This window comes from Cervus elaphus, chromosome 5, assembly GCF_910594005.1.
Source record: "Cervus elaphus chromosome 5, mCerEla1.1, whole genome shotgun sequence".
In the NCBI taxonomy this organism is placed as follows: Eukaryota; Metazoa; Chordata; class Mammalia; order Artiodactyla; family Cervidae; genus Cervus; species Cervus elaphus.
Window position 1 is genome coordinate 36,220,230 of NC_057819.1, and position 144,179 is coordinate 36,364,408.

Genomic DNA, 144,179 nt, shown 5'->3' on the forward strand with positions numbered 1-144,179 from the left:
AAATTATCTATTTTTATACTTTGAAGCTTTATTCACCATCCTGAGCACACTTCTTGGCAACATTTTAATTTTCTAACTCCTGTAAGCAAAAGTTTCTCAACGTTAAGAAAAAAATCTAGACTGAGTTATTATTAAAATTATTAACGAGCACTTGATCAAAGCATCAGAGTCAACACATTCTGATAACCACTAAAGAAAAATATGCTGCTTCTATTGAAAATGCATTGCTTAATGAGATATGAGGCTATTTTTTTCTCCCAATTAGCCCATATATTTGTGGATGGATATTACTTCTTGCTATAATGAGACAGAATACCATCAACTCTGTTATTTTTCTTTTTATGTGATTTAACCCTTGAGAAACCTTTCCCAGATAAACAAGTAGAGGAGCATTTAAATTTTGTTATAGCAATCTCCCTCAATCCCTTGAAGTCCTGGTGGGTTACATGCCAAGACCTGTTCAAATACTTGTAAAATACTATTTAAAATACTTTCAGTGATCTATCAGCAACACCTCCTTCATCTTTCCCAAGAGCAAAGAACTGAGGACACTCAATTTGTGTGTGTCATGCATGTATCAGTCATTAGCTTCTCAGGCCCCAACCAGTTTTGGAAACTGTGGCTTACTTGGCTCCACGTGAGGCTTCCGCAAGAGTCCAGGGAGGCTTTTTTCTGTAAATAACACACCGTGAGGCCAAACCTTGTCCACAGGTACCTTCTGAGAGTATAACTGTGGACAAAGCAAAAGGTTTCTTGAAACTACCCACACATAGGTACCCGAGGACTGCCTCCAGGGATCCTGTAATAGATAGGAGTGTACAGTCATGTCTGACTCTTTAAGGCCCCATGGACTGTAGCCCACCAGGCTCCTCTCTACCCGGGATTTTCCCTGCAAGAATACTGGTGTGGGCTGCCATTTCCTTCTCCAGGGCATCTTCCCAACCCAGGGATCGAACCTGCGTCTCCATCATTGCAGGTGGGTTCTTTACCGCTGAGCCACCAGGGACGACCCCTATAACAGATAAGGAAGCACTATTCCAGTGCTATGTCGGGATGGAGGGATTACCAGGCAGGTGTGTGTGGAGGGCATCAGGCAGGAGAGTGAAGGGGCTGAACTGCGTGATCTTACCCGCCTTTCCTGGCAGACAAGGAGGCCAATGGGCCCAGCTACTTACACTCAGAAAGCCTGTAGTACCGCACGAGGCCTTGAACATGCGCAATGCGCAACGCTCAACGTCATTGCGTCACTTGACGTCGCAAGCCTTGGAGCGCAGCAGGCACGCGCTGGCTCAGGCGCGGGGGCGGAGCACGGGCAGAAAGGACGGTTAGTGATTGGATGAGGCCTGCGTGGGGCGTCCGCCCGGGGCCTCCGGTGACTCCACGAGGCGGCTTTTGAAAGACGCCGTTCTGGCGGCGTGGCTCTTGGGCCAAGCGGTCTGAAGTGAGAGGTTGAGGCCGGGAGAAAGAAGCAACGGCGTCGTCGGCGGCTGGCCGGGGAGCCCCCGGCCTGCGACCTGGCCTGCGGCTCGGTCAGAGCTGCCCACCAGCGGGGTCCAGCCAGCCGGGCAAGAAGGACAATACTGGTGGGTGGGAGTTAGGCTGGGGCTCAGGAGGCCGCCAACCGGGTGGCCACTGGAGTGGGGGGGGGGGGGTCCTCAAATTTTTCTTTTCTTTTCCTCTTTTTTTTTCCCCTGACCCCTGAGAAAGGCTTTTCACCAAAAAACACGCCGTCCCTCCTTTCCTCCTTGTAGAAGTGCTTTGGGGAGGGGTTTGGGAGACAGTTCTGTCACCGTAAAACTGGTCACAAAGCAGTCATGACATTACGGGAGTGTTTGTCTTGGGAGTGTGTGTGTGTAAAGGCCCTGTATGGGAATGTATGGGAATGTGGTTTTTATTTCAGAGTAAGTATTTTTAGTTTACGTAGTACTTTTTAAATTTTCTGCTAATTTTCTTAACAATTTGTAGGTGAGAAAATGTCTGGCAACAATGACTGGTTTCAGAGTTCTCGGGTCCCTAGCTTTGCCCAAATGCTGAAAAAGAACTTGCCAGTTCAGCCATCAGCCCAGACGGTAACTACACCCACAGGATATTCCTCGGAAAGTTACAGCCTGTGGAACATGGCATCCAAGGTTACGCCAGTGACGGGTACAGACTCTTTTACATTTGTAATAATGCCTAAGTTCTATAAGATTCTGGGATGTCCAGTCAGTTTTGATGAGCTTCCGGTTTCACTGTTTCCAGATTATATATCCATTTACTTGTGGCCATGTCCCAACTGAAACTTGGATTTGACTCCCAGCCCAGTAGAAATGCTTCCCCTGGCTGTTCACTTAATTGTTCTTTACCACTTGAGCACAAGACCACTTCCAGTGTGTCTTGCCTTTTTGAAGTGAGGCTGTGTTTATGCCTTTCAGGAAAGAACTGGATTTATAAGGGGTTGTATTCCACATATCTCTTATTGTAGTGTTAAGTGTAAAGCCAGGCCACACACAGTAAAAATTCAGTTGAATTCAACTTAAAAGGTAAAAATAGTGAATCGGAAGCAGAGTCTAGGTTCTGGTACCAAATCTAACTATATTCTAGGCCTCAGTGACTTCATGTGTAAAAATGACTTAGCCTCTGAAGACCTTGACATCACTGAAATCTTATGATTCTTTGATATCACTTTATGCTTTGACAATAATAGCACTTTGCACAATAGCCTTAGTACTCCAGAAGGTATATACATAATAGGTTACACTTCTTTAGTAGTAGGAACATTTTTGATGAAAAACACATGCAAATGTGTGTGTGGAATTGTCTTTCATTTTAGGGAGGGGTTTAGTGCTTTTGCTTGTCTTATTACTCTTTTTAATCTAACCAAATTGACAAGCATAAACATTTATTTTTAGGTAATTTTCCAGAACCATTGCTTTCCAAAGGTCTTTCATCTATTTCAAATCCTGTCCTTCCTCCGAAAAAAATACCTAAAGAATTTATAATGAAATACAGACGTGGAGAGATCAATCCTGTATCAGCCTTGCACCAGTTTGCACAAATGCAGCGGGTTCAGCTTGACCTGAAGGAAACAGTGACAACAGGCAAGTACAAAGTTGTATCTGGTTGTTACAATACTAGAAAATATTTTCCTATTAAAAGCAGAGTATATTATGTGGCACTAAATTAGATTATTTTCTTTATTCACTTAATGGTGGGGTTGGATAACTACTAGTATGTTTTGACAAGGATGCTTCATAAATGTTTATATTCATACGTTAGCATTTTGAAACTAAATTTACTCATACAAAAATTTTACAATTACTGAATTTTAATTTTTTATGTATGGCTAATTAAATGGAAATCTCATCAGCCTTGTAGATTATTTTCAGGTGTAACTAGGTGCTCCTTATAGCATAAACGTGCTTTTGTAGGGATGTTAAATATTTGGACTGATTATTTTTATCAGTATTCTGTGATGATGATGCCTGACAAGAAATATAGTCAAATTTGGCTTCTGAAATATAAAAGTTAGAAGGGAAAATAGCACATAGGTGATTGATTCTCTCTCTGAAGACTTGCCCGTGACTTAATTTCTCCATTCTCTCTTAAACTGTCGCCCACCAGAAAATCTGTTACCACCTTGGGCCTGTGGAAAGCTACAAGAGTAAAAGGCAGAAAAAAGTTTCTGATTTCTTCACCTTATGACTAGTGATTAGGAAAAACTTTAGGAAAGTGAAGGGATAAGAGAATAAAGTGCTCTTAAGAGGCATTGACAGGCTAAAAGCATGTGAAGCAAAGGAGCACAATCTTTAAAAATCTTCATATGTGTGCATGTGTAGTTTATTATCAAGTAGTTTCCTCTCTTTAATTTTCTATTCCTGATACTGTTACCAATAGGGGTCTCAGAGCTACTGTATGTGGTAGATTGTCATAGTGAAGCCAAATTTCTAGTCATTGATTTGGGTGAAACAGCAGTACATTAACAGGTGACAAAAAAAGGGTTTTAATATTAAAGGTGGAGTTTTCCTAGTCCTGTCACTGTAGGTTGGATAACTGGGATGTTTTCAATACTATAGACTGAATTTTTGTGTAATTAGTTAACTTTCTGCCATTCTGTTGGTCAGCTCTTAATTGAACTAAGCAAAACTCAAAAACACAACCCAATGATTGTTCATGGTGTTCATTTTATGTGCATAGTACTGTTGAATTACCTAATTCTGTAGATTTGATAGAAAAACCACAGTGTCAGTATTTTTAAACCAGCTAGGTAGTGTGGATTTAGATGATGGTAAAGTTTGAGAACCTGGGGCAGAAACAAGATGAAAAGATGAAGCTTAAAGTCTCATCTCTCTGACACAGGGTACTTATTAACGAATTTGATGGATAGTATCTCAAACATAAGAATCATCTGGGCCACTTGTTAAAAATATGAGTCCCAGGTTTACTCATTTTGGATTGGAACTCAGATGATCTTGAAGAAATTTGGGAAACTGAGATCATAGATGTTGGGAGGAAAGCAGTTTACCCTGATACAGTCTGGAGTTGCTTATAAAATCTTGTTGTACATTTTAAAAACCTAGCAGTTAATGGAAGATGTGAGAAAACAATAATAAAGAGGCTTATGTGGAGTGACAATGTACCTAGCCATTTGTAACCAAAGTAGAGACTTAAGTTTCTTAAAGGCCTCCTATACTTGGCTGGTGGCTCAGATTGTAAAGAATATGCCTGCAAGGCCAGAGACCTGGTTTGATCGCTGGGTTGGGAAGATTGCCTGGAGAAGGGCATGGCAACCCACTCCAGTATCCTTGTCTAGAGAATTCCGTGGACAGAGGAGCCTTGGTTGGTGCAGACCACGGGGTCACAAAGAGTCAGATGTGACTGAGCGATTAACACTATTAGGAAGACTATAGTCTAAATACCAAAAAGTAAAACTTTGGTATTACAGGCCAGAGAAATCTTTGGCCTGTAAAATTAGGAGAGGATTCCATTTCATTTTTAATCAGGAAAATATGAAAACTAGGTAAATGTAATTGTGTAAAGATACTTTTTCTGGCAACTTTGGATGATTGAACAGTTTCATTCTTCAGAATATCTTTTTTATTATTGTTTATGTTTTGGTTTCCTGTGTAAATCTCCACTATGCACCCTAAGGCTGTGATGGATTTGGATTGTTTCTGTGACTCTGATAGAAACATAGGATTTCTTCAAAGGAATTCCTTCTGTTCTGGAGCTTATAAAAGTATCAGGGCACTCAGAGGACAGGAAAAATTCAACTTCATCAGTGTTGAGGTTTGAAAGGAGCTATGTTGCCAGGTGCTCCACATTTTCACTTTCATTGATCATTAGATAAGACATTTGAATGCCTACCACTGCCAGGCATTATACAAGACACTGTCACTCTATGTGTGAATGTACTGTCAAGTTGGCCCTATTGTTGATGCTGGATTTGAAGCCACACTAGCTGCTCGGAGTATTCCTCAGAACAAGTTTAGGGGTCCACTCAGCTATACTTACAACCTGTATTAACCCTACAGAAAAACTGGCAAGCTGAGATTGTTTTACGCATTTGTACTGGAATGTTTTCCTATGTAACAGACATCTTTTGCAAGATCATTCTGTGAAGTATTACAACATTTATTCTGAGTTATTTTTCAAGGTAATGTTATGGGACCATATTTTGCTTTTTGTGCTGTGGTGGATGGTATTCAATACAAGACTGGACTGGGACAAAACAAAAAGGAGTCTAGATCCAATGCAGCAAAATTAGCTCTTGATGAGCTTCTACAGCTGGATGAACCTGAACCAAGAATTTCAGAAACATCAGGTAAATATTTTTTATTATAAAGTAGTGTTGTAAAATGCTTCATTTTCCAGAAAGAATCATCTGAAAGATTTACAATAACGAAGTTATTCCAACTGCACGATAGAAGTAGCAGGATTTGAATTATTTCCTTCCTTTGCTGATCTCTGAGTTATTTGATAGTAGTTAAAATGCTGTTGTATATTTTAGCACCAAAGATATAAACATGTCGCTGAACTGTCTGGTAACTTGTCAGATTGTTGATGGATTTCAGTCCTGAAACTTAGTTTTTTCTTTAATTTATTGGATTCTTGTTATGCTCTCAAACTATACATTTAACATGGACAGGTTTTTATGCAATTTTTGTGATGTTTGCCTGTGTTAAATTTGATAATGGTAGGATTACTTGAGAAAATAAGGGCCTAAGGTAACATAGCAAGTAGGTTGAGAGTGTAAACTCCAGATATAGATTGCTCAGTGTTGAGTATTGTCCCTGGACAGATAAGTTGTTTGCCTTCTAAGCCTTAGTTTCATCGCTTGAAAAATGGAGACAAGGATAGATACCTCCTATATCTGTCATTTTAGAATTCATTAAATACATGCTAAGCCTTTAACCAGTGCTTGGTGAAGAGTTCAGTCGCTCAGTCGTGTCCGACTCTTTGTGACTCCATGAACCACAGCACACCAGGCCTCCCTGTTCATCACCAGCTCCCGCAGTCTATCCAAACCCATGTCCATCGAGTCGATGATTCCATCCAACCATCTCATCCTCTGTCATCCCCTTCTCCTCCTGCCCTCAATCTTTCCCAGCATCAGGGTCTTTTCAAATGAGTCAGCTCTTTGCATCAGGTGGCCAAAGTACTGGAGCTTCAGCTTCAACATCAGTCCTTCCAATGAACACCCAGGACTGATCTCCTTCAGGATGGACTGGTTGGATCTCCTTGCAGTCCAGGGGACTCTCAAGAGTCTTCTCCAACACCACAGTTCAAAAGCATCAATTCTTTGGCACTCCGCTTTCTTTATAGTCCAACTCTCACATCCATAGGTGACCACTGGAAAGACCATAGCCTTGACTAGACGGACCTTTGTTGACAAAGTAATGTCTCTGCTTTTTAATATGCTGTCTAGGTTGGTCATAACTTTCCTTCCAGGGAGTAAATAATCAACAGAGGTTCTTATTAATCAATTTGAGGAATATATGTGTTAGCATAGTAAACAGTTTTTTTCAGTATTCATTCATCTTGATTTTTTTTAATTAATTCATTTTGGTTTTGATTTCATTTAGATTACATTTTGTTTTCCCTATAAATGAGGCAACTTCAATAAAGAAAAACATTTAAATTTGATTTAAACTGACAGTTGACTAATTCTTTTTAAATTCAAATGATCACTTATATTTTATGACTGGGCTTTTTTGTTTATAACTTGTTAATTATAATATTTCTTTCATAATACTTCCCTTAAGGTCATTTTGTTCTTTAAGTTCAATCTGTATTTCATATTTTAATTTTTGTTTAATTAAAACCATTATTTAATAATTAAAAGTGATCTAATTTGACATATCTCAAATTTGATGTGTCTATTTCATTGTTTTAAAAATAGTTTGTCATAGTTTGGACTAAAGAACTATTTAGAAAGTATTTTGTTAATTTTCATATTTCTGTTCACTATATTTCAGATTAATTAATTTTTTTAGAGCTAGATGTGATTTTGCTGTCTTACATATATTGGCAGTTTATTAATGGAAAATCACTATATATGATGATTTTATAAGCTATCAACCCCCTTAGATATGTGCCCAGAAATATTTTCCCTGTTTCTTTCCAACCATCGCATGCATTCAAATCACTAAATCTGTGATTTGAAGATCTGCTGTGTTTCAGACAGTTTTCCCAGGATCCACCTGCCAATATACAAAATGCAGGAAATGTGGATTCAATCCCTGGGTGAGGAGGATTCCCTGAAGGAGGAAATGGCAACCCACTCCAGTGTTCTTGCCTGGAAAATTCCATGGGCAAAGGAGTCTGGTGGGATACAGCCCATGGGGGTGCAAAGAGAAGGACAGGACTGAGCACGCACACATGCATGGATGTTCCAGGGGCTGTGATAAATACTGGGAATCTAGACTCAAATAAGACCCATCTTCTACCCTCAAAGAATTAAAATACTTTGTTGAAATCCAGTTAAAACATATCTACAGAATTTCCCAATTTCTAATTTAATTACTAGAAAAGGATATTTATAATTATAAACCATATAATTGGTTTCTCATGAAAAAATGCATTTCCCTAAGAGTTTTCAAAATGCTTATCTAGGGCTAGCAAATCTTTTGCCCTTTGGCTACAATTTTTAGTTTCTAAACATTTATATTTTCCTTTTTTGTGAAAATTAAAGTAGCATTTTCCCATTTCCAGTGATAGCATTTTAATATTCAACATTGTTTTCTCAAAGAATGACAAATGCATTAATTATGACTAAAATTTCTTTCAGTTCAGCTCAGTCATGTCCCACTCTTTATGACCCCATGAACCACAGCACACCAGGCCTCCCTGTTCATCACCAACTCCCAGAGTTTACCCAAACTCATGTCCATTGAGTTGGTGATGCCATCCAGCCATCTCATCCTCTGTCATCCCCTTCTCCTCCTGCCCTCAATCTTTCCCAGCATCAGGGTCTTTTCAAATGAGTCAGCTCTTCGCATCAGGTGGTCAAAGTATTGGAGTTTCAGCTTCAACATCAGTCCTTCCAATGAACACCCAGGACTGATCTCCTTCAGGATGGACTGGTTGGATCTCCTTGCAGTCCAGGGGACTCTCAAGAGTCTTCTCCAACACCACAGTTCAAAAGCATCAGTTCTTTGGCACTCAGCTTTCTTTATAGTCCAACTCTTATATCCATACATGACCACTGGAAAAACCATAGCCTTGACTAGACGGACCTTTGTTGACAAAGTAATGTCTCTGCCTTTTAATATGCTGTCTAGGTTGGTCATAACTTTCCATCTAAGGAGTAAGCATCTTTTAATTTCATGGCTTCAATCACCATCTGCAGTGATTTTGGAGCTGAAAAAATAGTCAGCCACTGTTTCCACTGTTTCCCCATCTATTTGCCATGAAGTGATGGAACAGGATGCTATGATCTTAGTTTTCTGAATGTTTTGCTTTAAGCCAGCTTTTTCACTCTTCTCTTTCACTTTCATCAGGAGGCTCTTTAGTTCACTTTCTGCCATAAGGGTGGTGTCATCTGCATTTCTGAGGTTATTGATATCTCTCCCAGCAATCTTGATTCCAGCTTGTGCTTCTTCCAGCCCAGCGTTTCTCATGATGTACTCTGCATATAAGTTAAATAAGCAGGGTGACAATATACAGCCTTGACGTACTCCTTTTCCTATTTGGAACCAGTCTGTTTTTCCAGTTCTGTTTTCTCTTGCTGTAGAGCCTGTAAATAATTTAATTAGGTCATCTTTCCCCTTATAATGAACTACATTTTCTTCTTTGCAGTGTTTGTCCTAGACAACTGAGTTTTTTTTCTTGTGAAAAGATATGAAGCATAAGTGTTGAGTATTTCTTCTCACATTTGTTTTTCTATTCTTCTCCCCATTTATAATGTAAAATGTTTCAAAATCATTTTAAATTTCTTCAAAATTCTGAACTCATCAAGATTATTTTTCATATGTATCTTTTTGTTATGTACATGTTTTTAAAAGTATGTTATTTTTTCATTAACCATATGAAAACTTTTTGGTTTTTTTCCAAGGGTAGTATGATTAATGATGTTAACGTTAGGTTTTGAAAATCTAATACTTTGACATAGTGATTTAAGAATCTGACTCTAGTTTATTTCAATACCTCTTGAAAACATTTAATAATGTGATCGAAGTAACATAAACTTTTTATAATGCATATATTTAAAACATAAAATTTACCCAGTTATCCATTCTTAGTGTATCATGCAGTAGTGTTAAGTACATTCATTTTTTTGTGAATCCAACATCCAGAACTATTCATCTTGCAAAATCAAAATTCTGTACTTGTTAAAAATTACTCCATTCTCCCCTCCATCAAGCCCATGGCAATTTTCATTCAACTTTCTGTCTGTATGAGTTTGACTACTCGAGGTACCTCACAGAAGTAAAATCATAGCAGTATGTGCCTTTTGTGACTGGCTTATTTCACTTAGCATAATGTCCTCATAGTTTGTCCATGTTGAGGCATGTGTCAGAATGTCCTTCCTTTTTATCACTGAATAATAATTCTATTATATGCATATCACATTTTGTTTATCTGTTCATCTGTAGATGGACATATGGGTTGCTTAACCTTTTGACTATTGTAAATAATGCTGCTATGAATATGGGTGTGAGTGTATGTCTTGAATACTCAGCTTTCAAATGTTTGAGTTTTATACCCAGAAGTGGAAATGCTGGATCATATGGTAATTTTATATTTAATTTTTTTTGAAGAGCTGCCATATTGTTTTTCATAATGGTTGCACCGTTTTATATTCCATCCATAGTGCACAAGGGTTTCAGTTTTTTTTTTTTTTCATTTATTTTTATTAGTTGAAAGCTAATTACTTTACAGTATTGTGGTGGTTTTTGCCATACATTGACATGAATCAGCCATGGATTTACATGTGTTTCCCATCCCGATCCCCCCTCCCGCCTCCCTCCCCATCCTATCCCTCTGGGTCTTCCCAGTGCACCAGCCCTGAGCACTTGTCTCATGCATCCAACCTGGGCTGGTGATCTGTTTCACCCTTGATAGTATACTTGTTTCAATGCTATTCTCTCAGAACATCCCACCCTCGCCTTCTCCCACAGAGTCCCAAAGTCTGTTCTGTACATCTGTGTCTCTTTTTCTGTTTTGCATATAGGGTTATCGTTACCATCTTTTAAAATTCCATATATATGTGTTAGTATACTGTATTGGTCTTTATCTTTCTGGCTTCACTCTGTATAATGGGCTCCAGTTTCATCCATCTCATTAGAACTGATTCAAATGAATTCTTTTTAAGGGCTGAGTAATATTCCATTGTGTATATGTACCATAGCTTCCTTATCCATTCATCTGCTGATGGACATCTAGGTTGCTTCCATGTCCTGGCTATTATAAACAGTGCTGTGATGAACATTGGGGTGCACGTGCCTCTTTCAGATCTGGTTTCCTCAGTGTGTATGCCCAGGAGTGGGATTGCTGGGTCATATGGCAGTTCTATTTCCAGTTTTTTAAGGAATCTCCACACTGTTCTCCATAGTGGCTGTACTAGTTTGCATTCCCACCAGCAGTGTAAGAGGGTTCCCTTTTCTCCACACCCTCTCCAGCATTTATTGCTTGTAGACTTTTGGATAGCAGCCATCCTGACTGGCGTGTAATGGCACCTCGTTGTGGTTTTGATTTGCAAAGGGTTTCAATTTTTCCAAATCCTTGCCAACATTTGCTATTTTCATTTTTTTTGATAGTAGCCAGCCTAGTAAGTGTAATAGCTCACTGTGATTTTGACTTGCTTTCCCTAATTATTGGTGATATTGAGCATTTTTCAGTGTGCTTATTGGTCACTTGTATATCTTCTTTAGAGAGATGTCATACCTGAGTCCTTGGCCCAGTTTTGAATTGGGTTGTTTGGTTTCCTTTTGAGTTTAGGGAGTCCTCTATATATTCCAGATAACAGCCTCTTATCAGATATGTGATTTGCAAATATTTTTTTCTCTTGTGATTTTCATTTTTACTCTGTTAATAGCATCCTTTGAGTTTTGAAAAAGTCCAGTTTGTCAGTTTTTTGTTTGTTGCCTGTGCCTTTGACATCATGTCCAAGAAATCATTGCCAGATCCAGTGTCATGAAGCTTTTTCGCATGTTTTCTTCTAAGAATTTTATAGTTTTAGCTCTGATGTTTGAGTCTTTGATCCACATTGTGTTAATTTTTGTATATAGTGTTATCTAAGGGATCTGACTTCATTTATTTGCATGTGAATATCTAGTTTTTCCAGCATCATTTTTAGAAAAGACTGTTCTTTCCCCTCATTAGACTTATTAGAAAAGACCCTGATGCTGGGAAAGATTGAAAGCAGAAGGAGGAGGAGGGGACGACAAAGGATGAGATGGTTTGGATGGCATCACCAACTTGATGGACTTGAGTTTGAGCAAGCTCTGGGAGTTGGTGATGAACAGGGAAGCGTGGCGTGCTGCAGTCCATGGGGTCGCAAAGAGAAACAACTGAGCAATGAACTGAGCTGTCATTTCCCCTATTGAATGGTAGTGGTGCTCTTGTTGAGAATCATTTGAAGGCCTTTAAAAAACTTTATTTCTGCACTCTCTATTCTATTTCATTGGTCTATATGACATTACCACAGTCTTGATTACTGTCACTTTAGTATTAAGTTTGAAATCAGGAAGTGTGAGTCCTTCAACTTGGTTCTTCTTTTTCAAGATTATTTTCCCTGTTTATGGTGTTTCAAAATGTAGACCAACTTGTACAGTCACATTTTCTTATTTATTGAAAGCATTTGTGCTTGATAAACAAGATTTAATATCTTTAGTTTTCATTTCACCCATTGAAAAGATGGGAAAAAATCCGTCTTCCTCTGAGTGTTTAGAGTTCTGCCTATCTATAAAGTTCAGAGTGTATATATCTAACTATAGTCAATATTTACTTAACTAATGTGAACCCCAAGATGACATAGTCAGTCTTTGTTAATTTCTGTGTTTTCAACCAGTTTCTCATTTTACTCAAAGTGGGGTCCAGAGTAGCATTTCTGTTTACTGTCTGTCTCTATGAGTGATTCTTGAGAGATGCTAACTACTTTAGTTGAACCTTTGCTCCAGGACTTTTTTCATTTAAACTTTCCTGATCTTTTTTGTCCCTTTGATTTAGTCATGCTTTTTTCTTGTTTTTCCTGGATTCCCTAATTTGGAACCAAATTAGAAAGCTGTTGCAAAGAATTGTGTAAAAAACTTAGAAAACTTTTTTTTATGTCAATTTTTTTTATTTGCTACTGGCACAAAAGAATGAAATTGTTTCTGAATTATGTTTCGATCTTTAAATTACTCGTTTAACAAGTTCATTTAAATAAATAACTTAGAAAACTTTGAATGAAGTATTCTCCTACAAAATACTCTGGTAAAATAACATTAAAATGATAATTTTTACTTAATTAAAATTTTGATAGAGTATTAAATACAAATATTTTATAAATGTTTTACCTGGTAATACTATAGATATAAAATTGTTCATAAGCATTTAAACTAGGGTTTAATTTTAATCGATTTTCAGGATGTTGAATCTGTTACAAAGCAAGCTATATAGTAGCATAAGAACAGGGAACCAGAAATGTATTTGGTGTTTGTATAATTGATTTCAGTATAACAAAAACATTTAGAAAGGCTGAGCTAATGGATAATTGATGGCCTAGAGTTGGCAGATGTATATAGAAAAAACAATCATTCTTGGATTGTTGTTTTATTACAGAATAGTATTATACCTGTCCTTTTGAACGTTGAAGTTACATTTTTCCTTATGATTTTGTTTTATTTACAGGTCCTCCTCCTATCCCTGCAGAACCTATTGTTTCACCTGAACCAGTATATGTTTCAAAAGTACATTATGGTAGGAAAGTCCTTTATGATAATTTTTAAAAGAAGATTAACCCAATTAAAAATTATAACAGCATACAATTAAAATATGCATAGGTATGAAAATGTGCATTAGTATTTTATTCAAACCTGTCACACTTCTACAAAGATGAGTGTTTCCTTCCATACTCTGCTAAAAATTAGACAAATAATAAAATTGGAGAGGAACAATCAAAGAAGTGGCTTTTTTCCTATAAAGAGATGACTTATCAATATCATGTAACTGGTTTTTTGAAAATTCTGTGCTTTGGTGGGCTGGTCATTAATGAAATCCATTGGCTTTCTGGTGCTTGATGGTTGGGATATTCATTTCAAATAATCTGTTCACTTTCTTTTAATGTTAGTTGTTACTGAAGCTCAAAAAAACTATAACTGCAATTAAAGTTACTAGTTGTGTGACCTAGAACCATTTACTTCTCTCTGTACACCTTAATTTCTCTACCTGTAAAATGGCTACAACAATAACTGCCTCATAGGGTTATTGTGAGATTTAAATTAATTTATGCATGTACAAAAACTTGATCAGTGCCTGGCCCACAGTAGGTGCTCACTAAATAGTAACTACTATTATTTTATTGTAATATTTTATTCTATTCAACACTATATGGTGATTGTTGTATACTTTTCCCATTAGATTGTTAATCCCCTGAAAGGCAGGAAATTATCCTTAATTTATACATTGCCTACATAGTAGTAACACTTCAGACTTTAAAATTTAGAGTATTTGCAAAACTAAAATGAAGAAGAGCATTTCTTTCTTTGTCCTTTCCAGGTCTGAGGATTAGGATTTGAATACACTTTTCAGACTCTTTCTGAGACAGAAAAAGGCTGTGTACATTTGTGTGCTTGTTTCGAGTAAAAGGACTAGACCAGGGGAAATAGGCACATTCAAAAGGCAAAATCAATCAATAGTTAAATATATTCAGTCAAATATTGTCACTTGATCTAATGATCATAGGAATTGATGAACAGAAGGACAGTGAATGATCATTTCAACAGCAGTGATCTCTTAATATTGAAAGGGGCTCTAGTCTTTTCAGCTTCAATGGACATTTTTAATGAATACTAGAAAGAATCCTAGGTTAATGATGGGCAGATAATACAGATTACTGGTTCCCTGAATATGTGGTTAACAATGTGTTTAAAAAAATACATGAGTAGAGTCAGGTTTGGTAGGCTCAGGTAAGGAGTTAAAAAGTTAAAAATTAACAGTTCTCTGTTAGGAAAGGGAGGGACAAGCATCATTCTTCAGGCTGATGTGTAAACACAAGAGTTGAATATTATCACTTAGAAGAAGAAAAGATTTGAGATAGATAAAAATCTCCTGAACAGCTCCTTTTGGGCCAGTTATGGAAGGTCTCACTTTTTCACAGCCTGTCTACTTTGCCATATTTTTACTGGACTGTATCTTCACTTAATATAACATTTTGGTTCTGAAGATAGATTCAGGTTCCTTATGATATTAAGGATCGCTTGAAATTAGCAACTGGAAGTCAAGAAAATGGTGTTAACATCGTATATATCATGTTTTATCTCATCCTTCACTTCCAATAATTTGTGAGAACATTTTATTTCCTCAGCAAGCAGCACACATGTATAGGAAAAATGGTATTGCTCCTTATTCATATGCATGCTAATAAGAGATCCATTTAGTGGCAAAGATTTGTTTATATTCACAGGATTCATTATTTTCTTCAACAGCCAGTTAAGATCAAGAGCTGTATCAGTATGTTGTTAAGTTCTAAATGTTCTTTATAATATTCAGGTGCAACCTTTTATATTCAGCGAAACATTGTCCTGCCTCACATATAATTCTTGTTCTGTCAGTATTAATTGCAGTGTATTTTTCTGTTTTATATCATTGCACAAAATAATTGCTAACTATATAGTCAAACTAAAAGTCACTGAATCTTGTCCGACTCTTTGCGACTCCATGGACTCTACAGTCTGTGGAATTCTCCAGGCCAGAATACTGGAGTGGGTAACCTTTCCCTTCTCCAGGGGATCTTCCCCATACAGGGATCAAACCCAGGTCTCCTGCATTGCAGGCAGATTCTGTACCAGCTGAGGCACAAGGGAAGCCCAACCATATAGGACATGATGAAACAAATTACACTCATTCTTTGGAACCATTAAGAAGGAGGGTAGCACTAATGTCTACCTTTGAATGATGCCCAAGACCAGTTGCAAAGTGGATTTTAGCATGCCCAGTTTTTATTTTTTAAAGCAGTAAATGTTTTTATTTATTTGTTTATATTTTTGTTCATCAAAATATCCATCCTGATAATAGTGGTTGCATTTGGAAAGGAAGACTTCTGAATGTACACCTTTTATATTGCTGTTGGAGTGAAAAAAAGATTTCATTTTAAAATATCATTAAATGAGTATGCTTCTCTTGTATCATAAGATTTTGGTGATAAGCAGAGCCAAGTTGCTGAATACTTCTCATTCGTATTTTTACTATACACTATACATTTTTACTAACACCAAAAGCTAATTTTTATGCCACACAATGGTTTTGCGAATTTAAATAAAATATATGCTAGCATGCAATTGTAATAATTTGCACCTTCACACTTTGTGGTTAGATAAAAGAATATAACCAGCAGTTCATTCTTCTTTCCCTCAGAATTTCATTTTATGATTGTATCTATGAAGTTCTTTAACTCTTTTTGATGTGACTTTACCTGTTTTTTCTAAGAGAGCATTAACAGTATTAACAAAGAAAAATTCAAGTTTGACAAATATAAATAAAAACTTGTAAATGGCTTAACTGAGATTAGTTATATTAACGAAGACTAATAATGTTGAAATTTTTATCATTTGTGTGCCTTTTTAATATATTTATTAAGCAGGTAAGAATTTCTATGAAAGTTTATTTATATGTTTCATATATATGCAATGCATGAGAGCAAAATTGTGTCATTACTTCTTTCCTCCGAAGATATCATGGACTACAAACCACTTGATAAGACTACTTAGCAGCCATCATGCAACATCAGGAACTTTCGGTGGCTTAGTAAACAAGTAAACTTTGAGAAATACTCTGTTAAGTGATTCTGCAACCTCTCATTCTCTAGAATAATGATTCTTCCCTGGGGATACACAAGCATTATATACACAAAACAATAGGTGGCCAAGGTCCTATCTCAGAACCTCAAAACTTTCATATTTTTTAAAAAGTTCATGGGTAAGTTTTGATGTATATTCTTGGTTATGACTATTCTGTGAAAGTGAAATTGCTCAGTCGTGTCTGACTCTTTGCGACCCCATGGACTGTATAGCCTACCAGGCTCCTCTGTCCGTGGAATTTTCCAGGTAGGAGTACTGGAGTGGGTTGCCATTTCCTTCTCCAGGGGATCTTCCTGACCCAGGCATTGAACCCTGGTCTCCAGAATTGCAGGAAGACACTTTACCGTCTGAGCCACCAGGGAAGCCCATACTAACTATTCTGTAGTAGTCCTAATTACTTAAAACTACCTTTATTTCCTTTCAAAGTCTGGGCTTTTGTTTAGTAGGAACATGGAACTGTATCAAGAGTTTAAGTGTTTAGTGCTTTGCAGTGGTTCTCAGTGGGGCAAATACTAAGGAGTATATTTTGATTATCAAAATGATTAGGGAAGACTGTTGGTTTTCATTTGTCAGGCAATGTGGGACAGTCCCTTACAACAGAGAATTGTCTTGTGTCCTGTATTCCTGTATGACTTTTCAATATTTTATCAAATACAAATCAGTAATCTTCTAATATGTAGTACTTGCGCTGCTTTTTTTAAACAAGAGTCTATCCAAAAAGCTCAATAACTTGTATACTTTTAGAATGGAATACTTTAAAATCTCAGTCATGACATAAATTATAAATTTACTTCCATACCTCTGAAAATTAACTCACTCAGTTGAAAGGTTATTCTGGCCTCTGGGATAAAGCACAGTGTTCTTCAAATTCATGTTGCATTTGATTTTTTTTTCTAGAAGGGAGACATATTCAGTTTGCAAAGATTTCACAGATTGTTAAAGAAACATTTAGTCAACTAATTTCTAATCAATCAGAGTATCTGAAATGTAGCAACTCATTAGCTGCTTTTATAATTGAAAGAGGTAAGTGTGAGTATTTGGTATGTGTTTATAGAAAAACTATTAAGTAACTTAATGATACTGTGATAGTATTTAACTTTCTTTGCCCCTATTGATAGTGGTGCTGCATTGATTTGAAATAGCCTTTTCTAGTAGGTGTGGGTTGATAAACACGCATTCTCAAAAGATAGAGATAAAGTATACTGAACAGGAACCAATAGAGAACTGAAGAAAGGTAAAATACTTAACATTTTAATCAGTAACTATGTTGGAATCACTGCCAACTTGAAATCTAACCTCATTATAACAAACAATGAGGACTCTATAAAAATGAACATTTTCTTCACTTTCAAGTAATAAAAGATTAAAAAATGAAAAATAATGAATCTCTGGTTTTTCCTGTAATTATAATGTGATTTCAATTACATCTTTTATCCTTTAATGTTCTAAATTGATATTAAAAGCATTTGAATTTTGTATTCATCTCTGAATGAGACACTGTAGATGATACAAAAACAATTTCATGTTTGGTTCCTATTCTTAAGGATTTTTTTTAACCTAGGTAGGAAGAGAAGATATATATGACTATTCAAGGGTCAGCTTTGGTTTGAAATCATGGAGCATGATACCTCCATGCTTTTTTTTTCTCTCTCTAGAGATTGCTTGGTTATTTGGGTGTTTCCGTGTTTCCATACAGATTGTACAGTTTGTTCCAGTTCTGTGAAAAAACGCTGTTGGTGTTTTAATAGGGATTGCACTGAACCTGCAGATTGCCTTGGATAGTAGTATGATCATTTTTAAAAATTGATTTCCTTATTTTAATTGGAGGCTAAAGAATCGCTTTACAACATCGTGGTGGTCTTCGCCAGGCACTGACATGCATCAGCTTTGGGTGTACATGTGTCACCACATCCTGAACCCCGTCCCCACCCCACCCCTCTGGGCTGTCCCAGAGCACCAGCTTTGCGTGCCCGGCTTCATGCATCAAACTTGGACTGGTCATCTGTTTCTCATATGGTAATATACATGTTACAGTGCTGTTCTCTCAAATCATCTCACCCTCGCCTTCTTACACGGAGTTCCAAAGTTTGTTCTTTACATCGGTATCTCTTTTGCTGTCTTGCACATAGGGTCGCCATTACCATCTTAATTTCTTCCAGTCTTTGAGCGTGGTATATCTTTCCATTTGTTTGTTGTCATCTTCAGTTCCTTGTCAGTATCTTACAGTTTTCTAAGTACAAGTCTTTTACAAAACTCCTTGGTTAGATTTATTCCTATGTATTTTATTCATTCTGATATAATTTTAAGTGGTATTGCTTTCTTAGTCTTTTTTGATAGCTCATTATTAGTATATAGAAATGCAGAACATTTCTGTATGTTAGTTTCGTATCATGTAACTTTACTGAATTCATTTATTACTTGTAATAGTTTTTTGGTGGAGTCTTTAAGAATTTCTATATATAGTATATCATCTGCAAAGGGTGGCAGTTTTATTTATTTCCATTCAAATTTTATTCCTTTTATTTTTTTTTTTTTCATCTGATTACCATGGTTTGGACTTCCAATACTATGTTGAATAAAAGTAGTGAAGGTGAGTATCTTTGTCTCACTCCTCTTAAGAGGACATTGTTTTCAGCTTTTCAACATTGAGTATGATGTTGGCTGCGATTTGTCATATATGGCCTTTATTATGTTGAGGTACATTCTGTCTCTACCCACTTTGTTGAGAGTTTTTTGTTTTTAATCATAAAAGCATGTTAAATTTTGCTGAAAGCTTTTTCTGCATCTATTGAAATCATGTACTTTTTAGTTTTCAATTGTTTATGTAGTGTGTCACATTGATTGATTTGTGGATATTATACCATCCAAGCATGCCTCGAATAAATCTCACTTGATTATGGTGTATAATCCTTCTGTTAATGTATTGTTGAATTTGGTTTGCTAATAATTTGCCCAAGATTTTTTTACATATGTGTTCTTCAAGCATATTGGTTTGTAATTTTTTTGTGTGTGGTATCTTTCTATGCTTTTGGTATCAGCATAATGCTGGCCTTGTAAAGTGAGTTTGAAAGTGACATTTCCTCTTTAATTTTTTGGAATAGTTTAAGAAGAATGGGTATTAACTCTTCTCTAAATGTTTGGTAGAAGTCACCTGTGAAGCCATCTGGTTCTGGACTTTTGTTTGTTGGGAGCTTTTAATATTACTGATTCAATTTCATTACTGGTGATTAATCTGTTCGTATTTTCTGTTTCTGCCTTGTGCAGAGATTGTATGTTTCTAGGAATTTATTTCTTACTGGTTGTCCATTTTATTGGCATATTATGGTTGATAGTAATCTCTCATATTTCTTGGTATTTCTGTGGCATCAGTTGTAATTTAACCTTTTTCATTTCTGATTTTATTTATGTGGCTCATCTTTTTTTTTTTTTTAATGTATCTGGCTAAAGGTTATAAATTTTCTTTTCGAAGAACCAACTCTTTTTTCCATTGATCTTTTTTGTTTTTTTTCAGTCTCTATTTCATTCATCTCCGTTGTTACCTTTATGATTTCTACTAACCTTTGTTGTTCCGTTGCTCAGTCGTGTCCAACTCTCTGCAGCCCCATGGACTGCAGCATGCCAGGCTTCCCTGTTCTTCACAATCTCCTGGAGTTTGCGCAAACTTCTAACTTTAGTTTTTGTTTCCTCTTATTTTTCCAGTTCCTCTAGGTATAAGGTTGGATGACATATTTGAAAATGTTCTTCTTTTCTGAAGTAGACTTATTTATTTTATTTTGGCTGTGCTGCATCTTCATTGCTGCACTGACTTTCTCTCTAGTTACTGTGGGAAGGGGCTACTCTAGTTTCAACCTGTGGTCTCAGTAGTTGCAATGCACCAGCTTAGTTGCTCCATGGCATGTGAGACCTTCCCAGACCAGGGGTCAAACCCTTGTTCTCTGCATTGGCAGGCAGATTCTTAAAACACCGGACCACCTGGGACGTCCCTAGACTTGTTTTAATTTCAGTCTTGTATCTGTTTTTGCTACATCCCATAGATTTTGGGTCATTGTGTTTGCATTTTCATTTGTGTCTAGATATTTTTTAATTTTCCTCTTTGATTTCTTCAGTGACCCATTGATTGTTTAGTACCATGTTGTTTAAAATACATGTGTTTGTGCTTCTTTTCTTATAATTGATTTCCACATTCATAGCATTGTGGTCAGAAAAGATGCTGTATATTAATACGATTTCAGTCTTCTTAAATTTATTGAGACTTATTTTGTAGCATAACATGTGATCTGTCCTGGAGATTGTTTCACATACACTTGAAAAGAATATGTATTCTGCTATTTTGATGAAATGTTCCATATATGTTCAATTCTGTCTGGTCTGGTGTGTCATCTAAGACCAGTGTTTTCAAATTGATTTTATGTCTGGATGGTCTGGCTATTGATGTAAATGAGGTGTAGCCCCCTACTATTGTATTATTATCAATTTTTCCCATTATGTTTATTAATACTTTCTTTATGTACCTGGATACTCCTATGTTGAATGCTTTACATTTACACTTACTATGTATTCTTTTCAGATTGATCCCTTTATCATTGTATATTGCCCTTTACCTTTTTACTGTCTGTCTTTTTCTTCCATTTTCATGGAAAATCTTTGTCGCTTTCACTTTCAACATCTGTCTGTTTGTAGATCTGAGGTGAGTCTCTTGCAGGCAGTAATGTGTATTTGTTTTCTATTCATTCAGCTACTTTATGTCTTTTTATTGGAGCTTTTAGTCGATTTACATTTAATTATTGATAGGTAAATACTTACTGACATTTTGTTACTTGCTTTCAGCTTATTTTTATAGTTCTCTTTTGCTTCTTTTTTCTTTTGCTCTCTTCTCTTGTGATTTGATGCCCATCTCTAGTAGTTGGGTTTGGATTCCTTTGTCTTTTTTGTGTGCATCTCTATTATAGGTTTTTGGTTTATGCCAACCATGAGGTTCATATATTAATATAACTATATATATATGAGTGATCTTAAGTTGATGATCTCAAACTGAGAAGGACTGGGTTATAGAAAGTCCACATAAATAGGAGGTGGAAAAAAAAATTAACAGTATCTTCTGAGCATAGGGTTTCAAAGAAATCTCAAATGGGGTACAGCAAAAAGTTATTCTGTTGCCTTTATTCATAAAAGGCAAAAATTGATGCATGATACAGGGTCTCGGGGCTGGTGCACTGGGATGACCCAGAGGGATGGAATGGGGAGGGAGCTGGGAGGGGGGTTCAGGGTGGGGAACACATGTACACCTGTGGTGGATTCATGTCAGTGTATGGCAAAACCAATACAATATTGTAATTAGCCTCCAATTAAAATAAATAAATTTATATTTTAAAAAAGCAAAAATTTAGACAAAGTATAATGTCAAACATCTGCCTTTTAAATTGAGATATTATTATTGAAGTATTTTTAAAACTTTGCTTCCTAGAAGACTCTCAGACTTTTTTTTAACCTTTTCTTTTGCACTGCAGTATAGCCAGTTGATAATGTGGTGATAGTTTCAGGTGAAGAGGGAAGGGACTCAGCCATGCATATACATGTGTGCATTCTCCCCCAAACCCCCTCCCATCCAGGCTGCCATATAACAGTGAGCAGAGTTCTGTGTCCTATACAATAGGTCCTTGTTGGTTATCCATTTTAAATATAACAGTGTGTACCTAACCATCCCCACCTCCCTAACTGTCCCTTCCCTTCAGCAACCATGATTCATTTTCTAAGTCTGTGAACCTCTGTTTTGTAAGTAAGTTCATTTGTGGAAGACTCTCAAACTCTTATTTGAAGGTGTGGAATTATTGATACTTTTCCATATTTTTGGTCAATATTTTGCTAGCTTTAAAATGGTAAAATAGAATTTTTCATTGAATTATAGGCCTAATTCACTCAGGTAACCTAATCTCTTTTTATATTAATACCTGGCATTTACTGGGTTGGCCAAAAAGTTCCTTTTGTTTTTAATTAAGAGATTTTTTATTTTCACCAAGAATTTTGATGATGATGTTCAGTCACTAAGCAATGTCTGACTCTTTGTGACCCCATGGACTGTAGCACACCAGACTCCTCTGTTCTCCACTATCTCATGGAGCTTGCCCAGATTCATGTCAATTGAGTTGGTGATGCTATCTAACCATATCAAACTCTGCCACCCCCTTCTCCACCTGCTCTCAGTTTTTCCCAGTACCAGGGTCTTTTGCAATGAGTCAGCTCTTAGCATCAAATGACCAGCATATTAGAGCTTCAGGAACAGTCTTTCCAATGAATATTCAGGATTGATTTCCTTTAGAATTGACTGGTTTGATCTCCTTGCAGTCTAAGGGACTCTGAAGAGTCTTCTCCAGCATCACAATTCAAAAGGATCAATTCTTTGGAGCTCAGCCTTGTTTATGGTCCAGCTCTCACATCCATACATGACTACTGGGAAAACCATAGTTTTGACTATACATACCTTTGTTGGCAATGTGATGTTTCTGCTTTGAAATACACTGTCTAGGTTTGTCATAGCTTTCCTTCCAAGGAGCAAGTGTCTTTTAATTTTGTGCCTGCAGTCACCACCCACAGTAATTTTGGAGCCCAAGAAAATAAAATCTGTCCCTGTTTCCACTTTTTCTCCATCTATTTGCCATGAAGTGATGGGACTGGATGCTATGATCTTAGTTTTTTGAATGTTAAGTTTTAAGCCAGCTTTTTCACTCTCCTCTTTCACTTTTATCAAGAGGCTCTTTAGTTGCTCTTCACTTTCTGCCATTACACTGGTAACATCTGCATATCTGAAGTTACTGATATTTCTCCCAGCAGTTTTGATTCCAGCTTGAAAATCATCTAGCCTGGCAATCCACGTAATGTACTCTGAATATAAGTTAAATAAACTGGGTGACAATATACAGCCTTGTCATACGCCTTTCCCAACTTTGAACCACTCCGTTGGTTCCATGGAACAAACCAGTCCATTGTTCCATGTCCAGTTCTAACTGTTGCACCCACATATAGGTTTTTTTATGAGACAGGTGTAAGGTGATTTGGTATTCCGTGGACATAGGACCCTGCCTGGGCTACAGTCCATGAGATAGCAAAAAGTCAGACGTAACTGAGAGACTAACACACAAGGTGGTCTGGTATTCACAGCTATTTAAAATTTTTTCAGTTTGTTGTGATCAGCAGTCAAAGGCTTTAGCATAGTCAGTGAAGCAGAAGTAGATGATTTTCTGGAACTTGCTTGCCTTCTGCATGATCCAGTGAATTTTGGCAGTTTGATCTCTGGCTCTGCTGCCTCTTTGAAACCTAGCTCGTACATCTGAAAGTTCTCGGTTTACACACTGCTAAAGCCTAGCTTGAAGGATTTTGAGCAATAACCTTGCTAGCATGTGAAATGACCACGATACTGTGGTAGTTTGAACATTCTTTGGCATTGCCCTTCTTTAGGATTGGAATGAAAATTGACCTTTTCCAGTCCTGTGGCCACGGCTGAGTTTTCCAAATTTGCTGACTTACTGAGTGCAGCACTTTAACAGCATCATCTTTTAGGATTTGAAATAGCTCAGTTGGAATTCTGTCACCTCCATTAGCTTTGTTTGTAATAATGCTTCCTATGGCCCGCTTGACTTCACAATCCAGGATATCTGGATCTAGGTAAGTGACCACATCATCATGGTTATCTGGATCATTAAGACCTTTTTTGTATAGTAGTTCTGTATATTCTTGCCACCTCTTCTTAATCTATTTTAAGTCCTTACCATTTCTGTCATTTATCATGCCCATTCTTACATGAAATGTTCCCTTGCTATCTTCAGTTTTCTTGAAGAGATCTCTATAGTCTTTCCCATTCTGTTGTTTTCCTGTTTCTTTGCATTGTTTACATAAGAAGGCCTTATCTGTCCTTACTATTCTCTGAAACTCTGCATTCAGTTGAGTATGTCTTTCCCTTTCTCCCTTGCTTTTCATTTGTCTTCTTTCCTCAGCTGTTTATAAAGTCTCCTCAGACAACCACTTTGCCTTCTTGCATTTCTTTTTCTTGAGGATAGTTTTGGTGACTGTCTCCTGTACAACATTGTGAACCTCATTCTGTAGTTCTTCAGGCATTCTGTCTACCAGATCTGATCTCTTGAATCTATTCATCACCTCTGCTGTATAATCATAAGGGATTTGATTTAGGTTGTACCTAAATGGCCTAGAGGTTTTCCCTGGTTTCTTCAGTGTAAGCCTAAATTTTGCATTAAGATGCTTGTGATCTAAGCCACAGTCAGCTCTTGTTTTTACTGACTGTATAGAACTTAACCATCTTTGGCTACAAGGAATATAATCAGTCTGATTTTGGTATTGACCATCTGGTGATGTCCATGTGTAGAGTCATCACTTGTGGTGGTGGTAGAGGGTGTTTGCTATGACCAGTACATTCTCTTGATGCAATTTGTCAGCCTTTGCCCTGCTTCATTTTGTTCTCCAAGGCCATACTTGCCTGTTACTCCAGATATTTCTTGACTTCCTAATTTGCACTCCAGTCCCCTATCATGACACCTGTTTTGGGTATTGGTTCTAGAAGGTGTTGTAGGTCTTTGTAGAACTGGTCAGCTTCAGCTTCTTCAGCATCAGTGGTCAGGGCATAGACTTGGATTACTGTGATGTTGAATGGTTTGCCTTGGAAGCAAACCGAGATCATCCTGTCGGTTTTGAGCTTTCACCCAAGTACTGCATTTCAGACTCTCTTGTTGACTATGAGGACTGCTCTGTGTCTTCTAAGAGATTCTCTCCCACAGTAGTAGATACAATGGTCATATGAATTAAATTCTCCCATTCCCATCCATTTTAGTTCACTGATTCTTAAGATGTCAATGTTCAATCCTGTTGTCTCCTTGACCATGTCTAGTTTTCCTTGATTCATGGACATAACATTCCAGATTCCTATATAGTATTGTTCTTTACAGCTTCAGACTTTACTTTGACCACCAGACACGTACACAGCTGATTTGCTTTGGCCCACCTGCTTCATTCTTACTAGCTGTTGTTCAGTCCCTCGGTCATTTTACGACCCGATGGACTGCAGCATGTCAAGCTTCCATGTCCTTCACCATCTCCCAGAGCTTGCTCAAACTCATGTCCATTGAGTCAGTGATGCCATCCAACCATCTCGTCTTCTGTCGTCCCCTTCTCCTGTCTTCAGTCTTTCCCAGCATCAGGGTATTTTCCATTGAGTCAGCTCTTCTCATCAGGTGGCCAAGGGATTGGAGCTTCAACTTCAGCATCAGTCCTTCCAGTGAATATTCAAGGTTGATTTCCTTGCAGTCTGAGGGACTCTTAAGAGTCTTCTCAAACATCACAGGTCGAAAGCATCAATTCTTTGACTCTCAGCCTTATTTATGGTCCAACTCTCATATCCATACATGACTAATGGAAAAACCATAGCTTTGACTATACATTCCTGTGTCAACAAAGTAATGTCTCTGCTTTTTCATACACTGTCCACGTTTTTGATAGCTTTTCTTCCAAGGAGTGAGCATCTTTTAATTTCATGGCTGTAGTCACCGCAGTGATTTTGGAGCCCAAGAAAATAGAAGTCTGTCACTGTTTTCATTGTTTCCCCATCTGTTTGCCATGAAGTGATGAAACTGGATGCCATGATCTTAATTTTTTGAATGTTTTAACCCAGCTTTTTTTCTCTTCTCTTTCACCTTCATCAAGGGGCTTTTTAGCTCCTCTTCACTTCCTGCCATAAAGACGGTATCATCTGCGTATCTGAGGGTATTAATATTTCTCCCCTCAGTCTTGATTCCAGCTTGTGCTTCATCCAGCCTGGCATTTCACATGATGTACTCTGCATATAAGTTAAGTAAGCAGGGTGACAACATACAACCTAGACATACTCCTTTCCCAATTTGGAACCAGTCTGTTGTTCCATGTACTGTTCTACCTGTTGCTTCTTGACCTGCATACAGGTTTTTCAGGATTGCCCTTCACTCTTCCCCAGTAGCATACTGGACACCCTCCAATCTGTGGCGGGGGGCTCATTTTCCAGTGTCATATCTTTTTACCTTTTCATACTGTCAATGGGGTTCTCCTGACAAGAATACAGGAGTGAATTGCCATTTCCTTTTCCAATGGATGCTGTTTTTTCAGAACTCTTCACTATGACCCGTCCGTTTTTGGTGGCCCTGCATGGCATGGCTCATAGCTTCACTGAGTTACACAAGCCTGTTTGCCACAATAAGGCTGTAATCCATGAAGGGCACTAAGAACTTTATTGAAGAACCTATTCATCATTTTGTTGTACTACCTTAAGCCATTTTTCAGGCAATTTTATAATTCCATCTTCCGAAAGCTATTTTTTCTTTTTAAGCAAAGAACTGTTCCAGGTGCCTTTTACAGTCTTCAGGGAATTGAAATTTTTTCCATTAAGATAATTGAAGTTGTAGTATCTGGTAAATACAGTGAATGAATCAGAATTTCCCAGCCAAGCTGTAACAGTTTTTGTCTGGTCGTCAAATAGACATGTGATCTAGCATTATCCTGATGGAAGATAATGCATTTTTCTGTTTACTAATTCTGGATGCTTTTCATCAAGTGATGCTTTCAGTTGGTCTAGTTGGGAGAGTACTGTTGGAATTGTTTGATTTTTCTGGAAGGAACTCAGAATAGAGGAGTCCCACCATGTTCATAAAATCACCTTCTTTCAATGAAGACTGGCCTTTGGTGGGGTTGGTCATGGTTCACTTCACTTGCCCCATGATTAATTCTGTTCTACATTATTGTACGGTGTCCACTTTTCATTGCCCATCACAATTTGTTTTAAAAATTGAATGTTTTCATTATGTTTAAGTAGAGAATCACGTGGAAATACTGTCAGGAAGATTTTTCTTCTCAATTTATTCAGACCCAAACTTCAGAATGATGACCCATAACCAAGCTGGCGCAAATGATTTTCAACACTAGATCGAAATATTTTGAATATGTTGGCTATTTCCCATGTGACATATGTTGATCTTTCTCAGTTAATGTCTGCTTTGATCACTTTCATCTTCAACTGGTCTGCTTGACCATGGAGAATTGTCCAGCAAAAAGTCTTCAGCATGAAACTTTGCAAACCACTTTTGACTTCCTCAATCAGCCACAGCACCTTCTCCATACACTGGAGAAATCATTTTTTACATATCAGTTGCATTTTTATCTTTCTGGAAAGAATAAAATGTAATATACCAAAAATGTTGCTGATTTTCTTCCATCTTCAGTATTAAAGTGGCTACACAAAGATTTATCAATTTGGATAAATTTTTTTAAATGCATGCTGATAGGACAGGTGTCACAATACAATCTTAGCAGTTGTTTCAAATGAAATTAAAGGCAACTAAGTACTGCTAGTGCCACCTTACAGGAAAAAAACAAAACAATGAACAAACCTTTTGGCCAATCCAGTCATAGATGCTTAAATAACAGTTTGTTGCATATAAATGTAAAAAGATGATAAAGTAGAGGTGGAGGTTGAACATAGAGGAGAGGAAGGTCAAAATAATCTGCTACTGTTAACCTTTCCTTTTCAGCTGGACAGCACGAAGTTGTAGCTATAGGCACAGGTGAATACAATTACAGTCAGTGCATTAAGCCAAATGGAAGAGTGTTGCATGATACTCACGCCATTGTTACAGCAAGGAGATCTCTCCTTAGGTAAGGTAACAAATGCATTTAATGCCAACAAATATTAGTGCTGTTATATTAATACTAGCCTAAAGTAATCACATATATAAGTTATAATTTACAAGTGGAGTTTTACTCATCACTGAGCCAAGGATACGGTATTGTCTTGCTTACCTGAGCCGTCTTATATTTTCATGTCAGTTTTAGAAACCTTATATTAACTGCACTGTTTAGTCTGTGAATTTTAGTGTCTTCTATTATCATGACATTATGGACTAAATTTTAAAAGCCATGCAACCTATTTTTAAAGACAAAATAAGTCTTCATTACTAATTAAAGTAAATTGAGAGTATAGCCTTAGATCTGGACCAAGTAGTCTTAGTAATACTTCACCCCTGAATTAGCCATGCTTATCCAAAGGCAGAAATCAGTGAGTTTCCACTCATGAAGTTTGTACAAAGTCTACCATATGGTAAAATATCAATAAAGTATTTTTTAGACTGGCAGATCTCAAAGAGAAGGGGGGCTGAGGTATGCATGCCTAGTTTTGGAAAGAATCCTGTAATCTTAAAAGGAAAGCTATTGAGAAGTCCATGAAAGTAATACAGCTCACTGAAAACTACCTCTTTTGTGTTTATTTCTTCCCATGCTTGACACTGTCAGATATAGTGATGATTAATTTTTTATTACATATTTCTGATAGGATTAAAATTATATATATTTTTTTGAGTAAGCAAAGTAGTAATTGTCCCCTTGAGTTGTCTTTCAGGAAATCTATTTCACTTGTAAATTCAGTTTATGGGCTTCATTATGTTATTCCTATGCTCTTAAGTTTTTGTCTTCAGAACCACTACGTAACAGGATCCATAACTGTTTGCCTGTGTGTTTGGGGAAGAGAAAATAGAAATAACGCAGAAAATTGATACTCCTCCTAGGAGGCTGGGAGCAGAGATGTTCTTGAGAAAAAGGAGGAATCAATAGAGAAATGGCTCTTTTGTAAGAAATGATAGTTGAGTGCTTTCGAATGGAGTGGTAGTCGAGGAATGATGCTTTAAGGCAGGTCACAGGGCAAGCTGTGCTGTAGCTGAAGAACTCTCAAGGGACTTACATCTTCATTAAGTAAGACTAAGATGATTTTATAATAAAACTTGATTTATAGGAACATTGCTCATGACATGAATATAATGTTTAAGATATTTCATTTTTAAATATTCTTACTCAATAAAGCTCTGTCTTTTAGGTACTTTTATAGACAACTTCTACTCTACTATAGCAAAAATCCTGCTATGATGGAAAAATCAATATTTTGTACAGAACCAGCTTCTGATCTACTCACTCTCAAGCAAAATATCAACATTTACCTCTATATGAACCAGTTGCCTAAAGGATCAGCCCAGATTAAGTCACAATTGTAAGTATATGGAAGCTATTAAAAGCAACTAGCATGACCATTTATACATTCTGAATCCATATATCAAAAGAACAAGTAAATTCAAATCCATCCATATTTTCTTTCCAGCCTTGTAGGCTGCAAGAGACCACAAATTCATTCTCCCTCCCTGCACTCAGTCTTACCTATTACTATTACTTAAATAGTCCACATACTTCACCACTTTCTTTTATATGCTGTAGAAAACCTTCTATTCCTTTCTAGTTGTTAAGACTCTTATAAACTTTAGGAAGTATGGATTATGCACTCTTCACATACTAACACAAGAGTTAAGGAATGCAGTCTATTCTTGTATAGTCAGAACTTCATTGTCTTGATGAATGGGTAGCATCAGTAGCATGATATTTGAATAACACAGACAAAAAGAAAGTAAAATTCACTTCAAGTCTGACCATCTAGAGATAATCATGGTCTATAGTTTGTTTAAAAGCCTTCCAGTAACACCTTTGAAAACAAGGGTGAGTGTTCCTGTAGAGAAACCCTAAGAAAAATAATTTTAGATTTTATTGTTTTTCATATTTTATTGGAAGTGAATCTTAAATATAAATTGTCAGTTTTCTGTTTTCATTCTCTAGTTTTGTCATTATTAAAAATTTTCATTTGGAGAAAGGAAATAGCTCAAAAATTATGATAGGGGCAAAAATCAGATTTTTAGTTGATTTTAAGGGACATAGAAAATGGCAATAATATGAAATTTATCCTTGTGGAAGCTCTCAATAGGGTTAATTTCCACTTGGTTTTAACCTTGTGGAACAAAGTCATTCCATCCTGCCTTGCTTTGGGTTTGCCTCTATTTCTGTTACTGGAATTAAGTGTAACTGGCAAGTTACAATTCTTAGGTATATGCAGATTTTACTTCGTTGACTTTGATTTTTAAAGGAAGAAACTTTCTTTTCTTCCTCTAGGCGTCTTAATCCACATTCTATATCTGCATTTGAAGCCAATGAAGAACTAAGTCTCCATGTGGCTGTTGAAGGCAAAATTTATCTGACTGTCTACTGTCCTGCAGATGTTGTTAATAGAATAAGCAGTATGTCCTCAAGTGACAAGTTGACAAGATGGGAAGTGCTTGGTGTACAGGGAGCGTTGCTCAGTCACTTTATACAGCCAGTTTATGTCAATAGTATTCTTGTTGGTGAGTGAGATTTCAGTACCTCTTGGCCTCTTTCACTAAGTAATTACACTTTATTTATCAGTGTAAAATCAAATTTTGCATGCATGAAGCTTTCCTTAAGGTAAAATTCAGATCCACTATTTTGTTGAGGTTTTCATTTCATGGTAACTTGTAATCACACTTAGTATAATATGACTTTTATTATCTTGTGAGAAGGCTAAGAATTAATATTATAAGTTAGGCAATTTATGTATTCTGGCTTGAACATATGCTTTTGTTTGCACAATATTCAATGTTTCCCTTTCTTTTGGGAGAAAGTGCTTTTTTCAACTTCTCAGGTAAGCTTATATTTAGTTATTCCTGAAATTAAAAATATTAAATGCCCATTTTGGTTCTTTGCTACTTTTATACTTTTTAAAAATGTACTTGGTCATGAGTTGGGTTCTTTTGGTTTGTGGAGTAAGTAGGAAGTAAATAGAATACAAAATAAATGACATGAACTGATAATTAACTTCTTTCTTTGGTATTTATATTTGAATGGGTTTCCAGGTGTTATCTCATCAACAGGTATTTTGGACACTCAGTTTTGTAGTTTTCACAAAGCCCTGAAACTTTCAAAGCTTTAGTCACCCTTGGGAAACAATTTAAATTCTACCGTTACTTGACTCTTCTTTGTTTACTGTTAATTTTTGGTAATGATTGCTCACATAAAAACTTTAGCTCATCATATGAGTAATGTTTTGTTTTTAGAAGGTACTGTTTGTTTTCTTCTTGTGAGTTTTTTTATTGTTCTGTGTATTTTATATCCATTTCTTTAAGCAGTTCTCTTATGGACTATTTTTTTGTAGTTCTATATGTATACAAAATGTTATATTTTCTTGCCATTTTTGTTTGGCTTGACTTTAATAAATTATAAAAAGGAAATAATGATTATTTTTCTAGTATTCAGCTTATTTTCATTGTTTTGGAAACTTGTTTCACAATTCAAAAGATTCAAAAGGGTTTTCAGTGAAAAGTCTTAACTTCTATCCTAGTGCCTCAGCTGCCATTTTACCTCTGTGGTATCCATTGTTCCTAGTTTCTTGTTTCCTTTCCGAAGATGGTTTATGCTTATACTTTTTTAAAATGTTTCACCAATGGGATAATACAGTTTACACTTTTCTGCATCCTACTCTTTTCATTTAATAATGTATCTTGGAAATTTTTCTCTATGAAGACTTTTTTCATAATTATTCATAACTCTCTTATGGTATTTCTTTGTATAAACATATTATAATTTATTTAACCAGTTGTGAGTTGATGGAACTTTAGATTGTTTCTAATCTTTTGCAGCTACCAAATGCTACAGTGAACCTTGACCTTTTTGTTTGTCATTGACACAAAAGTAAAATATATGTAAATGTAAAATGAATTCCTAGAAGTAGAACTGCAGGTCAAAAATATATGAATTTGCAATTTTGAAAATTATTGCCAAGTTACTCTCCAAATTATATTATCACTAGCAATATATGAGAGTACCTCTTTGGAGTTACTTCTTTTTTTCCAAATATATATTCTTATAGATGATTTATTTCTTAAATTTACCTTTTTTCCAAATATATATTCTTATAGATGATTTATTTCTTAAATTTAAATTTGATACCAGAATTATTCTATGTTTTAGTTAAGCTCTCTCAGGCACTTCAAATTTTTCTTAAATCTTCTTTAAAGAAAGGCTATTTTCTTGATAAATGTCTACAGAATGTCTAATAAATATCTATGCATTCTCTAGAGTCACAACTTTGAAATGCAAGGCTTTCTTTGACTTGTGAAGAAAGATATTTTACAGTTTGTCATTTGTATAACATAACTTCATAATATTTTCGTCTCTTAAAAGGATGGACTCAAATAGATTCTTTTGAAATTATGTAGTATTTAGTGGTTTGGACTAGGGCTTAACAATTAGATCTCATAATTTGACTACCATCTTGCACATGGGAATGGGAACACCAGGAAGCAATAAAAATACTAGAAGACCTTGTAAAATTACTCCCGATCTCTCTCTCTGCGTCTTTATGAGACATATCTAGAGTTAATTAATTGGTGTTCTGCCTGACAAAGCCGAAACAGATTTTAATGTTTGTTTAAAATGCAGATTTCTCAGCTTCTTAAGAGCTCTACTGTCTCTCTGGGGGATAGCCCCGGGAATATACATTTTAAAAGGGCACCAACCAGTGATTCTGATACAGATGATATGAATGGCTCATTGAGAAATACTCAGACTGTACATTTAAAAGTGTGATATGTACAGTTAAAAGAATCTTGAGTTTATTTAAAGCTTCTCATTTATTATACAAATTCTTTTTATGCCATTTCTGATCATCCAACTCTAGTTTAAAAGGATCCAGTAATGTGGGATATAGGATTTAATGACCATCTATTCCATTAATTGAGTGCTCCAATTGATTTTAAAAATTACTCTTTAGAATTGAAATTTGCTTCCCTTTCACTTTGAACTAAATGACAGGTACAGATTAAATCTTGATTATTTGATGATAATGACCTTGTCCCTTTTTCTCGTCTTATGAAATCTTTTGCAGTTCCTTATTTTGATTCTTTAAAATGTAAGTTATTTTATCAATAATAGATCAGTTACAGGTGGAAAGAGAATTACATTTGAAGACTTTATTTTACTTTCAAAAAGTTTTCAGAGATTAATTTCATACTTTAGATGTTCTCAGATACTCATTTTGTCTATGGTAATAGTCTTTCCTTTTTTAAGAAAAAAATCTTAAATTTGTTTCTTTTAAAAGGCACTATTATTTTAATAGAAAATAAAAAGACAAGATGCTTTTTGCCTTTATGTATTTTCCTACCTAGCCATCACTTGTGTTACACATGATTTGTTTTCTCCAGATGATCTGTAATATGTAGGTGATAGTGTCAAAATGTAATGCCTCAGACTAAATACAGTGTTTCAGATATGATATGATCAGTGCATAGTTCTGTAATAATGATGTATTCTTTGATTTAGACACTTTTTATTAATGCAGCTTCAGTCTCTATGGGCATACCTCAAAGAAAGTGTGGGTTCAGTTCCAGATCACCACAATAAAATGAATATCACAAGTGTGGGTTCAGTTCCAGACCACCACAATAAAGTAAATATCACAATAAAGTGAGTCACATGAATATTTTGGTTTCCTAGTGCATATAAAAGTTGTGTTTAGACTATACTATAGTCTGCTATGTGTGCATTAGTATCATGTCTTTAAAAAAAGCAATGTATATACCTTAATTAAAAACTGCTTTATTGCTAAAAAAAAAGGCTAAATGTCATCTAACAACATGGGTTGCCAGACTTTCAATTTGTATCTCTGAAGTGCAATAAAGCAAAGTGCAATAAAGTGAGGTATGCCTGCATTACATACTTCAGCAACTGTTTCTGTTGACTTATATTTGTTTTGTTTGAGTATTTATTTTGTTTTTGCCTTCTAGGTGATGGGAATTGCAGTGATACTAGAGGCTTAGAAATTGCTGTAAAGCAACGTGTTGATGATGCGCTCACTTCCAAACTTCCAATGTTTTACTTGGTCAACAGACCTCATATTAGTTTAGTACCTTCTGCATATCCATTTCAAACAAACTTGGAATATAAATTCCTGAGTCTAAACTGGGCACAAGGGGACATTTCTTTGGAGATTGTGGATGGCCTAAGTGGAAAGATCACAGAAAGGTTAGCATTACTGATTTCTTCAAATATCACATATTACTTAAGCAAAAGAATGTATTTTAGTACAATTTATAAAACTTTTAACATTTTTCAAATACAGTTTTTTGAACTCTGAATAATAATGATTATAATAGTTATTGGGTGTGACTATGTTGCAGACATTATATTAATTTAAAAACTTTTTTTTTTCCTGATAAGAAGACAGGCCTAGAGAGGTTATATAACTTATTGAAGTTACTTATTAAGTAGTAGAACCAGCATTTGAAGTCAGTTTCCAGAACCTTTATTTCTCTAGTGATCATTATCATTAGAATTATATAATGTATTTGTTTTAAAAATTTGGTTTTCCCACTGAATCTGATTATCTGAATTTACGGCTCAGAAATCTGTATTTTTGACAACTTTCCCAAATATTATTTATGAACACTTGAGTGTGAGAACTATTGCACAGTCCTATGCTGATCTCTTGGAAAAACCCTGATATTCTTGGGGTTTTTTTGCTGTTGTTCTTTTTACAGATAAAGAGACTGAGATTCTAGGTTAAATATCTTAAAATCACCCAACTATTAAGTTAAACAGCTAGGATTCTGATCTGGCTATTTTATTTCCAAAGCCTTTGTTCTTCTCCATAATATATTATGCCTTTTAGATATACCTTTGTAATATCCCTAACACTGATTATCAAGTAAAACTAAAATCCTTCTTTTATGTGAACATACATTTATAATGGACTAATGAATAATGTTAAAAGTTTAAATGCCTAAATTTGCTTTCTTTGTGAGAGACAGATTTAAATTAAGATCCCATACAAATGTTTCTTGGTATGAACTCAATCAAGTATGAACTATTGACTATTTCAACTAGTATAAATTACACTGTTTATGCTTTGAATCAGCATAAAGAAGTGTATCTCCGTTAATAACATACAAACGAAGCAGGTCTTCTATGAAAGACACTGAAAACAGTTAACTGAAAACATACTATTAAAACAAAATTGAAATTAATGTAAAATGAGCTTAACTCATTCTTTATAGCCAAATGCTTGCTAGGTGATTGCAAACACAGAGAAAACAGGTATGATCTAATTATTCAACCCCAAAGTATTACATAAGGCAAAAAACACTTTAGCAATATAATCCACAAGGAAGAACTGTTCTGAGTAATTGTGCAACAAATAACATGATGTATCAGCATTCATAAAGTAGAAATTACAACAAGAGGATAAATAGAAATACACTGTTAGTGGAGGCAATAATTCACCTCTTTCAGTTAGTGGTAGATTGAATAGGCAGAATAATAAGAATATATCAGTCTTAATAATGTAGATTTGATTAATTTCTTTAAAATTCTACTCCGTAAAAATATAAAATATACCTGCTTTTCAGGAACCTGCAGAACATTAACAAAAATTGACCATACGTTAGACCACAAAGAAAGTCTCAAATTCTGAAAAGTATAAGTGATGTAGACAGTATTCTCTGATTGTGATGCAATAAAAGTGTAAATCACATAAAGTCAGAATACTTAGAAACTCCTTTCATTGGTCAAAAGAAGTTCTGTACCTTTTGACTCAGAGGGAATAGAAAATGAAAGCATAGAATATTTAGAAAACAGGATGTTTAATGCATTGCATTTCAGAACTTTTAGCTTATATAGCTAAAGCAAAGCTGAATGGAAAAGCCAGTTCTTTAGATGTTTATATCAACAAATAAGGAAAATAAACAGAGTGAAAAAAAATATAATACTAGAAATGTAAAATAAAGAGAACAGATGAAATTAGAAATGATCATAAAAACTGATTCTGTGGGGAAAAAATAGCACTGTCTAATCTCATATAAAATAATGATAAAGGAGAAAATTTAAAGAAATCATAGGAAACTTCTTTGATCACCATGCAAATATATTTGAAAATATGGGTGAAATGCATACATTTCAAGGAAAAGTTATTGCTAAAATTGGTACACAGGAGGAGAAAATCTTACTTTATTTTCTTGAGAAACCTACCAAGAAGATGCCCTACCTCTTTTTCGAAGAAAGCAACATTGTGAGGTGGTTCAGAGAAATGTTATAAACCTTTAAATAGCAGAAACTTCCAACACTATCTGAAAAGATGGAAAAGATTCAAATGCTTTTCTGAAGCATCATTGATCATGTGTGCATGCTCAGTCATATTTAACTCTTTGTGACCCCGTGAACTGTAACCCACCAGGCTCCTCTATCCATGGGGCTTTTCAGGCAAGAATACTGAACTGGGTTGCCATTTTCTTCTCTAGGGGATCTTATTGACCCAGGGATTGAACCCACCTGTCCTGCATCTCCTGCATTGTCAGGCAGATTCTTTACCACTGAGCCACCTGGGAAGCCCTATATCATTGGTGCTTAAGTTTGATAGAAGATTTCACACCCACCCCCAAAAGTTACAGACCAAGCTCACTTTTATATCCAAGCAAAATTGCTAAATAAAATATTAGGAAGCAGGACCTTAAAATAATATATTTTATGCAGTACTAAGTGGCAGTTTTTTTGGAACTGTGAGGAAAATAGCATAATAAAAATACCAAATTAGAAACTCTTATTAATAAATTTGTTATATTAATTGATGTAGGGAAAAACACCATATTTCACCTCTATATTCCAAGAAGACATACAGTACAGCTCTACAACTATTCTAGACAAAAGATACCCGATAAGAAAGGAATAGATATTTTTGTTAAGAATAAAGTGTATCTTTTATTAGTCCGAAAGTATCATCATGATTCATGATGAAATCTCAGAGTCATTTCCTACTAGCATCCCAAACAGCACATTATTATTTACTGTTATTGTTGTTATTTAAGATGTTGTTTAATGCATTTAACAAAAGAAAGGAGAGACACAAAATATTGGAAAGGAGGAGGTAAAATGACTGTTTTCATTATGGTATCATTTTGTAACTGAAAAGTCCAAGAGAATCATCTGAAAAACCACCACAAAAAAAGGTATCATGGTGGAAAATTAGTATATAGAGATTAGTACATTTTGTTAACAAGAGTGTCTGTTAACTATTGCTGCATATACTATTGTTTTAGAGGCTTAAAACAACAACCAGTTTTTACTGCTCCCAAGTCCTTAGGTCATGTGAGTTGGATTTGGTCAAGCTCTCCCATGTGTGTGGGGTCAGCTGTAGGTCAACTGTAAGGCAGCTTGGCTGATCTTAGAGGGACAGCTGGGCTCTCATCTTCTAGTGGACCAATCTCTGCAGGTTAATATGGTAGCGGAAGGAGTTCCAAGACATAGAAACACAAAACTGCTTGCAGCTCAGGCTTGCAACTGGCAAAGTATTTTATTGACCAAAACAAGTTACAAGGCCAGTCCAAATTCAAGAGAAGGAAGAATAAGTCGTAGTTGTTGATGGAAGAATCTGAAAAATTATATTGTCAAGAGCATGCAGACAAGAATAAAGGATTTTGACAGTTTTGCAATCTTATCACAAAAACAACTGAGAAGGTATAATGAAGGGAAAGAGTTACAGAAGCAAGAAAGCTATGATATGTAAACCTATTTTTATTAGAAACATAGAAAAATATATATTTACATGTGTACACAAATGCACATGTATATATGAAGGGTGATGAAGTGCATATATTTTACTTTTTTAGGGAGTCAAAATTTACATTAAAATGTATAATTTCATGAGTTGAGATATATATATATATATGATATATATATATACACACACACACACACACCTGTGTAATCATTACCCCAGTCAAAATTCAGGACGCTTTCTGCATCTCAAAAAAGATTTCTATTCCCTCATCTAGTCAGTCCCTGGCAGAACCACTATCTTAATTTGGATCACTATAGATTAACTTTGCCTCAAATAGTAGAAATGTTCCAAATATGCATCTTTTGCTTTAATTTTTAATGTAATACTCTGATCACATAAACTAATTTTATCAAAGAAATTAGCTTCAGAAAGCAGTTAAATATTCAGAATAATTTTATATAGAAAATTTCACTATATTCTCTGTGCATAATTGAGATAAATATATATTTTGTGTTGATTTTAATCCCTGTAAGTGCTAACATAAATCATTAAGTAATGATTAGTGATTGTTTCTTTCTTTTCTACTTTAGTTCCCCATTTAAAAGTGGTGTGTCAATGGCAAGTCGGCTTTGTAAGGCTGCAATGTTAAGTCGATTTAACCTGCTTGCCAAAGAAGCTAAAAAAGAAGATATACTTGAAGCTAGTACATATCATGCAGCTAAGGTAAGTCTTTAAAAGAATGAAATTGATCATTGAAATAAAAATTTTAAGATAATAATACTGTGGTAATTTGATGATACATAGCAAAATAATGGTTAAATAATTCCTGATATTGCCATGTAGTGGTAAAATTAGTTTTTAAATGGATATTTTGGAAATTGGATATGTGAATAAGTTTTACCACTTTTAGTAGCTCCCTCAGTATGGTATGTACCAACCTTGGCAATATTGCTAAAAACCTGCTGGTCATACCCAGAGAAACAAAAAGGTAATAAAATATCTTTTGTGTATGATATTAACTATGTTAACTATAGTATTTCAATATTCTAAAATAATGCATTACTGTATTCATATAAATTACTTTGCTTATCTTCCTAAGTTGTGAAACACCTTTGAGTTTGTGATTTGGGCTTAAGTGATACATAGAGAGCCTTTTATATCTTTAAAAATACACTCAAAAAAGTGTACTAAATACTAAATACTAAAAAATAGTATTACAAACAATGCATATTTAAGTAGAGAACTTGGAAATCTTTCTTAAATGCAGATGGGAAATATAGCTTGTAATCCTACCTACTATTCCAGTATAATACTCCTAATTTTATAAGCATGTTATTTCATTTTCTTGTCATGTATTTATATTTTTTGTGTATGTGTGCTAAGTCACTTCGGTCATGTCCGACTCTTTGTGACCTCATGGACTATAACCCAACAGGCTCCTTTGTGCATGGGATTTCCCAGGCAAGAATACTGGAATGGGTTGCCATTTCCTTCTCCAGGCAGTCTTCCCAACCCAGGGATTAAAGTCACATTTTCTGCTTGGCAGGCAGATTCTTTACCACTGAGCCCGCTGGAAAGCTCTGTGCTCATACTTGATGTGCTTTTTAGTTAACTCTTTTTATTCAGCATGCTATGAACTGAGCCGTGTCATAATATGAAATATCCATGTTTTCAAGTTATGAAATATATGTTGTTTTTGATAACCTAATTTCCTTTTCAGTAACAATATAGTATTGTATGAAAGTCTTAATTTCACCAATATCTTAATGCTCAAACTGTATAATGCTCAAACCTGTAAAGCAATCAATATTAATGGTAGTTAGTTTGTATATACACACATTTTTAAGTATAAAAGCTTACCCTAGATAATTTCTGATTTTGGCTGCATAAAGAGGTTTCAAGTCATCTCTGTAAAAAAACAGAGATTATTTCTGTGATAAAATTGGACAAATTAGTCAAAAGATAAAAACCGTTTTCACAACTCTAGAAATTTACTAAAGGCAGAAAACACATTGGAAATTGTATATTCTTGTAAAACTTAGAACTCTCGGAAAGAACAGCAGGAATTTGTGAAACCGTTGCCCAAAGGTGATCCTGTTCTCTCTCCTTCCTCTCTGCTGGTTTGAATGGCAAGAACTATAGTTTTATGAGATTGAAAATACTACCAAAAGTAGTAGATTTTCTGGACTTGACTTTGGGCAAGAGGTGAGCATTTGTCACTTTTTCAACTAAATGTGCCAAACCTGGTAGGGGGGAAAATGGCAAAAATCAATAACTGATGCAAGGCTGCAGTCCTGGTTGGAGCAAGTGATATACAAAAGAATAACTTGACAGGTAGATATTGGAATTGAAAGAGCCATGGAAGAGTTGAAAGAAATTCTCTATATATCCTTGGTTGACCAAGAAATTACACTCACGTGCAAGTGAGACTCAAGAGAACCCGGTAGAGAGTGAAAAGTGTGAAATAGAACTGCCTGCAACATTAAATACACTGTACCACACATCCCTCCCCAAATTAATTGATCATAAGAAGGTAGAAGCCTTATAACTTTAAAGTGTTGAGTGTAATGCCTGCTGAAATTATTTGCTTATCATGAAGCTTTGCAGATACAGGATAACTACTAGGAAACCAGGCTAAAACAGAAACTGGAAAGAGACAGTACACACCATAGGTGAAAACAGAGCTTAAAATTTCAACATGCAGAAAACAAAAACAAAACCTTACAGAAAAATAGAATCCAGAGTTACTATATTATCCAAAAAGTCTCTTTCACCCCAAAATTATGGGATATGTAAAAACAGGAGAGTAAAATAAAATCTATACTTAGGAAGGATAACATTCACAAGAAACTGGTTCTGAGAGGATTCCAATTTTGAATACAGCAGAGTCTTCAACTGTTAGAAATACGTTCAAGTTATTAAAGGAAAGTGTAACAATGTTTTAGTAAACAGGTAATCTCAGCAGAGAAATAGAAACTCAAAAAACAGAAAATGCAAAAGTCAAAAAACTCAAAACTCAGGAAAAAAAAAAAACCCAGATGAATATTCTAGGACTGAAACAATAAATAATAAATGAAATGAATAATTCTCTAGATAGACTCAATAGTACATGTGAGATTGCAGAAAAATATCAATGGGGTTTGAAGATAAATCAAAATAATTTTAAAGGACAGAATGAAGCAAATAAAAGAAAAATTGACAGAACTTCAGAGATTTGTGGAGCAATATTAAGTGTACCAACTTAGGTTTACTAGAAATTCTAGAGAAAAGGAGAAAAGGATCAACAAAATATTTGAAGAAATTACTGAAAAAAATTCCCATATTTGATGAAAAACATTAACAGACCCAAGATGCTCAAAAAATCCCAAGAAAGAAGAAAAAATAAGATTCACATCTAGATACATCATAGACAAGCTGATTAAGACCAAGACAAAGAGAAAATCTTGAGTTTCTGTGTATTACCAGGATTATGTCAGTATCAATCTGAAGTAAACTATGGTAAGAAAAAGAAGCATATTGTAATTCCTGAAATAGTCATGAAGACAATAACTTGAAAGCTATTGCTAAAATAGCAGCAGAGGAATTAAAATGCTGTCCTAAAAAATTCATTTTTAAAAAGACTAGAAGGCAGTAAAGCAGCAAAGAAATAAAAGACACAGGACTTGGGAAATAAATAGTGAAATGGCAGACATAAAGCCACTTATCAATAATTGAATATTTAAATATTTAGAATATTTGAATATTCTAAAATCTCAAAAATGACAGAATGATCTCGGTTTGTTTCTAAGGCAAACCACTCAACATCACAGTAATCCAAGTCTATGCCCCAACCTCTAATGCCGGAGAAGCTGAAGTTGAATGGTTTTATGAAGACCTACAAGACCTTCTAGAACTAACACCAGATGAAGATGTCCTTTTCATCTTAGGGGATGAGAATGCAAAAGTAGGAACTCAGGATATACCTGGAGTAACAGACATGTTTGGCCTTGGAGTACAAAATGAAGCAGGGTAAACGCTAACAGAGTTTTGCCAAGAGAACGCACTGGTGATAGAAAACACCCTCTTCCAATAACATAAGAGATGACTCTACACATGTGGTCAATACTGAAATCAGATTGATTATATTCTTTGGAGCCAAAGATGGAGAAGCTCCATACAGTCAGCAAAAACAGGACCTAGAACTGACTGTGGCTCAGATCATGAGCTCCTTATTGCAAAATTCAGACTCAAATTGAAAAAAGTAGGGAGAACCACTTGGTCATTAGGTATGACCTAAATCAAATACCTTGTGATTATACAGTGGAAGTGACAGATTCAAGGGATTAAATCTGATAGAGTGCCTAAAGAACTATGGATGGATGTTCGTAACATCGTACGGGAGGCAGTGACCAAAATCATCCCAAAGGAAAAGAACGACAAGAAAGCAAAGTTATCTGAGGAGGCTTTAACAAACAGCTGAGGAAAGAAGACAAGCGAAAGGCAAGGGAGAAAGGGAATGATATACCCAGCTGAGTGCAGAGTTCCAGAGAATAGCAAGGAGAGATAAGAAAGACTTCTTCAGTGAACAGTGCAACAACAACAAAAAAAAATAGAGGAAAACAATAGAATTTGAAAGACTAGAGATCTCTTCAAGAAAATTTTAGAGATACTAAGGGAACATTTCATGCAAGGATGGACACAATAAAGGACAGAAATGGGAAAGACCTAACAGAAGCAGAAGAGATTAAAAAGAGGTGGGAAAAATACACAGAAGAACTATACGAAAAAGGTCTTAATGACCCAGATAACCATGATGGTGTGGTCACTCTCCGAGGGACAGACATTCTAGAGTGTGAATTCAGGGGGTCTTAGGAAGCATTATGATGAACAAAGCTAGTGGAGGTGATGGAATTGCAGCTGAACTATTTCAAATCCTAAAATATGATGATGTTAAAAAAAAAAAAAGAATTCCAGAAAAGCATCCATTTCTGCTTCATTGATTACACTAAAGCCTTTGACTGTGTGGATCACAACAAACTGTGGAAAATTCTTCAAGAGATGGCAATACTAGACCATCTTACCTGCCTGCTGAGAAACCTGTATGCAAGTCAAGAAACAATAGTTAGAACTGGACATGGAACAATGGGTTGGTTCAAAATTGGGAAAGGAGTAGGTCAAGGCTGTATATTGCCACCCTGCTTATTTAACTGATATGCAGAGTACATCATGAGAAATGCCGGGCTAGATGACTCACAAACTGGAATTTAAGATTGCTGAGAGATAACTGCGTATCAGCAACCTCAGATATGCAGATGATACCAATCTAATGGCAGAAAGTGAAAAGGAACTAAAGAGGCCCCTGATGTGGATGAAAGAGGAGAGTAAAAAAGCTGGCTTAAAACTCAGCATTCAAAAAGCTAAGATCACGGCATCTGGTCCCATCACTTTATGGCAAGTAGATGGGGAAACAATGGAAACAGTGACAGGCTTTATTTTCTTGAGCTCCAAAATCACTGCAGACGGTGACTGCAGCCATGAAATTAAAAGACACTTGCTCCTTGGAAGAAAGGACAAACCTATACAGCATATTACAAAGCAGAGACATCACTTTGCCGACAAAGTTCTACATAGTCAAAGCTGTGGTTTTTCCAGTAGTCATGTATAGGTGTGAGAGTTGTACCATAAATAAGGCTGAGCACTGAAGAATTAATGCTTTTGAACTGTGGTGTTAGAGAAGACTCTTGAGAGTTTCTTGGATTGCAAGGAAAGCAAACCAATCAGTCCTGAAGGAAATCAAGCCTGAATATTCATTAGAAAGACCGATGCTGAGGCTGAAGCTCCACTCCCTTAGCCACCTGATGTGAAGAGCTGACTCATTGGAAAAGACCCTGATGCTGGGAAAGATGGAGGGCAGGAGGAGAAGGGGGTGCCAGAGGATGAGATTGTTGGATGGCATCACAGACTTGATGGACATGAATTTGAGCAAGCTCCATGAGATATTGAAGGACAGGGAAGTCTGGCAATGCTGCAGTTCATGGGGTCGCAAAGAGCTGGACACGATTTAGGCACTGAACAACAACAAAATGCTCTGGAAAAGACAGAGATCGTCATATTGGGCAAAATGCACAATCCAGCGATATGGTCTCTGCAAGAGACACGTTACATTCAAAAACACAAATAGATTGAGAATAAAGGATAAAAAAGACATACCATGCAAACAATAGCAATAAATTAGCTGGAGTGTTTATATTAATGTCAAAGATACACCAAGATGAGAAATAATAGAAGAAACAAAGAGTAACATTTTAGTGGTAAACATACACTATTGTTGTTCCAAATGCTGTTAATATACAACAGTTAGGTAAGTATTGCTATGTGGGTATAACAATGGAACCTCAAAATGTATAAGCAAAACCTGTTAGCATTTCAATGTTAAATGGACAGTTCTACAGTTAAAGTTGGAGGTTTTAATTAATATTCTTTTCTCAGTAATTGATAGTACAACTAGAGAGAAAATCAGTAAGAATATAGAAGGCTTGAATAATACTGCAGTCCAAACCAAACACTATTTTCTGCACAACAGCAGAATATACCTTCTTTTCAGATACACATGGAGCATTCTCCACTACAGACCATGTAGGCTGTAAAGCAAGTCTCAATAAGTTTAAGTGTTGAAATCATAAAAAGTATGCTGTAACTACTGTACAATTAAATTAGAAATCAACAAGGATAAAAATTAAAATTTAGAGAATATAATTAAGAAGTGTTTAGAAATACATAGCCTTAAGTGCTTATATTAGAAAGGAGAACCATAAAAATCAGTTATTTAAGCTTACATCTAAAGAAGTTAGAAGAAGAGTGTATTTTTAAAAAAATAAGAAGAGTGCTTGCTTTGGCAGCACATATACTAAAATTGAAACGATACAGAGAAGACTAATATGCATGGCCTCTGTGCAAGGATGACATGCAAATTCGTCAAGTGTTAAATATTTTAAAAAGAGATGAAATAATATAGGATAGGTTGGAAATTAGGTAAAAACAAAACAGGAAAGCAAATAGAAAAATCAATGAACTCAAGAGTTGGTTCATTGAGAAAAATCAGCACAGTTGATAATCCTTTAGACTAAGAAAGGAGATAGCACAAATGATCAAAATCTTGAAGGAAAGAAGGGTCATCACTGAAGAGCCCAAAGAACTAAAAAAATTATAAGGAAATATTACAAACAACTTTTGTCAACAAATTAGACAAGTTAGATGAAATGGGCACATTCCTAGAAAGACAAATTATAAAACTTGACTAAGAGAACATCTGAATTGAACTAATATAAAGAAATTCAATTATTAATTAAAATTCTTTAAAGAAAAGTGAAAGTGCAGTTATGGATTCACTTGTGAATTTTATCAACTGTATAAAGCAAAGATTAACATAAATCATACAAAAAATAACTAACAAAGTACAGGAGGAGCAAGTGCCCCCCAACCCAGGCAGTGTTAAAACCTGATACCAGAAGCGGGCAGAAAAGTCATGAGAAGTGAAAACCGTACATCAGAATCTCTTAGGAACATAAATGTAAAAATTCACAAGATATTGACAAACCAAATCCAGCAACATACGGAAAGGATTATACACAAAGAAGGTCTCTTCCAGGAATGCAAGGGTGATTTAACACCAGAAAATCATTTGATATACTATGTGAATATTTTTAAGTTCAAAATCTGTTTGTTTATCTCAATAGATGTACATAAATGCATTTGACAAAATTTAACACCTATTCACAGTAGAAAACTGAACAAATAAGAAATAGAACTTCCTCCACCAGATAAAGGGCATCAGTGAAATTCTACAGTTTACATGACAGTGCTGAAGGCTGAATACTCTTTCCCTTTGCCCCAAGATTACTCTCACCACTTCTAGTCAACATTGATCTGTAGGTTCTAGCCAATGCAGTAAGGCAAGAGAAGGAAAGAAAAGGCATCCAAACGGGAAAGGAAGTAGAAAAACTGTCCTTATTCCTGAGTAATCTTATATGTAAAATATCCTATGGAATCTACCAAAAACAAACAACTATATCATGTGTGAATTTAGCACACAGTATAAGAACAGCATAGACGAATAAATTGTATATCTATATGTTAAGAATGAACACACTAAAATTAAACTGGAAAAAATAGTTTTATCCACAAGAGTGTATAAAAAATTAGGAATAAATTTAACAAAAGAACTGTAAGACCTGTACATGAAAAATAATGAAACATTGCTGAGAGAAACTTATGAAGACCTAAATAAATGGAGAAATGCACCATTTCATAGATTGGAAAACTCTATTTTTAGAATGTCAGTTCTCTCATAAATAATCTATTGATTCAAGGCAAACTCTTATCAAAATCTCAGTAAGCATTTGTATAGAAGTTGACAAGCTAATTATAGAATTGAGATGTAAATCGAAGGGACGTAGAAGAACCAAAACAATTTTTAAAAAGGAAGCAAAATGGTAAGTAGAGTTACCCTACCTAGTTTCCACAATTTAACATAAAGCCACAGTAATCAAGAAAATGTATTGATGTAGCAATAGACATAAAGATCAATTAACAGAGTAAGAGACCAGAGATAAACCCACACATTTACAATCAATTGATTTTGTGCAAAGGTGTCAAGGGAATTTAGCGGGTGAGTGACAATCTTTTCAACAAATGGTAATAGAACAGTTGGGTATTTGAGAACAAATTAACCTAAACTTATATCAGTTATACAAAAACCTCAAAATGGATCATAGAACTAAGAGAGCTAAAAACTATACAACTTGCAAAGAAAATGTGGAAAAATATTTTCTTGGGCTCCAAAATTACTCCAAAATGACTGCAGCCATGAACTTAAAATTTTGTCACTTGCTCCATGGAAAGCAAGCTATGACATGTGTGTTAATGACAAACCTAGGCAGTGTGTTAAAAAGCAGAGATGTCACTTTGCCAACAGAAGTCCATATAGTCAAAGCTATGGTTTGTACATATACAAACCATGTACAAACTACATGTACATGTAGTAGTCGTGTACAGCTGGAAGAGTTGGACCATAAAGAAGGCTAGGCATCAAAGAATTGATGCTTTTGAACTGTGGTGCTGGAGAAGACTTTTGAAAGTCCCTTGGAGAGCAAGATCAAAGCAGTCAATCCTAAAGAAAATCAACCCTGAACATTCATTAGATGGGCTGATGCTGAAGCTCCAGTATGTTGGCCACCTGATGCAAAGAGCCAACTCATTGGAAAAGACTGATGCTGGGAAAGATTCAAAGCAAAAGGAGAAGGGAGCAGCAGGGGATGAAACGGTTAGATGGCATCACTGACTCAGTGGGCATAAGTTTGGGTAAACTTTGGAAGATAGTGAAGGACAGAGGAGCCTGGCGTGCTGCTGTCCATGGGTCCGCAAAGAGTTGGACACAACTTAGCAAATGAACAACAACAACAAAATTTGTCTTCCTGCATTAGGCAAATTTTTCTTAGATATGGCATCAAACATGTAATCCATAAAAGAAAAAATTGATGGAGTCCAGAATTTCAAAAGCCTTCATTAAGAAAATGAAAATACAAGCCACAGAATGGAAGGAAATACTTAAAATCATACATTTGACAAAGGTCTTGGATCTAGAATAAAGAACTCTTACAAATCATTAAGTGGACAAACCACTCAACTTTTCCAAGTGGTAAAGAATATATGGCATGCTGTGATTCATGGGGTTGCAACGAGTCGGACACGACTGAGCGACTGAACTGAACTGAAAGAATATATGTGAATGGCTAATACACATATAAAGGTGCTCATCCTGATTAGTCATTAGAGAAATGCAAAACCAAACCACAAGTTAGATACCACTTCACACCTACTAAAATCCAAAAGTCTGGCTGCACTGCATGTTGTTGTGGAGAAATTAGAAACCTCTTTCACTGCTGATGGGAATATAAAATGTTTTAAAATACTTTGGAAAACAGTTTCGCAGTTTGCTTTGTATATTTACCATGTGATCCAGCACTCCCACTGATATTTATAGGAGAAGCAAAAGCTTATATCCACCAAAGACTGGTTCATAAATGTTTACAGCATCATTATTTATAGTAGCCAAGACCTGGAAACAACACAAATGTTCATCAGCTGGTGACATTGCATAAGCAATGTGATACATCTATTTGATGGAATACCAATCAGCAATAAAGAACAAACTGATACATCAGACAACAGGAATGAATCTGAAAATGGTATGCCAATTTAGAGAAACCTGACACAGAAGAGTACATGCTGTGTTAATCACTTTCTATGAAATTTCTACAAAAAGCAAAAATCTGGAGACAGAAAGTAGATTCATGATTGCCTGAGACTGGGGTTTAGAAATACAGATTGACTGTATAAGAGCACAGTGGAACTTTTTGCATGTAAAACTGGACTGTGATGGTAGCACACCTATATCAAATTTCATTAAAATACCCACATCAAACTGAATACTTACCCCAGTGGGTGAATTTACCAGTGGGTGAATTTTTGGTATACAAATTATACCTAAATAAAGCTTGTTTTTCTTTTTTAAAGTTTATCAGTATGTTTATTTATTTAAAAAGTGAAAGGAAATAAGCCAAAATATTGATTGTTATCTATAGTTTGGGAATTATGAGTGAGTTTTTTTACTTCTTTGTATATTCTTTTTCAAGTTTTCTGTAATGAGTATCATTACTCTTTTAATTACAAATATTAAAAAAGAAGGAAAATTATCTCTTAGGAGTGTTGAGAAGGAGAATTTTTAGTTTCAGAAACAATGCTGAAGGAAATGGAAATTCAGAAAGATTTTTCGTAATGTTTATAATGTCAAACTAAAGAAAGATGACTAAGGCTAATTAATTACTTCTCATAAGCCAAAATCTGTCTATATTCTATAATTTACTATTTTTTTCTTTCTGTAGCGTATGTCTGGATCCTATCAAGAAGCTAAAACTTTGTTGAAATCCTACTTACAGCAACATGGCTATGGCTCCTGGATTGTGAAATCTCCCTGTATAGAGCAATTTAGTATGTGAATTAAGCAATCCATTGTCATATTAAAAATCTTTTTTTCCTGTGCTTTGACTACTAAAAAATTTTTTTAATATTGGTGGTTTTCAGCTTTCAGTCTTTATAGCAGAGTTCAGAGATTGCTGAAAATTCATAAATATTTATGTCAATTTATGTTGAAACATTAGGGTTTTGAACTTTTTTTTTAAATAATTACCTGCTTCATTATGTAGCTATTTTGCATTTTTTATAGACATTACAAACCATTACCATTTTGTAATTTAAAAGAAAATTTCTTTTAATTTTTGTACTTTAAAGTTACTTGTTCAGCAAAGATATTCACTGTGTCCTGGTGTCTCACTCAAAAATTTTTTTAATTAAAAATTGGAATCCAAGACTACAAATAATAATTCTTACTCATTTGTTGATTAAATCAGCAGACATTTGAATGTCTAATATTTGCCAATAATCATAGTAAAAAATAGTAATTAAAACATCATTTCTCATGTCAGAGAAGTTTATGAATTCAAATTGAACATAAAAATTCAGAGAAATATTAACCATGTTAGGGAATACTTTGATAAATTATTCTGATTAGTAAAGGATTATTATAAATGTTTTAAGATTACCTATTTTCAGGTCTTCTGTAAGATCCATTCAAATGTTATCCTTTATAATTTAGATTAGTAAGAATTTCTAATAGGTCAATAAAATATTGTTTAGCTTTATATTTGTATTTGTTTATATAGCTCGATGAAAAGAGAAAGTTTAGTTACTCTTGGTTAGTTAGGATATATATCTTTAGTAAAATTGAGTTTGTTGTCTTAAAATCTCTTCCTTAGATTAAATCACAGATGGCTTAAACATTGACTTTCAAGACTTTGTTCCTCTTAGCTTGGATCTTTATTAAACTACTAGGTCTCACTCCAACTCTAGCCCAGATAAACTATTATAATTTCTGACAAGATTAATGTAGGGTCTTTGTGGTTTTTTTAGTTTTGGAGTTTGTTTTTTGTCTATTCTAAAAGTATAGTAGAGCTTAGTTGATGAAGGTTGAAGTCATTCTGGATGGAAAGACATACATGTCTTTCAGTAGACGAGATTCTATATTTATTAATAGATTGAATCATGTTAAATTGCCGTTTCGGGGGAGAGGGTAGGTAAAAAATGATCAATTATGATCAATTTCATGTCAGCATACATATACTGTTATTAATAATAAGTTTAATTTCCATCAAGTATATGATATATAGTGTTTATTTTTCTGAATTGGTATTTCCTTGTTAAGTCTTTTCAGTTTCTTGTCCGGGTTGATTCCTTCCACAGCTGATTTACAGCCTTTATTTCTATTACTTTAACCTCTCTTTGATAGTAAATTTCCTGTGAATATACAGCATGTTTCATCTTTTCTTGGCTCTTCACATTTGTGGATATTTTGCTTTTGTCTAAATTAGGAAAAGCACAAAATGGTTAACATTTGCCTAAATAGTGAAAGATCATGTTAGACAGTTTATTTCCTCAAGAAAAATTTTTAATTTTAAGGGTTAGATAAAACATATACCCAGCTGTTTTACAGATAATATCCAGTAAGGACCACTGATTTCTTCAACAAGTGGTCACTGAGTGTCTCTGAACATTATGTCTGCTTAATTTATATATGGTATTTTGAAGTGGAGAAAGATTGTATCTCAAGAGGGGTAAGCTAGATAAAGAATAAAGGAGATGGCATTTAGTAGAAGGCAGTCATTTAGCAGAAAGGGCAGGATACAGATGTGAAACCCAACATTGGCTTTATGATTCTGACAGTTGTATATTATTTACTCTTTTGTAGCTCAGGTTTTTATCTTTGCAAGGATGAAATTGGTTCTAGTGGTGGTTATTCTTTGTTCAGGGATGGAAGCTTGATAGAAAGGGCTTCAGGGTTCATCAGAAGTGGAAATGCTTATTGTTTTTTCTCTGTAATATGTATTGGGTTGTACAAAATGTTTTGCTTGAAGAAAAGCAAGCATCTTTTCTAACATAAATCGTAAGTAACATTTAGTTTATAAGCATTCTGAGCACAGTATTTAATTTGTAAGCACAATAAAGTATTTGTGGCAGATATTTGTCAAAGATTTTTATTAAAAAGTTGATAATTATGAAATACATTTATGCAGCAGGATCAGGGTTAAGCTATTTTTCAATACAGAAAGAAAATTTTCTGCAAAATTCATTTGTTTTAAATGTTCTGTTGGGAAAAGCAAAGCTAGACTTCTAAACCTCTACTTCTAAAGTTGCTCAAAACCCATTAAACTAATTGTGTCTAAGTTAAAGTCCTTTTTTTAGCGCTAAGGTTGTGTTATCTGAGGCAAACATTGAAGGATGGGTAAAATTTAGAAGGCCAAAATTAGAGAGAGAATGTATTCCACTTGAAAATGATAAAGATCAGAAGGGAAATGTTAACAGTGTTTGAGTCTAGAATTTAGAACACAGAATGGAAGCTGTTGAGAGAAGCTTGTAGATGTTCTCAGTTTGGTAGGCAGAGGGAGTTCGTAAAAGATTTCTTACAAGGAAGTGACCTACACTGAAACACAATTTCACAACGTTTTCTTGGTTTGCTTATTATGGAAATTTTCAGAGATACAAAAATAGAAAGTAGCACCCATCACACCAGCTTATTAAAGCATGGCAATCTCATTCCATATATACCTCCCAAAGATAGATTATGTTAGAGTAGATATCAGACATTCATCTGTAAATACTTTGATATGTATCTGTAAAATATGAAAACTTTTCAATACACAATTCAATTAGTATACCTTAAAAATTAATAGTAATTCTCCATCTCATAAATGTTGTATATATTGTTGGAATCAGAATCAAAATTACATCCATGTATTGGAATTGGAATTTGTGTTACATATCTATTAATCTATAGATTTCTTCTCATTATTTTTTTCTTTTAACTTAGTTCTTGAAAAAACTGAGTTCTTTGCAGAGTTTCTCACAATCTTATTTTTGCTATTTTATCTCCATGATATGATTTAACATTTGTCTGTCCTCTGCATTTCCAGAAACAGTAAATTCAGGTTTAATTTTTTAGCAGAAATACTTAACAGGCAGTATTGTGGGCTTTCTGTTAGAAAGCCTTCAGGGTTGTCTATCTTTTGTGATGTAGCCATCATTGATGAGTCTTGTCTAAATCCATTATTTAATTAGGGATTGCAGATTATACTCAAATTCTCTCATTACCTGGAATCCTTTGACTTTAAAAATGCCCATTTCTAAAAAAAAAAAAGGTCCATTTCTCAGTTATTTGATTACTGAGGTATAGTTGGTACAAAAAAGAATGGATTATTTCTCTTTCTTTATATTTTTTGAATAGTTAATTCTCTGTCATCCTTTAAAGTTGACCAGAGAGTGCTTTTTAGTATCATTATAAATTTAAACATGTCTCCTAGTCTATCCACATTGTTGTAAATGGAATTTTCTTTCTTTTTTTATTGCTGAATAGCATTCGATTTTTTAATTGCTGAATAGTACTCAAATTGCCAACATTTGTTGGATCTTAGAAAAAAAGCAAGAGAATTCCAGAAAAACATCCACTCCTGCTTTACTGACTATGCTAAAGCCTTTGTGTGGATCACAACAAACTGTGGAAAATTCTTAAACAGATAGGAATACCAGACTACCTTACCTGCCTTCAGACAAACCTGTATGCAGGTCAATAAGCAACAGTTAGAACTGGACATGGAACAATGGACTGTTTCCTAATTGGGAAAGGAGTACAACAAGGCTGTATATTGTCATCCTGCTTAATTAACTTATATGCCAAGTACATCATGAGAAATGCTGGGCTGGATGAAACAAGTTGGAATCAAGATTGCCAGGAGAATCAAGACTGCCGGGAGAAACATCAATAACCTCAGATATGCAGATGACACTACCTTTATGGCAGAAAGCAAAGAGGAACTGAAGAGCTTCTTGATGAAAGTGAAAGAGAATGAAAAAGCTGGCTTAAAACTCAACATTCGAAGGCGAGGGTGGGATGTTTAGAGAGAACAACATCGAAACATGTATATTATCAAGGGTGAAAGAGATCACCAGCCCAGGTTGGATGCATGAGACAAGTGCTCGGGGCTAGTGCACTGGGAAGACCCAGAGGGATCGGGTGGAGAGGGAGGTGGGGGGGTGGGGATCGGGATGGGGAACACATGTAAATCCATGACTGATTCATGTCAATGTATGGCAAAAACCACTACAATATTGTAAGGTAATTAGCCTCCAACTAATAAAAATAAATGGAAAAAAAAAAAATGAAGACCATGGCATCCAGTCCATCACTTCATGGCAAATAGATCAGGAAACAATGGAAACAGTGACAGACTTGATGTTCTTGGGCTCCAAAATCACTGCAGATGGTGACTACAGCCATGGTACTAAAGGACACTTGCTCCTTGGGAGAAGAGCTATGACAAACAGCATATTAAAAAGCAGAGACATTATTGCTGACAAAGGTCTGTCTAGTCAAAGCTATGGTTTTTCCAGTAGTCATGCATGGATGTGAGAGTTGGACCATAAAGAAAACAGCACCGAAGAATTGATCCTTTTGAACTGTGGTGCTGAAGAAAACTCTTCCAGAGTCCTTTAGACTGCAAGAAGATCAAACCAGTCAATCCTAAAGGAAATCAGTCCTGAATATTCATTGGAAGGACTGGTGCTGAAGCTGAAACTCCAATACTTTGGCCACCTGATGTGAAGAACTGACTCCATAGAAGACCCTTATGCTGGGAAAGACTGAAGGAAGGAGGAGAAGGGAACACCAGAGGGTGAGATGTTTGGAGGGCATCACTAATTCGATGAACATGAGTTTGAGCAAGCTCCTGAAGTTGTTGATGGACAGGGAAGCCTGGCATGCTGCATTCCATGGGATCACAAAGAGTCAGACACGATTGTGTGACTGAACTGAACTGATTCTATTGGGGCTTCGCTGCTGGCTCAGATGGTAGAGAATCTGCCTGCAGTGCAGGAGACCTGGGTTCGATTCCTGGGTCAGGAAGATCTCTTGGAAATAAGAATGGCTACCCACTCCAGTATTCTTGCCTGGAGAATTTCATGGATGGAGAAGCCTGGTGATGGGGGTCACAAAGAGTATTCTATTTGTGTGTGTGTATACACATCACTACTACTGTGGGCAGGAATCCCTTAGAAGAAATGGAGTAGCCATCATGGTCAACAAGAGTCCAAAATGTAGTACTTGGAAGCAATCTCAAAAACAGCAGAATGATCTCTGTTCCTTTCCAAGGCAAACCATTCAGTATCATGGTAATCCAAGCCTATGCCCCAACCAGTAAGGCTGAAGAAACTGAAGTTAAACAGTTCTATGAAGACCTACAAGACCTTTTAGAACTAACACCCAAAAAAGATGTCCTTTTCATTACAGGGGACTGGAATGCAAAAGTAGGAAGTCAGGAAACACCTGGAGTAACAGGCAAATTTGGCCTTGGAGTACGGAATGAAGCAGGGCAAAGGCTAATAAGAGTTTTGCCAAGAGAATGCACTGGTCATAGCAAACACCCCCTTCCAACAACACAAGAGAAGACTCTACACATGGACATCACCAGATGGCCAACACCAAAATCAGATTGATTATACTCTTTGCAGCCAAAAATGGAGAAGCTCTATACAGTCAGCAAAAACAAGACCAGGAGCTGACTGTGGCTCAGATCATGAACTCCTTATTGCCACATTCAGACTTAAATTGAAGAAAGTAGGGAAAACCACAAGACCATTCAGGTATGACCTAAATCAAATCCCTTATGACTATACAGTGGAAGTGAGAAATAGATTTAAGGGACTAGATCTGATAGAAAGCCTGATGAACTATGGATGGAGGTTCATGACATTGTACAGGAGACAGGGATCAGGACCATCCCCATGGAAAAGAAATGCAAAAAGGCAAAATGGTTGTCTGAGGAGGCCTTACAAATAGCTGTGAAACGAAGAGAAGCAAAAAGCAAAGGAGAAAAGGAAAGATATTCCCATTTGAATGCAGAGTTCCAAAGAATAGCCCGGAGAGATAAGAAAGCCTTCCTCAGCGATCAATGCAAAGAAATAGAGGAAAACAACAGAATGGGAAAGACTAGAGATCTCTTCAAGAAAATTAGAGATACCAAGGGAACATTTCATGCAAAAATGGGCTCAACAAAGGACAGAAATGGTATGGACCTAACAGAAGCAGAAGATATTAAGAAGAAATGGCAAGAATACACAGAAGAACTGTACAAAATCTTCATGACCCAGATAATCACAATGGTGTGATCACTCATCTAGAGCCAGACATCCTGGAATGTGAAGTCAAGTGGACCTTAGGAAGCATCACTACGAACAAAGCTAGTGGATGTGATGGAATTCCAGTTGAGCCATTTTAAATCCTGAAAGATGATGCTGTGAAAGTGCTGCACTCAATATGCCAGCAAATTTGGAAAACTCAGCAGTGGCCACAGGACTGGAAAAGGTCTGTTTTCATTCCAATTCCTAAGAAAGGCAATGCCAAAGAATGCTCAAACTACTGCACAGTTGCACTCATCTCCCATGCTAGTAAAGTAATGCTCAAAATTCTCCAAGCCAGGCTTCAGCAATACGTGAACCCTGAACTTCCAGATGTTCAAGCTGGTTTTAGAAAAGGCAGAGGAACCAGAGATCAAATTGCCAACATCTGCTGGATCATCAAAAAAGCAAGAGAGTTTCAGAAAAACATCTCTTTCTGCTTTATTGACTATGCCAAAGCCTTTGTCTGTGTGGATCACAATAAACTGTGGGAAATTCTGAAGGAGATGGGAATACCAGACCACCTGACCTTCCTCTTGAGAAACCTGTATGCAGGTCAGGAAGCAACAGTTAGAACTGGACAGGGAACAACAGACTGTTTCCAAATAGGAAAAGGAGTACGTCAAGGCTGTATATTGTCACCCTGCTTATTTAACTTATATGCAGAGTATATCATGAGAAACTCTGGGCTGGAAGAAGCACAAGCTGGAATCAAGATTGCCGAGAGAAATATCAATAACCTCAGATATGCAGATGACACCACCCTTATGGGCAGAAAGTAAAGAGGATCTAAAAAGCGTCTTGATGAAAGTGAAAGAGGAGAGTGAAAATGTTGGCTTAAAGCTCAACATTCAGAAAACTAAAATCATGGCATCTGGTCCCATCACCTCATGGGAAATAGATGGGGAAACAGTGGAAACAGTGTCAGACTTTATTTGAGGGGCCCCAAAATCACTGCAGATGGTGATTGCAGCCATGAAATTAGAAGACACTCCTTGGAAGGAAAGTTATGACCAACCTAGATAGCATTAAAAAGCAGAGACATTACTTTGCCAACAAAGGGCCATCTTATCAAGACTATGGTTTTTCCAGGGGTCATGTGTGGGTGTGAGAGCTGGACTGTGAAGAAAGCTCAGCACCGAAAAATTGATGCTTTTGAACTATGGTGTTGGAGAAGACTCCTGAGAGTCCCTTGGACTGCAAGGAGATCCAACCAGTCCATCCTGAAGGAGATCAGTCCTGGGTGTTCATTGGAAGGACTGATGCTGAAGCTGAAACTCCAATACTTTGGCCACCTCATGCGAAGAGTTGACTCATTGGAAAAGACCCTGATGCTGGGAGGGATTGGGGGCAGGAGGAGAAGGAGACGACAGAGGATGAGATGGCTGGATGGCATCACTGACTCGATGGGCATGAGTTTGAGTAAACTCCGGGAGTTTGTGATGGACAGAGAGGCCTGGCGTGCTGTGATTCATGGGGTCCCAGAGTTGGACGCGACTGAACTGAACTGATACACATCACATCTTTTTTATCCATTCATCTGTTGATTGACATTTAGGTTGGTTCCATATCTTGACAATTATATATAATGCTGCTATGAATACTGGGGTACATTCCTTCATACTCTTTTCCTCAGTGGCTGCACCAGTTTGTATTCCTACCAGTGGTGTATGGGAGTTCCCTTTTCTCCACATCCTAACTGCTGTTTATTATTTGTGTGCTTTTTAATATATATTTATTTAATTATTTATTCATTTGACTGTACTGGGTCTCCGTTGCTTTGTGAGGGCTTTCTCCAGTTGTGACAAGCAAGGCCTACTCTTCGCTGCAGTGCAGGGACTTCTCCCTATGATGGTTTCTCTTGTTGTGGAACATGAGCCCTAGGGGGCGTGGGCTTCAGGAGTTGTGAAGCATGGACTCAGCTGCCCCACAGCATGTGGGATGGTCCCAGATGGAACCTGTGCCCCCTGCAGTGGCATGTGGACCCTTCACCACTGGCCCACCAGCCAAAGTCCCCATTTGTGTGCTTTTTGGTGATAGCCATTTTGACAGGTGTGACATGATGGCACATTGTGGTTTTGATTTGCATTTCTCAGCTAGCAATGTTGAGCAACTTTTCATATGCCTGTTGGCCATCTGTATATTTTCTTTGGAGAAATACCTATTCAGGTCTTCTGCCCATTTTTGATCAAGGTGGTTGTTTTGTTGTTGAGTTGTAAAGAGTTTATTTATTTTGGATATTAACCTCTATGGGTCATACTATTTGCAGATATTTTCCCCCATTCATCAGCATCTTATAGCTTACCACATACAGGTCTTTTTCCTCCTTAGGTAGGTTTATTCCTTGGTATTTTACTCTTTTTATTATGGTAAGTGGTATTATTTCCTTAGTTTCTCTGTTTCTTGTTTGTGTGTAGAAATATAACCAATTTCTGTATATTAATTTTGTATCCTGCAACTTGATCGAATTCATTGATGAGCTCTGCTAAGTCATTTCAGTCGTGTCCGACCCTGTGCGACCCCATAGATGGTAGCCCACCAGGCTTCCCCGTCCCTGGGATTCTCAAAGCAAGAACACTGGAGTGGGTTGCCATTTCCTTCTCCAGTGTGTGAAAGTGAAAAGTGAAAGTGAAGTCACTCAGTCATGTCCGACTCGTAAAGACCCCATGGACTGCAGCATACCAGGCTCCTCCGTCCATGGGATTTTCCAGGCAAGAGTACTGGAGTGGGGTGCCATTGCCTTCTCCAATTGATGAGCTCTAGTTGTTGTCTAATGGCATCTTTAGGATTTTTGATGTACTATATACTATCATGTTATCTGCAGACAGTGACAGTTTTACTTCTGCTTTTCTAATTTGGGTAATTTTTATTTCTTTTCTGATTATCGTAGCTAAGATTTCTGATACTATATTGAATAAATGTGGCAAGAATGGGCATGCATGTCTTGTTCCTAATCTTAGAGGAAACACTTTCAGCTTTTCACCCTTGATAGTGATGTTGGCTATCAGTTTGTTTTATATGGGGTTTATTATGCTGAAGTATGTTCCTTCTATAACCATTTTGTTGAGAAAACTTATAAATGTATGCTGAGCTTTGTCATAAGAGATTTTTGCAGTATTGTGATAGATGATCATATGATTTTTATTCTTCATTTTACTAATATAGTGCATCACATTGTTTGATTTGTCATTATTGAACCATCTTTGCATCCCTGGTAAAATTCTGTTTGATCAAGGTGGTATGATCTTTCTAAAGTGCTTATGGATTCAGTTTGCTAATATTTTGCTGAGAATCTGTGTTTATCAATGATACTGGCCTGTAGTTTTCTTTTATTGTAATATCTTTGATTTTGGTATCCGGGTGATGCTGGTCTCATAGAAAGAGTCAACAAGTGTTCCTTCCTCTCCTGTTTTTTGAAATAGTTTGAGAAGGATAAGTGTTAACTCCTCTCTGAATGTTTGGTAGAAGTTAACTGAAGCCATCTGGGCCTGGACTTTTACTTATTGGGAGTTTTTAAATTACTGATTCAGTTTCAGTATGGTAATTATTCTGTTCATTTTTTTCTATTTCTCCCTGGTTTGGTTCTGGAAGATTGTAACTTTCTAAGAAATTTCCCATTTCTTACAGATTGTCCATTTTATTAGCATTTGGTTATTCCTGGTAGTCTCTTTTGATCTTTTGTATTTCTGAGGTATTGGTTGTAACTTTCCCTTCTTCACTTATGATTTTATTGATTTGAGTTCTCTCCCCCTTTTTTCTTTGTAAGTCTGGCTACAGGTTTATCGATTTTATTCATCTTTTCAAAGTACCAGCTTTTAGTTTCATTGATCTTTTATTTTTTAGTCTCTGTTTTTATTTCTGCTCTGAACTCTGTGACTTCTTTCCTTCTACTGATTTTGGGTTTTATTTGTTTTTTCTTCTTTTCCTTCAAGTTTAAGGTTATGTTGTTTATTTGAGATTTTTGTTGTTCCCCGAGGTAAGCTTGTATCATTAAACTTCCCTCTTAGAACTGTTTAAACTGTGTCCCATGAGTTTTGGATCATCATGTTTTTGTTTTCATTTGTTTCTAGGTATTTTTTTAATTTCCTCTTTGATTTCTTCAATGATCCATTGGTCATTTAGTATCATATTGTTTAGCCTCCCTGTCTTTGTGTTTTTTTCAGTTTTTTTTTCACTTGTAGTTGATTTCTAGTTCGCATTATAGTCAGAAAAGATGCTTGATATGATGTCAATTTTCTTAAATTTACCTATGCTTCTTTTGCAGCTTAGTATGTGATCTCTCCTGGAGAATGTTCCATATGCACTTTAAATTTGTATTCTGCTGCTTTTGGATGGAATGTTCTATTTCTATCTAATGTTCATTTGGTCTGATGTGTCATTTAAGGACAGAGTTTACTTATTGATTTTCTGTCTGGATGATCTGTCCATTGATGTAAGTGGGGTGTTGAAGTCTCCTACTATTACTATGTTCCTGTCAATTTTTTTCCCTTGTACTATTCATATTTGCTTTATGTATTTAGGTGCTTCAATGTTGAGTGTGTATATATTTACAATTATTATATCATCTTCTTGGATTGATCCTTTGATCATTATATAATGTCCTTCTTTGTCTCTCGTAATAGTCTTTATTGTAAAGTCAGTTTTGTCTGATATAAGTATTGCCACCCTATATTATTCCCTAAGTGTTTCTTTTGATTATCATTTTCACAGAATAATACCTTTTTCCATTGCCTCACTCTCAGTCCGTCTGTGTCTTTAGATCAGAAGTGAGTTTTTTATAAGCAGCATATAAATGGGTCTTTTTTTTTTTTAATCCATTCAACCACTCTTTTTTTTGGCGGGGGGGGTGGATACTGAGCAGCATGTGGGATCTTAATTCCCTGATCAATGATTGAACCTATGCCGCCCTCATTGGGAGTACAGAATCTCAACCACAGGACAACAAGGGAAGTCCCAGCCGCTTTGTCTCTTGATTAAGCATTTAGTCTATTTACATTTAAGGTAATTATTTCCCTGGTGGCTCAGGTGGTAAAGAATCTGCCTGCAATGCAGGAGACCTGGGTTCAGTCCTGGGTCAGGAAGATCCCCTGGAGAAGGGAGTGACTACCTACTCCAGTATTCTTACCTGGAGAATTCCATGGACAGAGGAGCCTGGCTGGCTACAGTCCAGGGAGTCACAGAGTCAGACAAGACTGAGAAACTAGCACTTCACTTCATGCCATTGTTTTAGTTGTTTGTAGTCTTTTCTTTTTCCTTTTTTTTTTTTTCATTCTCTTGTGATTTGATGACTATCTTTAGTGTTATGTTTGAATTCCTTTTCCTTTTTGTGTGTGTATCTATTACAGATTTTTGGTTTATGATTACCATGAAGTTTTTATATAGCAGTTTTATGTACATGTATATGATGGTTTTAAGTTGCTGGTCTCTTAATTTTAAATGCACTTTAATAGCCCTGCATTTGTACTCACCTTCTGTTATGATTACTGTTTTTATATCATATTTTACTTCTAATTGTTCTGTGTATCCTTTAGCAGCTTATTGTGGATGTATATGATTTTACTACTTTTGTCTTTTAACCTGTTTACTAGCTTTGTGTGATCTCCTACCATTACTGTATGTTTGCCTTTACTGATTAGTTTTATTTTTTCTTACTGTTCATGTTTCTAGCTCTCCTTTTCCTTTTCACTTAAAGAAATTCCTTTAACAATTCTTGTAAAGCTGGTTTGGTGGTAGTGAATTCTTTTACCTCTTTCTTATCTGTTAAACTTTTGTAATCTCCATTACATGTGGGTAAGAGCTTTGCCAGGTAAAGTTTTCTTGGTTGTAGGTCTGTCCTTTTATCACTAAGTATGTTGTGCCAATCCCTTCCAACCTGCAGGGTTTCTGCTAAAAAGTCAGCTGATAGCCTTATAGAAGTTCCCTTATATGTTATTTGCTGCTTTTCCCTTGATGCTTTTAATCTTTATTTTTTGTCATTTTAATGACAGAATATGTCTTTGTGTGTTCATCTTTGGGTTATTCCTGTGTGGGGTGGGACATCATGCTTTCTGGGCTTGGATGTCTGTTTCCTTTCCCAGATTAGGGAGTTTTCAACTATTATGTCTTTATATATATGTTCTCAGCTTTGTTCTCTCTTTTTTCTTCTTTTGGGACCCCTGTAATGTGAGTATTAATGTGCTTGATGTTGTCCCAGAGGTCTCTTTAGATGTCCTTATTTTTTCCTTCTATTTTCTTTTTTCTGTTCAATATCAAATCGATCAGTGATTTCTTACTGCTGTCTTCTAGCTTGCTGGTCTGTTCCTCTGTATCATTAATCTACTATTGATTCTTTCTAATGTATTTTTCATTTCAGTTGTTATGTTATTCTCTTTTTGATGGTTCTTTATATTTTCTAACTTTAAAAATTTCTAACTTCTTGCTCTACATATCCATTCTTCTCCCAAGTTCTTTGATCATCTTTATGATCACTACTCTGAACTATTTCTCAGGTAGGTTGCCTAACTCCACTTCACTTAGTTCTTCTAGGGCTTTATCTTGTTCCTTCATCTGGAACATCTTCCTCTGTCACCTCATTTTGCCTAAGTTTCTATTTGTATTTTTGTGTATCTGTTAGGTTAGTTATGTTTCCTGACTTTGGAGAAGTTGCCTCGTGTGTATCCCAGCAGCACACCACCTCGTCATCTGAACTATGTCTTCCCTCTGAGGGCTGCAGGCCCTTCTGTTGTGGTGGGCTGACTATGTGGGTAGTCTTGCAGACTTAATTGGTCACTAGCCCAGTTGATTGCCAGGTCAGGCCTTGTACACAGGCTGCTGGCTTCTGGTTGGTGGGGCTGGGTCACATGGTGGCTGACTCCAGAACCCCACGGGGCCTTGGGACTAGTGCTGGCTCCCTGGTGGGCAGAGACAGGGTCCAGAAAACTCCAAAGCTGCTGCCTGCCCACTAGTGGGTAAAACCACATTCTGAAGTTAATGAAGGACTACTGGCATGCAGAGCTAGGTCCTGGAGTCTGGTTGCAGGACCTAGGGGTCCCAGTACAGGTATTAAATTGTTGTTGGGGTGACTGGTTCCTGACTCTGTTTGGTAAGGGGTCTGGGGTATTCCAAAACTTGTGCTGGCCTATCAGTGGGCAGGGCTGTTGCCTAGATGGTGTTTGGGCAGAGTCTGGCCTGCTGAGTCCAGAAGACTTGAGTCCACAGGCTGTAGGATTATGGTTTTATTGTGTCTAGTGTCTACCCCTAAGTAGGTGAGGCTGGCCTAGAAGCTAGAGCATGCTTCCTGGGAGCAGAACTGGGGCCCAGGAGATTTTGGGGCTGGTGCCAACCCACTGGTAGGAGGAGCTGTGTTTGGGGCTGGTGTGCTGGGCCATGACCAGAGGCTGCTGTGGGCTCTTTGGGTCTTAAGGCAGCCTGTCTGGTGATAGGTGGAGCTGTGTCCCTGCCTACTTAGCGGCTTGCCCTGAAGCGTGCCAGCACTAGTACCTATAAGATATTGGGCCAGGGCAGGGCTGGGTTCTGGGGCTAATATGCTAGAGAGATGATTCCACAAAGGCACCTGTCAGCACCAGTATCCCACTTGGTAGAAGGCACTCCTATGCTTGCCTGCTGCCAGCATCTGTGTCTCCAGCGTGAGTCATACTTGTCTCCTGCATCCCTGGCAGATTCTCCAAGAGCAGCAGGTAGGTCTGACCCAGGCTTCTATCAAATTGCTGCTTTTGTCCTGGGCCCCAGAGTGTGTGAGATTTTGTGTGTGCTCTCAGAGTGAAATCTGCTTTCCCCAGTCCTCTGTACCCTTGTAACTAAAGCCAAATCCTTTGGGGGCTCATCTTCCTGGTGCAGGATTCCTGAGTCAGGGAGTTTGATGTGAGTCTTGGACCTCCCACTCCTGCGAGAGAACCTGTGCAACAATCTGGGTTCCCCTCCTGGGGCACTGGACTTTACTCTATTGAAAATCCGCCCCTCCTACTCATCTTGTTGTTCCTTCTGTATGTCTTAAGTTGTAGAAGATCTTTTCTGGTAGGTTCCAGTCTTTTTCATCAATGATTATTGTGTAAATAGTTATGATTTTGGTGTGCTCATGAGAGGAGTTTAGCTCAGGTCCAGAGACAGCTGAAGCCTGGACTGTCAACTCTGTCCTTAGTCAGCCCATTATTACCTTCATGTTCAGTAACACCAGTTTTTTATCTGTGCCATGGTATGAAAAGGTTAGAAAGCAGTATTCTAAACATTTTAATTTAAAAAGTGTATTGATCATATCTTAAGTCATTGCCTGTTAAGGGAGAACAGACATTTAATTATATGTTACAGAAACTTACAATTTTTTAGTTAGGAAGTATTTTTAGATAATTATATTTCATTTTGCACATGAGGTAAAGTGGACATTATTTTAGGAAAACCAAATTTGTGAAAAATAATTTTAGGATAATATGTACATATAACAGGTAATAAGTACTTTAAAAATATTTATGGGGACTGGATATGAATGTTGTCCAGCTTCACTTCATAGTAACAGTTAATGAAGGATCGCTGTGACTTTCAAATGCAAGTTTATTTTCTTTGAGAATGAGCTGAAATTGATGGTTCCTAGATAAGATGACTATTCTTTGATGTGAGAAAGGAGAAAGAATATTGTTAAGTAAACAGGAAGCATGAGAATTTCCTCTTTAGAAATCTTTTGACCCTGATACCATACTATAAATTAAGTTGATTTAAAGTACACGTTTCTACTCTGTCACTTCTTGTGTTACGATGGATGTCTAAAATATTTTTGTTTAGTTTTAATAGTTTTAGTAGTACCAAAAGAGCATCCTGACTACCAGAACAGTATTTGTTTCTGCAAATAACATGCGTGTTTCTGTTGATAAAAATTCTGCTGAACCTGAAATCCCTTTCTTTGTGGTATTTTAAATCTGGATTATTTTCTAAGCTGTAATTTATATTGTTACATGATGGTAGAGCTTGAAAAGGTGTATTACTTCTAGAAAGTTGATATTGCATTTAAGATCTTTGAATTACTTTGAGTTGTAGTTCAGATTGCACTACATATATTAATATGTAATGTTTGTTAGATTTGATCATCCAAGAAGCCTTTTTTAATACATCCCAGTAAATGGGGGTGTACCAAGAATGGGCGTCCCAAAGCGGGAGATCTCAGGGCATAGAATCTAGGCTGATTGGAACCCAAACCCACAAGCAGCAGCAGTTAAAGTATACAAATATATATAGTTCTGTGAGACCCTAAGCCCCACTGACCTCCCAGGGCCAGACGATCTGGAGGTGTCCCCTGGGCAGCATTCATAAAAATCAGGGCTCCAGACAAGTATATAAGCTCCTTTCCGGGGAGATACTGTTGAACTGTAGCAGGGCCGTGGGAGAGTGCAAAGGTGAATTTCTCTGACCTTCGTCTCCTGAGAGCAACTTCATATCCTGTTGATCAGTGGTCCCCATCCTTTTTGGCACCAGGAACTGGTTTCATGGAAGACACTTCCATGGATGGGGGGGTGGGGGGAGAGGGATGGTTCAGGCAGTAAGCAGATAGTTCAGGCAGTTATGTGAGTTCAGTTCAGTTCAATTCAATCGCTCAGTTGTATCCAACTCTTTGCGACCCTATGGACTGCAGCACGCCAGGCCTCCCTGTCCATCACCAATTCCCGGAGCTTACCCGAACTCATGTCCATTGAGTTGGTGATGCCATCCAACCATCTCATCCCCTGTCATCCCCTTCTCCTCCTGCCCTCAATCTTTCCCAGCATCAGGGTCTTTTCCAGTGAGTCAACTCTTCGCATCAGGTGACCAGAGTATTGGAGTTTCAGCTTCAACATCAGTCCTTCCAGTAATGTGAGTGATGGGGAGCAAAAGATGAAGCTTTGGTCTCCCACCGCTCACTTTCTGCTATGCAACCCAGTTCCCAACAGGCTGCAGCAGGTGTGGCGGAAGCGGGTGTTGGGGACTCCTGCCATATGTGTGCCAAACCCAAAGCCTGCCCCTAAGGCCAAAAGTCCAGGACTAGCAAGTAGGCATCTTTCACAGGAAGTCGGGGGGGTATATTTCAGTCTTCTGTCTGTGTAGTGCCTTGGGAGTGGGCTGCCATGAATTGTCTCTCCAATGTTACAGTCCTGTGGTACCCAAGAATGCAAGCCTCCCTCCAGTCTCACCCCACTCCCACATTCAGACAGTCAAAGGTGGCAGCTGCAAAACCAGAGCATTAGAGAAGGTATGAGCTCCCTTCTGTAAGATGTGAGTGAGTTGAACTGAGGCAGAGGGAGAGCACGAAGACTGCGTCCATTGGTGTTCCTGAGAGCACCTCTGTAGATCCCTACAAGTGTGTCAAACCGGAAGCCTTCTCCTGAGACCAGAGCTCATGGATAAGGAATCGGGCCTCTTTGTCAGAAAGACTGGGGATTGATTTCAGTCTGAAACATGTCCAGTGCCCTGTGAGTGATAGACTTCGAAGAACTCTCTTATTGGTATAGTCCCATAAGACCCAGGAAAGCAGACCCGTAGTCTCTAGAGATAGGTGGTCAAAGGGTATCCCCTGTGTGGGAGCCATGAAAATTGGGTCACCAGGTATAAAAATCCCAGAGCAGCAGGTGTGTGTGTGGAATCTCCTCTCCAGGAGATACTGGCATTCTGAAGCAGAGCAGAGGGAGAATGAGTGGTGTCCTGTGGCTTTAGCAAATCAGAATGGAATCAGGAAAACAGTGCACACCCAGTCTCTGTTCCTGGAAAGTATCTTAACAGGCCCCTCCCCCTCAGACCAGTGCTTTAAAATTAGGACTTGAATCTCCTTTATGTAGAGTCTAGGCACTTTGGAAAGGACTGTTTTCTGCACTGGGCCCTGGAGCAGGTGAATCTGTACAGAAGCCCACGTTTTGCCACAGCTCTAGTCTCTTGGGTACAAACACCATTGTTTTCAAATGTTTGAAGCACTGTTTCAGATATTTGAAGGACTCAAAACCCTGGTGCTTTTCTTAAAAGTTGCAGCATCCAGTGTGGGGTATGAACCCTCTGCTGCTCAGTGAGAAGCTCCAGGGTTTTGAGTTCCCTCCTGGTTGTTGATCACCTCACAATGGATGGGAGCTGTGGTAAAATTATGTCTTAGTTTTTCCTACCCACTTTGATGTGACATCCCTCTCATTTACCTAATGTGAAGGGGAAAATTGTTTTGCTGATTTTTAGTTTTGTTTCCAGAGGAAATTTTTCCATATATAGCTGTAGATTAGAACTGTCTATGGGAGAAGGTAAATACAGGAACTTCCTGCATCGCCATCTTGAAGATGCATTTCTCCATCTTTTTTCAAATTCTTCCTGTCAGTGCACAAATTGTGGGTATCAGTTTCTCCACATTCTGTCAATACTTATTATTTTCCCTTTTTTCGGACATAATACTTAAGGATTTAAAAAATATGTATGTATCCAGTTAGTCTAGTAGCATTTATTGAAAAGACTATTCTTTCCCCACTGAATTAAGTTATACATTTGATATAACCTTATCAATATGTTGGTATTATTCTTTTCTGCTGCTCTGTCTTTATGTCAACTATGCTTTAATTATTATGAGATTTTTACTGTCTTGTTATTTGGTAATACGAGCCCTCCAGCTTTGGTTTTCTTCAAGAATGTCTTGGCTATTTTACACTCTTTGTATTTCCATATAAATTTAAGCTTTACTTTTTTGGTTTCATACCATCCCCTCCACCACAAACATATTGCACTAACTCTGTAGATCAAATTAGGAAGAACTAATAGTCTGAAGTTCATGAACATGGTAGATCCTTTTATTTATCTAAGTCTTAATTTCTCATATTTTCAAGACATATATATATATTTTATGACATTTATTCTCAGATATTGTTTGGTGCTGTTGCAAATGGTACTGTTTTAAGATATTCTCTGATTCTGGCATATAAAACTACAGTTGGCATTTTTGTATACTAAGCTTGTTACTAGTATCTTACTGTGTTCAGCAATTAATTCTCATATTTGTGGTTTCAGATCCTTTCGGACATTCTATTTGTACAGTCACATCTATGAAAAAATGATAATTTTATTTCTTCCTCTCTTTTACTTCTCTTCCTTGTCTTACTACATTTGTTAGAACCTCCACTATACCATTGAGTAGAAGTAGTAATGGGCACCCTTGTCTTAGTCCTAAACTTAGGAGGAAAGTGGTCCATTTTTCATCATTAACATATTGTCTGCAGTTTTGTGACAAAGATATTCAGTTAAGGAAATTATCTTCTTAGTTTTCTGAGCACTATTATTTTTACTTTGATTTCCTTAACTGATTTTTATGCATCAATTGCATTGATTCATGTAATCTATATGGATTTCTCTTTTTTTTCTGTATGTGATGAATTACATTTTTTTTTAAGAACTATCAAATCGATTTTATATTCCTGGAATAAATCCAATGTAGTCACATATATTACCTTTTATATAACATTGATTTTCATGTTTTGTTAAAGATTTTTGCATTTGTGTTTAGCAGAGTTATTGGCTTCTATTTGCTATTTCTTAAAATGTTCCAGTAATCATGTATGGATGTGAGAGTTGGACTATAAAGAAAGCTAAACACCAAAGAATTGATGCTTTTGAGCTGTGGTGTTGGAGAAGACTCGTGAGAGTCCCTTGGACAGCAAGGAGATCCAACCAGTCCTTCCTAAAGGAAATCAGTCCTGAATATTCATTGGAAGGACTGATGCTGAAGCTGAGACTCCAATACTTTGGCCACCTGATGCGAAGAACTGACTCATTTGAAAAGACCTTGATGCTGGGAAAGGTTGAAGGCAGGAGGAGAAGGGGATGACAGAGGATGAGATGGTTGGATGGCATCACCAACTCAATGGACATGAATCTGAGTAAACTCCAGGAGTTGGGGATGGACAAGGAAGCCTGGTGTGCTGCAGTCCATGGGGTCACAAAGACTTGGGATGAGACTGAAACTGAACTGAAAATGTTAGCTTGGTGTCAAGATTTGCTGGCCTAGTAGAGTGATTTTTGAAGTAATTTTAGAAAAGACCCCAATGCTGGGAAAGACTGAAGGCAGGAACAGAATGGGACAACAGAGGATGAGATGGTTGGATGGCATCACCAACTCTATGGACAGGAGTTTGAGCAGACTTTGGGAGATGGTAAAGGACAGGGAGGCCTGGCATGCTGCAGTCCATGGGGTTGCAAAGAGTCAGGACTGACCGACTGAACAATAACAACAACAAAAATAGAGTGATTTTTGAAGTGTCCCTTCTTTTTCTATACTTTCACATTGCTTATATAATATTGCTAGTATTTTTTTTTTAATATATGAAAGAATGTAACAGAATGGCTGTCGAGGCCTGGAGTTTCTTTATGAGAATGTTTTAAATTACAGACTCAATTTTCATTATTTTGTACCATCTTTATGGGAGTGTTTAAATTATAGATTCAATTTCCATTGCTTTGGACAATTATTTCTTCAAAAAATATTTCTCTCCTCTTTTTCTGGTACTTCTATTTACATATATGTTAACTCACTTGATATTATCCAACAAATCATTGAGTTTACTTTTTTTTCTTTGTTCTGATAGTTTCTCTAGGATAGTGTGTTTAAGTTCACTGAACTTCTTCAATGTCTAATTTCTTGTTAAGCCTATCTGGTGAATTTTTAAATTTCATATTTTTTTTTTTTCAGTTCTAACATTTCTGTTTTAGGACTTTGGTTTAATTTTGCAGCTTTTTAAAAAATAGTTTTCATTTTTATAGTTTCTGTTGGAGTCCCTATTTGTCCCCTCACTGTGTTCAACTTGACTTTTAAATCTTGAACATATTTATAATAGCTAATTACATCACCACTGTCATTTTTTTTTAATGCTTCTATTGAGCTATTTTTCTCTTGGTTATAGGTCACGTTTTCCTTCAGTATTGGTTTATGCTGGATATTATTGAAGCTACATTGTTGACTTTCTGTGTTTTGTTGGCTTATTTTAGACAATGTTTAATTTTGTTTTGGAATGGAATTAATTTATTTGTGAATAACCTTTCAAGACTTGCTTTTAAGCCTTCTAGACTAGCCTTTACGCTAGGGCTGGATTAGTCCAAGTTCTAAGGTACTTTCTAGGATTTCTACGAAATTCCCAAGTTGTTCAACAAGTTTCTCTTGTCTGGCTTGTTGGAAATGGAGCTTCTTCTAATTCTGTGGAAGTTTCAGTGCTTGTTTAGGTCACAGTTTTTCAGTATACACTCTTTGCCTGTTAGCTTCTCTTTGTCTAGTCTTGTGGACTCTCATTACTAAAATAAACACAGCTTAGTATTCAACAAAATAATGAACAAATGAGTGAATGAATTTTCTATACATACTTCTGTAGTGCCTTCTCTGTACCACTATCTTATATTTCCAGTATGTTGTGCCACAAATTTCATTTGCTTCAGTAACCTTGAAACTCTCTGATTCTTTAGCTCCATGAGGCTCCTATGATTGGTGTAAGGCTCAACTTTATGTCTGGTTTCTTAGGCATCACGTTTTCTGCTGCTTGTTCTTTGATGCTCTACTTTAATAGTTATTTATAAGAGAAGGCTTAGTCTGGTACTAATTGCTCTGTCAAGACTGGAAGCAGAAGTCTTCTATACGTTTCGAAACTGTGGAATTACCTGATGAATCAGATTTAGAATTACTACACCTTCTTGTGGAATGAAGTCTTGTATCATTATGAAATTCTTCTCTTTATCTCTGATTATAAATTTTGTTTAATGTCCTCTTCTTAAAATTAATAAAGCTAGCTCTATATTTCAGGGGATTTTTAAATTTGTTTTTGAGTAGTGTTTGCATTATATATCCTTATCATCCTTATACATTTAGCCTTTTTTTGTCTTTTTATTTGAAGTATTTTTTTTAATAGTGTATATTTGGGATTGGTTTGTTTTAAACAAGTAGTCAACAGATGTTTGTTAAAATGATTACTTTTATATCTTTTAAAAAAAACTTAATAGGATCAACTTTTTTTACATTCTTTTTTGATACTCTTTTCCATTATGGTTTATCACAGGATATTGAATATAGTTCCCTGTGCTACACAGTAGGACTTTGTTATTCATTCTATATATATATTATAGCTTGCATGTCTAACTCCAAACTCCCAATACATTTGTTAGGATTGGTTTTTATTTTAAATTGCAATCTTTTTCTTTAATCAGAGATTTTAGTTTCTTTATATTTAATGAGATTATTGACAGAATTTTATTGAAATCTTTTTTTCTTGCTATTTGTTTTCTGTTTGTCTCATTTACTCTTTGTTCCTATAGTTTCCCTTAATTCCTTTTTTCTTATCTTTTTAAGGTATGTTTTTAATATTATACTTTCTCCTTTATTACTTTTTAGTATACTATCCTTCTAGAGGTTACCATATGTTTTAATATACAAATTTGGCTTACTGCAGTCTATCTAAACTTCATTCTTTTAGCACCTCCCAAATAATACAAGTTTTTAATATAACATTTTAATGCCATTATTTTATCTTTTGCCCTTAGTTCTTTTGTTGTCAAATATTTTACTTGTGTGTGTGTTAAAATGCCACAAAATATATTGTCTTCTTAATTAGCAACTGTTTACCCAATGTGGTACTCTTTACTTCTTTTTTTGTAGTCTCTGCTTCCATATGGAACTTTTCTCTTGAATCTGAAGTTATTCTTTAGAGGCACTTGTAGTTTAGGTCTGCTTTTGACTAGTTTTCTCAGTGTTTTGTCTGAAATGTCCATTTCACCTAAATTTCTTAACAAATTCTGAAAAGAATTCCAGATTTATTGTGTTTTGTTTGTTTCATCACATATATGCCATTCCATTGTCTTCCAACTTCCATAAATGTTGAAAAATTAGCCAATGATTTTATTGTTCTGCTGAAGACATTGCCTTTTTACCCACTGCTTTTTGTTGTTGCTTTCAAATGCTTTGCTCTGATTTCCTTTGGTGGCGATTTGAGGGGTTTCTGTAGGTTTTTGTTGTTTTGTATGTATCCTGCTTGGGCTTTCCTTAGTTTCATTAATCTGCAGGTAAGTGTCTTTTAATTGTTTATGAAAATTATTAGCCATTATATCTTCATATATAGCTTCTTCCTCTTTCTTTTTCCTTCTATGATTTCAGTTATCTGTATGTTAGATCTTTTTAATATATTCCACTCATTTCTTATGTTCTTTTTGTTTCTACTTTCTTTTTTCATCTGGTCTTCAGTTTGGATAGTTTTTATTAGCCTGTCTTTGGAGCACTATTCTAGTCTTCTGCTATGTCTAGTATGCCATTAAACACATCTAGTGATTTCTTAATTTCAGATACTATATTTCTCAATTCTGGAATGTTCATTAGATTTTTAAAAAATAGATTTCAATTTTCTACAGAAACTCACATTTTCATCTGTATTTTAGAATCAGAGCTCTATTTTCTTGAACATATTTTAATGTTAGTTATTTTAAAGTCTGTGACTTATAACTATATCTGAGATCTTTGTTTAAGATGTTTATTTGCCTCGTAATTTTGAATGTGTGTGTGTATGTGTGTTAGCATGCCTCATAATTTTTTGGTGCAACATGTGGATGGAAATAAAGGGGCTGATATGAATTTGATGATGTTATCTTTAAAGTAGTTTGTGTTTTCTTGAAAGGCAAGTAGGATGGCAGTTACCCTTCATTCTGTTGAATCCTGGCTTTAGGCTTTTTTTAGAGCTGGTATATTTCATATGTTCTTACTCTAAGGCTCATTTGCCTACAGGCTTGCCCCTTTTCTCTCACCTTAAATCCTGATATATTTACTAGACCCCTCCCCCATGGCAGAACTTAAACTCCAATCTGTGTCTCTTCAGTACCACAAACCTCTTTTGCCTCAGACCTGCTTTTTTTCTGGCATTTCTTCTCTTGGTTGGAAGGTGTCTTAACTTTTGCATGTGCAGGCGGTAGATCAGCCCTTGCAGGGAATTTGCATATAAATGTATGAATAGGGTCCTTCACAGTTCCCCCTGTTTACTTCTCAAATCCCAGACACTTTGACAACCCTGAACTCCTACCTTTATTTCCTTATAGGTGTGCCACTTGAGTTCTAGTTCCTTGTACCATAATTTGGAAAATACCGTAGGCAGAAAAGCTAGGGTGTCTGTTATCTACATTCTTTCTTGTGAGGAATATAACTTGTAAGACCCTGCCTACATTTGTTGCTCTCTTCATGCAGTGAAACTGGTGCCACACTTAGGCTTGAAGGGAGGAGGAGAGTCCTAGAAACTTGATTGACACAGTCAAAAAGAACAGGCTGTTTTGAAAGGAGTATGACCTTTGGTCAGCCATCTTGAGGCCATCCTGAGGTGATCTTTCTTCCATCTCTTACCAGAGGCTTGGACAAATTAAACTAGAAAAAAACAAGATAGGAGAGCACATTGACATGGTTTGCATAAGTCAACTTAGCAGAATAGAGAAGGATGTTGAGTTGTCATGGGAAAAATGGAAGTATCTGACACAGGACACCCTTTGTTCCTTAACATTTACTTTCTGTTTTCATTTTGGAGAAAAATCTGTATCCCAGACAAAAGAGACATTGGAAATTCCATCAGTTTTGGTATCATTGTGGGCAAATGTCCATTCAACGTTACTTTCCTGAAACTTAAAATACTAGCAATACAACCAGTGTTTTACACATAAATAGAGGCTATGTGAAGTCCCATTTCACATGGTGGGAGACAAAAGGGATAACAGGTAAAATAAATATAACTACCTGGGTCTCTGCTGAATAGCCAACAAAGTTGGTAGTCATGAAGGTTGAAAGTTCACGGTCATGGGATTTGTTAATCATAGCTGCATTCTTCCAATATTCTTTGCATGTTGCCTATTATCCTCTACCATTCTTTTGGCTAGGTAGAATTCTTTCAGTTGAGTTCAGTCACTCAGTCATGCCAACTCTTTGCAACCTCATGGAGTGCAGCGTGACAGGATTCCCTGTCCATCACCAGCTACCAGAGCTTGCTCAGATTCATATCCATCAAGTCCATGATGCCATCCAACCTTCTCATCCTCTGTCATCCCCTTTTCCTCCTGCCATCAATCTTTCCCAGCATCAGAATCTTTTCTAAGGAGTCAATTCTTCACATCTGGTGTCTAAGGTATTGGAGCTTCAGCTTCAGCATCAGTCTTTCCAATGAGTATTCAGGACTGATTTCCTTTAGGATTCACTGGTTTGATCTCCTTGCTGTCCAAGGAACTCTCAAGAGTCTTCTCCAACACCACAGTTCAAAAGGATCAATTATTCGGCACTCAGCTTTCTTTATAGTCCAACTCTCACATCCATACATGACTACTGGAGAAACCACAGCTTTGACTAGATGGACCTTTGTTGGCAAAGCTTTTTAATATGCTGTCTAGGTTGGTCATAACTTTTCTTCCAAGGAGCAGGTGTCTTAAATTCATGGCTGCAGTCACCATCTGCAGTGATTTTGGATCCCAAGAATATAAAGTCTGTGACTCTTTACATTGTTTCCCAGTCTATTTGCCATGAAGTGATGGGACCAGATGCCACGATCTTAGTTTTTTGAATGTTGAGTATTAAGCCAACTTTTTCACTCTCCTCTTTCACTTTCATCAAAAGGCTCTTTAGTTTCTCTCTGCTTTTTGCCATAAGGGTGGTGTTATCTGCATATCAGGTTATTGATATTTTTCCCAGCAATCTTGATTGCAGCTTGTGCTTCATCCAGTTCAGCATTTCGCATGATGTACTCTGCATATAAGTTAAATAAGCAGGTGACAATATACAGCCTTGATGTACTCCTTTCCCAATTAGAAACCAGTCCATTGTTTCATGTCCAGTTCTAACAGTTGCTTCTTGACCTGCATACAGATTTCTCAGGAGGCAGGTAAGGTGGTCTGGTATTCCCATCTCTTTAAGAATTTTCCACAGTTTGTTGTGATCCACACAAGTCAGGACTTTGGCATAGTCAGTAAAGCAAAAGTAGATATTTTTCTGAAATTCTGTTGCTTTTTACATGATACAGCAAATGTTGGCAATTTGATGTCTGGTTCCTCTGCCTCTTCTAAATCCAGCTTGAACATATGGAAGTTTTCAGTTCCCAAACTGTTGAAGCCTACCCTGGATAATTTTGAACATTACTTTCCTAGGCTGTGAGATGAGTGCAATTGTGCAGTAGTTTGAACATTCTTTAGTATTGCCTTTCTTTGGGATTGAAATGAAAACTAACCTTTTCCAGTCCTGTGGCCACTGCTGAGTTTTCCAAATTTGCTTGCATATTGAAGCAGGACTTTCAGAGCATCATCTTTTAGGATTTGAAATAACTCAGCTGGATTTCCATCACCTCCACTAACTTTGTTCATAGTGATGCTTCCCAAGGTCCACTTGACTTCACACTCCAGGATGTCTGGCTTCAGGTGAGTGATCTCACCATCGTGATTATCTGGGTCATTAAGATCATTTTTGTATAATTCTTCTGTGTATTCTTGCCATCTCTTCTTAGTATCTTCTGCTTCTGCAGGTCCATACTGTTTCTGTCCTTTATTGTGCCCATCTTTTCATGAAATACTCCCTTGGTATCTCTGATTTTCTTGAAGAGATCTCTAGTCTTTCCCATTCTGTCGTTTTCCTCTGTTTCTTTCCTTTGATCACTGAGGGAGGCTTTCTTACCTCTCCTTGCTATTCTTTGGAACTCTGTATTCTGATGGGTATATCTTTCCTTTCTCCTTTGCCTTTTGCGTCTTTTCTTTTCTCAGCTATTTGTAAGACCTCCTTAACGAATCATTTTTCCTTTTTCCATTTCTTTTTCTTCAGGGTCATTTTTATCACCACCTCTTGTTACAGTGTCATGAACCTCCATCCATAGTTCCTCAGGCACTCTGTCTATCAGATCTAATCCCTTGAATCTGTTTGTCATTTCCACTATAAGGGATGATTTAGGTCCTACCTGAATGTTTTAGTGGTTTTCCCTACTTCCTTCAGTGTAAGTCTGAATTTTCAATAAGGAGTCAAGATCTGAGCCACAGTTAGCTCCCAGTCTTGTTTTTGCTGACTGTGTAGAGCTTCTCCATTTTTGGCTGCAAAGAATATAATCAATCTGATTTCAGTATTGACCATCTGGTGATGTCCATGTGTAGAGTCATTTCTTGTGTTGTTGGAAGAGAGTGTTTGCTATGACCAGTGTGTTCTCTTGGTAAAACTCTTGTTAGCCTTTGCCCCGCTTCGTTTTGTACTCCAAGGCCAAACTTGCCTGTTACTTCAGTTATCCCTTGACTTCCTACTTTTGTATTCCAGTCACCTATGATGAAAATGACATCTTTTTTGGTGTTAGTTCTATAAGGTCTTGTTCACTTTAGTTGCTCAGTTGTGTCCGACTCTTTGTGACCCCATGGACTGCAGCACACCAGGCTTCCCTGTCCATCACCAACTCCCAGAGCCTACTCAAACTCATGTCCATCAACTCCGGGATGCCGTCCAACTAGCTCTTCCTCTGTTGTCTCCTCCTCCTCCTGCTATCAATCATTCCCAGCATCAGGGTCTTTTCCAATGAGTCAGTTCTTCACATCCAGTGGCCAAAGTATTGGAGTTTTAGCTTCAACATCAGTCCTTCCAATGAATCTTCAGGACTGATTTCTTTTAGGATGGACTGGTTGGATCTCTTTGCAGTCCAAGTGACTCTCAGGAGTCTTTTCTAACACCATAGTTCAAAAGAAGCAATCATTCGGCGCTCAGCTTTGTTTATAGTCAAACTCTCAAGCTGTACATGACTACTGGAAAAGCCACAGCTTGGACTAGATGGATCTTTGTTGGCAAAGTAATGTCTCTGCTTTTTAATATGTCTAGGTTGGTCATAGCTGTTCTTCCAAGAAGGTCTTGTAGGTCATCATAAAATCATTCAACTTCAGCTTGTTTGGCATCAGTGGTTGGGGCATAGATTTGGATTACTGCAATACTGAATGGTTTGCCTTTCAAACAAACAGAAATCATTCTGTCATTTTTGAGATTGCACCCAAATACTGCATTTCGGACTCTTGCATTGACTATGAGAGCTACTCCATTCCTTCTAAGGGATTCTTGCATACAGTGTATATATAATGGTCATCTGAATTAAATTTGCCCATTCTGGTCCATTTTAGTTCATTGATTCCTAAAATGTTGATGTTCACTCTTGGCATCTCCTGTTTGACCACTTCCAATTTATCATGACTTATGGACCTAATGGTCCAGATTCTGATGAAGTTTTGTTCTTTACAGCATCTGACTTTACCTCCATCACCAGTCACTTCCACAGCTGCGTGTTGTTTTTGCTTTGACTCTGTATCTTCATTCTTTCTGGAGCTATTTCTTCAGTCTTCTCCAGTAACATATTGAGTACCTACTGACCTGGGGAGTTCATCTTTCAGTGTCATATCTTTTTGCCTTTCCATACTATTCATGGGGTTCTCAAGGCAAGAATACTGAAGTGGTTTGCCATTCCCTTCTCCAGTGGACCACGTTTTTGTCAGAACTCTCCACCATGACCTCTCCATCTTGGGTGGCCCTACACATCATGGCTCATAGTTTCTTTAAGTTAGACAAGGCTGTGATCCATGTGATCAGTTTGGTTAGTTTTCTCTGATTGTGGTTTTCATTCTTTCTGCCCTCTGATAGATAAGGCTAAGAGGCTTGTGGAAGCTCCCTGATGGGAGGAATCTGGGTCTTGTGCTAATGGGCAGGACCATGCTCAGTAAATCTTTAATCCCATTTTTTGTTGATGGGATGGGGCCCATCTCTTGATGGGGTGAGGCCAAACTATGGGATCACCTTCAAAAAGATTTATGCCAGCACTGTTGTATTCAGTGCCTCTGACCCCGTGGCAGGCCACTACTGATCCACGCCTCTGCTGCAGATTCTTGAACACTCACAGGCAAGTCTGGCTCAGCCTCTTTTGAGGTCACTGCTCCTTTCTCCTGGGCCTTGGTGTGCATAAGGTTTCGTTTGTGCCCTCCAAGAGTCTGTTTCCCCAGTTGCATGGAAGTTCTATAATCAAATCCCACTGGCCTCCACAGTCAAATTGCCTGGGGTTTTTCAGTCCCTTTGCTGGATCCCCAGGTTGGGAAATCTGTTGTGGCTCCTAAGACTTTCTTGACAGTGTGAGAACTTCTTTGGTATAATTGTTCTCCAGCCTGTAGGTCATCTGCTCAGTGGCTCTGTGGTGGGGTTAATGGCGACCTCCTCCAAGACAACTTAGGCCACATGGCGTTCTTTCCAGGTCTGCTGCAGCCAGAGAGCCCCTGTCCCCGCAGCAGGCCACTGGGTGGCTGACCCATGCCACCACAGGAGACCCTCAAACACTCAAAGGCAGGTCTGGCTCAGTCTCTGTGGGATCTCTGAATCCTGGTGCGCACAAGGTTTGGTTTGAGCCCTCTGAGCATCTCTGGTGGGTATGGCGTTTTCATTCTAAACACGGTTTTGCCTTTCCTACCATCTTGTTGGGGCTTCTCCTTTGCCTTTGGACATGGGGTATCTTTTTTTGGTGGGGTCCAACATTCTCCTGTTGATGGTTGTCCAGCAGCGAGTCACAATTTTGGAGTTCTCACAGGAGAAGATGAGCACACGTCCTTCTCCGCTGTCAGTGTCCTAGAATTCTTTACCTGGTGGTAAACTCTAAATTCTCTATTCTGTGAAATCCAAGTCTTTGGTATTCTTGCATTTTGGGGATTGGTACAATTTTCCCTGATCAGTACAATTGGGAAGAGAAAGTTAAGTGCTGCCCCACTGAGTCTCCAGGGTTCCAGATAGTGTTACCTATTATGTAGCAGCTGCCTTTGTTGTACAGCGAGAAATTGATTTCCTCTTGTCATCAAAATCAGTTACTCTGCTAGTACAATATGTACCTGTTGGTTCGACTGCATGAAAAGCCCCTAAATGCCCAAAAGGTAGTCTCAGCTCCCATTTAATCAGTTTTCTGATAAAAGTTAATACTCCTGCCCCTTTAAGCAGTAGGACCATAAAATCGACTAAGCTTTCATTAATGGGAGGTAAAGAAAATTTTTTTCACGTGAGTTATTTAGTGTAATAATGAGATGGACTGCTTTTACTTGTACTTTTTTATTCCTAGACCTGTGTTCTCTGGCTCTGGGGGAGACTGTACAATATATTGGCTACTGATTTAACACTAATAGAGCATTCTTCATTTGACCCTCACAATATTATTTCCAAGTAGATGCCCTAACTGAATCTTCAACAGGGCATTTCTCTGTCTAACCAAGCCAGCTGCTTCTGAATAATAGAGCCTGTAGAGAGAGTGGTGAAATCCATGGCCTTGATCCTATTGCCACACTTCTTTTGCCATACTATATACTTTGGCTGGAGGCAGTGTTGTGATGGATAAGACATTTTGTAAATCTACTAACAGTGGTGCTGCAGAACACGAGGCAAAGAAAGAAAGAAAATCTGTGTTTGAAACATCAATCTACCCTTTTGAGGACAAAGTACTGTTGATGCCACAGTAGGAGAGGTTCAGTATAATCAATCCCAGCTGGTTCTTTTAGGGAATGGTGCTATACTGAAAACTCAGCATTGACTTGTGCTTTGGAGAACTTGAGTACTCACAGTGGCAGTAGCCAGGTTAGCATTTGTAAGTGAACGACCATGTTGTTGAGCTCTTTTTTATTTCCATACTTGTTACCATAAAATTTTGTTTGTGGACCTATTGAATAAGCACTGGATTGGCCAAGGAAAGAGACTAGCTGGCATCCTCAGAAAGGGTCATCTTGTCCACCTGAATAATGAAGTCCTTCATTAATATCTTCAGATCCTCTGCCCATTCAAAGAGAGCCATTACATACCTCTTCTCCAGAACTTCTTGTCACTAATTTTACATGTTTTCTTCATATCCCCAGTCATCTGGCAGTCTCATTCATCACTTTCCACAAGTCAGTCTATTCTAGATCCAAACCTCTGTCCATTTCTCCTTAAACATGAAATGGGCAACCAAGTTGAATAGGGTTATTCTTCTGGGATCATCCATTCTGGCTGACACCAGCATCCGTTACAGATGTGTTTGTGAACCATGCTCTTTTCTCTCTTGTAATAGGGAACTCCCCCAAGAAGCCACAGGAGTGGGCTAAGGGAGAGGGGTTAAACCAGGTACTGTGAGAATCTAAACTGCCTGTTTATGAAGTTGACGTGTCCCTCTTGTATCTCTTTAGGCCTACTCACTTGCATTTGATAGTTAAATGCTGCTGTGTTGCCCAGTGTTATGTTTCAGTCCATCAGTTAATAGCTAGTTCATAATGGGCAGGTCAGGTTGCAGAATCATTTGGTGTCCTGTGGTCAGACATTTGTCTCTACCAGGATTTTGCTTTTAAATGGGGAATTATCTGCAGAGTAGTGTGTGGCCTTTCTAAAAACTATAGAACTGTGTGGTCATTATCTTTCAGGGACTTTCTAGAGGCTTTTAACAACACCTCTATCATAAATACTTTGAATACCACTGGATCTTCTGGGTCATATATCTCATGTGGCTGAGGAACTTGAATTGAGGCCTGGACCTGCAATATAGCCCTTTTTTACTGGGGGCTTTACTGAAAACTGACAGCCTTATAGAATACCCTTCAAAAATGGGTCAGTATAGTGTATGGAGCACACTTTCAAATTCCAGAGGCCCACCAAGCTTCGTACTTCTTTGCAGCTGGCCTTTCAAGACACAGAATCTTGTCCTCCACTTTAAAGGAACGTTCAAAACACTACTGGACCCTTAGAAACCTTATTTTTGTGACACATCCTTGAACTTGTTGCCCTTCTTCTACCCACTTTGCCTTATTCGTGTGCTACTCCTACCTGTTACTCGTCAGCAAATCCAGTTAACATAACAGCCCCAATGTCACTGACCAGCATGGTATTCTTTGAAATAGTAAGATGATCAAGTACTCTCCAGACTAATGAGGACAGAGAGCAGTAAAATTGATAGATCCCTGGGATGAGACAGTTAAGATATTCTGTTGCCCATGTAATTTAAATGCAAATGGCAGTAGCTAGAGACTGTCAAGTCAACTGTGCTCCCTGCAGTAGTGCTATGGAGATGTGCTAGGAGGCTTTGTGATCCCTTTGAGCCCTCCCGAGAAGGACTCAAGCTAATATTTCATCAGGCTAAGTCCCCATTCTGACTGATGACTCACATTGGAGTTTCAGAATTACAGGATCCTTCAGGGTCATTATCTAATAACTCCCCAGAATATCTCAATAATTCCCATTCTTTAGTGAATGGGCTCCCACATGAATATCTCTTCCAAAATTGCTTGGGGAAATTTTTACAGTATATACCTGTGGCCATATTATAGGACCTTCCTTATTCTGTGCTGTTCCCAGAATGACAAATATCTGAGTTTGTTTTTATTCATCAACTTTATTAAATAATTTTAGTCAATGACCTGCATAGACATTATATTTAAAAATTCAATATAAAAATAAATACTTTAGGATAAATAATTTAACTGAATTTTTTAGAGCCCGTAGGGCTTACATAAAGAATCTTAAAAGATCCATATTTATCATCTTAAGACTAATAGTTACAAAAGGTAGGAAAACATATATCAAAAATAAATATAAATTTTAAATATTTAAATAAATAGAAAGCCTGATACATTTAAAATGAGAGGCACTTAGTTATCAAGTCATTGTTGAGTAGATCCTTTGACAAAAGGTAATCCATTTGTTCAGAAATTCTACAGCCTTTACTGTCGCCGCATCATATTCACATTTGAAACTTGTTTCAGATCCCTATAAAAGAAAACAATTTTGTTTTAGTTCAAAGTAGTTTACCTTATATATAATTATTTTCAGTTCAAGTCTTATAGAGTTATGGCCTTTATTTTCAAGTATATTAAACATATTAACATTCACATTTTCTTCAAATGACCAAAATTATGTGCCTAAATTAGTGTATGTTATGATATCCAGATAGTGACATACAAGCTGTAATTTAACTTGTGCTTTTTATTTAGGATGTCTATTAATTAATAAATTTTGTACTTTGACAGATGGATGAGGAAAGAGAGCCCTGAACCTCTCACATCACCCAAGTTCCTTGTATATTTCATGCTTCTATGCGTTTAAAATTCTTAAGGTCCTGAAAGTGAGTATTACCTCTAAATAAAAAGTTAATTATCTGGTCCATTGGCCATTTTACTGGTTGCCATTTTTTTTAGACAAATCTCTTAGTTCTTCTACCAAATGATAGGAAAACCCCATTTAAAAAGTAATTTGGGTAATCAGAATTAGCTATTCTGGAAGATGATCTGAAAAAATTAAAAAATATAGTGGGTCCCCTACATTCAAATGAGTTCTGTTCCAAGAGCGGGTTTGTAAGTTGAGTTTTGTTTGTAAGTTCTACAGAGTTAGCCTAGGTACCCAACTTAACACAGTCAGCTATATCCTGCTGCTTTTACACTTGCTTCTAGACATCTCGGGCTTGAAACAAGATCCCCACTACTGCTGTACTCTACACAGCACTGTACGAGAAAGCACACAGAGCACGGTCTCTTGTAGAGGAGGCAGGCAAGTGGCAGTGTATGCCAGACACGTGTACTGACTTTTGTGACGGGACATGTGAATGCAGATTCACAGCTTTGAAAGTCCACAACTTAAAGGTTCATATGTAGAGGGCTTACTGTATACAATGACACCTGTCTCCTTTCTTTGAAATTCAATTCAGTGTCTTCTCCCAATCCCAGTTTTGTGTTAATGTGAGGGGTGACAGAATGCGTTGGTAGGGGCTTATCCCTGAGTGGATGGTGGATGGAAGCCCTCTAGCTTACACTTCCCAGATCCACAATGTGTCATCGAACATAAAAATGACTTATATTCGTAATAGACTTTAAATGCATGAGTACTTCACAAATACCAAATGTTATACAATGTTAAAATGCCCTTCCATTTATTTTATTTCCAGAACAAGTACAGTAATATTTTACCTGTAGTTCCAAAACTATTCTCTTGATATTGTCCATTAAATCCTTGATCTCGTCCATTGAATCCTTGATCTCTTTGGGGTTCAGGTTTTTGCTTGGAGATAAACTTAGCACGTCCTCTAGAAGTTTGAGTTCTTCTAGTAGACAGTTAAGATGTTTCAATTCTGTAGCCTGGGGTAGTAGTAAAAGTAATTATCAGATCAATTTGCCCTGACTAAAGGTCAGAATCAGAAATTAATATCAAAATTTATTTTATTAATAGAGACAGTATATAGTTTGTACCAATTCTCTCTGTTTCTCAGCATTACTATAAAGATGGATCAATATAATTTACATTATAAGACGGAAAAATTAGAGTTTAGCTGCCCATAGTTAGCATTAACTGTTAGTTAACAAATAATGAGGCGTTAATTTCAGCTTAATTTGGCTTTGCAAAAAGGGCAACATTTCTGCACCCAAATGCAAATTACCAATATAGGTTGAATTCTTTTCCAGTCTACATAGAAATTATTAGAGCCAAGAGTAGTCATAATGTGGAAGTGTAGGTTCACATTCTATGATTCTAATATTTAATAATGTAAGAGTTATGAATCATAGAATGTTAGGGACAGAGGGAGCTCTTGAATGCAATCTGTCACAATCGCAACATTTTATAGATTAGTTAATTTTAACTACTTAGTAATAGCTTAATATAGCAAGGCCCATAAAATTGCATCTTAATTTTTTACTTTTCTATAATAAGTATAGTAAGATACATTGTTAAACATAACGTGTCAATCAAATAAAAGCTTACAGTATTTGAAGGATTTTTGGATAGGCTCCCTGATTTAGACATGTATACACACAAGCACACACATATACATACTCATATATAATGATAATATTTCTTATTTCTATGGTATATTGTAATTTCAAAGTGTTTTGTCCTTAATATGTCCATTTATGTCTCACAGCCACCTTTTGACATATGTAACACACTGTGTTATCACCATGTTACAAATAAGGAAACTAAATCTCAGAATTTAAGTGTCTTCCCCAAGGCCACATGACCAGGTGGTGTGTATGTGGGTGTATGTTCAGTTGCGTCTGACTCTTTGCGACCCTATGGACCATAGCCCACCAGGCTCCTCTGCCGTGGGATTATCCAGGCAAGAATACTGACTAGGTGGAGTCAGAATTAGATGTCAGTTCTTTTTCTTTATAGCATTATCATAACAGCCTTTGAATTAAATGTTTTTGTACCTCTCAATTCTTTTGCAAACGTTGAATAGTTGTAAAATGGACAAATGAATGGAGTTTATCACATTACTTTTAGTTTCAAGTAGATTTTGTGTTGTCATTTAAAAACTGTTAAATTTCAAAGAATTCTACCACCCTGCCCATAATCTTTTGTTATCTCACTTTTAGAGAGAGAGGTAGGAATACACCACATACATCTTATGACATTTTCATCTAATGCCCTTTCAACTTGGCTACTATAAATTAACAAGTTTAAGGCTTAAGTTTTTGACATGAACTTGGAGCTCTTTCCCTCAAAAAAGTCTTGTGTCTTTATGTTACTGGAAATAAGAGTTATGTGACTCTGATTAAGTTGGAGGAGCATCTCTAAGTTATTTCCTTTTCATCTTTTAAAAGGGTAGTTTGAAAAAAGCGTGAAGAAAGTGAAAGTGTTAGTCGCTCAGCCATGTCTCTCTGCGACTCCATGGACCTTAGCCCGTCAGGCCCCAGTGTCCATGGGATTCTCCAGGCAAGAATAACTGGAGTGGGTTGCCATGCCTAGCCCTAACCCTAACTCTAATTGAGACCCTAGGGAATCTTCCTGACCCGGGGATTGAACCTAGATCTCCTGCATTGTAGGCAGATCCTTTACCTTCTGAGCCATCAGGGAAGTCTCAAAGGGTAGTTTGATATCTAATTTCCTCAAAATTGTCAGAGGGTGATCAATGGAAATGCATCCATGACCGTTAAAACACCATTCTCTTATGGGCTATTCACCTGAGGACAAGCTCTTTCTAGGATTAGAGTTTTGCCCATTACCTTCTGACTGGCATAACAACTAGGAAACTTGACATACCTAGTATATCTCTAGGAGCGTGGATGATGCTTATCTAACTGTCTGAATCCCCAGACAACCAAATGGAACCTTTAGTCTTGGAATATAAGTCATATAGCATCAGAAGTCTCTAGGTTTATTGACATAAAAGATGTGTAAGTCGCAATTTTTACTCTATACTCTCCAGGAAGAATTTTGTCTTTATTATTACTTCTAATAGTTAGTTCTTATATGGCATTTCCCATATGCCAGGCACTATTCTGAGTACTTTACATTTATTCATTAATTCTCACAAAACTGTATGAAGTATATACAATTATCATTCACATAAGAGACTGTGTCACAAAGAGAATAGGTAACTTGCTCAAGGTTACAAAAGCTTGGACATGGCAGAGCTGAGATTTCAGGTTAAATAATCTGCCCTAGGATCTGTGCTATAGATTAGTGCTATACTGCCTCTTGAAGGAAGATCCTTAAGAATCCTTCCTAAAACAAGAAAGGATTTTTTCAGATGGGCCCTCTGAAATCAGCTTAGCTAATTTGAATGGTAAAGTGATATGCTCAAGTATCTCCAGAGTTTTATATTTTTAAATAAAACAGTAAGTCAGCACAATCTTTTTAAAAATTATCCCAGCAATAAAGTGAGAATGTTACTCCTTTTTTCCCATTTCCTTTACCCCAAAATATACATAAGTATATATTTTTTAAAAACTGCAAAGCCGTTTTTCAGAAGCCCATTATCAAACTTGAGATTCTTTTTAAAAAGATACTGAAGTTACTATTTCTTCTCCTCAGATGAGGTGCTATTAATCCAGTTAGTGTGTAAATTTTCACATTACTTTCAGTTTTATTGAAATTAAATTGAACATAGAAAGTTGTACTTACGTTAACCTTGGGCATGAAAAAGTTAAATGTATGCATCTTGGAGAGCTTGAGGTTCTCGGGATTCTGAGAAAGCATAACAGATTGTTATTTCAAAAACAGACTCCAGGTAGAAAACTTAAATGTAATTATTTGAGTAAGAAAGAGAATAAACTTACTTTAACTTTCTCCAAAAGCAACTGTAAATCCAGCAGCAATGACTTCACTTCTTTCATTGTGTTCCCCGTAGAGCTTGAAGTAGGTGCACCGTTTGCAACGAGTGCAAGTGTTAGTGCAATGCAAGACAAGAGTTGTATCTTGTACATTGTGGCAGGAGTTGAGGTTACTGTGAGTAGTGATTAGAGAGGCAGATAGGAAGCTCTAGAACAAGAGAAGCAATTTATACTTTTAATTCTGGAAAAATATGATGGGGGTGTCAAAATGTTTTACATATTACACATACTTTCAAAGATTGTACCTGTGTGGCAAAAAGCATTACCTTTATTTTTCCTCTTCTGATGACTCTTTGGAATTTCTTTAAACCCCCATAAACTGACTGAATGGATGTAGGTGAAATCCCTCTTGGTTACATTAGCCCACACTTAGGTGGCAGTTCTAATTCATACAACTAACGCCTTCTGTATGAAACAGTTTTTCCTCCCTCTTTCTTTAAGGGGGTGGGGATACAAAAATGGCTCATGAAAAATTTCTCTTTGTCATAAAACTGTGCGGAACATGTGGAGCACCATGTTGTGGTGGACAGGAACAAGAGTAAATAGTTGAAAAGAATAAATTTTTAGATTTGTTGATTAAACAGGAAGAATATTGGTTTCCTGTTCCAGAATGGCTTTACCTTTTTATCTCCACGATGACTGAGCTAATGCATACAACGTGATAGATTACTTCTTACACAATCAGCTAGAGAGGTATTAAAATTAGAATACATAAAATACTCACTAAGTTTGGGGCACTGTTTTATGCTATTTTAATTTAATGTGTTTCTTGCATCTGTTTACATCTCTTAATGTCTGTTGTACTTTTTTTTAATAGTGTGGTGTTTAACAAACAGAAAAGGATTTGCATACAAGAGTACTACTGCTGCTAGGTGTGTGTGTAGGGGGAGGGGATTAGTCATTTTTTTTTACAAATTTGTTTTTGCTCCTTTATTATTTTTTATGGGCATTAAGGGAATATAATGAGAGTTGGAATGTTGCCAGAATCAAGGATGCTTTTTCTTCCTCTCAGTCTCTCAGGGGCCATCTGAGCTATATTAGTCTTTCTCCCTCTTCATACCCATTTCATTTCTTTCTATCTGTTGAACAGATTACTTGTATTTCTTTAAACATAAGGAAGAAAATGAGCATAACAATAGGAATCCCCAGGCTTGTTTATAGGAAGCTTACTAACTGGAATTTATGGATACCATTTATTTATTCTTTAGGAGAAAGATAATATGGCTAGCTTGAGGTGTACCAGTACTGTGTGTCTGGGAGTGAGAAAGGCAGGGTAATAAACAGTCCAGAAGGCCATGATGAGCCATGGAATGTGTATGCGTGTATGTGTGTGTGTCTTGTGGATTGAGAGCAGTTCTCAGAGTAGGGGTATTTGGGCTCAGTTACTCCAACATAACTTACAATACAGATGCCAGAACTCTAGCAATAAAAGTTACTAAGAGGGGGTATTCATTACAATTCTTGGAGCACCTTTATGAAAAAATAAAGTACTACAAAAAAACTTGTGACTAACCAACACTCACTGAGTTTACATTCAAGGGTATTGATGCTAGTTTTATAGTAGACTTTATATGTGCCATGTATAAGGGCTTCTCTGATGGTTCAGTGGTGAAGAATCCATCTTCAGTGCAGAAGATGCAGGTTCAATACATGGGTCAGGAAGACCCCCAGGAGCAGGAAATGTCAACCCACTCCAGTATTCTTGCCTGAAAAATTCCATGGACAGAGGAGCCTGGCGGGGTACACTCCATGGGGTCACAAAGAGTCAGACGTGACTAAACACGAAAGCGTTCAAAGAGTGCCATGTATAAACCAATCCATAAGTTTCTAGTTTTTATGTTTTCACTCTTTAATAAATTTAGATTTAGCCTCTAAAGCACCTGTGACACTGAGTGTAACAATAATAGTTATAAAATAATACCAATGTTTTTTAGTCATTAGATCAGGTAGGATACTAGGGATTATGTTCATTTGCGCTCAATACAATGCACTAACTGCCTGAATGATGGTATAGATATATACTTGTAATTTAAACTGGGAAAAATTGAGGAAATAGTTTTTAAGCCATTTCTTAAAACTTCCCCATTTTTACTACATTTTATTTTTGTCTATTCTGTAAACATATTTCTCTAACTCCTATGATACTGTCAGGTATATAGAAAGAAAAAAAGTATGCACAGATACATGATTTAGTTTAAGCCTTACCTGTGAAGTGATGGTACCATTCTGTAGATTAGAAAGTTGAACGTCAAAGAAGTTAAATAATTTGTTCTAAGTTATTTAGCCCTTACTTCCAGTTTAAGACAGAACAAGGATTTGAAATCAGAATATTCTTACTCCAGAGTCCACACTCTTATCATTTATATGTGTAGTAGAAAAGAAACATGTGTAGTAGAAAAGTCATAGGTAGACAAGTGTAATCCCAGGTAAGAGATGATTACTGCCTTGAGAAAGGTGGATATAAACAATTTTGAAGAAGCAACGTGACTTTAAAATGAATTTTGACAACACGGTTAAAATGTAAATATGTAAATTTAAGGTTAAGTTGAGGGTGGGTAGGCAGGGTGAGCCTACTTTTTTTTTTTTTACTTTGGTAATTTTTTACTTTTTTTTTTCCTTTGGTCACACCACAGGGCATGTGGCATCTTAGTTCCCTGATTATGGAATAAACCAGTGCCTCCCTTAGTGGACGTGCAGAGTCTTAACCACTGGACCACCAGGGAAGTCCAGGTTACATGTTCTAAGGAACGCAATTGTACTTAAAAAGAACAGAGAAGAATGGTTCAGTACTTTTTAGCTACGCATTAGACAATATTCTGAAGAATATGAAACATCTTCCTAAAATTTAAAAACAAGCATTACAGTTCCTAAAGAGGAAAAAGAAGTAAAGAAAAAGTCAGATTAGAGGCAAATAACTTTTTCTTTTAGAAAAGATTAGAGACAAATGATCATGCTCTTTTCCTTTTTTTTTTCCACTAAAAACTGCATAATGTCTCTCTGTACCTTTCAAATCAAAACCACAAATTTAGCATTAGTTCTAAGGGAAAGGCTATTTGGTAATCTATGTGTCAACTATTATACTTGTTTCATTTCTTTAAAGACTGAGTGTCTCCTCCAGCATCATCAGCTCAGGCTTTTACCCTTCCAGAGTGGAAGGATTGACACCCACACGTTTTTCTGTGTGGGGGCTTTTCCAGCAAGGCCTTTGATGTTCTCAGAGTCTTGATATTTGTATTTCTCCGGCTATTTCCATTAGAGAATAGGTCAGTGCATGGCTGAATTGATAGGACCCTGTAGAAAGTTGAATTCCTAAGCCCCTGCCTTGTCCTTATTATTGTGTAACAAGCATCATTATAGAAGCTTGGGGAGAAAGCTACAGTAAACATACACTGTGGCAAACTTTCACTTTTTAACATGTCTGACACATCAGCTGGTTTCTCTGGCTATAGCAGTAATAGAATCAGTAGTAGACTGCTAACTACCACGTGTCACACTCCCTATTTCCCCTGTGAAAATAAATTTTACTATCAATAAGCAGCTATTTTAGTTGCTTGGTGTTGTTTGTGAGTCTGTCTCAGAGTCAGGAATAGCCCAAGTCCCTAAAGCTGTCTCCCAAAGAAGTTGGTCAGTCAGTTGCATAATTGTCCAGCCATGACTTTCAAGAACTCTGTCTCATACAAGAATTTCTTCTTTCTGAGCCTTTTTCACAGCTTTGTAAAACTTTAATTTGGTCTGGAACTTGATGCCTGTATTAATGTATGCCTTGTTGGTTTCTCTAAAGGTCTCTTGACTTTTGAAGATGTAGTTCTCTCCCTTTAAAGTTAGAATATACTGTTGGATAAGCTCCATACCACCTAGAGAGATTTTTTCTAGGAACTCTGTTTCCTATGAAAATCCAAATTACCTCAGGCATAGGATGGTGACCATTCTTTGTCTTTACTCGACCTGTGATCCTCCAAAATGTGATACCGCTTCTGTAAATATGTCTGTGAATCACAATTAAGTCTTATTTGCATGGGGTGTTCCGAGTGGTAAATTTTAATGATGTTCACAACCTTTTGGAAGAATTATTTCTTTGATACTTTTATTTTTGCAAAGTATATTCAAATTGATTACTTTATTGAGTCACATTCTGCTGATAAGAAATTTGACATCTGTAGAGGTTGACTTGCCCAAGACCACATTCTTAAATTAGTGGTGAAGTTAGAGCAAGAGTCAAGGCTTCCTTGTCTCTAATTTCATGTATTTCCCATGTTAAACAATGATACCAAATTCTAGGTCCATGATGCTGCATAGAAAAAGCTGGATTAAATTGTGCCCATTTTTCATCTCATTTATTCTCTCAGCGATAGCTGATAAGTCAAGTGAGGCATCATCCACCATCCAGCTTCACTTAAGCAACACCTTGTCTAAGCAGCTTTGGGATTTCTAAGAATTTAGAGCAGCTGAATTCATATAGTAGCTATGTGAACTCATGAATTTGCACATGTCTTTTAATCTCTTTCTGGGGTCTTTTAAAAACACTAGAGTATTTGATGTTTCCTAACACTTCTCCCATGTTTAAAGTAAGAAAATGATTGTGCCCAATGTGGGTTTAAGCTGCATTGTTCTTTTAGGAGTGCAGTGTCCAAGGTTGATATGAAGGTATAACACACAAGGCAATTGCATTTGTCAACTAAGAGACAGCTCACACTTAAATGTAATGAGAATGGGAGTATCTTCAAAACCTTTTTTGGAAATTTACTTTTTGTGTAAATACCCGACTGCTATGACAAATCACACAACGATTACTAGGGGTAGAACATGATAGTCTTCTGATGGTAATAGTAATAGATCTATAAAGCACTTCAAATTCATAAAAGTACTTTCATATCCATTTATCTCATTTCACAGCAAAAAAAAAAAATGTGAAGGAAAGAAATTTTCTGGTTGTATGTATTTCACGAAGACCTTTATTTTCTTCATACGTTAAGAATTAAGCCTTGCAACTTATAAATAAATATTAGCTTTCTCCTCTGTGGAAGTAAATGCCTTCATTAAAATCATTGTAAAAATAAAGTTATCATTTATGTTTAAGTTCTGTACTAACCATTGGTTCTTTCCTCTTCTACAGAAGCTTTGGATGCATCATTAACAGTCCATTGTTCCATGATTCCTAATGTTGAAAGATAAACTGAGGCATGCCAAAACTTTTTAGAGTTTATTTGAGCAAAAGTCAATTTGAATCAGGCATCATCCAGTCTAGCAGACAGAAGGGAACTCTGGGGAGCTGTGCAAAATGAAAGGCTTTTACAGCTAAGAAGGGAATGGAAACAAGGAAGTTATACTAGACAAAAAAGTGGATTGGTTTTTGCAAGGTTACTTTTCTTAAGGAAATTGCAGGAGTGTATCAAACAGATTACCTAACTAATGCTGACTAGGCAGTTCCCAGTTGGAGTTTCTGAGAGAACCAAAACTGTAATTAAGTTTTGGTTTACTGATGTGGGGTTTAGCATAAGTGATTCCATTTGGGGCCTATTGTATTGTTTTTAACACTAGTATATTTTTTAATGATTGTAGCCTGATTTTTTGTTTAAAAATTATAACATTATCTAGTTATAAAATAATTCATATTATAGAAAATTTGGAAGATACAAAGAAAGTGAAAATAAATTAAAAATCAACTATAATCTTACTGGGTAGACATAACTATTTTTATCACATGCGATATTTATGTCCATCCAGTCTGTTTTCTTGGTATGGTTTTACATGCTTTTCTCTTAGTCTTGTGTTATAAACATCTCACATATTAAGTATTCCTCTAAAATATTATTTTTAATAGTTGCATAGAATTCTGTTGTGTGACTGTTCTATTATTGGAATTTACATTAATTATGTTCACAATTATGAACAGCTCTGTAATTCACTAAACTATTTTGCACATAAATATTTGTGCAAATTTCTGGTTTTCCTTTTAGGATAAAACCCTAGAATTGGAATTACTGGATCAAAGAGTTTTTTAAGGCTTTTGATACTTATTCAAAAAGTTCTTAACAACTTAGCACTCCTTATCAGTGGCATAAGCCTATATTTCTGTACCAATTACATAGTTTTCATATTATCACATGGGGGTGGAGCAAGAGGGAGAAAGCAGAGATGGCAAAATGTACACTGGTTGCTGGTTATACTAATATTCAGTTCCATATTTGGAATTGGGAATCAAGGAGACCTGAGTGCCAGGTCCTCTTTATCACTCACTGGGTGTGTGACCTTGAACAAATTTCTTATCCTCCCTAAGGCTGTTGTTTGATTTCTAAAATGACAGTATGGACCTAAGGGGAGTTTTGTGTGATTGACCAATAAAATAGCATATGAAAGCACACAACACTAATCTGATAACTTTGGATGGCTGAGTAATCCCATGACCTGTTTCTGATACGCTGCTCCCTCTCCGTTTTCTAGGATATTTTTGTTTAATGATGGCATTTGCTTTGCAAGCTGTTTTGATATCATCCTGGTTTACCTATTTGCCTAATATGAAGGTTGAAAAAGAAATAGGTGATTTTTACCATGCCAGCATTGCTCAGGTTAAACTCAAGTAAAAGTCTAACTAAACCAAATAATTCTTAATCATTTAATAAGGTTACTAGAGGTAAAATATAATGGAGATACTATCCCATAATATATGTCAGTCCCATCTAAGGAGATCTCCATTGTAGAGGAGGAATAGTCATTTTCCCTTTAGGTTCTGTGTGCCCTGCTGAGACTCTTCCCCCCACATACACACACTGTACCCCCCACCTCCATAATAAAAGACAGATTGCTAGGAGAAAAAATAAACAATTTTAAGTACATACATATGTACCTACAGGAGCCGTTTGAAGATGTGAGCCTCAAAAGGTAGCCAGATGGTTGAGGCTTAGAGACCATCCTAAGCTAAGGAACAGGATAGGGGTCTGGGGCTTTGGGATCTGGGGCTTCAAAGAGGGGAAAGGTGTTTCTTGGGAAAGTGAGAAGAGGAAATGTTTGGTAAGCAAGGGTTGCTCTGCCATGCAGATAAATCTCTCGAGTTAAAAAATTATCTTTGGTAATTGCTTTCTTCCTGGTACAGACCCCTCTGAAAAGTAAATTTCCTCTAAGTACAGATTTCTCTTATAAAAGGGTAACTTTTACTCTGTTTTCAGAAATGTTCCTGTGTCTGCAGTTTCTCAAAATAACAACTAAAAATAATTCTTACAGCCAAAGAAGCATATTTTGGGGTGGCATATTCTGCTGCCCTTTGCCATCAAAATTGACCTATCCTGATCTCAGTCGAAGAACAATCTCATTCCTCTGAAACAACCAAAACTCTGAACGTTAGCTTTAAAAAGTCCTCCGATGTGCTAAATTATTAACAATGTCTGCTTAGAGTGCTGTTTTGAGAATAATTCTGTCCTCAATGAAGAGTGCATAGGTATATGAAGTTCACTGAAGTATATTCAATCTGCAGTAGACTCTGGGATATGGAATAACAGCCTGCATGCCAAGTTTTTAACATTTCTGCTCTATGCTCATGCTTTTTTTAGACTGAGTTCTAGCCAACTTTGTTATGTTTTCAAGAGCAGGATAGATTAGAAGCAATTGTAGGAATTGGGCTGCCTGCAGAATAAATGATTGCCAGTGGTTAAAAGTATTTAAAAAGTGAAGGAGATATGGGGACCAAAGGAAAGCACATTCTTCTGAAACTTATTCATATGTGCTCCAGTAACCCCATGCACCCTAGTAATCATTTATAATAGCAGAATATAATGACTAATATTCCCAGTGATGACCTACCTCTTCAAAAAACATTGAAATTATGCTTTGCCTTATTAAAATCTGGTTTGTTTAGGAAGTCAAAATATATGTAATATTTTTAGGGAAGATTCTATTACAAATGTTCAGGGTAAAAACAAATCTAATATTTTAGCTAAAGTAAATGAGAGTATGTCTTCACATGTCTGCAGACCAAGTCAAAAATAATTATTACAGAAGACAGCAATGCTAGAGAAGAGGAGGGAGTCAAACAAATCAACGCTCTACCAGGCCTCTCTCAAGCAAATCATAGAGAATGGAAAGAGGAGCCAGGCTCTTTAAATAAGATGTAACCTTCTGTTACAGGGAACAGCAGGAAAGCTTCCATACCACCTCACGGTTACTCAGCTTTTTATGCTGGTAGAGCTTCTAGGAGTAGATAGGTGGCTAACTTTAGTCAAACTTGCCTCATATAAGTTTTTAAAATTTATGATTATATGCTTTATTCTTAATTCTCTACCTCTGACAATATTAGGCAAATAATTCTGAACTACTCACCAGGTGATATTGGGATTCTTGTAGAGTTCATTTCACCTCTTAGGCCAAACTTATCTATAGATTAACACACACATATTTCCTTGTGTGTACCTGTATGTGTGTATACTTATAGATATATCTGTAATTAATTCCTGTTTTTTGAGAATTTGGGCAAATATTATCTATAGAATAAAAATGTATTAAGGAACTTACACTGCCAAATCTCTTTTTCATTTGATTTCATTTTAATTTGACTTCATAAATTGTGAGCCAGAATTATCACCAATTTGTTGTTATTGTTCAATTGCTAAGTTGCGTCCAACTCTTTGCAACCCCATGGACTGCAGCATGCCAGGCTTCCCTGTCCTTTACTATCTCCCGAAGTTTACTCAAATTCATGTCCATTGAGTTGGTGATGCTGTCTAACCATCTCCTCTGCCGCCCTCTTCTCCTTTTGCCTTCAATCTTTCGCAGCATCAGGGTCTTTTCCAGTGAGTCGGCTCTTATCATCAATAGATGAGGTTATTTTAACCTAGGAGGAAAATCTTCTGAGTTTGTTGACAGTCATTAAGCTTCTAATCATACTGAAGGTACACAGTCATTGAAAATATTTACATTAATAACACTTTTCTTATGCAGAATTAATATGGAAAATTGAGATTCCTCCCTCATCTTACCTTTTACATGTTTCTCACATTGTAAGTGGCAATATAGGACAGTTCTTATAAAACCATTGGGCTAATATTAAAATGTGGAGTGTACCAAAAACCTAGTTATTTCTAGCATCCCTTTCATTCCTAAGCAGAGGGAGTAAACCCTTGGTGCAACCCATGGACCATCTGAAAGGCACCCTAGATGTGGGTATAATGGGCATCCTTAAAGTTGTTTTATTCTGAGTTTGGGTATGTTTAAGGGGAAGCAACACCAAGAAGAATACTCAGAGATGAATCCTCACTCAGGTAAGATGCAGGCAGGTACAGTTTCTAAAAGAATAGCTGAAGGTTGGCTGCTTCATGGATCAGATTGATGGTGAAATGTTTTCAATATAGCCGCTGGTAACATAATAATGCCTAAGAATTTGATTTTTATACATGAGGAATCATTTGATGTAGAACTACCTATAAAATGATAAAAGGCAGCATAAAAGTACAAAAAAGTATTCTTGACGTGAGGCAAAAGTTAACAATGTTTTCTGTGTTAAATAAGCAAAAGACAGTAATTTTATTATACCTCACATTGTAGGTAGACTATGTAATCCAAGATAATTGCACTTTTTGCTCCAGCATTCTCTCTGTGGTTGACTATATTGGCTGTGGTGGTTAAAATTTCAGCTATTAGGAATACTTTTATGTGGTTATAATATCACTGAAAGTTCTATTGACATGCTCATATACCACTTAGAAGAATAAATAAAATGAAATCCTAGTATCCCTTAGATTTCAAGATATTAATTCATTGTTCTCTAACGTAGGTTTGGGGGGAATGGAACAATAAGAATTTGATGAAGCATTAGGGATGATTTAAGTTTAAATTGTATGGTCCTGTTTCCTAGGGAATATAAATTCAAGTGCCACATGACAGTAGCGAGGGTAGGCCCACATGAGGGTCTCAGATGGCCTGGGTAACAGAGCCTGAGAGGAGAAAGAACAATCTATTGCAGGCTCATCTCGATCCAGTCCTACAGGAGCAGCTGTGAGACTCTGGATTACTTTGGAACTTCCTGAATACCTTATTTTCTTCAGATACAAAGGCGTTTTTAAAAGTGACCCTGTTGTTTCTGTTGTAGAGAATGCTAATTTCCTCCTAATGTCTGTTCTTCCCTCCTGCTTAGAGTGAGGTTCTCAGTTTTCACTGGATACAATACTGCTCCCTGGTAAAAATCACATTCCCTGGTTTTTCTTTGCAACGAGGTGTGGCCATGCAGATATGATAACCAAGTTCTAGTGACTCTCAGACATATAGACAGGGTACCACATGTAGGAATGTAAGAGCTGAAAGCTAAGATACCAATACTTTCACGAAACTACCAAATCAATTCTGCCAAGTTCCTGAATTGCTTTATGTGAGAGCAAAGTAAACATATCTGCTTAAGATACTTTTATTTTGGGTTTCTGATTATATGTCCCTAACAGTACTATATGAGTTCATTAGGCTTTGTTCTTTCTTAAACAATCCTATTTGGTTATTTTGACTGCAAAATATTCAAGGTACATGATTAAACATCATTACGGGCTGTGAGGTACAAAAATAAGTTGCCATCCCTAGGCTACAGAACTTTATATTTTAGTAGGTAAATGCATGACGACAGTAACTGCATGGAGATGGGTAGGTAGTTAACTGCTAACTGTCAAATTTGCTGGCTTCTACTGGTATAAGAATAGACATGAGATCAATGGACTAGAATTGAGAATTCAGAAATGTACTTTTAATTTTAGTCAATTGATTTTTTACAGGGATGCCAAGATAATTTAATGAAGGAAAAATAATCTTTTCAACAGCTGTTGCTGGGACAACTGAATATCTATATTTGAAAAAATGAAGTTGCACTTTTACTTCATACCATATACGAACATTAACTCAAAATAGATATGAAACTAAATTTTAGAGCTAAAATTATGAAACTAATTGAAAAATATTCTTTGAATTAGATAATTTTTTAGATATGTCTCTAAAAGCAAAATCAACAAAAATAATAATAAATTATACCTCACTAAAGGTGCTTCAAAGGACACCATAAAGAAAGTGAAAAGATGATCCACAGAATGGGAGAAAATATTTGCAAAACATATATCTATATAAATTGTTCTGTTTATATCTAGAATGTATAAAGAACTCTTGGAACTCTTGGAAAGGACAAATAGCCCAGACTTAAAGTGCCCAAATGATTTGATATTTCTCTGAAACAAGATATATACATGGCACATAAAAAGATGCTCAGTATCATTAATCCTTGGGTAAAAGCAAACTAAAACCATAATGAGATGCCTCTGCATACCAGTTGGTATAACTGAAATAAAGACTATAATGTGTGTTTGCAAGGATATGAAGAAATTGGAACCATGATGCATTGCTAGTGAAAATGTGAAATAATGGTCCAGGTGCTTTGGAAAACAGTTTCACAGTTCCTCAAAATATTAAACCTAGAGTACCTTCAGTTAAGTTCAGTCGCTCAATTGTGTCTGACTCTTTGCGACACCATGGACTGCAACATGCCTGCCCATCACCAACTTCCAGAGCTTGCTCAGACTCATGTCCATGATGCCATCCAACCATCTCATCCTCTGTCACCCCCTTCTCCTGCTTTCAATCTTTGCCAGCTTCAAGGTTTTTTCCAGTGAGTCAGTTTTCTTTTTCCAGTTTCTTCACATCTGGTGGTCAAAGTATTGGAGCTTCAGCATCAGTCCCTCCAATGAATATTCAGGATTGATTTCCTTTAGGATGGACTGGTTTGATCTCCTTGCTGTCCAAGGGACTCTCAAGAGTCTTCTCCAACACCACAGTTCAGAAGCATCAGTTCTTTAGCACTAAACTTTTTTATGGTCCAACTCTCACATTAATACATGATTACTGGAAAAACCATAGCTTTGACTAGACAGACCTTTGTCAGCAAAGTAATGACTCTGCTTTTTAATATGCTGTCTAGGTTGGTCATAAATTTTCTTCCAAGGGGGAAGCGTCTTTTGACTTTATGGCTGCAGTCACCATCTGCAGTGATTTTTGGAGCCCAGAAAAATAGTCTGTCACGGTTTCCACTGTTTCCCCATATATTTGCAATGAAGTGATAGGACTGGATGCCATGATCTTAGTTTCTGAATGTTGAGTTTTAAGCCAACTTATTCACTCTCCTCTTTCACTTTCATCAAGAGGTTCTTTAGTTCTTCTTCACTTTCTGCCATTAGGGTGGTGTCATCTGCATATCTGAGGTTATTGATATTTCTTCTGGCAATCTTGATTCCAGCTTGTGCTTCATCCAGCCCAGGCATTTTGCCTGATGTATTCTGCATGTAATTTAAGTAAGCAGGGTGACGATACACAGCCTGACCTATTCCTTTTCCAATTTTGAACCAGTCTGTTGTTCCATGTCCTGTTCTGTTATTTCTTGACCTGCATACAGGTTTCACAGAAGGCAGGTAAGGTGGTCTGGTATTCCCATCTCTTGAAGAATTTTCCACAGTTTGTTGTGATCCACACAGTCAAAGGCTTTGGCATAGTCAGTAAAGCAGATGGAGAAGGAAATGGCAACCCACTCCAGTATTCTTGCCTGGAGAATCTCATGGACAGAGGAGCCTGGCAGGCTACAGACCATGGGGTCACAAGGGTCGGACATGACTTAACAACTAAACCTCCACAACCAACCAACCACATAAAGTAGAAGTAGATGTTTTTCTGGAACTCTCTTGCTTTTTCACTGAACCAGTGGATGCTGGCAATTTGATCTCTAGTTCATCTGCCTTTTCTGTATCCAGCTTGAACATGTGGAAGTTCACAGTTCATGAACTGTTGAAGCTTAGCTTGGAGAATTTTGAGCATTACTTTGCTAGTGTGTGAGATGAATACAGTTGTGCAGTAGTTTGAACATTCTTTGGCATTGCCATTCTTTGGGATTGCCTTTCTTTGGCATTGGAATGAAAACTGACCTTTTCCAGTCCTGTGGCCACTGCTGAGTTTTCCAAATTTGCTGGCATATTAAGTGCAACACTTTCACAGCATCATCTTTTAGGGTGATATAGCTCAACTGGTATTCCATTACCTCCACTAGCTTTGTTCATAGTGATGCTTCCTAAGACCCACTTGACTTTGCATTCCAGGATGCCTGGTGCTAGGTGAATGATCATACCATCATGGTTATCTGGGTCATTAAGATCATTTTTGTATAATTCTTCTGTGTATTCTTGCCACCTCTTCTTAATATCTTCTGCTTCTGTTAGGTCCATACCATTTCTGTCCTTTATTGTGCCTATCTTTGCATGAAAATTTCCCTTGGTGTCTCTTAATTTTCTTGAAGAGATCTCTGGTCTTTCCCATTCTATTGTTTTCCTCTATTTCTTAGGAAGGCTTTCTTATCTTTCCTTGCTATTCTTTGGAACTCTTCATTCAGATGGGTATATCTTTCCTTCTCTTCTTTGCCTTTAGCTAGCTTTCCTTTTCTCCTTTCTCCTAGAGTATCTTATGACCCAACAATTCTACTAGGTATATACTCAAGAAAAATATATCTACATAAAAACTTGTATACAAACGTTCATAGCAGCATTAATCAAAATAACCGAAAAGTGAAAACAACCTAAATGCCAATCAGCTGGTGAATGGATAAATAAGATATGGTATGCCCATACAATGGAACATTATTTGGTGATAAATATTGAAGTATTGATACATTCTGCAACATCGATAAAACTTGAAAATGTTAATGCTAATTTCAAGCAACTGGTCACAAAAAGCCAAATGTTGCATGATTCCATTTAAATGAAATGTCCAGAAAAAGCAAATCCATCATGTCAGAAAGTAGATTAGTTATTTCTAGAAACTGGAATAAGGTAGAATAGGGAGTGACTGCTAAAGGGTATGAAATTTCTTCTTTCAGGTGATGAAAGTTCTGAAATTAGATAGTGGTGATGTTTGCATCACTTTGTGAATATACTAAAAGCCACTGAAATGTATATTTATGGTATGTAAACTGTCTCAAAGCTGTTAAAATTTTTTTTGCTGGCTTTACAATTGTGGTTAAACATACACGGTATGCTTTTGGTTTGTGGCTAAACTGAAATAGTATCTTCAAATGAAGCTACATTTGTCTCTAAGAATTGCATATTTAACCAATGTATTTTTAAAACCTTTATTATTATAATTAAGAAAAATGATCTGGGTTACATTTTTAATTGTCTTTATTGTTACATAAAGATGCCATATAGCATTCAATTATAATCTAATTAAGTCCCAAACATTGTAGAAGTGGTAATGCTTTCTTTTTGAGTGGTATTTGTAAACTGGCGTCATCCAACACATTATTATATTTGAATGCTTGAAAAATGTATCTTAAGATTAATTACTGTACCAACAAATACTATAGAAATGTTGCATTGGTTGCAGAAAAGATGATTCCATGGTTTTCCCTCTCACTTGCTAATGGTTCCACATAGTATGCACTGCTCAAAATAACAACAAAAAACTGTGCAGTCATCTTTGTTTTCTTTCTCTTGTACTCCGTATTCAATCTGTCAAAAATCTTGTTGGTTCTATCCTCAGAATTCATCCTTGGTCCACCACTTATAACCACAGCTCTCTCAACCACTCACTATCATCTTTTGTTTAAGTATTTCAGTAATTCAAACTGATGTCCCTTCTTTCAATTTTTGCCCCACCACAAGCCTCTTTTTACACAAGAGACAGAGTGGTCCTTCTAAAATCTGAATCAGATTACATCATGGTGACCAGAACCTTCTAGGGAAAGTATAATAAACGCCAAACTTATTAAGTGGCTTACAAGGCCCCGCTAATCTGACCTCGGTAACATCATCTTCCACTCTTCTCTTCTGCCTGCAGTTACATTGTTCTCCTTACTATTCCCTGAACAAAGCGGCCTGTGACAACTTCAGAGCCACTGCAGTTGCTCTTCCTTCTGCTTGAAATGTTCTCCACCCCAATATCCTCTTGACTTCCGTCACCTTCAATTCTTTTCTCATATGTCTTCCTCTCTGAGAGAACTCTGGTCATCTTATTAACATTGATCTCCCAGAAACTAAATATCCCCCTTCTATAGCTTATTATCACTTTCTAGTATATCGCATTATTTTCTTACTTAATCGTTAAGTGTCTGTATTTTTCCACTGTAATATACACTCTGTGAAGGCAGGGATTTTTGTTTGTTTGTTTTGCCTGTTACTACCCCCTAAAGCCTATAACAGTGTCTGACACATAGTTGTCACTCAATAAATATTTATAGTAAGCCATTCTGAGAAAGTAGGAATTTTCCTGCATATATTGGAAAGATAATGATAGATTTTATATTTGCATTTTATAAAGATTCCTCTAGTAGTAGTATGGAGGAAAATTTGGAGGAGCTAAACAAATAAAACAGAAAAGACTACTGCATATCAAACACTTTTTCAGAAACACTCTATAGGGAGCCTGAACATAGCTTAGGAAGACAAAATATCATTTCCTTAGGAAATGCCTTGATTATTTAAATAAAAGCCTGCATTTTTTGCCGATTTGTGAGCATGAGGTACACTATCAGGTTTGTATGTAAGTTTACCATAGGCTATTTGTTATTGAGAGATTTAAAATGAAGCAATGCTATGTTATAATATGGAATGAGCTTGAGTGTTGAAAGTTTGTTAGGAAAAGTTGGAGTAGACGGCAAATGTGGATTACTGAAGTGCTGACACAAATATTTCATCATGGATAAGCAAGGAAGTTATTGTTTTTCTCATGAAGGCCAAAAAAAAAAAAAAAACACCTCTCAGTACATATTGTGTATTATGGAAAGAGTTACTACATCTCAAATGAGTGCCTGAATTCTAAGGGAGCAGAAGAAGGTGTCCTCTCCTCTGAAGAGAGTTTTGAGAGCATCAAATACAAAAGTGAAGATTCTCCTTTGTTGATTTACAATATGTGTAGTCAAGTGCATGTCCCATGTTTTTCTTTTGATGTTTATGTGTTATCTGAAATGATGAAAAGTTGGACTTTCCATGGAACTCTGCCATCCTGATGCTACTTTTTCTGGTTAAAATTGCATGCTTTTAATGGTTTTCTCATTGTGATTATGCCATATGTTTTGAGAAAAATGTGATGTGTTTATACTCAGGTAGATAAAGTTTTTATTTCACAATTACCATAACCAATTAGTATGACATGGAGTTTATTCCCTAACTTTGTACTTTATGTACTTTATGTTAATCTACATCTTGCTAAGTTTCTGGCCAAAAAGAACAAAGAACTGTGATCTTAGATAACTGAGTGAGACTCTTGTTTCTGCCCTATTGAGCAGATAACAGTCTAAGGAAGATTTCTCCAATAGTCATCTCATTTGTGAGCTTTCTTCTTGGGCTTATTTTTTCATGCTTTTTCTTTCTTTCTTTCTTTTTATTTATTTTTCCCATTACACCATGCCACTTGTGAGATTTAGTTTCCCAACCAGAGATGGAACCCACACCACCTGCAGTGGAAGTGCAAAATCTTAACCACTAGACCACCAGGGAAGTCCCATACACATGTTCTTTTTTCAATTTATGAAGTTTACAATTTAAATAATATTGAAAATATTTTTAATTTCCTAAAATACTAATTCCAGAGTGGATTGATAAGACTGAATTCATGGATAAAGGGAAATAATCTTTATTAATTGAAGGTTGTATTAAGTAAGATTGCCAAGAGATACCTGTTTTCAAATTGCTCAAGTTACATGGACTAAAGTATTTAGTCACACACAAGAGTGATAGCTTCAGAGAGAAATCTCGTTTACTACTTTCCCATTTCTTTGTAATAGTGTGTTTCCATATTGAAATGTCTCCATTTCATCAAAACAGAGGCAAGCCAGTCTTTTATAATCTGCTTTCACTCATAAATGTCTGCAGTCTTTATAGCATTTTAGCAAGAAAATCTAAAATCTTTCACAATCCCTCAGATATCCATCCCCTGACCACTCTACTGGATTGCAGTAGTTGGGCCGTGTATATTGGGCCTAAAATTTCTAGCCAAGTTGTAAACAAGTCAGTAACTACACAGAGTAGGTAAGACATTAAGTGTATGGCATTAAGTCAGTAGAAACTGTTTAAACTCTTCCTTTATCAAAATGTACTATTCAATATAAATTATCTAAATGGTATTTCTTTTATTTCTCTAGATAATAAGCAGGAAGGCCTGGGGAGGTGGGTGGGGGTTGGGGAGGACTTGGCATTAGTAGGCTTGGGAGTAAACACAATTCTCCTTACTGAAGTGTTCATCCTCAGAATGATTCATGTTCTAAGAAAAAGCAACTCTCCCAATTTTGTCAGATCTAAGATGTGAAGAAAAAAATAAAACCACAAACCCATGTCATATAAAAGATATTTAGATATTTCATGAGTTAATCATAGAAATAGCTATCATTTTTTAATTCTGTCTGCAGAAACCTTCCATAACTAGGGGTATTATGACCAGACACTTTATTAAACTAGGGGTTTTATGACCAGACACTTTATTAAACTGGAAAATTTGTTATACAGTTTATAGTTGACTATTTTAAAGAAATAGTTCAACCATATCTGAACCTAATTTCAAAGAATATAAGTGCTAGGCATTACTAACTTATTTTTTATAGCTTTATTGAGGCATAATTGATATACAAAAGAAAATGGATGTATTTAGTGTATACAATTTGATGAGTTTAGATGTAGGCATACTTATGAAACAAGCATCACAATCAAGGTAACAAACACACCCTTCTTTTGGTGGTAATAACATTTAACTACCCTGTTAACAAATTTTTTGTTTGTTTGTTTGTTTTCATTTATTTTTATTAGTTGGAGGCTAATTACTTTACAATATTGTAGTGGTTTTTGTCATACATTGACATGAATTACAAATTTTTAAGCACACAGTTTGTTATTGTTAACAATAGGCAGTGTGTTGCACAGAAAATCTCTAGAACTTCACCATCTTGCACAAATTAAACTTTATACCCATTGAACAGCTCCCCATTTCCCCCTTGCTCCAGCCCCTGGCAACAACCATTCTACTGTTCCTGTGAGTTTAACTGTTTCAGATGCCTCATATAAGTGGAATAATACAGTATTTATCCCTCTGTCACTCGGATATTTCACTTAGCATAATATCCTCCAGGTTCATCAATGCTATTGCATATGGCAGGTTTCCCTTCTTTTTAAGGCTATATAATACTCCCCTGTATGTATATACCACATTTTCTTTATCCATTCATTTGTTGATGGATATTTAGGTTTCTTTTTGTATCTCAGTTATTCTGAATAATGCTGCAGTGAACATGAGAACGCAGATATTTTTCCAAGATCCTGATTTCGGTTCTTTTGCATGTACCCAGAAATGGAAGTGCTGGATCATATGATAGTTTATTTTCAATGTTTTGAGGAACCACCGTACTGTTTTCTATAGCAAATATACCATTTTTTTCACCAACAGTGCACAAGGGTTTCAATTTCTACACATTCTTACCAACATTTATTATCTTTTGTTTCTTTTTAAATAACAATCCTAACAGGTGTGAGTTGATATCTAATTGTGATTTTAATTTGCAGTTCTCTAATAGTGATTTGAGATTCTTTTTACATATATGTTGGCCATCTGTATGGTCTTCTCTGAAGAAATTTATGTCTATTCAAGTTTTTTTGCTTGTGTTTTAATTGGGTTATTTATTTTATTTTACTATTGGATTATAGGAGATCCTTATATGTTTTGGATACTAACCTCTTATCAGAGATATGGTTTAAAGGTATTTTCTCTAATGCTATAGGTTGCCTTTCATTCTGCTGATTGTTCTTTTCTCTGAAAAAGCTTTTTAGTTTTGGTGTAGTCTCACTTGTCAATTTTTGCTTTTGTTACCTGTGCTTATTGGTGTCATGTCAAGAAACTGTCTCTCCAAGTTTTCTTCTAAGAGTTTTACAATTTCAGGTCTTACATTTAAGTCTTTAATCCATATTGAGTCAATTTTTGCATATGGTTTAAGATAAAGGTCCAGTTTCATTCTTTTGTATGTGAATTTTCAGTTTTCTGTACATAATTTGTTGATGAGATTATTCATCCCCATGGTATATTATTGGCACCTTTTAACTTTGCTGAAAAATAATTGACTGTGTTTGCATGGGTTTATTTCTGAGCATTCTGTTCTGTTCCATTGGTTTATACGTCTATCTGTATACCAGTATCATACTGTTTTACTTACTGTAGCTATGTATTATATTTTGAAGTCAGGAAGTGTGATGGCTCCAGCTTTGTTGTTCTTTCTCAAGATTGCTTTGACTATTCAGGGACTTTTATGGTTCCAAATGAATTTTAAGATTTTTTTTCTATTTATTTAAAAATGCCAGTGGGATTTTGATGGGGATAACATTGAATCTATAGATCATTTTGAGTAGTATGAGCATTAAATATTATGAAGTCTTCTAGTCCATGAAAATAGTATGCCTTTTCATTTATTTGTCTTTATTTTACCAGTGTTCTATTTATTTTGCTAGTTTTCAGTTTGCAAGTCTTTCATCTCTGTAGTTTATTTCTAAGTATTTTGTTCTTTTCAATGCCGATGTAAATGGGATTGTTTTCTTAATTTCCCTTTCAAGTAGCTCACTAATAGTGTATAGAAATGGAACTGATTTTTGTATGCTGATTTTGTATCCTGCAAATTTCATGAATTTATTATTTCTAACAGTTATTTTGTAGAGTGTTTAGGTGACTCTAAATAGTGACACATTATTTCATCTACAGAAAGATAATTTTACTTCATCATTTCCCATTTAGATGATTTTTTTTTCTTGACTAATTGTTCTGGCTAGAACTTTCAGTACTATGTTGAGTAGAAGTGGCAAAAGTGGGCATCCTTGTTAGTGATTTTAGAGGAGATTTTGGTTTTTTACCGTTGAATATGATATTAACTATGGGCTTATCTTATATGCTGTTAGTTGCTCAGTTGTGTCTGACTCTTTGTGACCCCATGGATTGTAGCCTGCCAGGTTTCTCTTTCCATGGGATTTTCCAGGCAAGAATACTGGAGTGGGTAGCCATTTCCTTCTCCAGGGGATCTTCCCAACCCAGGAATCGAACCTGGGTCTCACACATCATAGGCAGAGTCTTTACCTTCTGAACCACCAGGGAAGCCCTTTCTTATATGGCCTTTATTATGTTGAGGTAAGTTTCTTCATTGTTTCTTTAAATAAGCCTTTAAAAAAAAAACAAACAAACAACTTTTTGACCACACTACACAGCATGGGGGATCTTAGTTTCCTGACCAGGCATTGAACCTGAGCCATCTACATTGGAAGTATGCAGTCTTAACCACTGGGCTGCCAGGGAAGTCCCTAAATAAGATTTTTGTGCCTTTTTGTTTCTCTTCTCCTTCTTATACTCTGTAATGTGCATATTCATTTATTTGATAATGTCCTATAAATCCTTTAGGCTTTCTTCACTCTTTTCCATTATCTTTTCTTTGTTTTTTGTTTTTTTGTGTGTGGATAATTTCAAATGATTTGTCTTCAAGTTCACTGATTCTTCTGCCTGATCAAGTCTGATATCAGAGCTCTCTATTGAGTTTTTTCAGTGTAATTATCAAATTCTTGAGCTCCAGAATTTCTGTTTGGTTCTTTTTTATGGTTTTTTTTCTTTTTTTTACCATTGTTGATATTCTCATTTTTTCATTCATTGTTTCTAGGTATCATTTATTTGTATATCTGTATTCTTTTGTAAATCACTGAACTTTTTAAAGATGATTTTGAATTATTTATCAAGAAATACATAGATCTCCATTTTGTTAAGGTTGGTTGCTAGAGATACATTTTGTTCCTTTGATTTTGTTGTAGTTCCTGAATCTTTGTGTTTCTTGTTGCTTTGCATTGGTGTCTGCACATTTGAAGAAAACAGCCACCTTTCCCCATCTTCCCTGGCTAGCTTCAATGAAACATCTTCATCAATCATTCTGCCTAGAGTTTCTGGGAGATCCTCAAACTTTTTCTATGAATGTGCATACTCCACTCCTTCCTGGGGGAAAAATCTTTGGTGGTGTTCTGGTTTGTCTGTTTTTAACCTATGGAGCTCGAAATTATTGGACTCTGAAGAAATCTAGACTGTAACCCATTAGCAGAAAAGGTCTCTCTTATGTTCTTCTTTCTCTGCCATTAGATGGGCCACCTTTAGTCCCTACTTCTTTCTTTCTTCTAGAGTTTTACTAAAGCAGCAAGAAGCCGCTGATTCATTCTAACATTCCGAAGTTTTCCTGCCATTATCCTAGATACTCTAACTTTAGCAGGCGTATGTCTGCTCTCAAGGTGAAAGAGTTTTACCAACTTTTTTCCAAGCAGGTTTGTCAAACCTCTCAATGAGGAACAATAGCAGACTGCCCATTGCCATTTGTCCCATGTTCTCTACTTAACAACTTCCACGTCACATTTTAGAGTCTGAGACTTGTAGCACTTTAGTGCCATGTACCAAATTCTGTATTAGATAGGATACCTACAGCTTTAAGTAACAAAAGCCCTACTTTGAATTATCCTGAATACCAAGGACATTTATTTCATTTATTAGGAAACCTAAAAATATGGTAGACTCCAGAGCCAATGGATTCAGCACCTTAGGTCATCAAGGATCCATATTCTCTGCTGCCACAGTGTTGGCTTCTTGCCGAGACTAGTTACTCTCACGAACATAATATAGCTACCAATGGCAACTAGAGTAATATACTTCCTTATTTATATGCAGCAGGAGAGTGAAACTAGTTCCTTTTTCCAGAAACTCAAGTCAGTCCTTGTTCTAAATTGTCTTAGGCCTGCCCACCCCCCAATTAATCCATTCCAAGGACAGTAGTCTTATTGTGATTGGCTTTTACTGACCTGAGATAGAATGGATGATGGAGCATTAGCTTTGATATCCTCTATAGCCAAGCATTTTCCAATGTGTATTCATAAGCAAATAAAGATCCTGACTTCCAAATACCTCTTCTCTCAATGCTGGCCAAGTTTCTCCCTGTGCTCTTCTACACCCGAGATCTTAGAGTCAAGACTCTATCACATGTTTGAGTAGTTATTGGCAGAAAAATTAACAAAGCTAGCTTTGTATTTGTTATCTCTCTTTTGGCTTAAGTTATTGTCATCACTTTAATAATTCAGTAAAGCTAGCTAGACTCCCTGAATGTTTTAGGAAAGCTTCAAGGTTAAAAGTAGCATAACCCCAGTATAGTGGCTTAAACAAACAGGGTATTATTTGTGTCGTATAAGAAGTGTGGCCATATGTCCTTGAGTGTGTTGGCGCAGTAGCTTGACACGTCAAGGTCAATGTCTGATTATCAGCCTATTTTATATATGTCTGTTACCTCACGATGACAAAACGGTTGCATTCCAGATATCGAGTTTATATTTTGAGCAGGAAGAGGCAAGTGTGATCTTAACTTACATTTTATCAGCCAAAACTAATGACCCATGACCACTCCTAATTGGTAGGTGAATGTGGACAAGGGGTCTGGGTAAGTCAACCACAATATCTGCTGCACCCTGACCACTGAATAAAGTATGTCAGCATATACAGTTTAATACAGATTTACTTTCTTCCAAAAGCTAGAAATGAGTTAAAAACTGGTGATAGTTGTAAGGGTCTAAAAATGCCCAGTCTAGCTGCCCTATCCTGTGAGAACACTTCAGGCAGTCTGCCTGTGCTGGCTCTCCTGGACTTGGGAGAATGTGTGCTATCCATGGCCCCCTGCTACCTTACAGTTTTTAGCTCAACTTCTGAGTTCCCATTATAGGAGTCCAGTTGACTGGGAAACTGAATCACAGTTAATGCTGCAGGAAACCAGTGGACCTTGTTTCTTGTTACCCAACAGGTACCCTGCGTGTTTTGTTCTTATAACTCCTCCCAGTGTACATGTGAGGAATAAGGGATTCCTTGAGCCTCCCTTTCCACCTCTGCCCCTCAAAGTGGTCTTTATTCTTAGCATTGGCAGACTGACAGCAGAGAGGACTTTGCCTCCTTGCCTGAAACTCAGGAGCTGTCCTCTTCTTTGCTTCAACTCTTCTCTCTTGTTATCTCTCTATCTCGCTGGATAGTGCATGTGAAGAAGCTATAGTAGAGGGGAAAGGTACTATAGCAAAGGGGACTTTATTTGGCCTTTATTAAGTCCCACTTTGTTCCTACAGCATCTTGGAGCTGGATGCAGAATAGGGCAAGACTGGAAGGCCTCCTTCCCATGCCTCACCATCTCCAAGCTAGCCCTACTCTGAATAGAGGAAAGATTGAAACCCTTCTGATGACTCGTAAATAGCCAAGCCCCCTGGAATCCCAGAGCTACTTGGAACCAAGGCAGCAAATAAGAGGTAATTGTCTTTAGTTGCCTTCAGTTCTTATTTTCTTCTTTGTCAGAATGGAGCATCACTGTCCTCCCCTGGGACTTCCCTTCTGATCATGCTTTGTGATCTTGTCATGGAATTCCATCTCTGCTTGCTACCACCACATGTACACACTGTGGTTCTGTTCTAAGGCAGAGAAGTAGAAATTTATTCTAGATTTCTGAGTCTAGGGAACTGGCTAAAGGTTTTTCACCATTGGAGCTTGAGAGAAAATGGTATGTATTTTCATTTTTTGTGGAAACTGGACATTCATAGAGAGAAGTGATATGCAAGTAGAATGTCAACGTCAGAGATCCTCACACAACTCTTTTGAACAGAGACAGCTTCCAAGACAATGAGGATTATGTGGTAGGAAGTGTCCAGAGCCAAAGAAGCTGAGTGGTGACAGACAGCCTTTTACTCATGTCCAGGACTCCCTGTGCCCTTCTGCAAAGCTCAGATTTTGGCCAAGAGATGTAAGTTTAAAATAGGCATGGATTGTTTGAAAGGGCAGAATTCTTATAAGGTTGTTTTTCTCAATCCAGTGCTGAACATATATCTGTTTGCTTCTCAGAAGCAGCCCTGTTTTCTGGATCCTTCAGCAGCTATCAGTGTCCTGACAGTCTCTCAGTACTGTCTCGTAAAAGAGAAAATCAGGTGTCCTTGATTTTAAAACAGATTCCTGATTCCCTGGATAGGTTGTCTCAGGAATGAGTCTTAAAGATGCTGCAAAGGGGAAAGGAAATCTTGAAAATCATTTAGTTTATTTTGCTATCTCTGGAAAGAGCCCAACCCAGATCTTCTCACACAAATGCACCTTTGAATCCCATATATCTAGCAGCAGAGTCCAGAACTTTTGTTTTTAAAGTGATGTGTTTTTTCTCCTGATTAGAAACTCCTGCATGTTCATTGTAGAGATTTTGAAAAACATAAAAAGTACAAAGAAAACAAAAACTATCTGCAGTCCCATATGTCCAGCTATTGTCACCCATAACAATGTGATGCATTCTTTCCAATCTCCCACCACTTTCTCTCTCAATTTATGTGTTCATGCCCCTTACAAAATTGGGATAATAACCATGTACATGATTTTGTATTCTGCTTTTTTCATCCAACTTTATTTTATTACTGTTTTCTCAGGCAAGTAAACATTTTTTAAAATATCTTTTAAAATGATGTTATAATATCTAATCAAATGACTAAAAAAATATTTGATTATTCTCTTGATAATAACCCATACCTTTTCTGAACAAATTTTAGTGATATTTAAAGCATTTAAATAGCAAGCACAGTAAAATAAAATCAATTGAAACTTAAGCGTATGAAATGGTCAGTGTAATCTGCTAAATGCTATAAAGCAGATAAAGAATTATAAGGCCAGTTCTCTAATCTCAGTGAGATTTTAGGTTTTATTATGGTATGATTTTTTTTTAAATTGAGTACAATGTAGCTTAATACTTAAAAACATACAGCTTATAATTTAAAATAATTAGTACATACAGTTAATTATTTTAAAATGCTATTTATTTTGCATTCACTCTACTTTTTGAAACTCTATGAGGCAACTTACTGTAAAAGAACAGCTAAAATAAAAGTGAAGATCATCATAAGTAGGGGAAGAAGACAGGAACCAAGACATAAAGGAAGGTAAAGGAGAAAAGGAGAAAGAGACCAGTGAAATCAGAAAACCTAATCTAAGAAAAATTACTGCATGGACTGTAATTTTTACTGCAAAATTTTACTGTAAAATTACTGCATGGACTGTAAAAGCTAGGTGCCTCCTAGCTTTTATTATCTAAAAAGTTCATTTCTTCAGTTATTCATTTGTTTTTTCAGTCCACAAATACTTATTGAACACTTCCCATGTGTCAAGCATTGAGTTAGGGGCTGGGAACAATGATGAACAAAATAGACTTGTCCTCACAGAACCTGTGTTTCACAAAAAGAAACAGACTTTATCCTAGCTCCTAATGATTGTATCCTCAGTGGAAAATTCAAAGATCTTCCATGTTTCTTCATCTCATATAGGTCCTCAGAAGAAGCAATGAACACTAAGGTAGTTCAAAAGATTTAACATAAAGATTTAACTATATTTGAAAAATATAGTCTATCAATAGAGGATTTGAAATAGAAATAAAACTTGGAGAATCTAGAATATGAATGTTTATCACATTCTTCAATGCAATTTATTATGTATATTAATTATCCTAGATAGCCTTTTGATAATATAGTTGACTTTTTAAATATTTCTTTTTTTAATTATCTAAGAAATCTGAACACATTACTAACATTTTGAAAAAGAAGAAAAATAAAACTTAAGGCTTTGACCTGACTTAATCATTAGTAATATTATATTGCTTTCTCATCTTGTAGATTACCATCTTTTACATACTTGTAATCATACACTACATAAAATTGTCCTTGAATCTTTTTTCACTAATCATTATATGTAAGCATTATATTAATCAGGGCTCTCAAGATAAACAGAATATATATATTCTATATATGTATAAATATATATCCTGTATATATATATATACATATATATATATATAGTAAATAAAAGAGAGGGATATTGAGAATTGAGAGTGAGAATGGGCTCATCCAGTTACTGAGGATAAGTTCCAGGAGTTCACAGCCAGCAAGCTGAAGACCACAAAGTATCAATGTTTCAGTCCAGGTCCAAAGGCTGGAAAAGACCAGTGTTCTACTCAAGCAGTTAAGCAGAAGGCAAGAAGTAGGCAGAGACTTGAGCAGCCCTAGCTAGGCCTCTGAGTCATCCTGTGGAATGTGTGTGTTAGTTGCTCAGCCATGTCCGACTCTTTGTGACACCATAGATGGTAGCCCACCAGGCTCCTCTGTCCATGAAATTCTCCAGGCAAGAATACTGGATTGGGTTGCCATTCCCTTCTCCAAGGGATCTTCCTGACCCAGGGATCGAACCCTAGTCTCCTGCACTGCAGGCAGATTCTTTACCTTCTGAGCTACCATTTTGTAGTCATTTTGGATTAAAGTATTTTTATCTTTTCCTAGTTTTTTTCCACTTCTGATTAACACCATGATGAACATATTCATGATAGGAATATTTCCATATTTTAAACTGTTTCTTTGGAACAGCTCCCCCATATGCATTTCTTTTTGTTTAGGGGTTGGGCTGTGTGTTAAATGTACATCTTTGACATACTCCTTTCCCAATTTGGAACCAGTCTGTTGTTCCATGTCAGTTCTAACTGTTGCTTCTTGACTTGCATACAGATTTCTCAGGAGGCAGGTCAGGTGTTCTGGTATTCCCATTTCTTGAAGAATTTTCCACTTTCTTATGATCCACACAGTCAAAGGCTTTGGCATAGTCAATAAAGCAGAAGTAGATGTTCTTCTGGAACTCTCCTGCTTTTTCAGTGATCCAGGGGATGTTGGCAATTTGATCTCTGGTTCCTCTGCCTTTTCTAAATCCAGCTTGAACATCTGGAAGTTCATGATTCATATACTGTTGAAGCCTGTCTTGGAGAATTTTGAGCATTACTTTGCTGGCATGGGAGATGAGTGCAATTGTGTGATAGTTTGAGCATTCTTTGGCATTGCCTTTCTTTGAGATTGGAAAGGAATGAAAACTGACCTTTTCTAGTCCTGTGGCCTCTACTGAGTTTTCCAAATTTGCTGCTATATTAAGTGCAGCACTTTCAGAGCACCATCTTTTAGGATGAATGATGGAATACCAGCTGGAATACCATCACCTCCACTAGTTTTGTTCGTAGTGAAGCTTCCCAAGGCCCACTTGACTTCACATTCCAAGATGCCTGGCTCTAGGTGAGTGATCACACAATTGTGGTTATCTGGATCATTAAGATCTTTTTTGTATAGTTCTTCTGTGTATTCTTGCCACCTCTTCTTAATATCTTTTGCTTCTGTTAGGTCCATACCATTTCTGTCCTTTATTGTGCCCAAGATAGGCAGATGACACCAGCCTTATGGCAGAAAGCAAAGAAGAACTAAAGATCCTCTTGATGAAAGTGAAAGAGGAGAGTGAAAAAGTTGGCTTAAAACTCAACATTCAGAAAACTAAGATCATGGCATCTGGTCCCATCACTTCATGGAAAGTAGATGGAGAAACAGTGGAAACAGTGACAGACTTTTTTTTTTGCGGGGGGGGCTCCAAAATCACTGCAGATGATGACTGCAGCCATGAAATTAAAAGGCACTTGCTTCTTGGAAGAAAAGTTACAACCAACCTAGACAGCATATTAAAAAGCAGAGACATTACTTCACCAACAAAGGTCCGTCTAGTCAAAGCTATGGTTTTTCCAGTAGTCATGTATGGGTCTGAGAGTTGAACTATAAAGAAAGCTGAGCACCAAAGAATTGATGCTTTTGAACTGTCGTGTTGGAGAAGACTCTTGAAAGTCCCTTGGACTGCAAGGAGATCCAACCAGTCCATCCTAAGGGAAATCAGTCCTGAATATTCACCAGAATAACTGATGCTGAAGCTGAAACTCCAGTACTTTGGCCACCTGATGCGAAGAACTGACTCATTTGAAAAGACCCTGATTCTGAGAAAGATTGAAGGCAGGAGGATAAGGAGACGACAGAGGATAAGATGGTTGGATGGCATCACCGAGTCAATGGACATGAGTTTGGGTAAACCCCGGGAGTTGGTTACTGACAGGGAAGCCTGACATGCTTCAGTCCATGAGGTCACAAAGAGTCGGACATGACTGAGCAACTGAACTGAACTGAACTGGGATATGTGTTAAGTTTCCTAGAGCTGCTGTAGCAAAATATCACCCACTGGTTGACTTAAAATAACAAAACTTTATTATTTTAGAGTTTAGATGTCCGAAATCAAGATTTTGGCAGAGTTATAGCTGAGAAAGAATCTGTTCCTTGTTTCTAACCTAGTTCCTGCCGGTTGCTCGCAGTCCTTGGCACTCCTCAGTGTAAGGATATATCACTGCACCTTTGTCTCTGTGTTCACATGGTGCTACTCTCTCCTCTGTTTTCACATGGGCTTCCTGTAGGACTCCAGCCATTGACTTCATAGCCCATCCTGATCCAGTGTGACCTCATCTTAACTAATTACATCTGCAAAGACCCTGTTTCCAAATAAGGTCACGTTCACGGGTGCCAGCATTAGGACTTCAACATATCTTTTTAGGGAGACACAATTCAACCCATAGTAAGGTTTCTGGCTATTCCTGATAGATATTTTCAGATTGTACTCTAAAAGCCTGTATTTATTTAAAATATGCCAATAGGGTATGAGAGTAGTTTTATTTTATATGTTTTATATTCTTATAGTAGTTAGTGTATCTCTTATGATAATTTGACTCATCATTTTGTAAACGACACATTTTTTCTCAAGTAAGTTTTTTTGCCTGGGACCAGAACTGCTGACAGTATTCTTGCAGTGGGAAAATGTATAGGCTCTCATAAGCTATTTGGAATGCCAGGACAGCCAGCAAAAGGGTGCTGGGTGACTCCAGCCCTTCCAAGTTGCAAGGAATGTGTGTAGTAGGTTATTTTAGGAGGTAAGGGCATACAGCAGATCAGGAGCACTTGGGCATTGCCATGTCATGAACTCTTGAATATCATCCTGGAAACAACTGCAGCTACTCAGTCAAACCTGTGGAACAGGTTAAAAAGCTCATTCAGGGTACAGGGCTTAGTCCAGTGACCAGCAGTTTTATTTTCCTCACAGTAGCAGGTGTTGGCTGCTACATCCTAGACTAAGCTCCATCCAGTAGGCTACTACTTACCTGTGTTTTTGTGTCTAATGCTGCTAACAATAAACTGACCTTAATTTCCTCACAACTTCTGTTTAGTCATGGCTTCTACTCTGCTATGGCTTCTGTTTCTTGTCCCCTCTTGATGTCTCTTGGCTTCCATCCATACTATTTTCTGCTGTTTCTGATGCTAAGTGTTCTGAATGAAACTCCCCAAGATAGTCTAGTCTCCCCTATTCAATCTAGCTAGGCCCTTCCTCATTCCTGCTGAACAAAGTCTTAGGTTAAGTAGAGCTCATATGAGAAGCCTCGTGGGTAGGGGCCAGTCTATTGACGACTGTCTTTGAAGCTGCTGACTGTCTCTGGTGCAGTCAACCAAATGCATGGTAGTGTTATTAATAATAAGCATGGTGATTCAGGCCTCTCTCTGAAGGGGTATCAGACACTCCGAGCCTTTGTCAATGGGGCCGGTGCAAATAGCAGGCCACTGGCCTGGTCTGTCTACTTGACACTTAGCTCAAATCTCCAGTTCTACATGTGTATGGTTCGGGATAACAGTAACTCTTAGGTGATAGAGAAGCCTTCTAGAGAAGATGTCCAGGAAGAGATGGCAATGGGGTACAATCTAGAAGGATAGTTAGAGTTGATTAGAGAATACCAGGCTGAGGTTATAGACTGAAGAAAGACATGGACAGGAAATCTTAAGCTGTGTGCAGAAAATTAAGTAGTTCAGTGTTACTAGAATACAGATGTTAAGACAGTGTAAGCTTGTATAGGAACTGATTTATGAAGACCCTATTTGCCAAGTTATAAAGCTTGGACTTTTGGTAAAAGGGAGTCACTGAAATGTTTTAAGCAGAGATGTATAATAGCTTTTTCTAGTTCAAGTGTAAAATATAGGTGTAAAGGGAGCAGAACTAGCAGCATATTAAGTGGTTAGGAAACTATCAAAAATAGCCGTGCAAGAGCCAATGAGGGCAGTGATAGTACAAATGGGGAGCAGATCTGAGGAATGTTTGGAAGAGAAAACTGGCAAAACTTGATCACTGAAATGATATAGAGACAGTGTATCAGGAATGAGTTCAGAATGACTCCCAGGTTTCTGGTCTGGGCAACCTCAGTATCCCTTTAACTGAAGTTTAAGGACTTAAGACAAAAAGCAAATTTGAGGGAGGAGATGAAAAGTAAATACTGAGTTCAGTTTTGGACATTTTGAATTTGAGTACATATGGATGTGTATGCATCCAAGTTAAAGTGTTATTTCTTCAGAGAAAGCTTCTCTGACTAGTGGTCGGGTATGTGCATGTATGCTCACTTGTGTCTCACTCTTTGCAACCCCATGGACTATAGCCTGCCAGGCTTCATGGGGTTTTCCAGGCAGTAATACTGGAGTGGATTGTCATGCCCTCCTCCAGGGGATATTCCAGATGCAGAGATTGAACCCACATATCCTGCATTGGCAGACAGATTCTTTACAACTGAGCCACCTGGGAAGCCCAGTTATAGGGTACAGATCTCATGGCATATTCTGCTTTTCTGTTGTGCTAATCACAATTTAAGATAAGGAACCAATTGTGTGGTTAACCGTTAATATAATCTTCAGGAAGAGAAGCTCTTTTTTGCTGGCCTAGGCCAGAGCCCTCTCCACTGTAAGCAGTCAGTGCCTATCTAGTGAATGAATCCTAGATGCATTTCAGTCACCTGAGAGTTTATTATCCTGCACCTTACATATAGAGTTGGAGATTTGGAAGAGAAAAAGAAGCTTGTGCATTGATACACACTGAGTGAATGTAGGGTAGCCAGAGTTAGCAAAACAAAAACAAAAAAACAGTGTGACCAGTTAAAATTGTATTTAACATAAACAAGTGTGTATTAGTTCCAAAACTGCATGGGATTGACTTACACAGACAGCTCAAAGTGAGTGACATTTGACTTTGAACTATGTGATCTCAAAGTCCACCGCTTTTCTACTCCTCCAGTAAATGAGAGTGAACACCACTCCTATACTGAAAGCTTTGTTAGTGATTATACCAGCACCAACCTCTTGCCCTGTTAATAAAAGTTTTTGTTTTATTTTATGTTGTTTTGTTTTTAAATTCCTGCTTTGATGGAAAGTAAGTTAGTTGGTCTTAGATGCAGACTAGGAGCCACTGGATTCCAAAAGTTTTATTAGAGTCTTTCGGGGATGCCTCTCCAAATATAAGGTAAACTAAGAGAATGTGTACATTCTGCGGTATCAGGGAAATGAGTTAAAGGATTCTCCTCAGTCGAACTGCTCCCCACCCACTTCTGTGGTATTTTGAGCCACTCAGGAGCTGTGGCCCCTATCAGATGTTTATGTACGTCAAAGGTGATGCTTTATAGTTTGTGAGTTTCCTCAGAGATACTCTGCATTGTTCTGGAAACAAGATAACAGTGTGGTTCTGGCAATTTTCCTGAGCGATCTTTAAGGCTGTCCTGTGTGGTTAATTTGATCTGTGGAGCTTCTGCGTTATGGTAATTTTGAAACACGAGGTTTGCTTATCTGTCTGTCTATCCTGGGTGACAACGGTTAAACATTGGTTCAAAAGGCAGTACCAGGCTTTTCTTGAGGGACCTAGAAAGGCTCCTGTGTGCTCTCTCTCCTTCTCTGTCTGTCTGCCTGCCTGTCTATTTATATATATGTATGTATCTAATAGACCATGTAAGTCTTTTACTAGAGCATTAAGAGTGCTTATCTTCTAAACAGTAAATTTTTGTTTTTCCTTTATATCAATTTTTTGAATTTCTGACATAAGCAATATTATCTTTATGATAACAATGACAATAAAGACTATTTTCTTTTGGAGAGAACCGTTTCAGCCTTCCCTAACCAAGACCATTGGTTAGTCCTCATATCTGATACTCTTCAGTTGCTTCTTCTTCTTCTTCTCCACTTATGAAAGAAAAAGAAAAAGAAAATAAAGATAGAGAATCTTCTAAAAGATTATTCAATAAAAAATTTTTAAAAAATCAAACAGCTCTTAAAAAAGGAAAATGTAATATTGGTCAAAATTATCACATAGAGATAGGTAAATTCTCTGGTTTAGAATAAAATAGTGAAAACATTCAAATTCAGGATTTAATGTGCAGGCTCTTTTCAAACATATATTCTCAGAAGTTTATACTTCCACGTGGTTTAAAAAAAAATGAGAGCAGAGAGCACCTGCTGGAAACTTGAGCCTCAATTTTACCATGGACATATTACCATGGACAAGACAAAACTGTCATCTTCCAGTTCCTAATGGTTGGGTTTTACCCAACAATATAGGCCCATTTTCCAGATTGATTTTTCTTCCCTGCGTCCCCCAAGCAGCTGCTATCATTTATAAGGATACCTGTTAAATTGTTTTTGAAACATTTTCAGCTGTAGAAAGCGAATGGAATGCAGAAGGCCTGGCAGGTTACCATGGAACAAATTTTCGTGCTTCAGCTATATTTTAGGCTTTGTGCCCCTAGCACAGACTGGGGTACAAGCAGAGTTACAGGAACAGTCACAGAACAGTATCTCTCTTGCTGCATTTTTTTTTCTTTTAAGTTTGAGGATAATTGCTTTGTAGTGTTGAGTTGGTTTTTCTCATACAACACACATCAGTCACAGCCATATATCTATATCTATATATTGACATATATAGTTTTTCACTCACTCAGTTTTGTACAATTCTTTGTGACCCCATGGACTGCAGCATACCAGGCTTCCTTGTCCTACGTCAGCTCCCAGAGCTTGCTCAAACTCATGTCCATTGAGTCGGTGATGCCATCCAACCATCTCATCCTTTGTCGTCCCCTTCTCCTCCTGCCTTCAATTTTTTCCAGCATCAGGGTCTTTTCTAATGAATCAGCTCTTGGTATCAGGTGGCCAAAGTATTGGAGCTTCAACTTCAGTCCTTCCAATGAATATTTAGGATTGATTTCCTTTAGAATTGACTGGTTTGATCTCCTAGCTGTCCGGGGAATTCTCAGGAGTCTTCTCCAACACCAGAGTTCAAAAGCATCAATTCTTTGGCGCTCAGCCTTCTTCATGGTTCATCTCGCTCATCCATACATGACTACTGGAAAAGCCATAGCTTTGACTGTATGGACCTTTCCAAAACTCTAATTTGCCCAGTGCTGATCTTCTCTTCTCTTCTCAGTCTTCTCACCTGATTTTCCTCTGGGAAGCACTGCCTTGAGTTTCTTAAGGTCTACAAAGTTCAGTGAAATAGCTCTTTTAGTTTTTATTCACACTTTATTTTGGCCCTTTCTACCTTGGACACACAGTTTCATCCATGGGAGTTGGACTGAAAGACAATCTGAGTAGTAAACACCATGATCCACTGCCTCTCTTGACTTTCTTCCCTCCCCATTGCCCACAGTGATCCTTTGTTCTTGGACCAGCCTTAAGGATGTGGACTCTTGTGTATGTCTGGATGAGTTTTTTCTTTCTCAGAAGGCTCTTCAGTTCTTTAGGCAAATATGCCCATTGTGGGTCACACTGCCAGCCTTTTAAACATGCTCAGACATACCTGGATTTCAAGGTGAATGTGGCATAGAGTTCCAAACCCACTCTGCTTCCCATGAATTTGGATTTGAGGTTCCAGATATAACAAAGTGCTTACTGGGATAGAAATGTAAGAACTCTGCTACTGCTAAGTTGCTTCAGTCATGTCCGACTCTGTGCAACCCCATAGATGGCAGCCCACTAGGCTCCTCTGTTCCTGGGATTCTCCAGGCAAAAATACTGGAGTGGGTTGCCATTTTCTTCTCCAATGCATGAAAGTGAAAAGTGAAAGTCAAGTCACTCAGTTGTGCCCAACTCTTAGCGACCCCATGGACTGCAGCCTACCAGGCTCCTCCATCCATGGGATTTTCCAGGCAAGAGTACTGGAGTGGGGTGCCATTGCCTTCTCTAGTAAGAACTCTAGCCAGCACTTAAAAGCTGATTGTATGTCCTTGGTGTAGGTGGAGACAGTGGGTCTTCTTTTTCAGGATAGTCATTTAAGTGATTCAAAATTATTAGGCAAACAAAAGGTACACGTGCACCCATTGCCCCAGGAGAAGAGTGAAGCAGAATCTTAATATAAGACATCTCTCAAGACCCCTTGCTGTGCATGGCTGGTTGCTGGGGAAAAGGTAGATAAGTTTGCGTAGATGCCAAGAAACCCCCTGGGAAAGAAAAGGAGGCAGAAAACCTTTTAAATTGCAATTTATTAGAAACTTTGTGATGGATTTGGATGGCTCTGATTGAGATTACCCTGCAGTTTGAAAGGATACTGGACTAGAGAAGATGAGGAACCTGGTCTGATGGATTCATGGGGTAAGGGGGAGCTCTGCATCACATGGCTAAGGCTGGAGGTCCTCCCTGGGACTCCCTCTGACCTAGAAGTCAGCCTTTGGAATAAGACTGTGAACATGTGGACTGCTGGCTCTCTCTTTAAAGCCCAGGGTGACAGTACCTCAGTCTCAGCATGGTCTGGGATAGCAGGAGCATCAGTTCACAAGGAGATAGTGTCCTTTGGCCTATGGGGGACCCATGGTGGCAACCAAAGCGAAAGTCTCTTCTAGTGAGTGCTTGGAATGAAAACTGACTTTTTGAACTCAGTAGGCACCTGACTTTTTTGGCAATTCAAGTCAGTTGTGGGTCAAGGAAGTGAGAAGGGCTCAAGATTGAGGTTCTGGACTTGTTAATAACTTGTAGATGGGGCTAAAACAATTAACTACTAAAATTAGCACTATGACTGCTTTTATGCCTATAAACTGATAATGCCAATCATACGGGTAATACAAGCAGAAAGAAAAGGCTCACTCACCTTCGTTAGTTTTAAGATTATTATCCACTGCAATTTAGGGCTCAGATGAGGTTGCATATTTATGCTTTTTAAAAGTAGAAGTTAATATGATCACTTGCTCTACCCTGCTGATCTCTTTAATAAGCTAGATCCATTCCCACAGGTCTTTGGAATTAATCCCAATTGTGTCCTCTTTGGCTGGTGTCACTCACAAGTTCTTGCCTGTGATTCTTGGCTTTTTGATTTGAGTTCATCTCTAGACCTCAACTCTCTTGTCTGCCTGGCCCTCTTGGACTGTTCTAGGCTAAATTGTCTAGACCAACAGAGAAGCTCTTTTTCTAGCCAAGCCTTTAACAGATGCCCAACTTGCTCCTGCCCTCAGTTCCTGCTACTGAGCTGTCTCCTTGTGAGTGGTGGAGGATAAGCTGCAGCACTTGCAAAACAGGCCAAAGAGTTCACTCTAGTGCCCTGTATCTCTGTGCCAAGCACTAGTCTTTTTGAGCTATTTCACACTCTGCTGCTTCACCTGTGGAATGTGAGGATTCAACTAGAAAGTCCCACTGTGCATTTTAAGAAACAATCATTAATTTTTGTGCTGGTGGTATTTGTAATAATTTTGAGATACACATACAGAAACAAAAAATGTTTTACTTCAAATGAAATGTGAATTTTTGCCTTGGAGTATTTGTAGTACATTCATAGCTCTCAGTTTTGGACAGGATCATGATGACATGGAATTTTTTTAAAGTTAAACCCTTCAAAAAATGAAGTTTTAAAAAAAAAAATGTATTTCCCCTTCTCATGAGGGAAAGATGGAGGTTGATTAGAAAGTTGATATAATGGAAAGAAATGCTGAAATCCTGGTATTAATTTTACCTTAAAAATCTGGAGTTTTTATTCACATCAACTTGATAATATAAGCAAAAGCAATGGAGAAATTTGCCCAAGACTTGGTCTTCCCACCTTTATTCAAATTACTGTCTTTATTACTTTCCATATCTTAACAAGGGAAAAACTGAAAGTAAGGGAGGTGTGTGCACCACAATGACTGCACTCATACCTTCCATCACTGAAAATGAGAATGAGCAAGCAATTTGTTTTTCCACATTCAGAATCATATTCAAAAAAAACCTCAATTTTTAATGGCATTAAGATTAGAAGCAATCAACAAAGGCAAGGAAATTCGCTGTGGAGGAAATGAAATTCCACCTTAAATCACAAACCCAAGAAAACATAGTCTACTGGTTTGATCATATCAGGAATCCCCTGCCCAAACTCAAAAACAATCTCTTTTCCCTGTAACAGATCTTTTTAGTCATGCCAAAAGGTATGTCTCATGCACACAATCATGAAGATATTCTTTTGAATCAAATTCTTAAGAAGCTCATTAAGTTAGGACCACTTGTATGTTTCTTTGAGATGCTTTTGACAAGAATTATAAACTACAAAAACTTTCTAAGTTTCAAACCTGAAAAGATTGTGTTTTATTTTTCTTTGGGTGGCAGGGGAGTGGGAAGGAGGCTAGTCAGTAAAGACAGGTCTACTTTTTATCTTTCGTGAAATCTCGATGAGTAAACTGAAAGGAAGATTGGGTTGGGGTTTATGCAAACTCAGTTTCTTCCTCTCTACCCCTCTGCGCTGCTCTGCCTGCAGAGAGATTTACCTATTCCTGCTCTTCTCTCTCAGAACACTGCTAGTCTGTCCTGGGCAGTTCTAGTATTTCTAGTATGAACTTGTTCTGGAATGGACAAGTTCAACATTTCTTAGGACCAGCCTATAAAAGCAGAGTCTCCAAACAAAAATACAAGATTTAGTGTTCCTTCAAACCAACATAATCATGAATCATTTGATGCTCTGTGGCCATAAATGTCAAGAAATATTTATTAGATGCCCGTTTATATAACTGAATGAAATAAAATGTACAGTGAATGCCATAGCCATAGTCCTGACCCTAAAAGGGACAGTTGATAATAATGATAGTAAGAGCAACTGCCGCTTAGCAGGTACTTAACATGCGCCAGGCGTTTATAGTCTCATTTAATCCCTGCGTGCATGCTAAAGTGCTTCAGTTGTGTCTGACTCTTTGCAACCCTATGGACCATAGCCCACAAAGCTCCTCATCTATGGGACTCTCCAGGCGAGAATACTGGAGTGAATTGCTTTGCCCTCCTCCAGGGGTTTAATCCCTACAGCCGCTGTAATAATTAGATACTATTATGACTCTTTATGGAGAAAGAAACTAAGGTTAGGAGACATTAAGCAATTTACCCAAGGTTGCATGACATACACTGTTCTCATCTCTGAAGAACATACTACTGTGTTCACCTTGAGCCTAAGTGAAGGTTTAGCTTGTAGGACTAGAGATAGCCCCTTCTCCACCTGGGTGCTGGATTATAAATACATAGGAGCATAGGGTCTTGGGATGGAGAGGGAAGTAGAGGAAAGAACAGTATTTCTTCTCCACATGGTCTGATACTAGTCTCCTGGCATGACTCCCTAGAGAGAAATAAGGAGCAAGAGGATACTAAAGGAACCAGAATATATCTATATAGGGGTTTTTGTGAGTGAGGGAGGGAGGAGGAAGTTTATAAAAGAAATATATTCTAGTTAAAAATTTGAACAATGAAAAATGTATAAAATAACCTTATGAAAAGATTACTATTAATGGTTTATGTATATTCTTCTAGATTTTTCTCCACATATTAAAAATGCCCTCAATGAGATGATAACCATTTTATATTTCCACCATCAGCGTAAGAGAGTGCCTATCTTCCCATACTTTTGCCAGCACTAGACATTATTAATCTTTTTAACATGTTCCAGTGTAATGGGTGAAAATTCTGTCTTCTTATTTTAAGTGTCTTTCGTTGTTACTAAGATTCAACATCTTTTCTTATGTTTATTTAGCTACTTGCATTTTCCTTCTGTGAATTCCTAATTCTGTCTTCTTTTTCTATTAGGAATTTAATGATTTTCTTATTGATTTTGATGAATTCCTTGTATGTTAGGGATAGTTTAGCATTTGTCTGCTATACATATTACAAATTTTGTTTCCTAATTTGTCTTTTGTCCTCATTTTCTTCTTCTCCCTCTCCTCTTCCTCCTTCCCCTCCACCATGCCTGTCTCTCTCCTTTCCCAATATAGGTATTTAAAATTTTTATGTCAAAAGTTTTTATGACCTTTGAACTTCACATATTTATTAGAAAGGCTTTTCATGCTTCCAGGAGTGTGCAAGTATCAATTCATGCTTTCTTCTAGTAACTTTACTTGATCTAACTTTAATTCACTCAAATTTAGTTAGAAATCCATGTTTTCAGGTAAAATCATTTGCTTTAAAATGTCTGCCTTTAAAATGTGTATACTTTTAATGTGAGCCAGAACAACCTCTGTGGTCAGGTTTGGCTGTGGACTGCCATTTTGTGGCTTCTAGTTACAAATATTTCACATAAGAAATTAAACAAGAACAGACTCTGTTACATTGTTGATAGGTAAAAGGAGTATATACAGCTTGTAATTAAATGCAGGGGAAATTGTGTAACTACCTGTTTGAAGGTAATAGCCTTCAAGCTCTACCTCCTGAGGAATATTACTTAGCTGAGATTCTCTTTCAGATTCTGCATCTGCAAAATGGAGACGTAATAGGTTTCAAGGAGCATTAATTGTGTTCTGTCCTCCTATAGGCTCTGGCATGTGGGTTAAGTCTCTATGAGGGATTTTAGTGAATTACAAATATGATCTCTACCACTCCCATAGTCATCTTTGTGGCATATTCTAAGCTTGTTTCAGAAATAACTTACTAAAGTGGAGATTCAGTTAAAGTCAAGTAATGCTAATGGGTCCCCGGGTTGTATGTGATTTAGTGAGGGGTGCTTTTGGAGATATGGAAAAAGCATTAGAAATGGTCCACTCTCAGGAACTCTCCAACTTGGTTAGGAAAATTAGATTTGCATTCAGAAAACAAATGAAAACACAAATAAGGGTGCTATAAATGGTACCAAATTGATACAGGTATGTTTTAAATAAAAAATATAAAGTTGCAGAGATGATGAAATTGAAGGCCTTGAAGAATGTGTAGGATTTGTGTGTACCAAGAAAAGGGCATTCCAGGCCTGGAGAACAGCATGAACAAAGACATAGACATGGGATTGCCTGTGTCATTGTGCTTTTTTGCAGATGGTAGAGGGGAGAGAGAGGAGGTGTGATGGGACAGAGAGGAAGGGTCCTGGCCACATATGCTGCAGCAGACACATTGAACTTGATAACCACAGAGGATTGCCATTATGGACTGAGCATTTTGGATGGAGAGGCACAAGAGTGTACGCTAGTGCAAAGTTTGGTCACAAGGGCTGATCAGTGATTGGGAATTACAGGCATTCACATGGAAACTGAAGTTATAGCTGTGGATGAAAGTATAAAATTAGTAATAGCATTTACTGTCTGTCGTGAACATAACCTATAATATGTCACTAACCTAAAACATGATTTCAAGAATTTTTTTACATTATCATTTATCACAAGCATTACAACAACTGTAGTTGTAGGTGTCATTTTACAGATGAAAACATTGAGATAGAGAGAGACTGGAAGACTTGCTCTAGAAGAGAGAAATGTCCTCAATAACACTAAAATGTCTGCCTCTTCAGGATCTTCTTTAGAAAAGCCACTCATTAAATCAGTCCAGACAGAGGCTACATTTCATAGTATAGATGCCAAGTTCTCACGCTCTTCTGAACGCACCTTAGGACATAAGTCAAGATAAGGGGGGGGGTCACAGTGTCTTGGTGACATTTGTATTCTCACTATATGATCCACCTTCCAGAGGATTAGAAATGTGAAACAACAAGGTTCACAGAGCAGGAAAAAGTCTATTCAGGTGAAAAATTTTTCACTTTTTGACTGAGTGATTTTTCTCTGGTCATTGAGTCATGATTGCTTAATGTTGCCAGGTGCTTCAATAATTCCCTCTTTCCTTTTTTGACTATTAGGTACTTTCTCTCACTTTTCCTATTCGATTTTGGGGATTTTTCAGATTCTAATTTACTATAGAGGAGAGAAAACCATTGATTGTTATAACTATGTAATATTTAGGTAAATCAAGTCAAAGAATAACCAAGAATCTTGCCCAAGACAACAAAGTTAATCTCTCTTAGCAATAGGACTGAAACATCTTAACATTCATCTTTGGATTTTTATTATCCAAGCACATTTAAAGCACTGACTTCTGGGATATTGTGCTAATTTCTTTCCTGAACCAATAAATGTAGCTTTAAGAATTCTCAAGTTCCTAAAAGCAAAGCAGGTCATTCTCTTGATAGCCCTTGGCCAGTCAAATGGCCATTTGATAGAAAATTGAGGAGACAGGAAGTCTGACAGATCATTTGCCTAAAGTTTACCTCCTCAAAAGACACTTATGAGAAAGTTCTTTTCTAAAATGAGCAGAAATCCATTTTACTAGAATATTGACTCATGAATCTAAGGCTGAAATCAAATCTAGTGTTTAATAATGTGAACCCAGAATGAGCCTTGGATCCACTGCTTTACTCCAAGGAGCAAAGAAGCATAGCCTCCATGACTATTTTGGATTGCCCTTTTTTTCATTTGTATTTTCAGAACAGATAGTGCATGATATTTCAAATATGGAATATGAATGGCCACCTTCTGCCAATGCAAGCAGAAACCCTGCTACATGTTGTTTTGGGGATTTCTTTTAAATCCCCAAACCAATCCCCAAACCAAAGATCAGTTTATTTATTTGATGTACACATGTTTTCATGAAAATATCTCATTTGGGTTTGTAAGAATTCTTTAGTAGACATATAGATTTGATAGATAATATACTAGCAAACTGTTGTTTGCACCCCCATACTATGTATGAAATTTACCAACTTGTCTTCAGCCTCACTATAGCTACCCAGGTCCAAGCCACTCACTATCATCTCTTGCCTGGGCCACCATAATTGCCTCCTGGCTGAATTTGTAGCAGCCTGAATATTTTTTCAGTCAAAAGCCACTTCATATTCTATCCTGCTCAAAACCTCCCATGACTTAGAAGACCCTCAGTAACCAGGCCTTTGCTCCATTTCCAGTCTTGTTTTGTTCCACTCTTGCCCCTGCCCTCTGGCCTCCATTTGGTTTTAAAACGTCACCAAGGTCTTCCTCCCTAACGCTGTTGCACAGTTGGTTTCCTCTTCCTGGAGGCTGCCCCTCTCACATAGTATGACAGCCTGTTTCTTCTCTTTACCTCAACTTCATCTCAGTGCCACAGAGAAGCCTTCCCTCGGCACCCTAAGTGGGACCCACCATTTTTAATCCATTTCTTTGTCCTGTTTGTTTCTTTTATACCATTTATATTTATTTGTTACCTGTTTTGTTGTCTTTTTATTTGTTTTTCTTACTGGAAAATTTGAAAGCCCCTTGGTTACAGGGCTATCGCTGTTAGTTCACTAGCATTCACTTAGCACCTGGTACCATGCCAGGAACACAATGGATTCTTCTACATATTGATTTCCATGTGTTTCAAAAAAGGAACCCCAGTACAATTTTGCTAGTCATTTTTTGAAAATAAAAGAATAGTTTGAGATCTGATTGTTGTCAGCAAGCTTGACTTTGAGAAGCCAAGCAAGTTTGGGTTGGTGATACAGGTAACCAAGACATGTCTGTCATTTGAGACACTGGTCTCTAGGCTAAAATGTTATTGTGTCCTGATTAATCAGTAGATACTTGCATTGGTATAATTATAATACTTCTATTTTCAATTACCAAGAGCTATAGCAAAATCAAGTGTGTTGAAAACAAGATAAGGAAGGGTCTGGAAACCATTGAGTTTTATACTAGAAGGCTGTAAAGATAAGGAGGAACAGAAGATGAGAATTTTAATGTCAGCTGGGCATAGAATTATTTAAAAAGGAGATGAACATCAAAGTGTTGTTATATGGAAGAGATATTCTATTTATTCTAAATTGTTTCAGAAAGAGAACTAAACATCAGGGAAACATATTTTAGATCATCATAAAGAAAAACTTGCACAGTTGCCCCAAAATAAAATAAACTTCTTTGTTAAGAACTAAGTTTTTTGTCATGACAGATGCTTGGGCCAGACCAATAACATCTTCAAATATATTAGGGTGGAAATTCTTACACATAGTGACTTGTACAAAATAAACATCCAATTCATGTTGGTAAATAATTGCAACTAGGTGAAGTGATGGACATGTTAATTAACTTGACTGTGGTAATAATTTAACCATATATGCACATGTCAAAATGTCACATTGTATACCATAAACATGCATGATTTTTATTTGTCAATTATAGCTTTGATAAAACTGGAAAAATTCATCTTTGGTAAATAAAGGAATGTATTCTAGTGCAAGCTTAGGCCAGGTGGCTACAGAGGTCAAGAAGAATGCTGATACTCCTTGATGTATCTGGCATCTCCTCTGTACTGATGTCAGAGATACAGAGAGAGCAATTAGCCCTTGCTCGTTGCCTTAACAGAGGATTTTAGAGGAGGTAAAAACCCCTGAGCTGATGCCGAAGTTTTCTTAGAGGAGTTGTATGAGTTGGTCCTCAGAGGATAAGCAAAACAGGATAGAGAGGCTGTAACATTTCAGAGAATTAGTACACAGGTCCAGAGAGAACACTGAACATGACATAAGGGACAGTGAGCAGACCAGCTGGTTAGTGATACATGCCCCCAGGGGCAGGAGGAAATGAGGCAGCAGGCACTTAGGAGCCAGGCTGGGGAGTTTGGGCTTGATGCAGGAGACACATGGAAGTTCTGTAAATTATTAAGCAGAGGAGGGACATCATCACAGTGGGTGAGGAACTTTTGCCTGATAGATGCTCACCACAAAGAGCTGTGCCTTTTAAACTGGGGTGCACTACCCTCACACTCCTACACCAAAATGTTGGCCAAGCATTAGTTTTACTCGAAGGTTTTGAGGTGAAGATAATTTAACTTGTAAGTAATTGATGATATTATTTTATACCAAGCAAGTATGGTAAAACCTAAGACTTCAGAGAAATTCTCCGCACATTGCAGAATGGCTATAGATTCTGCTCCGGGGCCACCTGGCTCTCTTAGACTCTCTGTGGAAGTTGGTCCTCGGATGGAAAAGTGTGAACAGCCCATGAGAGCAGGTGAAAGAGCAGAATGTCCTCTGATGAATAAACACTGAGAATGTGCTGCTCTGGGCACTGTGCTGTGTTTCAGGTAGAAAGGTGAAGGCAGTGCCGCCCTGGAGTAACTGTTCATCTCAAGGGGGAGACAGGTGCATAAACAGGTAACTTCAATTTATTTTGGAAACCAATAAAAAACGAACTCTGCCCAGAATGGGAGCCTTGGGGGAGTATAGGAAACAGCTAGAGAATTTAGTGGCAAATTGAATGCAGAGGCTAAAAGGGGTGAAATAAAGATCAGACCAGGATTTCTGTCCTGGGAGGCCCAAAAAATGAAGCTGCTGCTAACAGGAAAAGGTAGAGACGTGATGGGCCAGGTGGCCCAGTAGCAGCTGTTACTAAATAACTTCTGTTTAGTATAGACGAGAACTCATGCCTGGGAAGAAAACACATGGAAAAGACAAACACCCACTTAGAGAACTTGCTTGCACCCACACTGTCTGACCTCGCTTTGTAGCTCTCCCACCTACCTGTGTTCATGAGCTCATTTACATCAATGATTCTAAGACCCAGGTTCTGATACTTTCCAATTTTTAACTTACCCTTTCTTTTGAGAAGAAAACCAGTTGAAAACTCCAGACTAACCTTTTCAATAAAGAACCTAGAATCCTGCAGCTTCTGATAAGAGTTAGAACGAAGATCTAATTCATAGAAGTGGAATATACTTTGCAGAAGTTGGCACTTGAACTATACATGTGACTTAGATTTCCAGTTTTTTCAAAGAAAAAATTGTAGCAAACTCAAAACATACTTTCTGCCTTTCTTACAGAGCAGTGGTTTACATTCATCGAGTTGAATTGAATTGAAAAACAGTGGCATGCTGGTAAATGAAGTCATTTGTTATTAATAATGGTTTTAAAGTAATTGTTTAGTCGCTAAATCATGTCCGATTCTTTTGTGACCCCATGGACTATAACCTGCCAGTCTTCTCTGTCCATGGGGTTTCCCAGGCAAGAATACTGGAGTAGGTTGCAGTTTCCTTCTCCAGGGGATCTTCCTGACCCAGGGATTGAACCCATGTCTCCTGCATTAGCAGACAGATTGTTTACCACTGACCTACCTAATAATCACAAGCAACTAGCTATTGTTACTTGTTGCTGTTCAGTTGCTCAGTAATGTTTGATTCTTTCCAACCCCATGGCCTGTGGCACTCCAGGCTTCCCGGTCCTTCACTATCTCCTAGAGTTCGCTATTGTTACTAGCTAACATTTATTGAATGTTTAGTACAAGCTAGGCACTCTTCTAAATCAGCAATGATGCAAGAGGTGAATTTATTTGTCACACAACCAAATTTGGTGGACATCGTTATTATCTGTGTTTTATGGATGAGATAAATGAAGCAGGAGAGGTGAAGCTATTTGTCCAAAGAAATGTAGTTAGAAAGTGGCAGAACCTTGATTAAGAACTCCATGCTTAAAAGCTCAAACACTGTGCTTGACTCCCTAACAATACTAATAATCATGGCAAATGATTTATATACATACATTTTTAAATGGTTATCCCTATGTAGCTCTCTCCATTTGTTAATGCAGCAGCTTGTATTTGCTTCCTCTCCTTTCCCGCCTCATGTTCCTCTCCCTCTCACTTTTGCTGCCCTAAGATTGTACCACCTCTTAAAACCTCAGCCTTTGTCTTCTTAGGAACTTGGGCTAAGTCGGACTAATTACCCATTATATAAATGGCTGTTGATCTTATACACACATGTGCCCTCAGATAATCTCCCTTCAAGAAATTTCCCGCTCCTAAAATTCTACTACTTAATTCATTTATCTCTTTCAGCAATTCTCCAAAGTATTGGTTATACAGGAGTTAGATAATGAAAAACAAACTTTGTAAAAAAAAAATACTTTCTGATTGCTGGTATTGAATGAAGTTTAGGAAACGTTTAGGCCTTAGAAGCCTGTTAAAATAGGAAATAGAAGTGGCAAAAGCACTGAACAAAAGTGCTTTGTTTAGATCTTAGGGGGAAAGTATTCAGTCTTTTACCATTGAGTATGTATGTCTGTGAGGTCGCAAAAGAGTTGGACATGACTAAGCGCGCGCGCACACACACACATGCACAGATATGACATTAGATGTAGGTTTTACATAGATGCCTTTTATCAGCATGAGGATGTTCTCATCTATTCCTAGTTATCTGAGAGATTTTTTTTTATCATGAATAGGTGTTGAATTATATCTAATGCTTTTTTCTGTATCTGTTGAGATTATCATATGATTTATTCCTTTGTTCTATTAATATGGTGACCTACATTAATTAATATTTTGAATATGAGACTAATCTTGCAACCGTAGGATAAAAGTCACTTGGTCATGACATACTATCATTTTTATTTCTTACTGAATTTGTTAATATTTTGTTCAGGCTTTTTGCATTTAAGTTCATGGGGAATATTGATCTATATTTTTCTTTTTGTGATGTCTATCTGATTTTGGTATCAAGTAATACTGGCCTTATAAAATGAGTTTGAAAATGATCCCTCCTCCTCAATTTTTATTTAATAAAAATATTTAATTTTCTATTAAATATTTAATAGAATCTCTGTGAAGAATTTTGGCTTGAAATTTTCTTCATGAAAACATTTATATTATGAATTCAATTTTTTAGTAGATATAGTACTATTCAGTTTCCTACTTCTTCTTGCAAGTGTTTTAGTAATTTGTGACTTTCAAGGAATTTATCCCTTTCATTGGCTGTCAAAAATTTTGGCATAAAGTTGACAACATTTCCTAATTACCTAGGAAATGTTCCTAATTACCCTTTTATTATGTATAGGATCTGTATTGCTGTTTCCTTTCACATTTTTTATTTTGGTGACTTGAATTTTCTCTCTTTTTGTCTTATTATAGCTAGAGGATTATGAATTTTGTTAATTTTTAAAAGAAGCAGCTCTTGCTTTCAGTGATTTTTATCTGTAGTTTTTTTTTTTTTTCATTTTATATTTGAATGATTTTGCTCCTGTGTTTATTACTTTCTTACTTCTACTTACCAGCCTGTAAGGAAACCATTTTCAAAAAGGAGACTAGTAGATTCATTTGTATCTCTAAGGAAAGTCCACCAGATTATCTCTAATACCACCTGGGCTTTTATAACAAATGGCAGCTTTTCAAAAGTAAACTGCCAGAATACAGAAAGGCCACTCCAAACACAGCAATCTAAACAAGATGAAAGGGCAGAGAAATACTCAGCCGGTAAAGGAACATGGTAAATGCCCACCAAACCAAACAAAAGAGAAGGAGATAGGGAGTCTACCTGAAAAAAATTCAGAATAATGATAGTAAAAATGATCCAAAATCTTGAAAACAAAATGGAGTTACATATAACTAGCCTGGAGACAAGGATTGAGAAGATACAAGAAATGTTTAACAAGGACCTAGAAGAAATAATAAAGAGTCAATCAATAATGAATAATGCAATAAATGAGATCAAAAACACTCTGGAGGGAACCAACAGTAGAATAACTGAGGCAGAAGACAAGATAAGTGAGGTAGAAGAGAGAATGGTGGAAATAAATGCAGCAGAGAGGAAAAAAGAAAAAAGAATTAAAAGAAATGAGGACAACCTCAGAGACCTTTGGGACAATGTCAGATGCCCCAACATTCGAATCATAGAAGTCCCAGAAGAAGAAGACAAAAAGAAAGGCCATGAGAAAATACTTGAGGAGATAATAGTTGAAAACTTCCCTAAAATGGGGAAGGAAATAGCCACCCAAGTCCAAGAAACCCAGAGAGTCCCAAACAGAATAAACCCAAGGCGAAACACCCCAAGACACATATTAATCAAATTAACAAACTCAAAGAACAAATATTAAAAGCAGCAAGGGAAAAACAACAAATAACCCACAAGGGGATTCCCATAGGACAATAGCTGATCTTTCAATAGAAACTCTTCAGACCAGAAGGGAATGGCAGGACGTACTTAAAGTGATGAAAGAGAAAAACCTACAACCCAGATTACTGTATCCAGCAAGGATCTCATTCAAATATGAAGAAGAAATCAAAAGCTACACAGACAAGCAAAAGCTGAGAGAATTCAGCACCACCAAACCAGCTCTTCTCTTCAACAAATGCTAAAGGATCTTCTCTAGACAGGAAACACAGAAAAGGTATATAAACTTGAACCTAAAACAACAAAGTAAATGGCAACGGGATCATACTTATCAATAATTACCTTAATGTAAATGGGTTGAATGCCCCAACCAAACCACAAAGACGGCTGAATGGATACAAAAACAAGACCCCTCTATATGCTGTCTACAAGAGTCCCACCTCAAAATAAGGGACGTATACAGACTGAAAGTGAAGGGCTGGAAAAAGATATTTCACGCAATTGGAGACCAAAAGAAAGCAGGAGTAGCAATACTCAGATAAACTAGACTTTGAAATAACGGCTGTGAAAAGAGACAAAGAAGGACACTACATAATGATCAAAGGATCACTCCAAGAAAAAGATACAGCAATTATAAATATATGTGCACACAACATAGGAGCACCAGAATATGTAAGGCAAATGGTAACAAGTACGAAAGGGAAAATTAACAATAACACAATAACAGTAGGAAACTTTAATACCCCACTCACACCTATGGATAGATCAACTAAGCAGAAAATTAACAAAGAAACACAAATTTTAAATGATATAATGGATCTGTTAGACCTAATTGATATCTATAGGACATTTCACCCCAAAACAATGAATTTCATCTTTTTCTCAAGTGCACATGGAACCTTCTCCAGATAGATCACATCCTGGGCCATAAATCTAGCCTTGGTAAATTCAAAAAAATTGAAATCATTCCAAGCATCTTTTCTGATCACAATGCAGTAGATTAGATGTCAATTACAGGGAAAAAAACCTATTAAAAATTCCAACATATGGAGGCTAAACAACACACTTCTGAATAACCAACAAATCAGAGAAGAAATAAAAAAAGAAATCAAAATATGCATAGAAACAAATGAAAATGAAAACACAACAACCCAAAACCTATGGGACACTGTAAAAGCAGTGCTAAGGGGAAGGTTCATAGCAATACAGGCTTACCTCAAGAAGCAAGAAAAAAGTCAAATAAATAACCTAACTCTACACCTAAAGCAACTAGAAAAGGAAGAAATGAAGAACCCCAGGGCTAGTAGAAGGAAAGAAATTATAAAAATTAGGGCAGAAATAAATGCAAAAAAACAAGAGACCATAGTGAAAATCAACAAAGCTAAAAGCCAGTTCTTTGAGAAGATAAATAAAATTGACAAAGCATTAGCCAGACTCATCAAGAAACAAAGGGAGAAGAATCAAATCAACAAAATTAGAAGTGAAAATGGAGTTATCACACCAGACAACACTGAAATACAAAGGATCATAAGAGACTATTATCAGCAACTATATGCAAATAAAATGGACAACTTGGAAGAAATGGACAAATTCTTGAAAAATACAACTTTCCAAAACTGAACCAGGAAGAAATAGAAAATCTTAACAGACCCATCACAAGCACGGAAATCGGAACTCTAATCAGAAATCTTCCAGCAAACAAAAGCCCAGGACCAGGCAGCTTCACAGCTGAATTCTACCAAAAATTTAGAGAAGAGCTAAATTTTTTAGAGAAGAGCTAAATTTTAGAGAAGAGCTATCCTACTCAAACTCTTCCAGAAAATTGCAGAGGAAGGTAAACTTCCAAACTCATTCTATGAGGCCACCATCACCCTAATACCCGAGCCAGACAAAGATGCCACAAAAAAAGAAAACTACAGGCCAATATCACTGATGAACATAGATGCAAAAATCCTTAACAAAATCCTAGCGAACAGAATCCAACAGCATATTAAAAAGATCATACATGATGACCAAGTGGGCTTTATCCCAGGGAGGCAAGGATTCTTTAATATCTGCAAATCAATCAGTGTAATACACTACATTAACAAATTGAAAGATAAAAACCATATGATTATCTCAATAGATGCAGAGAAAGCCTTTGACAAAATTCAACATCCATTTATGATAAAAAAAAAAAACCCTCCAGAAAGCAGGAATAGAAGGAACATACCTCAACATAATAAAAGCTATATATGACAAACCCTCAGCAAGCATGATCCGCAATGGTTAAGAATTGAAAGCATTTCCCCTAAAGTCAGGAACAAGACAAGGGTGCCCACTCCCACCACTACCATTCAACATAGTTTTGGAAGTTTTAGCTACAGCAATCAGAGAAGAAAATGAAATAAAAGGAATCCAGATAGGAAAAGAAGAAGTAAAACTCTCACTGTTTGCAGATGATATGATCCTCTACATAGAAAACCCTAAATACTCTACCAGAAAATCACTAGAGCTAATCAATGAATATAGTAAAGTTGCAGGATATAAAATTAACACACAGAAATCCCTTGCATTCCTACACTAGCAATGAGAAAACAGAAAGAGAAATGAAGGAAACAATTCCGTTCACCATTGCAATGAAAAGAATAAAATACTTAGGAATAAATCTACCTAAAGAAACAAAAGACCTATATATAAAAAACTATAAAACACTGATGAAAGAAATCAAAGAGGATACAAATAGATGGAGAAATATACCATGTTCATGGATTGGAAGAATCAGTATAGTGAAAGTGAGTATACTTCCCAAAGTAATCTGTAGATTCAGTGCAATCCTATCAAGCTACCAACAGTATTTTTCATAGAACTAGAACAAATAATTTCACAATTTGTATGGAAATACAAAAAACCCTGAATAGCCAAAGCAATATTGAGGAAGAAGAATGGACCTGGAGGAATCAACCTTCCTGACTTCAGGCTGTACTACAAAGCCACAGTCGTCAAGACAGTATGGTACTGGCACAAAGACAGAAATATAGATCAATGGAACAAAATAGAAAGCCCAGAGATAAATCCATGCAACTATGGACACCTTATCTTTGACAAAGGAGGCAAGAATATACAATAGAAAAAAGACAACCTCTTTAACAAGTGGTGCTGGGAAAACTGGTCAACCACTTGTTAAAGAATGAAACTAGAACACGTTCTAACAACTCAAAATGGATTAAAGATCTAAATGTAAGACCAGAAACTATAAAACTCCTAGAGGAAAACATAGGCAACACACTCTCTGGCATAAATCACAGCAGGGTCCTCTATGACCCACCTCCCAGAATATTGGAAATAAAAGCAAAAATAAACAAATGGGACCTAATTTAACTTAAAAGCTTTTGCACAACAAAGGAAACTATAAGCAAGGTGGAAAGACAGCCTTCAGAATGGGAGAAAATAATAGCAAACGAAGCACCTGACAAAGAATTAATCTCAAAAATATACAAGCAACTCCTGCAGCTCAATTCCAGAAAAATAAATGACCCAATCAAAAAATGGGCCAAGGAACTAAACAGACATTTATCCAAAGAAGACATACGGATGGCTAACAAACACATGAAAAGATGCTCAACATCACTCATTATCAGAGAAATGCAAATCAAAACCTCAAGTCTACAAACAATAAATGCTGGAGAGTGTGTGGAAAAAAGGGAATCCTCTTACAGTGTTGGTGGGAATGCAAACTAGTACAGCCACTATGGAGAACAGTGTGGAGATTCCTTAAAAAACTGGACGTAGAACTGCCATATGACCCAGCAATCCCACTGCTGGGCATACACACCAAAGAAACCAGAATTGAAAGAGATACGTGTACCCCAATGTTCATCGCAGCACTGTTTATAATAGCCAGGACATGGAAGCAACCTAGATGTCCATCAGCAGATGAATGGATAAGAGAGCTGTGGTACAATGGAATATTACTCAGCCATTAAAAAGGCTTATCCATTCATCTCCTGATGGCTATAGAATTTTTGGGGGAAGTCAGGGAAAAAGATTAACAGTATACATTTTTGGCAGTGTATTATATCAGAGTTCTTCCTTATGAGATCCAGCCTTCCCTTCATCCAAGTAAGTAAACTGGCTCAAGGTAAGAATGACTTGGATTATTTTCTTTACAGATCTAACCTCTGCTTATCAGGTTAGATTTTGTTTGCTTGACCTGAAACTTTTCTGCTTATACAGGTTGTTAGAATTTTGTTCATTTATTTATTTTATTGAAGTACAATTAATTTACAATGCTAAAAAAAATTTTTTACAGTGCTATGTTAGTTTTAGGTTATAGCATAGTGATTCAGTACTACTGCAGATTATACTTCATTTTAGGTGATTACAAGAAAATGTGTATAATTACCTGTGCTCTACAGTATACCTTTGTTGCTTATCTATTTTATGTATAATACTTTGTACCTGTTAATCTCATACCCCTAATTTGACCCTCCCATCCCCATCCTCTCCCCTTTGATAACCACAAGTTTGCTTTCTATATCTGTGATTCTGTTTTTGTTTTGCATACACATTCATTTGTATTATTTTCTTTACATTCCACATATAAGTGACATTATCCAGTATTTGTTTTCCTCTGACTTATTTCAATAAGCATAATATTCTCTAGGTCCATCCACATTGCTGCAAATGACTGTATTTCATTCTTTTATAAGTAACGTTCCATTATACACACACACACACACACACACACACACGTGTATATTGTTGTTCAGTCGCTAAGTTGTGGCCGACTCTGCGACCCCATGAACTTCAGCATGTCAGGCTTCCCTGTCCTTCACTATCTCCCTGAGTTTGCTCAAACTCACGTCTGTTGAATCAGTGATGCCATCCATCCATCTCAGCCTCTGTCACCCACTTCTCCTCTTGTCCTCAGTCTTTCCCAGCATCAGGGTCTTTTCCACTGAGTCACCTCATTGCATCAGGTGGCCAAAGTACTGGAGCTTCAGCTTCAGCATCAGTCCTTCCAATGAATTTTCAGGATTGATTTCCTTTAGGATTGACTGGTTTGATCTTACAGTCCAAAGGACTCTTAAGAGTCTTCTCCAACACCACAGTTCGAAAACATCAATTCTTCGGTGCCAGTCTTCTTTATGGTCCACCTCTTAACATCTGTACATGACATGTACATCTGTACATGGAAAAACCATAGCTTTGACTACATGAACCTTTGTTGGCAAAGTGATGTCTTTGCTTTTTAATACACTGTCTAGGTTTGTCATAACTATTCTTCCAAGGAGCAAGTGTCTTTTAATTTCATGGCTGCAGTCACCATCTGCAGTGATTTTGAAGCCCAAGAAAATGAAATATGATTCTGTTTCCACATTTTCCCCATCTGTTTGCCAGGAAATGATAGGACAGGGTGCCATGATATTGGTTTTTTAAATGTTGAGTTTTAAGCCAGCTTTTTCCCCTTCCTCTTTCACCTTCATCAAGAGGCTCTTTAGTTCCTCTTCGCTTTCTTCCATAAGTGTGCTGTCATCTGTATATCTGAGGTTATTGATATTTCTCCCAGCAATCTTGATTCTAGCTTCATCCAGCCTGGCATTTCGTATGATGTACTCCACATATCTGTTAAATAAGCAGGGTGACAATATACAGTCTTAATGTATTCCTTTCCCAGTTTGGAACCAGTCCATTGTTCCCTATCCATTTCAACTGTTGCTTCTTAACCTGCATATAGGTTTCTCAGGAAGTAGGTAATGTAGTTTGATATTCCCATCTCTTTAAGAATTTTCCAGTTTGTTGTGATCCAAAAGGTCAAACAAAGGCTTTAGTGTAGGCAATGAAACACGGGTAGATATGTTTTTGGAATTTTCTTGCTTTTTCTAGGATCCACTGTTTGTTGGCAATTTGATCTCTGGCTCCACTGCCTTTTCTAAATCCAGCTTGAACATCTGGAAGTTCTTGGTTCACGTTCTCCTGATACCTAGCTTGAAGGATTTTGAGCATAATCTTGCTGGCATGTGAAATGAGTGCAATTGTACAGTAATTTGAACATTCTTTATTGCCTTTCTTTGGGATTGGAATGAAAATTGACCTTTTCCAGTCCTGTGGCATTGGTGGGTTTTCCAAATTTGCTGGCATAATGAGTGCAACACTTTAACAGCATCATCTTTTAAGATTTGAAATAGCTCACCTAGAATTCCATCACCTCCACTAGCTTTGTTTGTAGTGATGCTTCCTAAGGCCCACTTGACTTCACCCTCCAGGATGTCTGGCTCTATGTGAGTGATCACAGCATCATGGTTATCTGGTATATTAAGAGCTTTTTTGTACAGTTCTGTGTATTCTTGCCACCTTTTCTTAATCTCTTCAGCTACTGTTAGATCCTTGCCACTTTTTTCCTTTACTGTGCCTAGCTTTGTATGAAATGTTCCCTTGGTATCTCCAGTTTTCTTAAAGAGATCTCTAGTCTTTCCCATTTTATTATTTTCCTGTATTTCTTTGCATTGGTCACTTAAGGTTTTCTTATCGCTCTTTCCCTTTTTCCTTTGCCTTTTGCTTCTCTTCTTTTCTCATCTATTTGCAAGGCCTCCTAAGACAACTACTTTGCCTTCTTGTGTTTATTTTTCTTGGGGATGGTTTTGGTTATCACCTCCTGTATAATGTTACAAACCTTTATCCATAGTTCTTCAGGCACTCTGTCTACCAGATCTAGTCCCTTGAATCTATTCATCACCTCCACTGTATAATCATAAGGAATTTGATTTAAGTCATACCTGAGTGGCCTAGTGGTTTTCCCTACCTTCTTCACTTTGAGCCTGAATTTTGCAATTGTGTGTGTGTGTGTGTGTGTATACATAATACACACACACACACACACACACATATATATATGCAGCTTCTTAATCCAATCACATGTTAATGGGCACTTGGGCTGCTCCCTTGTCTTGGCTTTTGTAAATAGCACCCTACAAACATGAGGTACATGCATATTTTTGAATTAGTGTTTTACTTTTTTCCAGATATATACCCAGGGGTGGGATTACAGAATCATATAGCAATGCTATTTTTAGTTTTTAGATTTTTAAGGAACTTCCAAACTGTTTTCCATAGTGACTGCACCAATCTACATTCCCACCAATGGTGTACAAGGATTCTCTTTTTTTCCACACCCCGCCAGCACTTATTGTTTGTAGATTTTTTGATGATGGCCACTTGTACAGGAGTGAGGTGATACCACATTTTGGGTTGATTTGCATTTCTCTCATAATTAGCTAGCCATGTTAAGCATCTTTTCATGTTCTGGTTAGTTAGTCTATATATCTTCTTTAGAAACATCTATCCAGGTCTGATGCCCATTTTTTTTGGGGGGGGGGGGTGCTTGGGCTGTTTGTTTGTTTGTTTTTTGATATTGATTTGTATGAACTGTTTTTATATTTTGGATATTAACCTCCTTGCTAGTCACATCATTTGCAAATATTTTCTCTCATTCCATAGGTTGTTTTATCATTTTGTTGATTGTTTCCTTTGCTGTGCAAAAGTCTTTAAGTTTAATTAGGTCCCACTTATTTATTTTTGCTTTTATAACTCTTTTGCTTTAGGAGACTGATCTGAGAAAATATTGGTATGACTTACATCAAAGAGTGTTCTGCCTGTGTTCTCTTCTAGAGTTGTATGGTTTCAGGTCTTACATTATGTCTTTAGTCTATTTTGAGTTTATTTTTGTACATGTTATAAGGGAGTGTTATACTCTTATTCTTTTACATGGAGCTGTCCAGTTTTTCCAGCGTCACTTATTGAATAGACTGTCTTTTCTCCATTATATAGTCTTGCCTCCTTTGTCATAGATTGACTATAGTTGTGTAGTTTTATTTCTGTGCTGTCTATTCTTGATCTATTATATCAAGCAAGAATGTAGTTGGCTTCCTATCCGTTTCAATTCTAGGAACACCACAATCAACTAGCCAACACTATAGGTCTATGCCAGTCAGATTAGTCCAATTGCTGCTTGACTCTGCCTTCCTTTACAGTGACAACACCCACCTTGCCTTTGGCTGCTGACCACTGCCGCTTGGTCCCTGCCACCCCAGTATCCAATTACTCCCCATGCATTTAGGTTTCTCAGTTCAGTGACTCTATTTCCAGCTGTTAAAAGAGTGAGCACAGAACTCTTAAGTTTGCTGGAGTTCTCACAAATTTATTTATTACAGTCATCATGAAGAGTATGTCTTCTGGACTCTCCCAATGTGAATGAGTATGTCTTAGATGACAAATCTGCTCTAACATTCCAGTCTCTCTAGGCCTAACCCTAACCCTTCCTCTGCATTCTGGCTTGCTCACTGTGGGTCACTTTTTGGTCTGTTTTAGCCAACCAACCAAACAAACCATTAGAACTCTTTCTAAGTTCCCAAGTTGCAACATTAAAGACAGAATCTCTGCTCAGTTAGCTCATGTCAGTAAATTCAGCCTGAATTCAATATTATGTTCCTTACAGCATTATTCAGTTCTTAACATCCATTCTTACACATGCTCCCTGCATTTTTGTCTATATAAATTTAAAAATTCAAGTAATTATTTTAACATCTAGCATATCTCCGTGTGGATCATGCTTTGCACCCTACCTTTAGGGATTTTTTGGGCCATCAGTTATGGGCATAGAAGTAGGATGGGCTGCAGGAGCGGTCCTGAGGAGAATCATCATCTTATACAGCAGCTGCTCAAAAAGACCATTTCAGTTTCCTCAGGCAGTGCAGGGTTAATCCCCTCAGACAGGGGTGAAGAGGCTGCTTCTGCTGGGAGCAGGTTAACCTCTTCCACTGACAAGTTTCAGGATCCTACTCCTTCCCAGTCAATGCCTCACTTTAACTGTAGACATTCTGGGGAGGCTAGGAGTTGAACTTGCTTGTAATTAAGCTGGTCAGTCACAGGATGAGATTCTGTCCTTGGCTTTCAGCAATCTCAAGCATACGGCTACAGGAGATTTCTTTGTGGGCACACAAAGAAACTCTTAGATCATTTATGCAGCAAACTTGAGCTGGGAATTTGAATCCCTAAGCCCATCCTCTTCTTACCCAACTTTGTCCAGCAACAATAGGAATAACCAGCCAACCTAATTATATTCATTTTTTGCCAAAAATGTTTGAAAGTTTTATGTGAACAGTGACCCAGATCCTTGCTTTTTCAAAGTAGTTGGTTAGGAGTATCCAGTTGTGATGTTTGTCCTATTTATATTGTCATATCACACAATGGAGTGTCAGTACTGTTTTTATTACTGGAAATAGGGTCCTTAGCATCTTTAAATCTAATTGTAATAGGGAACCAATTCCAAAAACCCAGAAACAATTGAGAACTCATCCATAACATTCTGTTTCTCTAAAACAACTCTCAATACCAAAATATGTATTAATCAGAGTCCTCCAGAGAAACAGAACCAATAAGAGCTGATAAACACATAGATATATAGATAAAGGAATTGTCTCACATAATTATGGAATCTGACAATTACCTAGATCTACAGTTGGCAAGATAGAGACCCAGAAGAGCCAATGTGTAGGTTCTAGTCTGAAGGCCAAAAAAGACCAATGTCCCAACTCAAATGGTCAAACAGATGGAGTTCGCTCTTACTCAGCCTTTTTGTTCTAGGTCTTCAGTTGATTGGATGAGGCCACATTCATTAGAGAGGATATCTACTATTACTGAGTCTAGTGATACAAATGTTAATCTTATCCAGAAACAGACACACCAAAATAATGTTTGAACAAGTATCTGGGCACCCTGTGACCTAGCCAAGTTGAGATATGAAATGAATCATTACAGCTATCTTGTTATTTTCATAGATGTTGTCTATAATATTTATAGAGTAGATTCAGTTCAGGTTCTTATTATTACTTGCTGAAACTAACGGAACAACCTTACAACTAATCTCATGATATTCAAATTCTCTTTACTTGCATTCATCCTCTAAACTACCACTGACATTAGATTACTTTTAAATAACACAAATAGATAGTGTTTTCTATCACCATCCCCTTGCCAGAGCACTGTGGCAACCTCCAGTGGTTTTTCCCAGGCTGTAGGATTCAGTATGATCTCAGTAGGGCTTCCCTGGTGGCTCAGATGGTAAAGAGTCTACCAGCAATGTGGGAGACCTGGGTTCAATCCGTGCCTCAGGAAGATCCCCTGAAGAAGGAAATGGCAATCCACTCCAGTATACTTGCCTGGAAAATCCCATGGATGGAGGAGCCTGGCAGGCTACAGTCCATGGGGTCGCAAAGAGCTGGACACAACTGAGCGACTAACACACATACCAGCATAGGCAACAGAAAGTTGTCTTATCATCTTCTGCTCCACTTCTCATGAGGATGCCTACTTATCCTTCTGATAATAAATCAATGCAATATGATCTAGTAGCTCTTAGACTAAACCATGTGAAATTGTCATATTTTAGTTTAAAAAAGAGGTAAATTGGCAGAATATGACACAATTTAACCCAGTAATATAAAATGAGAAGTATAATTAAAGCTTCTCAAGAGCAGAGCCCTGTCTTATTCGTCTCAGTTTACCCAGTGCCTAGCATTACTCTGGCACATCTCAAAGTCTAGGGAAATGCTTACTAAATTAAAGAAACATTTTTATATTAAAGAACACTCAAGAAAACTTTGGAGTGTGTTGCGAACTTTCATTATTTTAGATTTTACTCTTAAATTTATACACGTGACTTTGTCTTTCTCTTTATTAAAATTATGTTCAAAGATTCAAGTTTTTTAAAAGAAGCAATTATTCTCAGAATTAAGAAGTATTTTTAGTTTATCTAGACATTTTTAAATGTTCTTCATCTGTTTGGAGAGAAAAAGAATATCTTAAATTTAACTTTAACTAAGTTTTATTCCAAGCAATCACTTGGAAAGTAGTTCACCATTTGTGGCCAAAAAACTCCCTTTTGAAAATAGTACTTTGGGGTTTGTTGGGATTTTTGCATGACTTTTCTCTGGCTTTCAGAAAAGTGCTAAAAATATAACTCATAGAACTCATGGGAAAAGTGAACCATTATGATCAGATATAGCCTGTTCAATCCATGAATGTACTGGAAACATTTCTTAGTTTGACAGGAAATAGAAAGTTTTTCAGTAGAGGATTTCTCAGGGCTAATTATAATCAACTTATAGAACTGAAGGGCTGATTAGGACTTTGGGTAATCAATTTATTTACTCTCTGTCTTCTAGTAGCACAATGTTTAAAGCATCCCCAACAAGTAAGAATCTATCCTATTTTTTTAAAGGTCTATAAAAAACTTGAAGTGCTAAATACTAAAGCCTCTTTAGACATGAATAGATAGTATATCTCGTGCAGGAATTTCCAGTAGTATAAGTAATCTAACACATCAAGTGCCTGGGACATAAAAAGTGGTCAATAATTATTGGCTATAATTATTTTTGCATAATTAGGGTGGTTACAAAAAATAAGCATCTTCCTGAGACTTAGAAAATTTGTTTCTTTTAATTAAAAAAGCAAAGTGTGTCTACTTGCCTATTTAATTATTTTGTAACTGGATGGTACACATGAAACACTAGAAAACACATGAGCTTTAAAGCTCCTAGTAGATGTGGGTTTAAATTTTAGCTCCTCTAAATGTCATCTTTTTAAAATGGGGACAATTATACAAACCTACATTGTAGGACTATTGTGCAGATTGAACATTATTCATAAAGTGTTTTGTACAGCGCCTGCCCATTTGATCCTTCCAAATAATACTAGTACTAATATTAACAGTACTCAAGCTGAGTACTAGTACTATTAATATTAGTACTTGAGCGTTAACACATGCTTGTAGAAAGAGTGAATGGCGAAGATACTACACAGTCAGTCTGCAAAGTGATAAACTTGACTCTGCAGAGAGAGTCTCCTTTCTTACACTGTTCCTACAAAAGTCAGACATTCACAAATATCAAGAATGTTAAAGTAGATATTCCTCCATTTGAAAGGAGAAGGAACTGCATCACTGGATGAGACAGCTAATCCTCTGAATCACCTAGGGAA

The 144,179-nt window shown here is 36.9% G+C and overlaps 2 protein-coding genes and 1 non-coding gene across 4 annotated transcripts; 2 read left to right on the forward strand and 1 right to left on the reverse strand.

The window, feature by feature from the left end:
- The first annotated feature begins 1,307 nt into the window (after positions 1 to 1,307).
- On the forward strand, positions 1,308 to 81,366 carry ADAD1 (adenosine deaminase domain containing 1). 2 transcript variants are annotated; one of them, XM_043902347.1, is made up of 13 exons: positions 1,308 to 1,583; positions 1,966 to 2,145; positions 2,892 to 3,080; positions 5,636 to 5,803; positions 13,315 to 13,383; positions 17,379 to 17,504; positions 28,040 to 28,163; positions 29,374 to 29,544; positions 30,489 to 30,718; positions 34,175 to 34,412; positions 38,529 to 38,661; positions 48,861 to 48,966; positions 81,244 to 81,366. In XM_043902347.1, the coding sequence occupies exons 2-13, from the start codon at positions 1,974 to 1,976 to the stop codon at positions 81,249 to 81,251; spliced, it is 1,734 nt and encodes a 577-aa protein (XP_043758282.1). In that variant the 5' UTR covers positions 1,308 to 1,583; positions 1,966 to 1,973; the 3' UTR covers positions 81,252 to 81,366. The 2 variants fall into 2 exon arrangements, with proteins under 2 accessions (XP_043758282.1, XP_043758281.1); XM_043902346.1 differs by lacking the exon at positions 81,244 to 81,366 and having other exon boundaries at positions 48,861 to 49,191.
- LOC122695821 lies at positions 44,801 to 44,911 on the forward strand. The gene has a single exon (XR_006341571.1). It is a non-coding gene; the product is annotated as a U6 spliceosomal RNA (small nuclear RNA).
- IL2 (interleukin 2) lies at positions 80,590 to 85,658 on the reverse strand. The gene is made up of 5 exons (XM_043902348.1): positions 85,566 to 85,658; positions 85,267 to 85,468; positions 85,112 to 85,174; positions 82,177 to 82,344; positions 80,590 to 80,983 (listed from the first exon to the last, which is right to left on the reverse strand). Exons 2-5 carry the CDS (start codon positions 85,411 to 85,413, stop codon positions 80,873 to 80,875), a joined length of 489 nt encoding a protein of 162 aa, XP_043758283.1. The 5' UTR covers positions 85,414 to 85,468; positions 85,566 to 85,658; the 3' UTR covers positions 80,590 to 80,872.
- Between the last annotated feature and the right edge of the window lie 58,521 nt (positions 85,659 to 144,179).

What these genes read in the sequence shown, in the direction of transcription:
- ADAD1 (XM_043902347.1), top strand. Translation starts at nt 1,974, where the DNA reads ATGTCTGGCAACAATGACTGGTTTCAGAGTTCTCGGGTCCCTAGCTTT. An exon ending in TGTCAATAGTATTCTTGTTG is followed by an intron (nt 30,719 to 34,174) that starts GTGAGTGAGATT and finishes TTTGCCTTCTAG; the next exon opens with GTGATGGGAATTGCAGTGAT. An exon ending in GTACATATCATGCAGCTAAG is followed by an intron (nt 38,662 to 48,860) that starts GTAAGTCTTTAA and finishes TTCTTTCTGTAG; the next exon opens with CGTATGTCTGGATCCTATCA.
- IL2 (XM_043902348.1), bottom strand. Translation starts at nt 85,413, where the DNA reads ATGTACAAGATACAACTCTTGTCTTGCATTGCACTAACACTTGCACTC. An exon ending in TGCTTTTGGAGAAAGTTAAA is followed by an intron (nt 85,175 to 85,266) that starts GTAAGTTTATTC and finishes ATGCTTTCTCAG; the next exon opens with AATCCCGAGAACCTCAAGCT. An exon ending in GAATAGTTTTGGAACTACAG is followed by an intron (nt 80,984 to 82,176) that starts GTAAAATATTAC and finishes TTTCTTTTATAG; the next exon opens with GGATCTGAAACAAGTTTCAA.